Source organism: Micropterus salmoides, unplaced genomic scaffold, assembly GCF_014851395.1.
Source record: "Micropterus salmoides isolate LMB-PRFRI ecotype aquatic unplaced genomic scaffold, ASM1485139v1 Ms_hic_scaffold_1, whole genome shotgun sequence".
In the NCBI taxonomy this organism is placed as follows: Eukaryota; Metazoa; Chordata; class Actinopteri; order Centrarchiformes; family Centrarchidae; genus Micropterus; species Micropterus salmoides.
This window is the reverse complement of record NW_024040040.1, coordinates 60,809,664-60,931,559: the sequence shown is the minus strand read 5'-3', so window position 1 is coordinate 60,931,559 and position 121,896 is coordinate 60,809,664. Positions and strand designations below refer to the sequence as shown.

At 39.4% G+C, this 121,896-nt stretch overlaps 8 protein-coding genes and 1 pseudogene across 19 annotated transcripts; 2 read left to right on the top strand and 7 right to left on the bottom strand.

Annotated features, from left to right (window-relative positions):
* Nucleotides 1–583: 583 nt before the first annotated feature.
* On the bottom strand, nt 584–7,468 carry LOC119914950 (annotated as a pseudogene).
* Nucleotides 7,469–18,890: 11,422 nt separating this feature from the next.
* LOC119914939 lies at nt 18,891–24,660 on the bottom strand. Its single transcript, XM_038734490.1, has 2 exons — nt 23,100–24,660; nt 18,891–20,004 (listed from the first exon to the last, which is right to left on the bottom strand). The coding sequence occupies exons 1-2, from the start codon at nt 23,152–23,154 to the stop codon at nt 19,139–19,141; spliced, it is 921 nt and encodes a 306-aa protein (XP_038590418.1). The 5' UTR covers nt 23,155–24,660; the 3' UTR covers nt 18,891–19,138.
* A 4,768-nt stretch (nt 24,661–29,428) lies between these two features.
* Nucleotides 29,429–33,406, bottom strand: LOC119914931. Its single transcript, XM_038734479.1, has 2 exons — nt 33,268–33,406; nt 29,429–31,824 (listed from the first exon to the last, which is right to left on the bottom strand). Exons 1-2 carry the CDS (start codon nt 33,320–33,322, stop codon nt 31,079–31,081), a joined length of 801 nt encoding a protein of 266 aa, XP_038590407.1. The 5' UTR covers nt 33,323–33,406; the 3' UTR covers nt 29,429–31,078.
* A 1,051-nt stretch (nt 33,407–34,457) lies between these two features.
* ndufaf5 (NADH:ubiquinone oxidoreductase complex assembly factor 5) lies at nt 34,458–45,449 on the bottom strand. The gene is made up of 11 exons (XM_038734468.1): nt 45,095–45,449; nt 44,331–44,371; nt 44,187–44,250; nt 43,983–44,030; nt 42,103–42,206; nt 41,477–41,516; nt 40,877–41,074; nt 39,899–39,959; nt 39,582–39,665; nt 37,353–37,435; nt 34,458–34,687 (listed from the first exon to the last, which is right to left on the bottom strand). The coding sequence occupies exons 1-11, from the start codon at nt 45,347–45,349 to the stop codon at nt 34,601–34,603; spliced, it is 1,065 nt and encodes a 354-aa protein (XP_038590396.1). The 5' UTR covers nt 45,350–45,449; the 3' UTR covers nt 34,458–34,600.
* A 981-nt stretch (nt 45,450–46,430) lies between these two features.
* Nucleotides 46,431–93,630, top strand: esf1 (ESF1, nucleolar pre-rRNA processing protein, homolog (S. cerevisiae)). Of its 3 annotated transcripts, none has more exons than XM_038734419.1 (14): nt 46,431–46,516; nt 47,956–48,352; nt 49,349–49,677; nt 49,766–49,879; nt 55,134–55,246; nt 85,014–85,166; nt 85,244–85,358; nt 86,775–86,946; nt 87,028–87,201; nt 89,151–89,275; nt 89,497–89,587; nt 90,991–91,079; nt 91,169–91,318; nt 92,571–93,630. In XM_038734419.1, the coding sequence occupies exons 2-14, from the start codon at nt 47,968–47,970 to the stop codon at nt 92,913–92,915; spliced, it is 2,355 nt and encodes a 784-aa protein (XP_038590347.1). In that variant the 5' UTR covers nt 46,431–46,516; nt 47,956–47,967; the 3' UTR covers nt 92,916–93,630. The 3 variants fall into 3 exon arrangements, with proteins under 3 accessions (XP_038590347.1, XP_038590353.1, XP_038590352.1); XM_038734425.1 differs by lacking the exon at nt 46,431–46,516 and adding an exon at nt 46,542–46,706; XM_038734424.1 differs by lacking the exon at nt 46,431–46,516 and adding an exon at nt 46,542–46,873.
* Nucleotides 57,027–59,201, bottom strand: LOC119914900 (E3 ubiquitin-protein ligase TRIM21-like). Its single transcript, XM_038734432.1, has one exon. It carries the CDS (start codon nt 59,184–59,186, stop codon nt 57,483–57,485), a length of 1,704 nt encoding a protein of 567 aa, XP_038590360.1. The 5' UTR covers nt 59,187–59,201; the 3' UTR covers nt 57,027–57,482.
* Nucleotides 68,200–69,539, bottom strand: LOC119914913 (E3 ubiquitin/ISG15 ligase TRIM25-like). The gene has a single exon (XM_038734458.1). The coding sequence runs from the start codon at nt 69,522–69,524 to the stop codon at nt 68,310–68,312; it is 1,215 nt and encodes a 404-aa protein (XP_038590386.1). The 5' UTR covers nt 69,525–69,539; the 3' UTR covers nt 68,200–68,309.
* On the bottom strand, nt 93,118–103,186 carry acaa1 (acetyl-CoA acyltransferase 1). Its single transcript, XM_038734444.1, has 12 exons — nt 102,898–103,186; nt 102,389–102,482; nt 101,986–102,043; nt 101,821–101,900; nt 101,691–101,733; nt 101,495–101,593; nt 99,997–100,077; nt 99,109–99,299; nt 98,849–99,028; nt 96,388–96,443; nt 95,001–95,146; nt 93,118–94,897 (listed from the first exon to the last, which is right to left on the bottom strand). Exons 1-12 carry the CDS (start codon nt 103,072–103,074, stop codon nt 94,822–94,824), a joined length of 1,281 nt encoding a protein of 426 aa, XP_038590372.1. The 5' UTR covers nt 103,075–103,186; the 3' UTR covers nt 93,118–94,821.
* A 2,245-nt stretch (nt 103,187–105,431) lies between these two features.
* LOC119914666 (zinc finger protein OZF-like) lies at nt 105,432–120,442 on the top strand. Of its 10 annotated transcripts, none has more exons than XM_038734121.1 (5): nt 105,434–105,727; nt 105,926–106,351; nt 110,853–111,788; nt 113,839–114,789; nt 115,213–116,113. In XM_038734121.1, exons 1-5 carry the CDS (start codon nt 105,556–105,558, stop codon nt 115,224–115,226), a joined length of 2,499 nt encoding a protein of 832 aa, XP_038590049.1. In that variant the 5' UTR covers nt 105,434–105,555; the 3' UTR covers nt 115,227–116,113. The 10 variants fall into 10 exon arrangements, with proteins under 10 accessions (XP_038590113.1, XP_038590063.1, XP_038590080.1 ...); XM_038734163.1 differs by lacking the exon at nt 115,213–116,113 and adding an exon at nt 120,168–120,442 and having other exon boundaries at nt 105,435–105,727; nt 113,839–113,885; XM_038734185.1 differs by lacking the exons at nt 113,839–114,789; nt 115,213–116,113 and adding an exon at nt 120,162–120,442 and having other exon boundaries at nt 105,432–105,727; nt 110,853–110,887.
* The last annotated feature ends 1,454 nt before the right edge of the window (nt 120,443–121,896 follow it).

The window sequence follows — 121,896 nt, the reverse complement described above, 5'->3', positions numbered from 1 at the left end:
ACTGAAGACTTTTCTTTTTACCGTTGCTTTTAATTAAATATTTAAGATTTTTCTTTTTACCATTGCCTTTTGGGTAATATTTCATGCACTGCTTTAAGGTTATCTAAAGCATTCTGAATTGCTGTGTTGAAATGTGCTACACAAATGAACTTGCATAAAATACTTGGTCATAAATAAGAAAAGGTGTTGGACACATCAACATGTTGACCTGATGATGGCGCTAGATGAAAAGTCAGAGGATCACCAAAGTTATTACAGTTGGCAAGCGAGTGTGGCAAGCGTCAAATTCCTCAAATTATTGACTTGAAACTGCGTAGTACGCGGATGAATGAATTGAATAGTTCGGCCCCCTTGTCACCGATACCTGATTCAGTCAGTGTCCGATCGGTGCATCCCTATTAAAAACCACATGAAACAAAGCAAAGAGATATTTCACTTTTGTTAAACAAATCGTTTTCATCAAATGAAACTTCAATGTAACTAATTCAGCAATGCTATATGCTACAGTGAATGGAAAGTAAATACAAATTAAAATGAGGAAACTCGAGATTGAAGAAGTTACAAATGTCTCAAGTCAAAAGGATTGTGATAAAAGCATTATTTATTGTTGTTTACAACAACCTTAGTGATTTAGTTTACCTGGTAAACACTGTCATCACCAGCAGCATCAGAAAATTCTCAGCAGCAGGATGAAGGACGAGTCCCCTCAGAAAGAACATTTAGATTTGTTCAAAACAGTATGTAAAATCTGCGTGTTCATTATCGCATGCAACTCGTGTTTTGATCAAAGAGAGCGAGAGGTAGAGAAGAAGTCAAGTAGTTTGGATTTGAAATTATCCAGTTGGAGCAGAGTGTGAACATGACACCTGGAGGAGTTCAGTGTTTAGTGGCAGGTCCAGCAGAGTTCTGTCCCCCCAGGATCTGCTCTGAGGGCCTGAAGGGAAAGTCGTACAGAGGAACACCCAGAGCCTTCAGCTTCTCCCTACAGGTGTGCAGCAGGTCGTCGTACTCCTGCAGGTCAGGGGTTTGATGTCATCACCACATCAGCTGACAGACTTCTCTGAGAATCATTGATTATATTAAAACATAAAAACCCGACTGACCTTTCGATCCTGAGCCAAGTCACTCTGCAAGGCGCTGATGGTGGCGTGCTTAGACTCCAGTATTTCCTACAAGAAGAAAAACACTTTCAGGTATTTGTTCTTGAACAGTTGGAGGGTCTGTAAATAATAACAAACCAAGCACAGAACCTTGTGGTGCCACTTCAATCATTAAAAAGGACGTTGTTTTGAGACCATCAGTACAGATCGCCTTTGTTCTGTAAGACAAATATGCTCAGAGCTGCACAAATCCAGATGCAAAGACGCATTTTTTAACTTTTGGAAACATCAATATGAAATGTCACCTCGAGTCTGTTTGCGGCGCTGCTGCCTGCAGTTTGGTCGACGTAGGAGGCCGAGAGCGCGGCGCAGAGCTGAGCTTCCTTCTTCTCCAGCGTTTCAGTCAGCGCTGCCAGCTTCCTCTCCAGCAGCAGCTCCTTCAGGCCACTCTTCTGCTGCACGTCCAGGATGGCCTCTGTCTGCCGCTTCAGCAGCTCGTCTCGCTCCTGCTGAACCTGCCGGGCACGGAGACGCTCGTATGAAGACCTGCAGGGCTGAACAGAAGGTAAAACCTGTGATGTGACTGTTTTACCTTTTCAAACGCCTGCAGCAGCAGCTCGTGCTCCACCGTCAGATCCCTCAGCTCCTTTTCAACGACCTTCACTCGAGCTCTGGTCGTCTGTCAGATGCATAATTAACAGTTTGTCATGTGAAAGATGGAAAAATATACAGAAATTTGACTCAAGATGAGTAGGTTTTCCTTAAGCACGGGTAACAATGAGTATTAATGCACAAAATATTGTAAAATAAACAGATATCCAAGATTATCTGCTCAACTTAAAACACTGAAATACTAACATGAAATAAGCTTCATTTTTAGTTAAGAGAGCTTTCTGAACCCTGTGCAGTGAACGCACCACCATCGCGGCCTTGGCCTGGTTGTAGTCTTGTAGCTGTTTTTGGAGCTCGGGCAGCCTCAGCTGGGCGTCCTGCAGAGACTCTCTCAGGCGTTTGTTCTCCTGCTCGGCTGCTGAAAGCTCTTTGTCCGCTCGCGCCTGCAGCTTCGTTGCCTCTGCAAGTTCCTCCTACCAAACAACAAACAAAACCATGGCAGCCACCTCAAACCAAAACAGAAAACCCTTTACTTCACATTGTCACCACATGTGGTTTTCTAGTCAAGGTTAGAGCTTTCAAATAAAACTGATTTATTCACAAAATATAAGAACATCATAGAGCCAAATAAAAACACAAAATAGGGACAATTTATTGTAGCTCCAGAAACTTTTTCTGTGAGAGCAAAATAACTATTTACAAGTTAATTATTTGAAGGTGGAGAAAAACACATTTGTGAGTGCCTGAAGTAGACCCATTGGTAAAAAATTGTGCATCAATTATTTTTAAATAAGTAAATAAATCACTTCTCAAATAATTCAAATAGACGTCGGGACAGAAGATGAAACATCTTTGTGAAACAACTGAATAAATATTATTTTAGTTCAGGGAACCCTTACTGTGAGAGCAAAATAATATATGAGATACAAATAACTTTATATGGATATGTTAACAATATTGACCTGAACATTGAACATTGCCTGAAAGTCTATAGTAAAAACAAAACTCTAAATAAAGTGAATCAACCTCTTCACATTCCTGCCATTAAAGTTCAGTAGAAACAGTGAGTTTTTAATTTGAGCTGTTACTCCTTCACTCCAGCCTGTACCGCCTCTCACCTTCAGCTCCTTCTGATCCGCCAGCAGTTTGGTTTGAATGGCTGAGTAGTATTCCTCAGCGCCTCGGAGAGCTCTGTCGTGGTCCTCCACCAGAGTCACCACGCGACTCTTCATTCTGTCCTCAATCTCGTTGATCTCGGCCCGCCGCCTTTTGCCCTCCGCTTCGATCATCGTCTGCATTTTCTTGTGATATTTCACCTCAAGTCCTGTTTATAAAGCAACAGAAGGAAAATGTTTAGATGGGTTTTTTTAATTGTAACTCAAATGGAAATGGGGTTTATTCACCTCTGATTCTTCTGTCGTAGATGTTTGCCAGCTCCATTAGCTCCACCTGGTGTTTCTGTTGGGAATCAGACAGACGTGAGGCATAGCTGTAGAAATAAAGCAGCTGAAAGTTTTAAAAATGAAAACCAGACTCACCAGCTTCAGCTCCTTGATGCAATTTTCGTTGTGGAGCTTCTTCTCCCTGAGGTCCGCCTGCAGGCCGTGCTTTTCTCCCTGGAGCGCAACCTCTGACTCTGTGTGCTGGTTCTGGATCAGCGAGGTCGAGGCGATGCCGTCCGTCTTCAGCACAGAGATCGCGCCGTGGTGTTCGGCCAGGACGTGCTTCAGCTTCTGCTTGTACACCTGAACGCCAGCACCGTCCACGCACCAATCAGACGTGTTTCAGTGTAAGTAAACTTTCAATACACTCACTTGAATCAGATGAATCATATAGAGATGGTGGGATGTTATTTTCTACAGAAGGAAATGCTAGAAAGTTTAAATAATTTAAAGAAAAAACTGAATTTTGTGCAGCACAAAAGCCTGTGTTTTACAGGTTCCTCTCTGTGTGTTTACTGGTTCCTCTCTGTTTGTTTACAGGTTCCTCTCTGTTTACTGGTTCCTCTCTGTTTGGTTACAGGTTCCCCTCTGTTTGTTTACTGGTTCCTCTTTGTTTGGTTACAGGCTCCTCTCTGTTTGTTTACTGGTTCCTCTTTGTTTGGTTACAGGCTCCTCTCTGTTTGTTTACTGGTTCCTCTCTGTTTGGTTACAGGCTCCTCTCTGTTTGTTTACTGGTTCCTCTTTGTTTGGTTACAGGCTCCTCTCTGTTTGTTTACAGGTTCCCCTCTGTTTGTTTACAGGTTCCTCTCTGTTTGTTTACTGGTTCCTCTCTGTTTACTGGTTCCTCTTTGTTTGGTTACAGGTTCCCCTCTGTTTACTGGTTCCTCTTTGTTTGGTTACAGGCTCCTCTCTGTTTGTTTACAGGTTCCCCTCTGTTTGTTTACAGGTTTCTCTCTGTTTGTTTACTGGTTCCTCTCTGTTTGTTTACTGGTTCCCCTCTGTTTACTGGTTCCTCTTTGTTTGGTTAAAAGGCTCCTCTCTGTTTGTTTACTGGTTCCCCTATGTTTACAGGTTCCCCTCTGTTTGTTTACAGGTTCCCCTCTGTGTATAGGTTCCCTTATGTTTATAGTTTCCCCTCTGTTTGTTTACTGGTTCCTCTCTGTTTACAGGTTCCTCTCTGTTTGTTTACTGGTTCCTCTCTGTTTGTTTACTGGTTCCTCTCTGTTTACAGGTTCCTCTCTGTTTGTTTACTGGTTCCTCTCTGTTTACAGGTTCCTCTCTGTTTGTTTACTGGTTCCTCTCTGTTTACAGGTTCCTCTCTGTTTACAGGTTCCTCTCTGTTTGTGGGTTCCTCTCTGTTTGTTTACTGGTTCCTCTCTGTTAATCATCTCTCAGATTCATCTTTTTTGGGTGTAACCCCACACTGCTTTTGATGTAAATTCAACTTTACATAAAATTTCTGAAAAATAAGACTAATTTGAAGAATATTATTTTGTTGTTGCAGAATATTATTTTGTTGTTGCAGTAGATAAATAGAAAGAAGAATATAGGTAAGGTGTGCGTGGACACGTCAGGCTGTGCAGTACTGAGAAGCAGTACATAGGAGTATAAGTATATGTAAATATTTTTTTGGATTTTTACATACTCTACTACTCTAATTCTCTCTGTACTCTGGCAGTATTTAATCAAACACACACTTTAAAAACTAATTTATAAAAATATTCCAGTAAAAAATAAAAATAAAGTCTTTGACTAAATGTGCATGCAGCTCACAGTGATCTCCACTCGGTGGCGCTCCTCCGCCTCCTCTCTCTCCCTTTGTCTGTTCCTCAGCTCGGCCTTCGTCTCCTCCAGGTTCCTCTTGGAGATTTCCCAGAAGGCCTGGATCTTGTCCCTCTCCAGCTGGAAGTAGCTCCTCTCCTCCCCGCTCCCTGTCCAGCTCCTCTCGGAGGCGAACTATGTGCTCCTCCAGCTGGAAGTTCACAGACAACCCATACAGTGAGAGCTGGACGGTCAGTGCTCAATCCTACCTGTTTGTTTCACTTTATTATTAATTCTCTCCTTGATGGATCAGATTTTTATTTTTGTTAGATCATAATATATATAATATACTCCAGAGGTGTGTGACCTCAATAGCAATTGTAAGTCGCTTTGGATAAAAGCATCAGCTAAATGAAAATAAAATGTAACTAAAATTTTAATTAGTGTAGCAGTTTAAAGTTGTTTGATGGCTCTGCTTTAAAAAAATTATATTCTACCCTACATGCTCTGTATTGGTGGTGCTTTATTTAAATATTTTATAGCAGTAGTATCTGTAGAGAGGAGTGTCAGTGTGGATCTTTTGGATCAGGAAGCTTTGGAGATCTTTGGTTTACTGTTTACATGCTTCACCATAAGTAGAGATGTTAGGCTTCAAGCTAACAAGTAAGCAGCCATTTTTGACCCAACACTTCTTACTATTAACTCGTAGTACACCATGCAGCAGCTTCCTCCATCACCCCAACCTCCTCTTTACATGCTCATTTTTTGGTATTACACATAAGATTTATATTTGTGTTTTTCTATTAATGGGGGATTAGCTCCCCAGTCAGAATTAGTGTTGCTGCTCAGATTCTTGGAGAGCTCCCTCAAACAGCTGAGCCCTTTCCACCACATCTACCTGCACCAGGGCTGCATGTCAAGAACACTTAAGTCGAAGAAGCTGGGCTGGAGACCAAAACCAAAAGGTGCACATTCAGTGTTCTCCACACCGATGGGAAACTGACTAATTTGGGTCTCAGTAAGGGTGCAACTTCCTCCAGAAATAACATCCAAATGTTTGTTTATGTTGACATTAAAAATGTTTTAATGTCAACTAATATTGCATCATAAGATGTTTTTATTCTTAATGTCTGGTTCAATATCAGAGTAAAAGTAGGTAGGTAGATTTATTTTATTTACAATATTAGGTTATAGAGTGAAATTGAGTTGTAACTCCCTTCTGCTGTGGCTCAGGGGTAGAGCGGGTTGCCTGTTAATCGGAATGCCGGCGGTTCAATCCCCGGCTCCTCCAGGCTGCATGTCAAAGTGTCCTTGGGCAAGATACTGAACCCCGAATTGCTCCTGGTGGCTGTTCCACCAGTGTGTGAATGCAGATGTAAAAGCGCTTTGAGTGGTCCAAAAGACTAGAAAGGTGCTATACAAATATGGAGCATTTAATATTGGCATTATCCAGAGTGGTTTATTATTATAAAACTTATTGGAAGCAGCATTGTCACTGGACGAGGGGAGCAGATGTTTACTACTTTACATATTGTTGTATTCTTTAATATTTTAAATAAGCTGACTATATGTTTTTTTTAATATAAACTCTGTAACTGTCAAATAAATGTAGTAGAGCAAAACGCACAATATATAAGTACATCTGAGAACAAAGTAGTGGTAGTAAATGAAATCGTTCAAGTGAGTTTAAGTACTCAAGTCCTCAAAGCTGGACCAAATATAAAAGGGCTACATTTTCTACATTTATAAAATAAGATACAAATATAAAAATACACTTTATTTGTCATTGTAGGCAAATGATGACAGTTTTGTTTGGCAGCTCTCAGTGAGGAGCAGCATCAATAAAAGTAGGATAAATATATAATTAATCAATATAATCAATCTAAATGTAAGGATGAATATAAGTATGAAAGAGGAGGCACATCATGGATTGAAGGTTAGCAGTGAAAGAACAAACTGACTGTCAGTATAAAAATATATTGCACAAAATGTAAAGATGGACCTCAGCACAGTTATTGATTCATTTCCCACACATTAATGTGCTGGAGTTCAGAGCAGCAACAACAAAACACTGGGCTGCAGCTAGCATGTGAAGCTACACCCTTTCATGTTAGATAGCTTTGACGAAGATAGCCGTGTTAGCATCTCTGACCTGATCCTTGGACATCTCTTCTGTTGAAAGACCGTCCACCACAGCAGAAGAAGACTTCCTCTGCCCGGCCTTTTTGCTTTTGGTCTTCTTTGGCGGCTGCACAGAAAACACATCAACATTTACACCAAGCTAATAATAGTTAGCGTCCATGCTATAACTGTAGCTGGCTGATGCTAAGCTACTACATGCTAACCGTACTCCACAACATTACTGTGATAAAACTACTGATTAAAACAAAGCGTTTCCTCACCATGGTGAAGTATCGTGCTGTCCCACAAACGTCGGTAGTGACAAAAGTTTAAGTTTTAATAACTGCTAGCTAGCGTTAGCGTTAGCCGCAGCTGCAGCTCGGCTACACTGAGCCAAACAGCAAGCGCTGCCATGGCAACTTCTTCTTCTGTTCCTTTTCCGGCAGACTAGGCACGGTTAGTGCATTGCTGCCTCCCATTGGTGATAGTAACAGTCTACATTAAGGCTCCTCCTGGCCTATATTTTCCAATAAAGGCCCGCAGATTTTAAGAAGTAAATTAATTCCAATGCCCTCTGTTTTTGATTAGGACCTTCACCCATCAGAGTTTTAAAGATAATAGTTCAACTCCCAGATCGTTTAGACCCATGAATAACAGTCTCCTTTCCTCAGCATATCTCAGACATATGCTGTGCATGATGATATGTTTGACCAACTCCTCTACTCCACATTCTTGACGCTTGCCGTCCCTGTGTTTCCCCACCAGAAACAGTCCACTTGCCAACCCGCAATGTCCCAATCTTAATCTGGCCAATTTAATTTGATCCATCTGAGGCAAGTTCATTATATTCCCAGGGTTTACTGATTGTTTGATGTCATGTAACGTCTTTACTCCACTCGTGCTGCCATTGTTGGGTCAGGCTTTACTTGATGATGCTACAGAGCTCCAGTCTGTCAAATGGAACCTCCACCTCCACATTTTCCCTACCTCAACTTGCCCTAGCCGCCTCATCAGCAGCCTCATTCCCCTCAACCCCCACATGTGCTGGAACCCACAGGAACCCACACTACACCCCCGCCTCTCTGGCCTATAAACCACTGTTAAAATCTCCCTGACTAAGTCTGACCTAGCACCATCTCTTTCTCCCCCTATCGCCATCAAGCCAGACGGTCAATCAGAACAAATAATGGATCTAGCTGCTGATCCATATGCATGACACCCATAATCAAAAACTGATCTTATCGTGTATCCAACAAAGGTTTAAGTCAAGGGCAACTGGACTTGGTTGAAGGTACTGGAAGACGTTTCGTCCCTCATCCAAAGGACTTCTTCAGTTCTGACTGACTGGCAGGGAAACTCAGCTATTTAACCTCAGTGGGGTCGTTGGCCCGGGTCATCGATACCGCTGGTTCGTTAGTGTTCCTTGTTGCTGTGACGACAGTCGTTACAGTCGTTAAGACTACCTGTGGCCAAGACTGAACGACCATTGTTGGTATCTTGTAGATGGCTTCCTTGACACCTCTCTCAAACCATCCATCTTCTCTGTCTAAAATGTGCACCTGGTGGTCCTCAAACGAGTGTCCTCTGTCCTTCAGATGTAAGTAGACAGCAGAGTCTTGACCTGAGGAGTTGGCCCTTCTGTGTTGAGCCATGCGTTTGTGTAGTGGTTGTTTAGTCTCCCCAATATACAGGTCTGTGCATTCCTCACTGCATTGGACCGCATACACTAGATTGCTTTTCTTGTGTTTGGGGGTGCGGTCTTTGGGGTGGACCAGCATCTGTCTTAGTGTGTTCTTGGGTTTAAAAAACACAGGGATGTTGTGTTTGTTGAAAATCCTCCTGAGTTTCTCTGATACTCCAGACACGTATGGAATCACAATTTTTCATGTAGATGTTTGCCACAATCGGGGATACCGGTGAGCCCATGGCACAGCCATGCTTCTGTCTGTAGAATCCACCGTTGTACTGGAAGTAGGTGGTGTTTAGACAGAGGTCGAGTAATTTACAGATTTGGTCAGGGCTGAGGCTAGTTCTGTTGTCCAGGGTGTTGTCTTGTGTTAGCCGTTTCCTGACGGTTTCTACTGCCTCTATGGTGGAGATGCAGGTGAACAAAGAAGTCACGTCATAGGATACCATGGTTTCATCTGGATCCAGTTTTAGTCCTCGAACTTTGTTTTGGATGTGGTGAGGCGTGTTTCCCACCAAAGGAGCTTAGATGGTAGATGGTAGTCCTAACGACTGTAATGACTGTCGTCACAGCAACAAGGAACACTAACGAACCAGCGGTATCGATGACCCGGGCCAACGACCCCACTGAGGTTAAATAGCTGAGTTTCCCTGCCAGTCAGTCAGAACTGAAGAAGTCCTTTGGATGAGGGACGAAACGTCTTCCAGTATCTTCAACCAAGTCCAGTTGCCCTTGACTTTAACCTTCATTGGATAACTATGACCTGGATGACTGAGAATCTTCATAGTGATCTTATCATGGCTTTATAAATCATCAGCATAAGCTTCCTGTCTGCACCCCAAGAACACCCAGCCAAACACCTCATAATATGGATAACCTTTCCACACTTATTTACCATTCTACTTACATATTCTTTATAGGTTAACTTTTCATCCAACCAGACACCAAGAAACTTGAAGACCCTAACTCTCTCAAGAGGTTCCCCATACATCTTAAGGCCCTGACTGTCTATGTTCCTCTTCCTGCCAAAAACCATATACTTTGTTTTTGTCAATGATAACCTAAAGCCCCACTTCTCACTCCAAGCCTGCACCTTATCCAAAGCCCACTGCATCTTTTTAAATAGATACCCAGTATTACGGCCTCTTTTCCACATTGCCACATTCCCCATCATCTGCGAACAAAGATCACTGAAATCCACTTCCTACTTCATCAAACATATTATTGACCATTATATTGAACAGGACTGGACTGATGACACTACCCTGTGGAGTCCCATTATCTACAATTACAGAGTCAGAAAAGCTCCCTCCCACTCTTACCTGAATACTCTGTAGCTTCAGAAAGTCCTTAATCCAATTAATCATTCTACCCCGATTCCCTGCATCATACAGCTTAATGACTACTCCTTCTTTCCACAACATATCACAATCCTTCTCTATATCAAAACACACACCTACCACCACCTCTTTATTTACAAGGCTTTCTTGACATCATCGTCCAACACTAAAACTGAATCCATAGTCCCATGACCAAGTCTGAAGCCATTCTGATATGCGGAGAAAAAACATTTCTTTTCTAATCTATATACCAACCTGTCAGTAACCATCCTTTCCATAATCCTACAAATGACAGCTGTGAGTGCAATTGGCCTATATGATCCAGGGCTTTCAACTTACTTACCGGTTTTTAAAATTGGCACAAGAACTGCATGTTTCCATTTAGCTGGATAAATACCACACTGTTTTTATCAATGCCAGTACCTCCTCCAATGCAAAGTCATCCATATGCTGAAAGATCTCATATCTCATATCCCAATCTCTCCCAGGAGTAGTGTGTCGCCCTCGTCTTATTGCCCTCCTTAGTTCATGCATAGAAAAGAACATATTGATTACATCACTATTGTCGTTATTCCTATCAAGTTTGTGCCCTTCCTGCTCAAGCTAATCAAACCTTCTCTACCAACATTCCTATCACTGTGCACTTGCTGGAAACCCCTAACCAACAGATATGCCTTGTCCTCATTACTTACCACTTCACTACTCCCTTCTACCAAAACCGGAATAGAGAAACCTCTATTAATTCCAGCCATCCGATGAATCATGTTCCAGACCTGTTTAACAGTAGTCTCAGAACCTAAAGTACCACAGAACTTCTGCCAACTCTCTCTCTTCGCACATTTTGTAACCTTTCTAGCCTCAGCTCGCCGTTTCTTATATTCAATAACAAGGCTCTCAACAGGACATCTGCGAAGCTGCCTATAAGCTCTATTTCAAACCCTCACAGCCTCATCACAAGCCTGGTTCCACCACGGCACTACTTTTCTCTTTTTCCTCTCACTCTTAAATTGAATGGCTTTTTCTGTTGCTTTCCTCACAACTCCACAAAAAGAATTACTTCACTTATCAGTGCTATATTGGCTAACTACATCTCCTAAGCTTGCTACCAACTGTTCTATGAATTTATCCCAATTTGATTTTGGGAAAATTAAACCCCCTCTCCGCTCTCTCCTTCTTCACCTGTAAAACACTGCCAAATGTTCTTAAAATAGGAATATGATCACTCCCTGAGGTGTTAAGTTCCATAGGATCCCAACCCCCTACACCTAGCAAGTTCTCCTGACGCAAATGTTAAATCAATACATGACAAGCTCCCACTACTCACTTGAACATAACAAGCTCCATTTCCATCTCTGATTCTACTGCCCCAAAGAGGAGTGTGAGCATTAAAATCTCCTGTCCACACCATGAAAACCTACCTGCTGAGCACCATACCTCAGTTGCGACACATTCAAGTCCTGAGGTTACATTTACTAGCCTTTATTGAGCACCTTTTTTTAACAAAAATTGCAAACCCCCCTCCAGATGCATTTCTGTCCTTACGTAAACTAAAAACTAAACTAAAGTCGGTTCAAGCCATGTCTCCTGAATGCATATTAGCTGTGTTTTTTCTTTGAAACCATCCACAAACTTCTTTAATTCCTGTCCATTAGCTACCAAACTTCTGGCATTCCACTGCAGGATACAAAACATTAAGAGATTAATTGTCAACCTCATCATCTTCATCATCTTCCATTTGGTTTCCATTATTTTTTCCACTTCTGTCTGTTGAGAACACATATCTATATAGGGTAGCTGGCTCAGCCCCTATAACCCCAAGACTCCCCTTAGCAGCACTTCTTACAACAACTGAATTATTCTTAGTCTGCTCATGTCACACATTACTTCCACAATGAAAGCCAGGAATTCCATCTTACTCACCACCACTGAATCTTCTGTTACACAGGCTGGCGGAGGGCATTCCCCTTCTCTCCTCCTTATATCCCCCACCTCACCACTTGTTGCAACTTTTTTAACAGCCTCAGCATAAAATACCCCTTTGTTAGTCTTAGGGAAAAAACATTATTTTGATAAACCCTTCTTTAAGTGTCTGGCCATTTGGTATATTATCACAATAAAACCAAAAAACTCCACCTGACTCTTGTCAATGTGCTGGATCATTTGCATATTAAAGTTAAAAACATGAATTGTAATTAAAATAGCTTCTATTTATGTTTACATTCAGCTTGTAAAGTGTCATTGTGATATGAGTAAAGCTGAGAAAAAAGCCTATTTGACTGAGGTGTCTCGCCTTAAGTACAAATTAGAGGTTGGCTAGTTTTTACTTGAGTATTTTCTCTTCATACCACTTTCTACTTCTTCTCCACCACATCTCATTTTACTTCACTACATTTATCTGACAGCTTTGTAGATACTTTACAAATTAATATATGAACAGCATATTAAATATGTTGTTGTGAAATATATTAAAATAATTCAAAGGAAAAGCAGCAGATCTTCACATGTGTGAAGCTGAAATCAAGGAATGTTTTCACATGAAAAATGATTTCAATGTCAGTCTAACAATTATTATATTTTTTTTTTTTTAGCTTTGTACTGTTGGTTAGACAAAGCAAAGTTTTGTGAAGGTGTAAGTTCAGGCTCTGAGTAACTGTGACGGCCTTTCTCACTATTTTTAGAATTTTGATAATAGATTAATGGAGAAAATAATCAGCAGATTGATCCAGAATGAAAATAATCATTAGCTGCACTCCGATACAAAATAACTGAAAATCAGCACAACAACAACAGTATAATCCTGCTTTTACATTAATGCACAGTAATATAACAATTTAAAGTACACTCACCTGCCACTTTATTAGGTACACCTGTTCAATTGCTTGTTAACACAAATAGCTAATCAGCCAATCACATGGCAGCAACTCAATGCATTTAGGCATGTAGACGTGGTCAAGACAACATGCTGAAGTTCAAACCCAGCATCAGAATGGGGAAGAAAGGGGATTTAAGTGACTTTGAACGTGGCATGGTTGTTGGTGCCAGACGGGCTGCTCTGAGTATTTCAGAAACTGCTGATCTACTGGGATTTTCATGCACAACCATCTCTAGGGTTTACAGAGAATGGTCCGAAAAAGAGAAAAAATCCAGTGAGTGGCAGATGAGTGGACGAAAATGCCTTGATGTCAGAGGACAATGAGCAGACTGGTTCTACATGACAGAAAGGCAACAGTAATAACTAAGATGTGCAGAATACCATCTCTGAACGCACAGCATGTTGAACCTTGAAGCAGATGGGCTACGGCAGCAGAAGACCACACCGGGGGCCACTCCTGTCAGCTAAGGACAGGAAACTGAGGCTACTATTCGCACAGGCTCACCAAAACTGGACAATACAAAATTGGAAAAACATTGCCTGGTCTGATGTGTCTTGACTTCAGCTTCAACATTCAGATGGTAGGATCAGAATTTGGCGTAAACAACATGAAAGCATGGATCCATCCTGCCTTGTATCAACAGTTTAGCCAGGTGGTGGTGGTGTAATGGTGTGGGGGACATTTTCTTGGCACACTTTGGGCCCCTTACGCGACAGCCTACCTGAGTATTGTTTCTGACCATGTCCACCCCTTTATGACCACAGTGTACCATCTTCTGATGGCTGCTTCCAGCAGGACAATGCTCTATGTCACAAAGCTCAAATCATCTCAAACTGGTTTCTTGAACATGACAATGAGTTCACTGAACTCCAACTGCCTCCACAGTCACAAGATCTCAATCCAACAGAGCACCTTTGGGATGTGGTGGAACGGGAGATTTGCATCATGGATGTGCAGCCGACAAATCTGTGTGATGCTATCATGTCAATATGGAAAGTCTCTGAGGGATGTTTCCAACACCTTGATGTAAATATGCCACGAAGAATTAAGTCAGTTCTGAAGGCAAAAGGGGGGTCCAACCCAGTACTAGCAAGGTGTACCTAATAAAGTGTAGAATAGTACAACAGCAACAGGCATTTTTCTTTCTGCTGTGAGTACTTTTACTTTTACTTTTGATACCTTTAGCACATTTTTCTGATTATGTTTACATACTTTTACTTTAGTAACATTTTCAATACAGCAGTTTTACTTGTAACAGAGTATTTTACAGTGAGGTATTAGTACTTTTTACTTAAGAAAAGAATCTGAATACTTCATCCACCACTGACACACACATACTGTAAATACACACTTATAACTGGGCAACTTGAATTAGTATTGAAAGGGCAACCTGTTTATAATGAATGTCATGAAAGTGTATTTTTAAATTATGTATGTCATGTCAGCAGCACCTGAAAAAAAGAACCATGTTAATAGTACTTTTTACTGTTGATATTTAAGTGAGATTTTACATGGTATGCATTTGGGGACTACCATCTATTTGTCCCTATTTCCAGGAAAACTGCCTAAAATAACAAACCCAAAATGAATCAGTAATAACTCGTCAACCATTAAGCCAAGATGCATAATTATTTTGAGAGGTCAGAATATGAATCAACCTAACTTATTTATTTTTCCAAGAGTAAATGGAGATAATAAATAAAGGAAAATACATTTTCATCCTCGCCTGGTATAAATTCAGAATCAGAATCAGCTTTATTTGCCAGGTGTGTGTACACATACGAGGAATTTGACTCAGAATTGTACATTGCTTTCAAGGGGCTTACTCATAGAATAACACAATAATAAAATCAAATCAGACAGTGTAGACAACACAAATATACACACTATGAACAAAAAACAAAATAGACATATTGATAAATAGTGCAGTGAGCAGAGTGCAAAGGATGCAGGAGTAAAATTATTATTATCATTAATTATGTACATGTCGGAGGTGGATGTGATATACAGGTACACATACATGCATACATGTACACAGTGCGATGGAGCATAGCGCAAAGGATGCTGGAATAAATAAGTATTATTGTGCAGGAGTTATTTACTTGAGGTAGGTGGATTTGGTATACTGTATATGACAATATGAACAGTATGAAAAGCTCTGAAAGTTATTTACCTCTCCTTGTTTGGTTGTTTTATGTCAGTTTGTTCTGTGTCTCTGGTTTCAGTCTGTTTCCATGTTTTATCTGTTATGATCTGTCAGCTGGTATTTAGTGGTGTTGTTGAGTGTTGTCCTGTTTCATGGTTGGTTCTGTCTCTGTTCCCTACCCCGGTCTATGTAATAGTTGGTCCAGTTTTGTTCCTGGTCTTGTGTTCTCTGTATAGCCTTGTTTATTGCATTGTTCATTGGCACATTCAGTTTTGCTCATTTGTAACTGTCTGTCTTGAATCTTAGGTTTAACCCTGCATTTTAGCTCTGCGTCTTAGTTAAAGTCTTTGTATTTAGTCCTTGTTCTGTGTTTGCATTATTTTGGCTTTATCTGCTCTGTGTTCTGTTTAATCCTAGCTTCAGTCTGTTTTCCCTGTTGGTTGTAGTTTATTTGTGATCTGTCTGCTTGTGTCTGGATTAGTTTTTTATTTATATTATTCTGATCTGTTACATCTAATTTTGATGTGTGTGTTTAGTGTTCAGTAATCTATATTCTGTCTGTTATTCCAGAAGCCCTTTGCCTGCCTGTCTCTCTGTTCTCCTCTGCTGTCTCTCTGCCTGCCTGTCTCTCTGTTCAGCTCATCAGCCAGTCGTTGAGTACCAGCAGTGTTGGGGGATGGTCTCCTGTAGTTAGTAAATGTTGGCAGGCCTCTCCACACTGAAGCAGGGTCGTTGGCTGCAAAGCTGTTATGTAGCTTTTCAGCATAGCTCCTCTTTGCTGCTTTGACCTCTTTAGTCAGAGTGTTCCTGGCCTGGTAGTACAGGACTCTGTTCCCACTTCTGAAGGCCTCCTCCTTGGTCTGACGAAGCTGCCTGAGTTTCGCTGTGAACCAGGGTTTTTGGTTGTTGTATGTGAGGAAGTTTTTAGTCAGCATATACACATGTCCTCACAAAAACTGATGTAGGATGTCACAGTGTCAATTAGTTCGTCCAGGTCAGTGGCTGCAGCCTCAAAAACACTCCAGTCAATGCAGGCCTGTACCTCCAGCTTTCTCTCGTTGGTCCATCTTTTCACACACACAGGCCTGAGGTGGAATGTAAACAGCGACCAGAGCTGCTGCTTCTCCAGCTAACAACTATGAGAAAGTTCTAGGGTCGATAAGGAGCAGTGGAATAGTATAAGTAGTTGAAAGTCCAATATTTAAGAGCTCTTCTCTGGTAAATGTTACCAGAGAGGGACGGCAGAAAACAGAGTTAATAATCAAAAACACAAAAAGCATACAGACCGTAATCCAGAGGCTTCCATCCTCCTCTGGCACCATCTTACTACCAAATCTATAATGTAATAGCAAAATCACCATCAAAACTACATCCAACTCATTATAATGCAACTGAATATCTTCAAATACACATAGAATACAACTGAACTGTAAATTTGATGAAAAATAAACTACAACTAAACAGTTATTACACAAATTTCAAAAACATACCGGGCGAATGTCCGTGTTTTGGCCATATTTACTGTTTATATGTTCACTTTTATTGGGAGTTATCTTCAAAACACTATTTCTCTCCATACAACCAGGTTGCAAATAACATAAAGCTTCCAAAACATTGAAATATTGATAAATATTTCAAGCGTTTTACAGGTTTGAAAACGGCAACAGCAATGCCTTTTTTGGTTGAATTTGGAAAGCAGTGCACTTTTTTTTTTTATGTTGCTAGGCAACCACCGGATCAGCTGTCCTGTCACATTTGCAGAAAATTGATCACTCTTGCATTGTTTGAGGGTGAGAGGTGAACAAAGACACAGAAGACAGGGAAACAGAGATCTGTGTTGGTACATGAGACCCTGAGAAAGGGGAGACACGGCTGGTAGGACCCACCACCTGGTCCAGGAGTTTTGTCTTAATGATGGTTGGTTCAAGGAGTATTTTAGGATGAACCGATATAAGTTAGGATGTTGTGATATAAGTTAATTTAAATGCTTGGTGTTTGATCTGGATATAAATGGCTGCTTTGAGCTTCTAGCTGAGCCTCCTAGCTTCACAGAGGTGTGTAGCATGCATAGGGTGACAAAATACTGTACCGGGGGCGTCGGTGCTCAAGAGTTAGACTTTTTATATTTATTAGGACATTGTAGTATTTATTGCACAGGATTTACTTTATTTCATTATTGTTTAGTAGCCTACTTGTTGCTACGACTGCTTTTACTGAGTGGTTGTGTGTATCATTGTTTTGTTGTTGGGATTTATTTGCTACTGCTACCTCAAAAGATTTACTCCTTGAGGATAATAAAAATTCCTTCACCGTCGTTAATCTAACCGTAAGTATTTTTAAAAGCAGGTAAATTTTTACTTTGACTCAAGAAGGAATTTAACTTGAAGACTTTTAGTGGAGTAATATTTTGCAGGGGTATCTGTACTTTTACTTGTGTACTTTGTCCACTCTTGGTCCCGGTGAGTAGGATAAAGACACCGTGTGCAGGATACTGCGAGAAAGTTAGAACAAATAAAATAGAGACACAAAATATAATACATTGTGATGAAAAAAGGAATACAACAGAGCATGACAATGAGAGAATTAAAACTCATGCTTTACAGGTTTCTTTTAGATGTGCATTATTTAGCTTATTGGTCTTAATGTATTGTAATAAAATCTACAACATTAACAACAGTTTAGCTGCTGATACCCTCAGGAACATCCTCACACACATTTTAATACAGCACTTTTATTGGTTTAGATTAACACACAAAGACACTGAACAGTACAAACATCTGGATCAATGAGTGGACCCGTTTCTTTGGTGCAAACTAAGGACAATAATATATGCAAAAGTGACAGGGGAGTAAGTGCAAATTATCTATTAGCTGAAGCTCTTTGATTAAACTAATAGGAGGGACATTCCCACAAATTCTTAACTGCCTTCCTAAAAGACTACAGAGAAGTAAGCAAAGACATTTTAAGCATTTTAATCAGAATGACACAATTTGTGAAAAGGCTCATGAACCAAATAATTAGATAATTATGAGATTAAAATTCACAATTATGAGATAAAATGTCAAAATGATGAGATAAAAAATAATAATTATAAGATAAAAGCTCACAATAAGAGATAAAAATTCAATTATGAGATAAAATGTCAAAATGATGAGATAAAAATAATAATTATAAGATAAAAGCTCACAATAAGAGATAAAAATTCAATTATGAGATAAAAGTAATATAAGATGAAAGTAACATTTGAGATAAAATGTATTTATGATTTTTTTATATCATAATTAAAACATAACATGAAATAATTTTATGATCCAGTCAAAAAATGTTTTTATTTTACTGAAGAGAAATGGGTGTCTCTGAAGGGTCTCAGTCATCCAGGTCATAGTTACCCAAAGAAGGTTTAAGTCAAGGGCAACTGGACTTGGTTGAAGATACTAGAAGACGTTTCGTCCCTCATCCAAGAGACTTCTTCAGTTATATCTATTCCACCCTTTTAAAATGTATATGTTAATGCGTGTTTTTTTTAAATTTCCCTTTGTTTTTATGGTTTATGTAAAGCACTTTGAATTGCCTTGTTGTTGAAATGTGCGATACAAATAAACTTGCCTTGCTTTCAGTTCTGACTGACAGGTGGAATCTCGGCTATTTAACCTCTGTGGGATCGTTAGCTAGGATCATCAATACCGCTGGTTTGTTAGTGCTCCTGGCTGTTGTAAAGACAGTCGTTATGGTCATTAGAACCAACACAGGCCAAGTCTGAACGACCATCGTTGGTATCTTCACCTGAGGCCAAGAGGTGATGCTTGTTAAGTTTCCTGGGAAGTGATGAAAGGGCAGCATTGGGGGGATAAGTGGTGGCGTAGACCCCCTCCTCTGTTCAACGACGGCTTCCATAAACATGTTTAATAATGTTTCATAAAAAATAAAGTCAGTGGATGAAAACAAACTCCAGGATAAAAATATAAGTTACATGCAGTCCACAGTTTGATCTCAGAGGAGTAAGTCACTGTGTAGATCTGTAGGATCTGCACCAGAAACCTTCGATGAAACCTCTAACTAAAAACCTAATGGGCCACAAAAACAAAGAACTATTTTTTTTAAAAGACTGTGCAACTCTGTGATGCATCCTGTGTACAGAATTAGGTGTGAACAGGTTCTAAATTTATCTGAGCAGGTGTGACAGATATGCTGAAAACTAAACATTTCCTGTGGTCTGTGGGGGAGTTTGGACAAAAGTAGTACACACTCGTCATTGCTGCGTCCTTCAGTTTTTAGCTTGTTCACGGTGCTGTACAAAAAATCATTATGTTGGTGGTGTGGAGCTGCTTGTTGTTTCACTGATGCTTGTCCAGTAGTTTGGACTTTCAACATCAGATTCCCTTGGCTGCTCCTCATCTCCTCATAAATCCCCTCAGTGACAGTTTCGCCCAAGTTGGCGTTTGTCCCTGCTTTCTTTTGTGAGCAGAATCTCAGGGTAAAGGCGAACAAAAGCACAAATGCAGCACCCACGACGACACCAACAGGTACTTTCCAAAGGTCAGAGGATCGCTGCTTCTCTGCGTCTGCAGTTTCTTCCCTCAGGCCTGGTCCAGAGCAAAAACCCAGTCCATGGTTTCTTGGTGTGACTGATGCATTTCCAGCATTGGGATCCATGATGTTGGGATCTTTTTTTACATTCAGATTTATTTTACTTCTATTACAGAGATATGTTACAGAGTCAGTAGACTGAACATTTGTTATTACCAGCGAATTATCTGCCAGGGAACCATAGCGTTTGTTAGTTTTTTTCTCTTCACCATTTTTGATAGTGACAAGAGTCACCTTTTTACCACCAAAGAAGCAGCTCCATTCCACATTTCCCTTCTTATGAGGACAGGGCAGCACGGCCACTGTGTTCTGCAGCACAGTCGTTACAGGAATGTCTGTAAAAAAAGCAGCATTAAGTAAAACATTCTTGGTAAACTTTTCTGTTTATCATTAATATGTTGTAGTTCATTGGTTTCTTTGCTTCACAACATCAGTCTCGGCGCCATGGGCGGGCATTAGGAGGCCTGGACTGCCCTAGGTAACACTACTGCCCGCACGCATTGGACGAACAAGCCGCCACCTGTGGTTAAAAGTGTTGTATGATTTTTATAATAATTTTTTAATATTTTTGACCCGTAAGGAAATGGCAACTTTAATCAATGCAGAACATTTGAAACGCAATAGATGCTACTTGTCAATAATTGATGTTGCCAAGTTCCTTGCAGCGAACCAGCTACCATTTAGAGGTAACCATAATGCTTTTGATAGTATGGCTGAAGATGGATGCGGCTTATTTTTCTCCTTATTTGAGTATACTTTGCAGAAAGATGCTGTTGGCCCAGATAGCGCTGACTATCCCACACAATGCTAGGTGACATTCAACAGGGTGTAGACCAACTCACACTAGACAATTCATTAATTCTTAATCGCCTGAAAAATACCATCAAAGACTTTTGCTCAAGGAGAGACTGCAATTCCGCCCCTTATGGTAATAGTGTTATTTTATGCACTGTTTGTCGCCAGCACACAGTAGCACATTATCAATTGTAGTGCTGTACTAATTGGAAGATGCATCAAAAACGCTAATACAGTGCCTTGTGAAAGTATTCGGCCCCCTTGAACTTTTCGACCTTTTGCCACATTGCAGGCTTCAAACATAAACATATAAAACTGTAATATTTGTGAAGAACCAACAACAAGTGGGACACAATCATGAAGTGGAACGAAATTTATTGGATATTTCAAACTTTTTTAACAAATAAAAAACTGAAAAATTGGGCGTGCAAAATTATTCAGCCCCCTTAAGTTAATACTTTGTAGCGCCACCTTTTGCTGCGATTACAGCTGTAAGTCGCTTGGGGTACGTCTCTATCAGTTTTGCACATCGAGAGACTGAAATTTTTGCCCATTCCTCCTTGCAAAACAGCTCGAGCTCAGTGAGGTTGGATGGAGAGCGTTTGTGAACAGCAGTTTTCAGTTCTTTCCACAGATTCTCGATTGGATTCAGGTCTGGACTTGGACTTGGCCATTCTAACACCTGGATATGTTTATTTGTGAACCATTCCAGTGTAGATTTTGCTTTATGTTTTGGATCATTGTCTTGTTGGAAGACAAATCTCCGTCCCCAGTCTCAGGTCTTTTGCAGACTCCATCAGGTTTTCTTCCAGAATGGTCCTGTATTTGGCTCCATCCATCTTCCCATCAATTTTAACCATCTTCCCTGTCCCTGCTGAAGAAAAGCAGGCCCAAACCATGATGCTGCCACAACCATGTTTGACAGTGGGGATGGTGTGTTCAGGGTGATGAGCTGTGTTGCCTTTACGCCAAACATAACCTTTTGCATTGTTGCCAAAAAGTTCGAGTTTGGTTTCATCTGACCAGAGCACCTTCTTCCACATGTTTGGTGTGTCTCCCAGGTGGCTTGTGGCAAACTTTAAACAAGACTTTTTATGGATATCTTTAAGAAATGGCTTTCTTCTTGCCACTCTTCCATAAAGGCCAGATTTGTGCAGTATACGACTGATTGTTGTCCTATGGACAGAGTCTCCCACCTCAGCTGTAGATCTCTGCAGTTCATCCAGAGTGATCATGGGCCTCTTGGCTGCATCTCTGATCTTCTCCTTGTATGAGCTGAAAGTTTAGAGGGACGGCCGGGTCTTCGTAGATTTGCAGTGGTCTGAAACTCCTTCCATTTCAATATTATCGCTTGCACAGTGCTCCTTGGGATGTTTAAAGCTTGGGAAATCTTTTTGTATCCAAATCCGGCTTTAAATTTCTCCACAACAGTATCTCGGACCTGCCTGGCGTGTTCCTTGTTCTTCATGATGCTCTCTGCGCTTTAAACGGACCTCTGAGACTATCACAGAGCAGGTGCATTTATACGGAGACTTGATTTCACACAGGTGGATTCTATTTATCATCATTAGTCATTTAGGTCAACATTGGATCATTCAGAGATCCTCACTGAACTTCTGGAGAGAGTTTGCTGCACTGAAAGTAAAGGGGCCGAATAATTTTGCACGCCCAAATTTTCAGTTTTTTATTTGTTAAAAAGGTTTGAAATATCCAATAAATTTCGTTCCACTTCATAATTGTGTCCCACTTGTTGTTGATTCTTCACAAAAAATTACAGTTTTATATCTTTATGTTTGAAGCCTGCAATGTGGCAAAAGGTCGAAAAGTTCAAGGGGGCCGAATACTTTCGCAAGGCACTGTAATACTAAACAAATAACCTGCAGTCAATACAGAGTAATACTGTGCGCATGATAGTGGCTGATGGTGGAGAAGTGCAGCCATCCTGTCAGTAATGCGATGCGCAGTGTAGTTCATTAGGAAAACATGTTCATTTAAGTCTGTTTATCTTGTTTAATGTAAATAATAGTAGTACTAATTACAATGACAAATACGTAATTTGTGATTCTAAATAATGGTTGCTGATGAATGAATTAGAGACTCCCACAGATGCATGATTTTTACTGCTTCCATGGCCAGCTCAGACCTCCATAGGGAGTTGAAAACTCACGTAACTCGAACCCTGGTCAGCACATTGTGAAAGAGGTTGGCCAGTCATTTTGTACAATAACAGTGGATGGAACTTGATGTTTGGAAAAATTACAAGTACCATAAAATTTGTTAAAATGTTATGTAATAAAAAGTCTAAATAACTTTTTGTCATATAATTTTGAATGTAGGCTAGTTATTGTAAAAAGTTGAGGTCCATAAATTTCATCTCTCAGTACAGCAGTGCGGTGCCTTTTAGTAGATTCATATTTACTGTGTTTATGAGAATAACCCAAATGGACCACTAATGTTATAACTTAATACTTGAGACTTTATTGAACCCAATGGGGGAATGTTGAGGCAATTCATTTAATATTTTTAGTGTGTAGGATCTTTGGAATGAGCGAGTATTGGTACAAAAATGTATTTAAAAAACCCAAGATTTATAAACGTGACGTTGATAAAAAGCTAACAAATGAGATTTTCTTACCAGCAAAGCTGTGGCAGAAGCATCCTGCGAGGAGAAAGCAGAGGTAGAGCCACATCTCTGCAGCCTGTGAACCTTAATTGACAGAGGACTAAAATACTTTCTTTTATCAGGAAGTTATGAGTAATGAGGTTGTGGGTAGAAATGAAACTTGTGTTACTGGCTGTTAGTAAGAACTGCAGGGCTCCAGACTATTTTTTTCAAAGGGTGCAAGTTAAAATTCCACGTGGTTACCTTTGTGTGAGTGTACGGTGATCATAAGCAGCTCTACAGTGCCACCATTTCCCTCGCAAAATGCCCCTTAAGTGCGAGCACAGTGTTAATACTGCAACCTACCATAATCTCTTAAACTTAAAATTTTCACTGAGTCAATGTGTCATTGTTCATCAACTAATCAATCACAGCTTGGATGGGGAGAGACATTGAGAATGCTACAAATGTGCTACACAAACTTCTAAATGTTGAACTTGTTCTGCATAAATGGTTCTGATTATTGATGAATTACCACTTAGCATTAAGTTACAGACTAACTCAACCACCACGTAGAATATTTTTCTTGCACAAGCATTTAATGACTAAAAACTACCAACAAAAATGAAACAGCAGTAACTGGAATAATATTATGGTAGTGGTAAGGTATATAGTATACTAATATATGAAATTATAATCAATATAGTAACAATATATTAATATTATACTAATAGTATATTATAAATGAACATTGCACTTTTCATTTATTGTTTTAATATTATACTACTACACACATTTACTACTACACACCTCCTCCAGGTTGTGGATAGGGCCTCTGCAGTGGACAGATGTAGATTTAACAAAGATGCGGGCAGGAGGTAGAACGAGGGGAATGCTCTGCTGTGTTTATATTGTAAGCAGTGCGGCGCGTCCGTTGCAGGCAACTCTGAACTTGTCAACACAGTTTAAACTTGATTCTTAAGCTGCACAACAAAAGTAAGAAACATAAAACTTGCAGGGGCCGATGCATCACCACGAAACACTGAGTCCCTCCACACTTTTTACCAGCGGACATTGATTAATATCTGTACCTTTGTTTGTCTGGCACCAGGAGCCATGTATTGTTCATGTGTGGAGAGGCTGGGTGAGTTTGGGAAACTGAGTTGGACCGATTTCACATAAAATTTGCCCCCAGAACACAGACAACAGTGGACAATTACAAGATAAAAAGTCACAATTACTTTTAGCTCCTAATTTTGATAAAAAACTAAAATAAATGTGTTATCCAGGCTTAATGAACAGAAATGAGCTTCCATAAACATGTTTAATAATGTTTAATAAAAAATAAAAACAACAGTCAGTGGATGAAAACAAGGAGAGTCACCATGAAGATCTCAAGTATCTTCACCAGAGGTGATTCAATTCGATGAAGCCTCTAACTACTAACCTAATGGGCAATAAAGACAAAGAACTATTTTAAGACTTTGTGCAACTCTACGATGCATCCTGTGACTTAAAGCCCCCCCACCCCCAGCCAGTTTTAAAGAGGTGGTATTCTGCTTTTTGGCCTTTATTGAGTTATATCTCTTTTTTGTGCATGTAACAGGTTTGCAAAGTGAAAAAGCCCAAAGGGAGTTCCCATCTCCCACAGAAAGCTCTGCTCTGAACCGCTTGAAAACAGCTCGTTTGTAGTCCAGCCCTTCACTTCCTTTACTTGTGACGTCACAGTGAAAACACGTCATAAAGCTTGCCGAGCAGCTAGCGGGGTCAGGAACGCCCTCAAACCAAGCTAGTCTGAGCGGAGGCCCTTTGACTTTAGTAAGTGGAATCGCCATGTCGAGACGCTGTATTTTCCGTTGTGAGCGGCAAACATCTATGCATCACCTTCCAAAGAATGACTTTGTGAAGAATCAGTGGTTGAAATTCATTTTTAACACGATTCCTCAGAAGTACAACCAGTACCTCATCTTGTGCTCTAACCATTTCACCGAGGACTGCTTCCTGAACCCGGCAACAGTTCAACTCCGGATTTGTGCAACGTTTAGTCCTAAAAGACGATGCAACTCCGACTCTGTTTGGGCCTGGACATTCACAACCTCAACCTGTAAGTATGCTTTATTGGTTGCAAATTATATTTGAAATAAACACGGCAATGTAACAACATTGCCTATAACCTTAGGTGTGTGCTACTGTTTGCTACACAACGTTGTAACTGATTATAATAACTATCTTTCGTATTTCTTGGCAACAGACGTTTTCAACGTCGGTGGGCATTGTCGAGCAGTTTTCACAAGTTCACCTAAATATGAAATTAAAAAAACATTAGACAACCTCCAGGCAGTCAGTAAACATTAAGCTGATACTGTCAGGTAGAGGCAGAGCTCGGTTAAAACATTACGTATGAAATATAAATGTGTTACAGATTAATAACTTACCACTCAGAAACGTCTTGCTCCAGTCTAGGTTGTGAAGCTGGTTCTGGTTGTTCTGCCGTTGTTTCTGGATCTGACTCGGGTTCAAACATGTACAGCAGAACCGAAGCCATGGTTACCGGCTGAAGAGGGTTTGTTTTGGATCACACTACCTTGTTTCTTACGACCCGCCCTTCTCTGCTTCTGATTGGCTAGTAGTCCTTTCCTAGGAACTGCGCATGTGCAACTCCCAACAAAGATATGGTACAAGTAAGATGCATCACTCTGTAGCTCAAGAGCGGAGCGTACAACAGACAGGCTGTACAGAGAAGCTGCAGCAATGTGCAGTATGAGGAAAAATATGGTGTTTTTTTGAAAATTAAACCATGTAAACCTGTTCTGGGACAACCCCTAATTAAGATTTTGAACCTGAAAATGAGCATAATATGACCTCTTTAACTGCCGTTTTTGGTTAACGTTCTTTCTCAAACAGAGAATGGGGGTGTGGTTAATAGTCGAACGTGATACATCAGCATGACAACCAGAAACTGACCGGCTGGAGTGTTCGCTAAGGATATGCTGTGTTAACATCACTACACTGTAAATAAAATGAAGACCCTCTGTTAGCTAACTTTCTGCAATAACTATGCTAGCTAACTACACCTGGCTAACTACAACTTAGTTAACTTAGCTCACTAAACTAGAAAACAACCAACAATCAGACAGAGAGACATACCGACTGTAAGTTCTAAGTAAATTACATGATAAACTGGTTAGCTAGCTCACAACGATGTTTATCTGGGCTAGGGTTATTTGATGCTCTGACAAAGAGGCGTGACAGTTTTTTAACAAGGCATGACAGTGCGCCTGCGCCAGCTTGGAGAATGACGTATGACTTATGGAATTATTATAGTCATACCTCACCACCCCGTTGTAGCAACTAAGCAACGTTTGCAACTTTTGAGCACAAAATAAAGCTATTTGTCCAAAAATATTTGGCGAACTATGTGGGTAATCAACATTGTAAGGAAATGACTCAGGAAAATATGAAATTTCATAGAAATGTCGAAATACACTGGAGGGGGGCTGCAGGTTAGGAAGTTTCTGTAAAACGGCCCCAGGCTCTCTTTCCTCTCCTCTGAGTGATCACTGCACCCGCCTTGGTGCCTGGTCCGGTTGTTTGGGCCGGGTGGATCGTGGTCTGCTGCTCTTTAATCCAAAAACCCCGTCTTCATCTTCCAGTGACTGTATTTATGTTGGAGGCAATAAAGCCGGGAAAACAAAGTGTGGCGAAGTTTGAAAGAGCTGCCGGCTGCTGCTTCTACAAGCTGCTGGTATGAGATAAAATGGCATTTTTGAGGGGAATAAAATCGTAATGACTTTTAATCTTTTCTATTTGATTTGACATAGCCTAACACAAACAAGTTTTATTTACTTAACTGAAATAAACTTAAACAAATTTAATAATGTTTTGTCAGTGGATGAAAACAAACTCCAGTTTGATCCCGGAGGAGAGAGTCACCATGTGAATCTTTACTATCTGCACCAGAAACCTTCGACGAAGCCTCTAATAACCTAATGGGCAATAAAGATGAAGAACTATTTTAAGACTTTATGCAACTTTGTGATGCATCCTGTGACTTAGGCCTAAGTGTGAACAGTTTCTAAATGCATCTATCAGCCCGCGCTGATGCTGAGAGCTACTAATTTCCTGTGGTCTGTGGTGGATTTTGGACAAAGTAGTACACACACTCCTCATAGCTGCGTCCTCCAGTCTTTAGCTTGTTAACGGTGCTGTACTGATTATTATCTGGTGGTGTCTCCTCATAAATCACCTCAGTCATACTGTCACCCACGTTGGCGTTTGTCCCTGCTATCTTTTTCGACCAGAATCTCAGGGTTAAGATGGTCAAAAGCACCAATGCAGAACCCACGAGGAAACCAACAGGTACTTTCCAAAGGTCGCTGCTTCTGTGCGTTTGCAGCTTCTCCCCTCAGGCCTGATCCAGAGCAAAAACCCAGTCCATCTTTTCCTGGTGTGACTGATACATTGGGACCCACCATGTTGCGATCTGTTGTCACGTTCAGATATACTTGACTTCTATTACACAAATATATTCTAGAATCAGTAGACTGAACGTTTGTTATCAACAGCGAATTATCTGCCTGGGAACCATAGCGGTTGTTTTTTTTCTCTTTGCCATTATCAATAGTGAGAAGAGTCACCATTTCACCACCAATGAAGCAGCTCCATTTCACATTTCCCTTCTTATGAGGACAGGGCAGCACGGCCACTGTGTTCTGCAGCACAGTCATCACAGGAATGTCTGTAAAAAAAGCAGCATTAAGTAAAACATTATTGTTATATGTTATATTATGCAGTAGAGTGACTAGTAGTAGAGAGACCAGGTATGGTTACAACATGGGGAGAGTTGTAACGCCACCAATTCCACCAATTAGGGATAAGACAGGAGTCATGTGATCATTTCAGTATTTACCTACTTCCACCCTGATCCCACATTGTGGTTGTCAAGGATGAAAACGGGCACATAAAAAATACATTGAGAAAAACTTATTTTGAGTTAAAGTAAATTTGTTGATTAAGGCTATATTTTGTTTTGCTGTCCAGGGTTACCAGCATTCCTTTGTCAGCACTGTGACTGATGATTTTGGATGATTAAACACACACACACACATTGTTTTTTTGTTAAAGATAAAGATGTACAAAGATGTTCTTTGATTAGGTAAATTGTAGTAGTGTTTTTTAGTATACTGTTAAGTTTGTTGTCTGGCAGACAAACTTACACACACACGAGTCAATCAGACATTGTCTGTTACAGAGAGAGACATTCTTTTGTTTTAATAACTATGTTTTGATGCATATCATGAGGTGTCGCGTCTGTTTTTGCATCATGCATGTGTTCTAGCCCACCCCGTTTATGGGGTTAAGTTGCAACAAAGGAACACCATGTATTTGACATCAACTCACGATGTCTTTGCCATTTGTAGTAAACAAATGTGGGTACTCAAGATAAAAAAATTCAGGAAGTTATTCGCTGAAGCTGAAAGTGTTACAACAATACCCTGGCTCCCCAAGGTACAAAAAGATCTGAATCCGTGCGGTAGATGCTTCAGCCGGCAGCTTAACCAGCTGCACCGTATTCCTTTGCCAAAATGACGTCCACAAAAAGTGCTTCTTTCTGCCAGCAACAGGCTCAGACTGTTACACCTGTGACCCCCCTTTGTTTTTGAACAGAGTATTGATTTGTAAACGTGGCGTTGATAAAAAGCTGACAAATGAGATTTTCTTACCAGCAAAGCTGTGACAGAAGAATCCAACGAGGAGAAAGCAGAGGTAGAGCCACATCTCTGCAGCCTGTGAATCTTGTTCAGTGACAGAGGACTAAAACACACTCTTCTTATTATCTAAGAGGAAGTTATGACTAATGAGGTTTTGGGTGGAAATAACACTTGTTACTGGCTGTTAGTGAGAACTCATACTGGAGCTAGGAGCTATGTACACGTGTGGAAAGGCAAATAGGACTGAGATGAACCGATTTTACACAAATGCTCCCAGAACACAGACTGTAAATATGTAGATATTACAAATCCGCTGTTTTCAGCAACAAAAGTCATTTACAACATTAACAATGTCTACACTGTACACTATTTATGATCAATTTGATATTGTTTTTAAAAATTTTCTTTATTTTAAACACAAAGACATTTCAAAGTGACCCTAAACTTTTAAACCATAGTGTACATATGTTATATTTCCCACTAAGCACCTTTGCATGTTCTGCAATTGCAGCTGCATTAAATTCATTTAGTGGTTAGTTTTTGGTTAGAGGGAAAAGAGAGAAAATTAAATTTTGTGCAGACCTGACAGACATACTGTCTCTGCTGTGCAGCAGTTTAGCCGCTGATACCCTGAGAAATATCCTCACACTCTTTTTAATACAGTACGTTTATTGGTTTATATTAAAACACAACAAAGATATTGAACAGAACAAACGTCTGTCTGGATCCATGTGTCCACACTCTGAGTGGATCCTTTTCTTTGGTGCTCTAAGGACAATAAAATTCATCCACCATCCACTGGCAAAATTATCCGGGTCACTCGAGCAAGGAGAGCCCAGCAGAGAAATGAGGAAATTATTATTCCACTGGTTTGCAAAGTTGCACTGTGCTGTATGTTTTTACTGTAGCATTACTACACCACATGTAATGGTTTTAACCAGTAAATGTAGGCCAAGGCTACATTTTAAATGAACATATGTAGTGAAAATACAGCAACATTATGAAGCTTTATAAGATGGCACAGTTTGCATTAAGTAGGCTTATTTCATGTTGATAGAAGTATGATGTAATTGATATTCTGTGAAACAATTGCTAGACATAATAAACCTCTTTTGTACAATGCCTTTCAGAGACATGCTCTACATCTGCTGGATGAGTAGTTCCTCTTCCTCGTGTTCCTGGCCTTTGGGATCCACAGAAGTTGATCTGGCATCCACCCATCACGTGTCAGCAGGATCATAACAATGATCATAACAACTTACTGTCTCTGCTTTCTCCTGGGCTCACTACATACAAAAACTGACAGTAAATACAATATGTACAAAGCTAACTATGAATGAATGACCATGAACTATGAAAAGTGGCCAAAACATTAATGTATCAGAAGATTTAACGAGATCGGCGGTGAAACTAACGGTACTGTAGCGCTGACCGGAAGCCAGTTGATGTGCAGTTTGTAAAATAAAAATTTACGTCACACTAAGTTGTGCAAGTGGAGAATTCTACTCTTTAAAAGTTTTATTGCTGTGAAATTATGCTTTTAACTACAAGTTCTAATGGTGAATATTGAGACAAGATCATCCAAAAATATATATACAACAGTGTTGCAGTGAAGCTTTATAGTGAATGCAGTAAATATTAACATAAGAAACACAAAAGATGTGTTAAACTTTTGGCAAAATTAGTGCAACTGAGGATAATAAAAGATGGTGTTAGTACATCTTTAGCTTGCCAAAATGTAACTCAGGTTTTTGTCTTGTAAAAGAATAAAAACCCTTTTTGCACCGATCTTTGAATGACTCCAGTCAGTTTTTTGCACCCTGTGTTGTCTATTTTAACAAAGATTTTTATAATAGCGAAAATATGTTTTGGGTTTTCAACTGGCCTAGCCCGAACTGTTTCTTCATCACATTCCCTCAATTTTTTTATTCTTAACTACCGGCCTCAAGACTACAGTGAAGTAAGCAAAGACATTTTAAGTTGTCAGAATGAAACAATTTGTGAAAAGGCCCATAATCAAATAATAATTAGATAATTGAGGTAAAAAAAAATCATAATTACGAGTTAAAATGTGAAATTGTGAGATCAAATAAAAAGTACAGATTATGAAAAAAAATCCTAATTGAGAGAGAAAATAATAAATGCGTATATCTCATCATTTTGTCTTAACATGAAAAAATGTATTACCCAGGTCCAAGTTTTATACATATATATATTTTTTAAACAATTTGTGCAACTCTGCGATTCAGCCTGTTAAGTGTGAACAGTTTCTAAACAGACAGTCAGCGCCAATGCTGAGAACTAAATGTTTCCTGTCTGTGGTGGATTTTGAGCAAAGTAGTACACACACTCCTCATAGCTGCGTCCTCCAGTCTTTAGCTTGTTAATGGTGCTGTACTGATTATAATTTGGTGGTGACAAGCTGCTTGGTGTTTCAGTGATGCTTGCCCAGTAGTAAGGACTTTCAACATCAGACTCCGTCCTTGGCTGCTCCTCGCCATCTTTGATCTCCTCATAAATCACCTCAGTCACAGTTTCGACCATGTTGGAGTTTGTCCCTGCTTTCTTTTTCGAGCAGAATCTCAGGGTGAAGAAGACTAAAAGCACCGATGCAGCACCCACGAGGACACCAACAGGTACTTTCCAAAGGTCTGAGGATCGCTGCTTCTCTGTGTCTGCTTCCTCTGCTGCAGCTTCTCCCCTCAGGCCTGGTACAGACCCAAAACCCAGTCCATCGTTTCTTGGTGTGACTGGTGCATTTCCAGCATTGGGACCCACCATGTTGGGATCTGTTGTCACTTTCAGATATATTTGACTTTTATTGCACATATACATTGCAGAATCAGTAGACTGAACGTTTGTTATCAACAGCGAATTATCTGCCTGGGAACCATAGCATTTGTTAGTTTTTTTCTCTTCGCCATTTTCGATTGTGACAAGAATCACCCTTTCACCACCTATATAGCGGCTCCATTCCACATTTCCCTTCTTATGAGGACAGGGCAGCACGGCCACTGTGTTCTGCAGCACAGTCGTTACAGGAATGTCTGTAAAGTAAAAAGGCAGAAAAAAGTAAACAATATTGGTCGTAGTTCATTGGGTTCTTTGCTTCACAGCATTAAAGGACAAGAGGACAAGTAATATTTATTAAGTCCCACCCCACAATTGTTTAGCCGTAGTCAAGTTCACCTAACTTCATCTGTTGCAAAGTGCGGTGCTGTCCCTTTATACTATTTCGGACCCTTAGAGCCTCCCTCACTCAAGCACTTACCACGTGATGTCAGCTAAGTCTGTGAGGGTTCAGGGCTTAGATTTTAGGGTGGAGATTGGGATTCAGCCTCTCTTTGTTTTTAACACGAAACTGAAGTCTCCCTCAAGGACAGTTCTCACTCTGAAATCTTATGAGAGGCGAGTTCTTGCAGATAGATGATGGTGGAAACTTGAGTCAAAGTTGGAGAGTGGAGTTTGTTGTGTCAGAGTAACGTTATAATAAATAAATAAATAAATGCTAGCATTTAGGCCAGTCCAGCCCACACTTGCCGTAACCCAAGTCTATCTCGGCCCATGTCTGGCCCAAACAAGACTTGCCATAACACACGTTGGGCCCAAATCTGTCTGCTTTCTGGCCAGCTCCTCTAAGTACACAACAAACACCTCTTCCTCGTTTCCCCTGCCGTCTCAAACCTCAAATTAAAACATAAAACCCTGTACTTCATTCAAGTTTTATAAACATCTCTTCACCACGTGTAGAAAGATAGTTTACTGGTCGTGCTTAGAACTCAAAAGTTCTCAAATAAATGTGATAAAATACCAATAAAAGTGAATTCCCAGCTGACACCAAATGTAAACTGCAAAAACATCTTTGAACAAAATAAAAATTACAAATAAGTGACATTATTATTGTAGCTCCAGGAACTTTATCTGTTGGAGCAAAATAACTATTTGCAGGCTGATTGTTTGAAGGTGAAGAAAGGCTATGTCTGACTGGCAGCAGTAGACCTAGTGGTAAAACCTATTTGTGCATAAATTCTTACTGATAAATAACCTCAAATAAATACAAAAAATTTTAATATACTCTGGACAGAAGATGCAAAAATGCTAAATCATCACTGAATAAGCTGAAATACAGAAACTACATCAACCACTTCACCTTCATGGCAATAAAGTCCTGTAACTTCCCTCGTTTCCACCGTCTTCCAGCAACAACTCACCTCTATTGATTGAGTGTGGTGCCTTTAAGATTAATATTTACTGTGTTTATGAGGAGAGCCCATTTGAACAGACCACTGATGTTACAACTTAATAGATAAGACTTTAATGATCACCGTAAGGGAATGTTGAGGCAAATCATTTTAAAATTTTAGTATGTAGGATCTTTGGAATGAGCGAGTTTTGGTATCAAAATGTCCAAAAAAAAAGGCCAAAAAGGCCAAAACCCAAGATTTATAAACATAATGTTGATAAAAAGCTTAAAAATGAGATTTTCTTACCAGCAAATCTGTGACAGAAGCATCCTACGAGGAGAAAGCAGAGGTAAAGCCACATCTCTGCAGCCTGTTAACCTTGTTAAGTGACAAACGACTAAAACACACTGTTCTTCCTATCTAAGAGGAAGTTATGACTAATGAGGTTGTGGGTAGAAATGAAACTTACTGGCTGTTAGTGAAAACTCATATAATGTAGCCAGGAGCAGTCTGGAAAGGCAGGGTGGGTTTTGGAAAATGGAACTGAGATGGACTGATGTACACAAAATGACTGGTCCTTAAAAATAATTTCAATTTCAATTCAATGTTTTACCAGTCAAAGGTTCGGACACACTTAACAATGTCCTTGTTTTTGAATGAAGAGCATTTTCTGTCCATTAAAATGACATTAAATTGATCAGAAAGACAGTTTAGACATCGTTAATTTTGTTAAAATGACCATCAGCCCTGTTTCCCAATGGCACATTGAGTTTGCTAATCAAAGTTTATCATTTTAAAAGGCTAACTGATCATTAGAAAACCCTTTTGCAAACATGGTAGCACAGATAAAAACTGTTGAGCTGATTAAAGAAGCAATAAAACTGGTCTACGGAGCTGGGTCTAGATCTGTGGTTGCGGGCTTCCTGCTGCTTCTCTATGTTATTGCCTTTTTATCATGCAAGATGGACTTTTTTCATGTATTTAACTCATTCAGAGAGCTCTTTGGGGTTTTCTCTGCCACCCACGCTGAAGAGAAGCCCACTGCTAGTTTACCTGCCCTACCTGAAGCTACTGCACCATTTCTTTCCCCACTTATTTGGCATGGAATGGTGCCTTTGGTCGAAGATCTACTGTAAGTCTAACCATCGGATTTTATTATTAAACTGGAGCTGTGAAACTAATGAGTGTGTTAAGACAGAGTAGTTTGGGATTAGTGTCATATACAAGACTACAGAGGCTTTCAGATACAGTAGTTTTATCCAAGAGACATAAGCTTGCATTGTTGTGTCCACTGGCATGAAGTCACTGTCCAACTGTCTTCTTCAAATGTTGAACTAACATCTATTTCTGATGCTGCCGTGCAACAAGTTCCACTTTCAAGCATGTTTTTGTCCATTTTTTGCAGCCATGTGGATAAATGAGTCAACTTTTTATTTATAAGTCAGCAACCTATTGGCTGTGGCTTTTGTCCGAAAGGATACAATAAGTTCTCTCAGTGCAGTTTTCATTACTCAACTTTATTTATTAATATTACAACATGTCGACTTCTTTTTAACCGGTGACAAAACATCGTTGACACATACTAAAATACATTATTTACACTCTGCAGGTTGGCAGCTGTTCAGAGGCTCAGATGCTTCTATGACTTCGTTGTGGTGGTCGGCTGGCCAATCTTTGACAAATCCTTAAATGACACGTTGGCTGAGCCTCGCTTCGCTGGTTTGGCCTGGAAAAAAACATTTAAACCATTAGAGCAGTTTTATTTAAAAAAAAGTCTCCTGTGCTCCTGAATCTAATGGATAAAACCCAGCAGTGATGATGTCTGATTGTGCTGTACACTGGAAATTGCTTATTTGGAATAAACAGAAAAATAATTACCCGGGTGTTTAGAATAAGAAGCAACTGAAACTGTGTGATAATCCGGCTTTCACACCTAGCTAATTTAGTTTGGTTGAATCACACCAGAGTTCAATTTTACCCCTTGGTGCAGTTCATCTGGGCAGGTGTGAATGCAGCAATCACACTTAGGTGCGCAATAAAGCCCTATCCACACTACTGCATTTTCGAATTAAAATGGAGACCTTTTGCTACGTTTGCACCTCCTGTCCAGACTACAACGACAAAAACGAAGACCTAAAACGGATAAGTTTGGGAAATGCTGCCGACCCCGTTTTGCGTTTCAAAACTCCAGAGGGTGTTTTAGTGAAGACGGGCCAAAATGGAGGATTTTAGAAACGATGACGCAGCCGCTCAGGCTCGGCTCTTTGATTGGGTCTTGCAAAGCAGAAACACGATGCTGCTGACCGGGTTTTGACATCGTATTTTTATATTATGTACCGTGCAAATAACACTTATCTGCTTACACTTGTACTGTGCATGTAGCTGTTTACTTTGATGACTCCCAGTCCGTTTTCTGCTGCCACACTCCTGTGTTACATTCAGTAACAGTCCCAGCTTGTTATTGGTGTATGCAAAAAAATAAAATAAAATAAAATAAACTGGTCTGATGCTTCGTCTGTATTTATTTAGTCTTTCGGCAAATCTTCTGTAACTACTGAACACACCATCTGCTTCATGTTTACACCGGCACACGCATTCCCAGTGTACCTGAACGGCCAATTGATGTGCATTTTCAGTTTTAATATAGACGGAGGTCATGCAAGGCAAAAACACGGTGCTACTGATAGTTTTGATTTGGTATTTTTATTAAAATATCCTGTACTGTGTAAATAACACTTATAACCTACACTTGTACTGTGCATATCACCGTTTACTTTGAGACGACTCCCAGTCTGTTTTCCACCGTCACAGTCACTTTTAACTCCAGTGTTACATTCAGTAACAGTCCCAGCTCGTTACTGGTCAATGCAAAGAAAATCTGGTATGATTCTTCGTCTGCATTACTTTATTCTTTTGCCAAATCTTCTGTAACTACGGAAGAGAGACCATCTGCTTCATGTTTACAGCGGCGTGCGCATGCCCAGTGTACCTGAACGGCCACTAGATGTGCGTTTTCATTCGTTTTAATATACAGAGATCAACTCTGATATGCAGATAAAACACTGCTGTGGAGGGAGATCCTATTTGTTTTAAAACTTTTTAAAACAACAACGGAGTAGTGTGGATGGAGCCTTAGTTTGGTTGAATCACACCATAGTCCATGTTCCCATTTGGTGCAGTTCTTTTGGGCAGGTGTGAATGCAGCAATCGCACTTAGGTGCGCACTAAAAGTGCCTTGAAGAGGTGGGCTGCGCTGTGCATTATGGGATGAGGACCAGTGTTTGTTGACAGTTTGCACTTTAGCAACATGGCCCCATGGCATCTCACGGACAAACTTGGAGTTGTGAGGTATCAGGACTTGCAAAAGCAGCACGTTGCCTGCTGGCTTTTCCTCCTCTCTTTACTTCCGGGAGTTCCATTGGAATTTTTCTGCATGTGTAATTTTGACCAATCAAAGGGCAGGTTAGGATACACGTTCAAAGGCACATCTGGCCAAAGTGTGATGTGAATGTTGTCAGCATTTTGGCTCTAACTCATCAACTTTCGGGCCAGAGCCAACAGTGTGGTGTGACAAGGAACTGAAACAGCTAAAAAAGGCATGTTGAATGCAAAACATGTTAAATGCAATGTATAGTTTTTTGCCCTTAGTCTGGACCGAATGAACCGAACTACAGATGTGAAAGCACCCTCTGTTGAACACAGCAGTTTGGACCAAGAATTGAAAATATAAAACAAACAAGAACCTGGAGGAGTTCCACCGTGTAGTGTTGTAGTACTCGAGACCAGTCTTGATCTCGAATGGTCTTAAGACGTTTGATGGTCTTGGTCTTGTCTCGGACTCGACCACATTTGTACTCGGTCTTGTCTCGGTCTCAGGCATTGAGGACTCAGGATTTTATTTCAAGACCATAACTTTGGGAATATCAATAAATTGCTTTTGCATTGTCTGATTTATTTGTTAACATCCTAATTTTGATTGGATGTAAAACATATTGCTTCAAATGCAACCAGTAACCCTAATTAAAAATGTGTTGCCATTAACGACTGTCCCCCCACCCCGTGATGGTAAGCATGGAAAGGGAGTGTTGAATAAAGATGCTTACGTTGATTTCAGCTCTTATTGTTTGTATGTGGGTGATTTAATGGGAATGTGGATCTTTCAGATCAATTTGAGGAAGTACCTGATGATCTCTTTCCGCATTTTATTGTGCGTCATGTAATGTGGGGAATTGGTCTTGGTCTCGGCTCGGTCTCGGCTCGGTCTCAGCCCCTAAAAGTCTTGGTCTTGTCTTGGTCTTAATAAACTCTGGTCTTGGTCTTGACTTGGTCTCTGTTTGGGCCGTCTTGACTACAACACTACCACTGTGTTAAACCGGCAGTATCTGTCTCACCTGTGACTCGTGAGGCTTCCAGCCAATCATGTAGAGGATGTCGAAGGTGGCAGGGATGGACCCGTCCTCGTTACCGTACATCTCTGAAACACAGACATACAGTGATATAGCAAAACACCAGCACCCAGTGAGCCATCAAAGTGCACTTACAGGAAGAGTTTGGCAACAAGTATGCGTCAGATAGCAAGTTTCAGTTCACAGGTAAGTGTGTGTGTGTGTGTATATATAATTTATATAATACATTTTTTATTATTTACACTAAGCTATACTGCTGAACATATTTTTGTCCTGTACAATCATATTTATTTATTTATTTATTTTCCACACCGTGCCACTACCTCCTGCTGCGACCTCTGCAATGTTCATATCAATTTCATCTGTATATAGTGTAAATTCTTATTTTTCTATTTCTACTATATATTGTATTTTTCAAGTCTTTTTTTTAATCTAATGTGCATTTTTCTGTCTGTTCTGTGTATCTGCAGCTGGTGTCACAAGTGATTTTCCCCAGTGTGGGATCAATAAAGTAATGTCTATTCTCTGCAAAGAAAGAAAACAAAGTGAAGAAAGCTTCATGTTTCTTTACCAGCTTTTCCCATAAAGAGAATTCAGTGTTGTTCCACTTTGCATGTTAACCAAGTAATGGTTACTTTAAAGAAAACACTTTCTGAACTGTTGTTTGTGTGTTAGGACCGCAGCATGTGTCTCAGAAAGAGGAAGTTAAAACAAACTCTGACAGAAATGTGTCTATTTAAGGCTGATCTGATGTGTCAGTGTGGATAATGATGAACAGAAGGCACCAGGTCAGGTTTAATAAAGGAAACCTCACCCACAGTGGAAAAAACGAACACAGAGAAAACAGAAGCTGTTACACCAAAACAAGGAGTAAACCACGTTGGTATGAGCAAATATGTTTGTCTGTGGCTCTCAGCTCAAAGCCCATTGATTCCTACTGAGGATGTTAATCTTTAAAAACACAAATACCTAGTCTCATGTTTAAAAAGGCTGCCATTTTTTAAAACAGCTGCTCGCTGTTGTTTTAATCAAACAAACAGGAGGAAATAGTGCAATTGTTGGGGACTGTAGTGAGTATATGGGGCAGCAGGATGGTGTATGTGGGACTGTTAAAATAAACTACAGTGTGTGTTCATGGTGATGAAGGGACATGAGGCTCACTGATGGGCTTTAATAGTTTCTATGGCTCAGAGGAAGAGGAGACATCAGGCTGTGAGACACACAGGACTTGTTGTTTTGGGTCTTTTTATGTCTTAATAAATAATAATAATCGATGCATAAATGTAAAAATAACAGTTTTAGTTATCTGACGAGACTGAGCTAATCTTCTGCTGCGTTCCATTCGCAGTTGGAGAGTCGGGATTTCCTGAAATCTCAAAGTATTCCAGGTGCGTGACGCCAAACATAAACGAAAAACATGGCTGACCGTGACAAAGTGATGTTTCTTTGTCAAGCGTACACACGCTTAAACCCTCTGCAGTGTCCTTGGTGTTAATTAAAAAGATGAGTGAGATGAGTAAATATACGTTACTCACTAACTGTGTTCCTGTGTAGCTACACTGGTTGGTAATCTGTAAAAGTCAGTTAATGTTTCTTTACATTTTCCTGAATAACCTGCAGAGAAGATGACATTCAGGGAGTATCTACTGTAACCAGCTACTTGAGCTGCAATGACTTGTCGATTAATCAATTAGACATTAGACATTCTCTGATTCCAGCTTCTCAAATCTGAATATTTTCTGGTTTCTTTGCTCCTTTACGACAGTAAACAGAATATATTTGGATTGTGGACAAAAGAAGACATTTGAGGAATTCAACTGAGGCTTTTGGGAAACACTGATCGGCATTTTTCCAGATAATTAATCGATTAATCAAGACAAGAGTCAACAGATTACCCTACCAGCTACCTAAAACACATATGTTGACACCAATTCACATACAGAACAAGCTTAAACTCTATGACAGCGTGCAGTATTTTAATTCATTACAGGCAAATATACTTTATGTTGCCTTTTAGTTGATGGTTTACCGTTTAAAATATGTGCTGCCATGGCTTTTTGTTACGTCCTCTTCATGAAGTCGGGGTTACGGATTTGCTTTAGAAACACAAATCTTCCTGCTGGATTTGCAGAGCCACTGGGGGACGTGTGTGATTTTTTTTTTATCTGTACGTGACGTATAGCAGCTGATCACTCTCTACTTTAAAAGACTTACCTTTATAAATAGCTGCTGCTGCTAAGATGGTGTCTCTGTGCAACATTGATCTCCTGTTCCAAGCGCAGTTACTCTCACCCATACCTGCAGAACGTGGAAATAAAAGTTCATGTAGAATAAAAGATGTCAGACGCCTAAATGCTATTTAGATTTATGGTAAGTTAATAGATTGTAATGCAACACATTTCAATGTAGAGCAATTAAAAGTTACAACACTGCTCAGAAATGACAATGTGGGTAGTTTCACACCTTGAAGCTGCAAACTGAAATAAAACTGATTAAAGAACAGTCACATATGAACACAGAGTAGTTTATACCTTGTAAGTCAGTCATGACTTCAGTGATTCCTGGATAATGAACCTGAACATCGTCAATGTCCTGAAACAGAAAGACAGGAAGTGACAGATGAGTCGAGTCTGATGACTTTAAACATGTTAGACTCAAGGAGACCCGTTCAGGTGTTCAACATAAACTGTTTTTATTTCACGTTTCCTTCTTTAAAATGTACCTGTAGTTTAAGTTTAGATAATTTTAATCACCAAAAAACTTCAATTAATAGCCTGGGCTTTTATTTCCTTAAATAACTGAACTCATCCTGCCTACATATTTGGGACAGGCTTTAAATTCCTTTAACATGCCACTAAATCTGAAAGAATAATACAATGGTGTTTATTGTTTCCATTACATGAACTTTACAATTGAATTGTGGAGAATCTAACTGATCTAACGATGTGTATCATGTCCATATTGACAAAAGTTGAAACACTTCTAAAGACACATCTAAAGACCAGACCAGGCTTCTAATTGAGACCTGCGTTTATTAGTCAAAATATGTGGCCACACCAGGCCAGTAAAAGAGACAGGCTTTTAAATGAAGTTTTGTTTGTTGCATATTTTACTGCTGTTAATTATTTGGCATAAACACTGTTTACAATATTTAGGATAGTTTATTTAGTTTTAGTCTCTGCAGTATATTTATTTCACAAACTATTTTCGTCAGTAATTCAGATTAAATACGGACCTTTCTTCTATAGTTGAATGTGTAAATATTATTATAAATGGTTTGTAATTGTATGATGTTCATCTTATTTCTAATTATTTGTTTAATTGGTACTTGTTTGCATGGCACTGGTTAATGAATGTGTCTCTGTGAGAAGTGTTTGATATATTGTTTTTTTGTAATTTTTTTAATAATTTGTCAGAAGGAGGGACCTCAGAAGAAGCTTTCAGAGAAGTGTGACCTGGTCCTGGAGCCTAACAGGCTCTGACAGAGTTTGTGTTGCTGTGTGTCTCACCACAGTGAGCATAGTGAAGCCGGCCTGGCCCAGCAGGTTGCCCAGGTCGGTGACGGCGGTGTATGGGGAGACGTGGGGGGAGAAGCCTCCCTCCCTCTCGGTCTCGGCGAGCTGAAGGGAACACCGCAGCTCGTACAGGGTCTCCCCGCCCACCATGGCCCCGATGAACACCCCGTCCGGCTTCAGCACCTGGTGGATCTGAGAAGAGGAGGAGGAGAATGACGAGTTGCTGAATGTAAACCGCTCATCTCTTCTGGTATTAAAGGTGAGTTAACTCTTGTTAGCAGCTCAGCTGAACTTTATAGATTCTAACTATCATCAGAAAGACTGATGGGAAAATGCCCAAGTATAAATGCTCACGATGGCACGTAGCCTTCTGCATTGTGTTGGGTTTCTTCTTGTTCTTGAACCCGGAAACGAGAGAAGTGAATTTGAAAATTGCAGTTGTAGTTACATTTTCAGGGAGGTCCGCATCGGGCTACGGCGCAGGATGCGGCGCAGATTCGATGCAGAAGTTTAAATTGGCATTTATCCTGACTTCATTTCACAAGGGACAAAACTACGACCTCTAGTAGGAGATCATCAAACGACAACAATCACCTGTCTGAGGGCTCCAGGCAGGTCATTGATCCAGTGCAGACTGAAAGAAGAGAACAAAATGTGGGATTAAATACACACTTTAGACATCAACACCTTAAAATGTGGGTTTAAATGCTTTGGGGAAGATTCCACAGCACGGAGACGTAGAACAACTTCCCTTCTTCAGTTTTCTGCAGTTTAAGTGAGTGTGGATGCATCTGTTTTTGTCTTTCTGATCACAGTGAAGGAGCTGCAGCTCTTCACACAGCAAGGACTATTGCTTGTGTGGCATACCCAATACTACTAGTACTACAAGTACCACCATTAGAGCGGGACGATTATAAGTTATATCAGGGTGTTCAATAGAACAAATGTGACACAGTGATGGTATGGATTTAGTGATTTAGATTTAGTTTTTAACAGTTGCAAAGAAAGGAGCTGGACGTTCACGTGGGCTCTGGAAACTTTGGCCGTTTTGATGTTTAGCAGAAAAATATAATTACTGAATCACTGAATTTTGTGGAACATTTATGAAAAGGCTCGTTGAAGTCTTTAGCACCATCTTCTGGTAGAAAAATGGTAAGTGTCCCCATAGATTTAGAAAACCTGAACCACCTTTAATAAATTATATGTAATATAATAATCACCTCAAGCTGCTGACCACCAGGTCGAAGGTGTTATCTTTAAACGGCAGAAACTCCTCGTCAGCTAGAACGCAGTGAGTCAGGATCTCACTCTTTCTCCTCTGCCTCTGAAGATTAGAGCCAAAAACAAAAAAAGGTTTATTAGCATCATGTATCAGTACAAGTAAGTAAAACAGACGTTAATATTTACTGTGTCATGAGTTCTTAATAAATGATTGTAAGTGACCAGTTCATTCATCTTTTAACAAACAAAAACGAATGCCATCAGAATGACTAGAATATGATCGCATAACAATTCCACACGAGGGCTGTCAGGATGAGTTGCTCACAGAGAACCTGCAGATCTATGGCACATGCATGGAAACAGCGATCAGCCATAACATTATGACCTCTGACGGGTGGCGTGACTAACATTGAGAATCTTGTTTTCATGGCACCAGTTAGTGAACATTGGTGTCTTCATAGTTGATGTGTTTGAAGCAGGACAAGGAACAAACTGCGATGGCTAGACAACTGGGTCAGAGCACCTCCAAACAGGTCTGCAGTGAACAGGGGTCATGGGCCAACATGCCATTTCCAAAACGACACATATGAGCACTTCCATATCAGCACCGGCTTACCAAATGTTCTGCAAGTCCCGGGGCCTTAAGTCATGTGAAGCTTAATTTGTGGAAAACATTGTGAAAAAAGGGGTGTAGTTTGGTTAGTTTATGGTAGTATTGTACTATAGTATTGTGGTATTGTAGTTTTAATGACTTGGCTAGGTTTAAGGAAAAGATCATAAACTAAGTAAAGTTACGGAGACCCGTGACTGAAATCAGTACAGCGTCTGATGGAGCCATTCTGTATATTGGCATGGGGTGGCGCTATGTACTGCCACTAGTGGACAGAAGGTAATTAATTCAGACGTGGTGTACAGCAAGGTACATGGATTTTGACTGTGAAACATGGCGTATAATCATGATTTTGATTTTATGAAGACTGACTTTGGTTCAGAGTTTATTGTTGGAGAGTTGTTTATTTTTTTGTTAGGATACTAAAGGAATTGACATACAGTATCCTACTTTAAGTTCAAACTATTTAAAGTTTATTATTTTAGTTTTTATTATTTTTACGTGACAAGGAAACAGCACGGCAGCAACGCACGAACTAAACGAACAAACGCTATCTAACTTAGCGTGAAACTTAATATAACCCATGTGACTCAAACGCCGTTCTATTGTATGACGGTCCTGGGGTTGACCTGTTTAACCACCCCATCCTGCCCCTTACGCGGACTTTGTCGTGATTTATAATATGTCTTCTGACTTCCTCCATTGCTACCGTCGTACGGCCACTAGGGGTCGCTAAAACGTAAACATGGGTCGTGATAATGACCTATTTGGCCATTTGTCTGGCGACGCTGGCTGTATGGTTTCATTGAAGCACGTGGGGAGTGAAGGCTGGCCCGTGTGGTGCGATCCAACAGACGAACTACTGTAGGTCAAACTGCTGACAACGTTGATGCTGGTTCTGATAGAAAGGTGTCAGAACCCCTGAGCCCTGTCCACTGCTGAAAGCTCCTCCATTGGGCTCATGAGCATCAAACTGGACCACAGAGAGATGGACGAAGGTGTCCTGGTCTGATGGATCACGCTTTCTTTGACATCACGTGAATGGCCGGGTGCGTGTGCGTCACTTACCTGGGGAACACTTGGTGCCAGGGTGCACCACTGGAAGGGTCCTGCCATTCATGTGGATGTTACTTTGACATGTAGCACCTACCTAAGCATTGCTGTGGACCAAGTACACCCTTTAATGGGGATGGTATTCCCTGATGGCCTCTTTGGTCATAATAATATGGCTGATGCGTGATAGTTTTTATGATATCTTTAAACACTCACCAGAGTTTTCTCTGAGACGTCTGTCAGGAACAAACGCTCCACAATATCCTGAAATAGCAACAAGCAAAAACCAAGAGTTAGTCATGGTTAAGTGTAGATCATTTTGTATTTAACTCGGCACTGACATTATTTGGGCCACTGAGAAACGTTTTACAGCTAAAACTAACATGTAGGTCACCTCTGATCCAGATGGACAGACTGTACCTTACTTAGATGCTCTGCAATGTGACTTTTTCCACCGCCAATGTCCAACGCCAGAGGAAACGTCCTGAGAGGACGGGAAGAGGGAACAACATTAGATAAGAAACCTGTGTGTTGGAGAAGAAACTGTCTCGTCGTTAAACTCACCTCGCAATGTCGTAGACGCGATCTGCCACTCGACTGCCAACCTGCAATTCAACACAACAAAAATATAAAAGACTTATGGTTTAAGTAGAAAACAGGGATCTTACTGGAAAATGAAACTTTGGCTGATAATTTAGCCAATAAGAATCAAACAATGCTTTAATGTGCATAGGTAGCTCCAGTTGATCTTGCTTTACATGACATCTTAGCCTTTCTTACCATCAGGTGTGTAAAAAAGATTAACTTATTTTAAATTACAAAAATGAAAATGAAATGATGATCTTTTCTCTATGAGGCCCGACACCACTTTTTTCCCAAAAGAATCACTGGCAATGATCAATTTATGCAAACAAAATCAATAAAAACTTCAGTGAAATGATGATGAGTGAAAATATCTATAGTATTAGATGTAGATATTGAATTTAGAGTAAAAATATTCAGTTTTGTTATTCATTTTTATTTTGTTGAACAACACAGAAAATTATGAAGAAATTAAGTTTAATCCAAACAAATATAACAAAGATTAGTCGTTTCAGATAAACTTGTAAAGACTACTGGAGAGTTTAATTAAAAACAAAACATCAGATGTTATAACCTGAAATACATTTTAATTAATTTGTTAACTACCTTGTAACTAAAGCTAGTTAGATAAATGGAGTATAATAAAGTACAATATTTCCACCTGAGATGTGGTGGATTAGTAAGTGGAAGACTCAAGTGAAGTACCAACAAGTGTACTTGTACATGCAGATAGTTTCAGCTCGTACCTCGTCCCTCAGGTAGTCGTACTGGTGTCCGTCCTGCAGACATGCTGCCCAGTTCTTCTGCCTCTTCTTCATCTCCCTGTTGAACACATTCATGGTTCCCCTGCCGGACACCGACAGCCCTCTACGGGGCTCAGACCCGGGCCCGGTCCGGAGTCTGCAGCAGGAGGACACGATCCAGCTCCAGCTGCCAGAGGAGGCTGCAGGAGGAGCAGAGCCGGTGGTCTGCAGTCTCTGCAGGACCCTCAGGCTGCTCATGCTGCGGCTTCGGTGTCCAAACCAGCTCCGGATTAAAGCAGAGAGCCTCCAAACAGCACTGAGCTGACTTCTTCCTGCCCTCCACGCTGAATGACCTCAAGGAGGAGGAGGAGGGAAAACCTGGAGCTGGACTCTACTGGGCTCATTGAAAACAATGGAACTGGATCACAGTCTGGGAGCGGGCTGAAAATTCAAACCTCACTGCAGCTGCATCTACTACCATTAATACTAGTACTAATAAAAGTAGAGCTGTAACTACGGATCATTTTCTTCTTTAACTATTCTAATGATTATTTATCAAACTATGGGATTAAATGTTTAGTCACATCAAATGTATGAAAATAGTGAAACATGTTCACCCAAATTTCCCAGAGTTCAGTTTACTTAATATCTTGCCTTGACCCAAAGCCTAAAATATTTCATTTAAGACCATAAATGTCCAAAACCTGAAAACATTATATTGAAGATTATATAAATTGAAAACCTAAAAATATTGAAGTCCAAAATATAAAAACAGTCCATTTACGATTATATAATATAGAGAAATGCAAATAAATCACATTGAAAAAGGTAGAAAAAGAAAATGTTTTGACATTTTTGTTCCACAAAGTACTTTAGCAATTAATTGCTTCATGGAATCAATAACTAATATATTAATTGTTTCATCATAAAATAACATTAATAAAGTTACAAAGCTGAGTGACTTTACTAGGGTATTAAATTAAGTTAAATATTAATCATGTATTATTTGTCTAACTGACAATTATGGTTGATTAGACTTTTATTAAAGACTACTTAGACTACAGTAGTTTGTTCAAGCAGTGCTTTGATGTGACTGTAATTGCAGCTACATTTATAAATACAGTCTATGATAAAAACATAAAATTAAAAGAGTTGTTTCCTTTATTAGAATATTAGTGGAGATATTTGGTCTTAACATCTACAAAATCTTTACAACAATATGAAATAAATGTTAAACGTGTAATTATATTGTCTTGGTAGAATAGCTAGAGAAAAAAGGTCATTTTTGGGGGTTCTACGATGCGCGTTTTTTTTCGTTTGTCCCACTTCGCTTCCCTTACCAGGAAAGGGGCGGGAAGAGAGAGGTCACAGGAGAGGTGCATGCTGGGAAAACACGTGTAGCAGCAGAAGAGCAGAGAGATTTCAGTAAAGTTTTGGGATTTTTCTTCTTTTTAAAACTTGAATTAATCATATATTTTTACAGGCACATGCGCGGTGTTGTGAAGTGTTATCTGCTGTCTGGTTTCCCGCCGTTACGGCCTGTCTTCACCGTTCGGGCATTTTGTTTACATGTTAGCGCGGTGCTAAGCTAACGCTAGCTGAACCACAGAACAGTGTGAGACACCTTTCTGACTTTCAACAGGTGTTTAAAACAAAAGTCCAGACTTCAGGGCTAAACTCTGTTTCAGCAGCTGTTTGCACCCCTGAAGACTGAACTCTGTCGTCCATTAGATGCTCACTTGGTGCCCGAGGAGTGACGTTACAAGCCATTAAACGTTACAGGTGCGAGGTCCAGAGCCGAATCTGCATCTAAGAACTCTATTATGATTTCAAGTGATTATTTAGTTTCTAACAGGTAAAAAGAAAAAGCCAGAAGTCATAAGACAGATACGACTGTATCAATCAATCAGTCTTTATTTGTAATCACATTTCATACAAAGGCCAAAATGCTTCAACTTTTAAAAAGAAAGATAATGATGAATGAATGATGCCACCACTTAAAAATACTAACAAAAAATACTAAACTAGAACAATAAATTAAGGGGAAAATAAAATAGTTAAATAAAAGACAATAAATAAAAGTCTGTTTAAAACGGTAGATCTTTAATTGGCTTTGACAGTAAGTAAAACTGCTTAATTTTTTCAGATAAAAAGTCTAAATACTCAGTTCATAAATAACTATATTAAATCTGTGCTTTATAGGCGACTTGAAACCACAAACTTGTTTATCAAGGGTTACGGTGTATTTTAAAAAATGTTTTCATTCTGGTGACGATTTGATTCATGATTTTAGCTACCAAAACCCCCAAAAGAAAACTTTGTGGAATAACCTATATCCATCCATCCATCATCAACCGCTTATCCTGCGAACAGGGTCGCAACCTATATGAGAAATATGCATTTGTTTTTCTTTACGTAAAATATATTTCTCAAATGTTAAATGTTATAGAGACACAAGCTTGCCTGTCTTGTCAGGTAGTTTAGTGTAGGGCTGCAACAAAATTATTTTCATTATCGATTAATTGATTAGTTGTTAGCGCCAGAAAATCATGGAAAATAAGTGTTTTGACTATAAATGTATTCATCGAGCCCAAAGATTTTAAGTTTACTGTGATTAAAGAGAAAAGAAACCAGAAAATGTTCACATTTGAGAAGCTGAAATCAGAGAATTTGGATTTAATTTAATAGTTGATATTTAATCAAATTGTCTCTAGTGATGAGTTTACATCAAGTCAAAGTCAACTAGAGGCTGATAAAAGTCCAGGGTCAGGTCATTATTCAGTATAAAGAGACACAAGATGAGAAAGATACTTAGTGCTTTGTGTCCATGTTACCTGACAATTTGTCCTGTTTGTATTTAACAGGTGACAGACACCATGACGTCCAAAAAGAAACAGGACAGCGATGAGCGCTTCCTCCGGGTGCAGAAGGACCCCAGATTCTGGGAAATGCCAGAGAGAGAACGCAAAGTCAAGATCGACAAGCGTTTCCAGTCCATGTTTCACGACGAGCGCTTCAAGGTGAAATACACGGTGGACAAACGGGGTCGTCCCATCAACCACACCACTGCTGAGGACCTGAAGCGCTTCTACAAACTGTCCGACTCAGAGGACGAAGATGATGAGGAGGATGGGAAGAGCAAGACGGCAGGCAAGAGGAAGAAAGCGGTGAAGGAGAAACTGGTGAAAGCTGACGGAGAGGCGAAGAAAGGGAAAGCTAAAGCAGAGCAGCCTGAACGAGGTGTCAGAGTTGTCGAAGAGGGTGAGTTTCTGATACACTGAAACCAGTCCTACATGTCGGGTTGCTTTCATGTCTTCAGCTCCACCAACTGAATCAGTTCTCATTTTGCTTTTGCAGAGTTGAATCTAATTTAGAAACATGTTGCGTTCCTGAAGTTTGAACTTAAATGTAGTTTAAATCTGTTCTAGATTACTTGGACAAACTGAAAGTGTTCTGTGTTATTTCTGTATTGTAGCATATCTTAGCAAAGCACACGTACACTTAACGCACTGGGCCTTTTATCAAACGTACTTTCATTTTAATAAGTCAATTAATCGATTAATCGACCCATAACTAGTGGATATGTTACAAACACGGACCAGGTAAAGCAACAGTGAACACATGAGTGCAGGTGTCATTCAGTACCACGTTGGATTTGATCGATTTGAAAAGCTGCGTTAATAAAGTAAATAAAATAGATGTTTCTGATTCTCACGTTCACTGATGCTTTATAAACCAATGGCAGTATTTTGACAGACAGGAAGCCAGTGTAAAGACCTCAGAACTGGAGTGATGTGATCCACTATGTTGGAGTGTTCTGAATCAGCTGCAGGGGAGACCTGTAAAGATAAAATGGGCGAGTCTCCTGAAGATAAATGCATGGGAAGTTTTTCCAGTTTAAAGTTAAAGTCAAATACATTTTCAAATGAAACGCCTGCTGGCACAAATATCCACAAGCTTCTGAAAAACAAGTATTTGTCGGAAGTTAGTGGTCAGATGAGTTGTTGACAGATTATGACCCAAACTGAGATTTTATTTTTGGGCTCATTTCTGTGAGCGTTCATTACACAAAGATCGCAAATGGTGGCGGCTTTTTGTTTCACAAACGTTTGTTTCTGACCAACGATACATTTGTGTGCAAGGGTTTCGATATGGTGTTTGTTTTGATTAGTGAAATGTCTCAATTTTATCTGGAGAGGAAATTTTCTTGTGTTGCACATTAGGTAAAAGTCTGTTGCTTTTTATTATTTTCCTCAGATGAGGAAGATGATCAGGAGCTGAATAAAGCAGAGGAGGAGGATGTTGACCTGGCAGACAGTGTCACAGACAGCAGTGAGGAGGATGAAGATGATGATGATGCAGGAGAGGAAAGTGATGTGACGAGTGGATCAGACGAGGAGGAGTCCGGTCTGGATTCAGAAGAGGACAGTGACAGTGGGCCGGATCTGGCCAGAGGGAAGGGTAACATAGAGTCCAGCTCAGATGAAGACGACGATGACGACGTGGACGCCATCCTGAGGAAGGAGGAAGAGGAGATCGAACATGACTGGGGAGAGTTGTGCAAAGACGCCCCACGAAGTGACGAGGTGAGGTGGCGTCTGGTGGGTCAGGAAGGACTGTTCGCCTGACCGGGAAACATTTTAACTGTGTTTGTGGTTTCTGAATGTGTCTCAGGTTTCTGCCCGACTTGCCGTCTGCAACATGGACTGGGACCGGATGAAAGCCAAAGACCTGCTGGCTCTGTTGAACTCCTTCACACCTAAAGGAGGAGCTGTGCTGTCTGTCAAGGTAAAGCTGCTCTGAATACAAATAGACAGGGAATCAGCTAGAAGCAACGGGCGCAATAGAACTTCAGGTTACTTGCGTAATCCCGGTTCTCAGAGTAGAATGAGTGACATGTCTCACTATGGGATGCACCTCCCCACGTATTCCTCAGAAGCATTTATCTCATTATGCCAATCCTGATTGGCTGGTGATCATGGTGTCTGCGTCTAGTGGAGCCACTTACCCTTAAATAGCTTACGCTACAACGCAGACACCATTCAAAATAAGCACCTCTTCTCGCTTCGCTCCAGCAAGAAGGGCTGTCTGGTGAGACATCTCACTCATGCTACTCTGAGAACCAGGGTTACGCAAGTAACCTAAAGTTCTCATTCATAGCATTTGTTTCGATGTCTCACTATGGGATATGGAGACTCCGGAATCGCCAGACAAGCTTATCTCAACAACCACCGACTCTCAGGAAGCAGCACTCTGTTCCAGCGAGGGCCCTGTGCTCAGCACTGCACGCGCCACACTCTGAGCAGACGCATCCAGTTTATAAAACCGGGCAAAGGTGAGGGGCAAGGACCAGCTCGCCGCCGCACAAATGTCCTGGATAGGGACCCCCTTCAACAGGGCCCAGGATGCAGCAAGGCCACGAGTTGAGTGAGCCCGGAGGCCTGGCGGAGCCTGCAGACCCCGACTAGTGTAGGCCAGAGCAATTGACCCCACAATCCAGTAGGAGAGCCGTTGCTTGGTAACGGGCTTTCCCAGTACACAAAGAGTTGGTCACTTCTCCGAAACTCCTAGTTCTGTCCATGTAAAAGTGCAGGGCTCGGACCGGACACAGCACATGCAGCCGCTCCTCCTCAGGGGAGGAGAAAGGTGGCAAAAAGAACGCCCTAAGGTCAATGGGCGAGCACGAGCCAACCACCTTGGGCACAAAGGCAGGGTAAGGCTTCATCGACACTCTGACATCCCTTGGCGCAAACTGAGTGCATGAAGGATGCACCGAGAGTGTGTGAATGTCGCCCGTTTTGCGGAAGCCAAAGCCAACAATAACACTGTCTTCAGAGACAGACGTTTTAAGTCAACTTCCCCCAGAGGTTCAAAAGGGGGGCCAGAGAACCCATCCAGAACCACTGCCAGATCCCACAGAGGGGCCAGTGGGTGAAACAGGGAGTAGCCGGTGTGCCCCTTTCATAAAACGGCAGACCAAGGGATGTTGGCTAGCCGTTTTACCTCCAAACCCCACATGACAAGCAGCAATAGCAGCCAGGTACACTTAATTGTGGAGAAAGCCTTTTGTTTGTCAACCAAGACCTGCAGGAATGACAAAATCACACCAACTGGGCACTGAAAAGGGACATGACCCTCTTTGAGACACCACTCCTCAAACACCCTCCACTTACAGTCATAAAGGGACCTGGTGGAGGGAGCCCTGGCGCTCTGAATAGTGTTAACCACATTCTGAGGAAGCCCCATCACACTTAAATTATACCACTCACGGGCCAGGCCCATAGTGCCAGGCGCTCTGGGTGTGGGTGAAAGATTGTTCCCCCCTCCTGGGATAGCATATCCCTGTGCAGCGGGAGATGCCATGGCTGTCCGCATAGGAGTAGATATATCTCCGCTAGCCAATGCATCGCCGGCCAATGCGGAGCTATGAGGATCAGTCTGCAGCGGTGCTCCCTCACCCTGGACAGAGTGGGGGATATCAGAGCCAGTGGAGGGAACGCATACAGGAGGACCGGCGGCCACACGTGTGTGAGTGCGTTCACGCTGAGAGGCGCATCTGGATTGTGTATTGAGAAAAACAGCGGACACTGCGCATTGATTCTTGATGCGAACAGGTCCACCACGGCCCGGCCATAACGCGAGTACACTTGCCTCACAATGGCTGGGTGCAGAGCCCAATTGCCATATAGTGGTGCGCCCCAGGACAAATCTGTGCCCAGGTTCAGAAACCCGGGGACATGTGTCGCTCAGAGACAGGAGACCCAGCCCGACAAACTTGCGTCCGCGGTGACCACCTTCCGTGACAGGATGACGCCCAACGGCACCCCCTGCACCAAGAAAGCTGGGTGTCGCCAGCGGCGCAGTGCCATCACGCATTCCACAGTGACAGTCACCCTCCATGCCCCATGAACAGTCCCCGGTGTGGTCTCCACTGTGCGCTGTCAGTAATGGCGTTATGGGGCCATCTAGCAGCGGGGCGCGATCATGACTCCTGGTCGACACCGTGCATGCGCGAGGTGTTAGTGCACCGACGGAGTTGGTAGCGTCCTGCGTCCTGAAGGGAGCCGTAGCTCTCCTCGGGAGCGGTGAGGCTGCCGAACCACTTATTGTTTTTCTGTTCATTGTTTTTAACTGCGCCCTTGACCTTAGGCCTGGATGTGGCAGCGGAACATGCTTTATTGTTAATAAAGAGTGAGGGTGTGTGCTTGTACGACTTAAAGAGAGGGCAGAACCTGCTGCCTCCGCTGCAAAGTCTCTCTTCTCCTCGACCGAGATGTGCCGGTGCCTCTCTGACACTGCATGCCACAGGGGGTGTCGAGGGGGCAGGAAAGCCCCCGCATCACACTCCAAAACAGAACAGGTGGGGCTGGCAAACGGGTCCAGCGGCATCACCGGTGGGGAGAGGGAGGCTGTCAAACCCCCCTCTTCTTCTTCCTGGCCTGCTGACCGGCAGTCTGGACCGCCTGTCCTGGTGGAGCCGCCGTCAGTGTTCGAACCTTCCTGGGCCAGCCTGCTGGGGCGGGCTGGGGCTTCGGCCGCTTAGGGATTTTAAACTGAGGGGGACTGAGATGTCAGCTCTTATCTATGGACAGTTAAGCTAGCTAGCCTGTACGACACATCGAGATATGCTCCAAAGCGAGAAGAGGTGTTTGAATGGTGTCTGCGTTGTAGCGTAAGCTATTTAAGGGTAAGTGGGTCCACTAGACGCAGACACCACGATCACCTGCCAATCAGGATTGGCATAATGAGATAAATGCTTCTGAGGAATACGCGGGGAGGAGCATCCCATAGTGAGACATCGAAACGAATGCAATGAATGAGAACTGAGCTTTCTACAGTCAGTCCAAGAGAACTCCTTCAGTCAGAGAGTTAGAATGGCTTAAAGCTGTGAGGTCATGGTAAAAACCTCAGGTGATTTAAGGGTCCCCTATTACACAGAATTCACTTTATCATGTCTTTTCAACCTAAATATGACATAAGACCCCACACTATGGGAACAAACCATCCTCTTTTTCTCCTGCTCAGTCTTTCAGTAAATATGCAAACACACTGTTTGAATTTGCCTCCCTTCATGACATCGTGACATTTATATAATCGGTTTAGCATTGGACCTCCTCCAGCCCTTCATTGCAGTAGACGGCCCCGCCCACTGAACACGTATTGAATACAGTGCTCTCAGCCCCGCCATCCAACAAAACACCAAGCAGCTGTTCCATCACCGAGCTAGAGGTTGTTCTGTCTGTCTAGCAGAAAGCACTTATGAAGTTTTCCCTGTGATGTCCTCCGGCTGCTCTGCCTCAGCTCTCTGTGATTTACAGTTGACTCCGGATGGACAGATGGCTTGTTGCTAATGCTAGGGTAACTGTAGCTGCTGTTATTTTTACATTTATTTATTTGCCATTCATTTATATATCCAAAGCAACTTACAATTGCTATATATGTCAGAGTCCTCTGGAGCAACAAGGGGTTAAGGTAGGTTAAGTGTCTTGCTCAGGGACGCACAGTGGATTCGAACCCGGGTCTCTCACACCAAAGGCATGTGTCTTATCAGCAAACTCCGTAAACCACTGAAAGTTGAGGCAGAGCATCCGAAGGACGTCGTAGTGAAAACCAGAAAATATTTTTCTCAATCAAATCTGATCCAGTTTCACCAAAATCAGTGAATAAAGTAATAAAGTTTCGTTTTTGTACAGTAGTCAGTAAGGCCTGATGCTCTCGCATAGCCAGCCTTATCTCCTCATCGATTCAGCACTCTGCCAACTTGATCCCGCCCCTCGGGGAGGCAAATGGGAAGTTGGCCTTAAATGCCGCTTTTCCATTCCCAGTACCAGCTCAACTCGCCTCGACTCTACTCGACTTGGTTTGACCGTTTTCCATTGCAGATAGTCCCCTCAATGGTCATCATAGCAACGCCACACACAACTGCCGCGACGCACAGCTGTCTATTTATTTAAGTTAAAACGTTTCAACAGTCCTCAGAATGTAAAGACAGATAAGCGGTATGAAAAGATTCCAGCTGTGTTTTCCTCTGCTGCTGTTGTTGCAGCGGTCTGTGTGACAGCGGGAGCAGAGGGCTCTGTGAGCGGGCGGCTGGCCGGCCTCACACGCTCCTCCCGCAGGTTGGCACAGGCACTTGCGGAGCTCCTCAACTCCTCAACTTTCAAGCACTTTTTTGTTCCGCCATCACTTTTTGTCAATATTCGAAATCTACACAGTTTTTTCTCCTCCAAACTTCTCAGAAGTGGATTTAGTGATGAAATAATGTATGAAAACTGTAAAATATAAAACTTTCTGCTGCTGGCCTCTGTCTGGCGCAGCAATGATGACGCAGTGAATAGTGACAATTCTCTCTGACCAATCAGTAGTCTGCTGTGTTTTCACATCACATTTTAGTATCGCCTCAGCTCGCTTGGAACCTCGACGGAGGTGATACGATGTTCCTGGTAGCAGGTACAGGTACAACTTTTCCACAGTGGAAACCAAACAAAGGCGAGTCGAGCTGGTACCATGGAAAAGGGGCTAAAGAGTATTCAGACGGTAAATAGAGATTCTGAGGCAACAGACAGTACGAGACAAATAATGTGTTTTTTGAACATTTAAGCATGTTTACTGTTTACAGTTTTTTGTGGAAACCCAAAATAAAAGTATGAGCCTGAAAATGAGCACATTTGCATTTATTACCTCAGAGCAGTAAGAGATTCCAGTTTTATGGTGGCATATCTTTCTATTTCTATTGTCATGATAACTGCAGCTAAATAAAATAGTAATAAGATAGAAGTTCATAAGTACTACTACATGCAAGAACCTCCATCAGATCACAATTTGAGCAGTTTTCCTGAAAGCAGAGACCAGTGTATATTCAATTAAAGGCTAGAAACTGAGAAAACACATCGTCTTCTGAAAAAAGCTGTCTGCATTAGCGTGGTCAGGGTGTAAATCAGGGTGGTCACTTTTCAAACTGCTTTCATCAGACTAAGATGGTGGACAGGTGAAGGTTTTCAGTAAGAGAGATTAACAGCAGTGCATGCTGGGTGTTGCACAGATCTACCCATCAGAGTTTGGGAAGGAGAGGCTGAAGGCGGAGGAGACTCAGGGACCGCTGGAGCTGGGTCGAGCCCTGCCCGACGACTCGGACGACGACACCGAGGAAGAGAGGTAACACACACCAGTGTTTCCCATACATTGTTTTATTTGTGGCGGCCTGCTCAATATCAACGCTGACCGCCACATATTGATTTTAGATTTTTATTTTACTAGGCGTATTCGATATTGTATTTGATTGCACAGCTGCACGCAGCACCTCCTCTCGCTCGCTCGCTCACTCGCTCTCTCTCTCTCTCTCTCTCTCTCTCTCTCATGAACACCGCTGCACAAATCTCTCCAACACAGTGCTGTCAATGTCGACTCACCTGAAAAGAAGTTATTAGCAAGCATGGAAGGAGCCTAGCTAATTAGGAGAGTTATATTAAAGTTAGAATACAGCTGGGCTGTTGAGGTTAGCACACTGTATATAGCTGGTAGACAATATCGACTACAGAAAAATTCAGTTAGCTATAGAGACCCAGGCTGTATTCAGAACTACCTACTACATATTACTGGCGACTGCAGTATGTACTGCAAACTGTATACTACATATAGGCCAAATCAATAGTACTGTTAGTGTAGTAAGCTGTTTCCAATACAGCCCAAAACTGCTATTTGTACGAGGCTGTAAACTTGTTTGTTTCTGCTGTAAAGTTGGGCATTTTAACTTTGTGGTCTGTAGAGATTGATTTGCCTTTGGAGCCTCAGGTCCATCCCTTCAGGATTTTGCGAGCGCAACCAATTCACAAATTCAACAAATCCCTGTGAATTCAGTGCAACTTTCAATTTAGACCAATCATCACCGTTTCACACAAAATGTTGTCACACATCAGCAAACTCACTTCCTTGTTTAGAAGACGCAGCAGACATATGTGATACCAACGTCTCACATTTGCCGAAAAAAATAACAGCAAAGGACCGTAAAGTCCAAACACTTTGAGAGAGAATGTCAGAAACACATTGAGGACGTCAGACAAGACAAATCACTGAGACGCAGGCTGCTGCAATCCAGTCAGCTGCAGGAAAGTGTCAGGTAAGCTGGTTTAAATATGCAGGGTTAGGGTCAGGCCTGCCCTGGAGGGACTGCACTTTGGCGATGTGTTCATTTTTCAGGCCCCAAGGTTGCTGCTTGGCGAGTCCCCACAATGTGAATAATACCTGCCCACACACAATATGTTTCACTTAGGAAGACGTTGACTTTTTAAAATTTTTTTCTAAGATATGCTTTAACTCTCCCCAAAGAGGTTGAAAGGAGAAGTATGATTTATTCTCTTTTCAAAACCTAAAACAAATCCAGAAAAATGTTGGCTGTGGATTGTTCCTAATGTAATGTTAGCTAATGCTACCTAAATTCCTACTGAAAGTAATGAAGGCCTACTGTTTCTGCTTTTTAATGATTGTACTATTGAATAGAATCAACCAAGCTTTAAAGGAGCAGTGCCGATATTGTTATCCTTTGTCTCGGTCGTCAGGGGATGCAGAAGTTGCTTACTCTGATCAGTAGGCTTTAGCTTTGTTTTTCACGTCAGTTTGACAGCCTGAATACAATACATGTGCTAAAGTCGACAATAAATTATCACAATGAATGTCAAATCATTATTTCTTTCAAGACTCCATGGCCACTCCTACAGTCTACACTCTACACAGCTTTAAGCTTTATTGCAGTTTTATTACTGACTTCTGTTGCTGCTATTTTCACAGGTTGCACAGAGCACTTTCCAATGCTCCAGTCACTCCATGTTCACGCCGCCTTAATAGTTTTCTTTTTTTTTTTTGTCTCGCCTTTTGTAGTTAACGTTACACAGTTGTGTTGTGTTTTGTCTTGTAAGTTGATTATTATGTTGTTTTGAGCACCTAGGAACTTAATATCTGAATGAATGACAATAAACGAACTTGAACTAGCAGCCAAAAAATGTCCTGCTCAGCTTCCAGACCGCAGTCTGAAGAGATGTTTGTTAGCGCTATTTCTGCGTTCCGCCTTTTCATTCCATCATCATTATGTTATCCATAAACATGAACATTTAGTATTAACAGGTGTGAATCGATTTCGAATCACCCAAATCCGCATTGTGATTGCGATTCATCTGAGAATCGATCCACCCCATGATGCAGGGTTGAAGAGATGAATGTATCAACTCTGTATTTCCTATATAATTGGATACATAAATTTAAAGATCTCACAATGAAGTGTAAATCAATCACCACAGTAAACAGATTCTGTAGAAATTATGTTCTAAATTCTAAATTAAATATGTAAATTTGTTCTCTTTTAAGAAAATTTAATCAATACATGAAGTGAGTTTACTCATTAGTTTACTCTGACAGGAGAGATGATCAGAGGGGCAGAGTTTTTACCACCATCATTATTACAAGGACCGACGTACGGTAAGAGTTTCTCAGTGAAGCAGCAGCCAGTAAAGGAGTAGATAAGAACTGCAGCATCTACGTCATAAAAGGAGACCAGACCCTCCTCATAATCCACAAACACCCCCACCTTCTGAGGCCGAGACTTCAGAGAGAGACGGACTGACGGGTCAGCAAGAGCACTGTACTGATTTCCATTTCTCAACCAAATAGTCCAGTAACCCTTCATAGGGCTTAGTTTAATGTCTCCTTTCCTGTTGATCGACTCTCTGGCCACTCCTAGATCCCATTTAGTCTTTCCTTTAACCTGAACCTCAAAGTAAAATCTGCCTGAAGAGAAACTCTGCTTTCCTAAAACACAGATACAACCAAAAAATCTCTTTGGATTGTCTGGAAGATTCTTCTTCACATCACTATCATACACTTGTTTCCCATCATCAGACAGGATGAGTGTAGGATGTGCTGCATCAGGATCAAGAGTCACATCCACTGCATACTGCTGGACCCTCTTCAGCTCAGACTCAAACAGCTTCTTCATCTCTTTACTGAGCGTCTCCTCCAGCTGAGCCACAGCTCTCACCACAGTCCCCTCATATGATGGACGGACGCTGATCTCTGTCCAGTCCTTGGTGGGTGGAGGGTGGATGTTCAGGGACTGGACACTCTGGAGAAGATGGAGGTGGTCTTCAGAGCGTGAGAGCTGCTCCACCTCAGTCCTTCTCTTGATCAGCTCAGAGATTTCCTGTTCCAGCTCTTTGATGAAGCCTTCAGCCTGTTGCTCTGTTGTTCTCTGCTTCTCTTCGATGGTGTCGATGAGCTCCTTCAGGCCTCTCTCAACAGACTCCTTCAGAGAAGTGAAAACCTGAACACCTTCTGCTTTCTCTCTGTCTGCATCTTCCTCACTGAGGCCAACCGACTGTTTGATCTCCTCAATCTTCAGTCGTCTCTTCTGGATCATCTGCTGAATTTCAGCCTCTGTCTTCCCCAGCTCGGCCTTCTTTCCTTCATATTCTTCCTTCAGAGGAACAACATCGTGCATCTTGTGGTCTGAAACAGTGCAGAACGTGCAGACACATGTCTGGTCGGTCTTACAGAACAGCTCCAGAGGTTTATCGTGCTTCGTACACATCCTGCCTTCCAGGTTCTCTACAGGGTCGATCAGCTGATGTCTTTTCAGGCCTGAAGCTGTCAGATGAGACTCCAGGTGAGTCTCACAGTAGGAGACCAGACACACCAGGCAGGACTTCAGGGCCTTCAGTTTGGTTCCAGTGCAGACGTCACAGGGAACTTCTCCTGGTTTGGACTCTTGTTGATCCGAGCTGCTGCTGCTGCTGCTGCTGCTGCTGCTGCTGCTGCTGCTGCTGCTGCTGCTGCTGCTGCTGCTGCTGCTGCAGGCTTCCTGCTGAGCTGACTGTCTGAACTGAGAAACCATCTGAGAGATGAAAGTGTTGACCCGCAACTTCGGTCTTGTGTTGAAAACCTCATTACACATCGGACACTGGTACTGGGCGTTAGTTTTCCAGTGTTCAGTGATGCAGTTTTTACAGAAGTTGTGTCCACATGATGTGCTGACAGGATCAGCGAACACATCCAGACAGATGGAGCACAGGAACTGATCTTCAGATCTCAGATAGTTCACAGCAGCCATATCTACATGTAGGGAGAAAAGAAACATTTATTTCAAAATACAGTTTGAATTATTAGTTTAAAATAAAATAAGTTTGATTACAGTTCTTTTGTAACATAAGATAATAGATACAAGTAAAAAAAAAAAAAAAAATTATATGAGAGATTTATTGGGATATTGGCACTAAGCTGAGGAACTGCAACCATTTAAGCTGTGCTGGTAAACTAAAGCTGTCTATGAAAACAAAATAGTTCAGAAAATATACATAGCATGTTTTCTAGATCAGTTTTTTATTTAAGAATAGCACTACTCAGAAAGCTTACTTGATGACACACACTGCCTTTCCTCTAGCTGCTTCACATTAAAAGCCTGCTGGTGGTTCACTGGTGGAAAGCTTTTATTGTGAAACAGCCAGAGGAAATCAAAGGTAACATGGCTGCAGGAAGCGATCAATAAACAGGAATAATATCAGTATAAAGTATAAAGTTCGCTGCAGGCAGGTGCAGCAAAGTGTCTCAATATTCAGCTACAGACTTTTCTTTTGAGCTGCTGTTACTTATAGCCTTCTTGAAGACCGTACTGGGGACGCCAGTTGCAGGATGGGTCTTAACTTGTTACAAGTAGCCTAGAAAATTGCAATATAAATAAATAATATAAGTCATTGGCACCTTTTCACATTCCTTTCTAAAAATGTAGCCTACTTTTACTCTTGGTATTTTCTTTGGTCAAGTAATCTACTTTTAATTTTGCTACAGTTTTCATTCATACCTTCATAACTTCACCAGTCTATAATCTGCATTTTGCTTCATTCAGGCTGTGCGCAGTTACACAGATCAGCCCTGGTCTCGGGCGCTTGTCACAGCACAGAGCTGGGTAGATGCAAACATTTAGAAAATCAGGCAAACACCTTTTCAGTTTAAGGCTTTATTATTTATGGTTCTACTGATCCAACTGAAATCCAGTGAGCGCACACCATGGCCGGTGTTAAAGAGCGACGCAGGCTGTTGGTTAACACCGGCAAGTAAATACTTTTATTTTCCATTAACAGCGTGTTAGAAGCGTATTAAGTCTCTGCAGAGCAAATGTAGACTTCACACTGTAACATCTAAGTCGGATGATCACTGGATTTATTCTGATATATTAACAGTATCCTGTTGTTGAAAAGAGCATTGCTTTCTTTAGTTCTTTCACATTAGTTATTAATTGTTGTATAGCGAGTCCATAAACCAAATGTCGCCGGTGAAACTAATCTTGGCTTTCACTCAGCAGCTACCAGCTGTTCTTTATTCAGGAAACAATCATTTTTGAGATGCACAGAGAGAGAAAGAAGATATGGGTGGATAGAACAGACCTGTTGGCCTTTACGCATGACGCTCAGCTTCCTCTGAATGTAGGTTTACCTGCTTCAACAACGATCTGCTCCATGTTACTGCCACAATCACCCTTTGCATTGTTAAGATTATATAGATACTTTAGGAATAATCCGATTGTGTTGGCAGCCTGTGTTATTTCAAAGCAAGTGGTTTGGTATAGGCTACATGTCCATAATAAAAGAGACAAGCAAAAATAGTGGCTAGGCAGCAAGCTGATATTTAAAGTGATCTTATCAACACATGGAGATTTAAAAAGGAAAATAATTGTATCAAACAGAAATAGCTAAATTACAGATAATTAACAAGCAAAGCAAATTGCATTACCTAGAAATAACCTGTTGCACAGTAGTTGAAATATGTATTTAAATATATAGTAGATAGAGTAGTTGTACTTTTTCTGGAGTAAAGATTTTGAGTACTCTACCACTGGGCAGCGGCACCAGTAATAGTGCTGATATGGTGAACATGTGACTGACAGCAATAGGGCAAGAGATGAGTCAAAGCCCGCAGAGTCCAAAGCACCAGTTTATGGTAAGATTGATGATGATATGGCTTATTTATGTATTGTATTCAAAGACTCAGTTGAGTTGATTTCTTTACTTTAAGAGAGTTAAAGAGGTGTTTCTTGTTTTAGTACGTATGCACTGTACTTTCATTCTCAAGAATACAGAAATAAAGGTCTCTAAAGACCCAGAGCCCCTGACAAATGCGTTGTCTGGAGAGTGGGCTGACCAGGGACAAACTCCTGGGCCATTTGTTTGCCCCTGTTCGTGACCATCCTTGTCCTGAAAAACCTGTTTAGTGTACATAAACTGTTTTAAAAGTAGTCAAAATTGCCACACAGAGATGAGCATCCTACAGTATTTTAAGATGAAGAGGACAGAGGTCACAGGAGGAGGAGTAGAAATAACTGAGGAAGACGAGCTTGTAAGTTGTATGGATAGCTACTAGACATTCTAAAACTCACGTAGTAAAAGACTTTGTTAGTCCAATGGCATGTCATCAGAGTTTACATTGAAGACCGTTGTGTGTTCACAAACATTTGTTGCAGGGAGAGTCAAGGCACAGGAAATATCACAAGTGTAAGCCCTTCAGCGTCCCCTCCAGGTTCAAAGTCACTCCTACACCCCTCAACGTCACAAGTATGAAATGAAAAGAGTGGAACTTCCTGCCTGAGTAGAGCTGCAGGTTTGTGTTGATGCTGCTTGTTGAAGCTGTAAATGTGATCAGCTGTACTCACCAGTGTTTGGCAGAGACTCTGCTGTGTTGTTGAGAAAGACCTGATGAAGTCAGTCTGAATTTCCTTTCAGAGACAAACAGAGACTCGTCTCGACGGCTGCTGCTCTGACAAACTCTGAAGCTCTCCTCTTTCCAGAGTTGCTCCACCTGTCACTGCAGCTCTGCTGCTCACGTTTTGTTTCCTCCTTTTGATTTACAAGATTATTGGGGGCAAAGGTGGTGCTTTACCTGACAGGTGGGAGGAGTAAGGTTTGTGAAGAGCTCCTGCTGACCTTAATTATGTGATGAAAGTTTAAGGTTTCTTAGCCTCACTTTAACCAGAAGAGTTTAGTGTATTGGACAAATTTCATTCACAGCAGGACTGTTGCTTTAGTTTCAGCGAGGTGTACCTAATAAACTGGCCAACTGAGTGTGTTTCTCTTTAGAGGACCCACACAGTGTGAGTTAATTCTACTTTCTACCTGTTTACCAGATTTCTTTGTTTCAGGGATTTTCAAGAAATCAGCTTCTGTGTTTAAAACAAGAGAATCAGGAGAACGAGACTTCCAGAAAACTCGAAATAAGTAGATTTGGAAACTGGTGAAGATGGAGGAGATGGCGTCTGCTCTTGGAACAGAAACGTCAGAGGTTGTTAGTTGTATCCTCGGCCGTCATGAGTGATTATCCAGTCCATGATGGACGCTGTGTTCACTCACATGTATCAGGTTGGTGCGGCAGCAGGACAGTAACTCTGGGCTCATCGTTCCTTTGTGTTGGGATCCATCTAGCGGTCGTTCTGGGTCATAACAGCAGTCAGTGGTCAACATGGACGCCTGTGGGAGTCATGTAGAAGTGGTCAGACGTGAGGACGGCTGTCAGCTCTCAAGAAATGCTCACAAGGAAAATTTATTATTTACAAACTGTTTATTGTTGAATGACTCTTTCACAGAGACGATACAACACATTTGTTGTCAGTGTTGTCACCTGTAAGACGGAGCGCTGCAGAAAACTATACAGGTGCTGGTCATATAATTAGTATATCATCAAAAAGTTGATTTATTTCAGTAATTCCATTCAAAAAGTGAAACTTGTATAATGTATACATTCATTCCACACAGACTGACATATTTCAAGTGTTCATTCCTTTTAATTTTGATGATGATAACTGACAACTAATGAAAACCCCAAAATCAGTATCTCAGAAAATTAGAATATTGTGAAAAGGTTCAATATTGAAGACACCTGGTGCCACACTCTAATCAGCTAATTAACTCAAAACACCTGCAAAGGCCTTTAAATGGTCTCTCAGTCTAGTTCTGTAGGCTACACAATCATGGGGAAGACCGCTGACTTGACAGCTGTTGACGACCATTGACACCTTGCACAAGGAGGGCAAGACACAAAAGGTCATTGCTAAAGAGGTCCAAGCACATTAATAGAGAGGCGAAGGGAAGGAAAAGATGTGGTAGAAAAAAGTGTACAAGCAATAGGGATAACCGCACCCTGGAGAGGATTGTGAAACAAAAGCCATTCAAAAATGTGGGGGAGATTCACAAAGAGTGGACTGCAGCTGGAGTCAGTGCTTCAAGAACCACCACAGACAGACGTATGTAAGACATGGGTTTCAGCTGTTGCATTCCTTGTGTCAAGCCACTCTTGAACAAGACACAGCGCCAGAAGCATCTCGCCTGGGCTGAAGACAAAAAGGACTGTACTGCTGCTGAGTGGAAATCAAGGTCCCAGAGTCTGGAGGAAGAGAGGAGAGGCACAGAATCCACGTTGCTTGAAGTCCAGTGTAAAGTTTCCACAGTCAGTGATGGTTTGGGGTGCCATGTCATCTGCTGGTGTTGGTCCACTGTGTTTTTTGAGGTCCAAGGTCAACGCAGCCATCCACCAGGAAGTTTTAGAGCACTTCATGCTTCCTGCTGCTGACCAACTTTATGGAGATACAGATTTCATTTTCCAACAGGACTTGGCACCTGCACACAGTGCCAAAGCTACCAGTACCTGGTTTAAGGACCATGGTATCCCTGTTCTTAATTGGCCAGCAAACTCGCCTGACCTTAACCCTATAGAAAATCTATGGGGTATTGTGAAGAGGAAGATGCGATACGCCAGACCCAACAATGCAGAAGAGCTGAAGGCCACTATCAGAGCAACCTGGGCTCTCATAACACCTGAGCAGTGCCACAGACTGATGGACTCCATGCCATGCCACATTGCTGCAGTAATTCAGGCAAAAGGAGCCCCAACTAAGTATTGAGTGCTGTACATGCTCATACTTTTCATGTTCATACTTTTCAGTTGGCTAATATTTCTAAAAATCCTTTTTTTGTATTGGTCTTAAGTAATATTCAAATTTTCTGAGATACTGAATTTGGGATTTTCATTAGTTGTCAGTTTTAATCATATAATTAAATGAAATAAACACTTGAAATATATCGGTCTGTGTGTAATGAATGAATATAATATCCAAGTTTCACTTTTTGAATGGAATTACTGAAATAAATCAACTTTTTGATGATATTCTAATGATATAACCAGCACCTGTACAAATGTTAATTCTAGTTTGTGTTCCTGTGAAACAGCCTAAAGTCCTGAGAACGGACTGAGAGGCAGTTTGAAGCAGTTCCAGTGGGCTGCTGTATAGTGGGCCTGTGGACAAACAGCCAGAGTTATATTTTAACCGTCACAAGTATGAAATGAAAAGAGTGGAACTTCCTGCCTGAGTAGAGCTGCAGGTTTGTGTTGATGCTGCTTGTTGAAGCTGTAAATGTGATCAGCTGTACTCACCAGTGTTTGGCAGAGACTCTGCTGTGTTGTTGAGAAAGACCTGATGAAGTCAGTCAGAATTTCCTTTCAGAGACAAACAGAGACTCGTCTCGACGGCTGCTGCTCTGACAAACTCTGAAGCTCTCCTCTTCTCCTCCTCTCCAGAGTTGCTCCGACTCTCACTGCAGCTCTGCTGCTCACGTTTTGTTTCCTCCCTTTTGATTTACATGTAGAGCTGTTGCTGATGTGTTGAAATTTTAAGGTTCCGTACCTTCACTTTAACATTAACATTTGACATTGCATTATTATTGCTTTAACACATTAATTAATTAGCACTGACAATTATTTAATCGCATGTTAATGCAGTTTTTATTATTATTATTATTAACAATTCAACTTCTGCGGCGGTACACCTTGCTCAACCACTTCACCTAACTCTAAAAGGGAAACTTGCTGAACATTGGCCTCTGCTCCCTGATAAAAGAAAAATGTTTCTGCTGATACCTGTTCAGATAAAAACAAGAAAACTGGACTCTGATGGTAACTTGTTTTAACAAGCTATAAAAGGTAATGAATGCCCTGGCAGTGGCAAATAGCTTTGGTTTTAGATTTGATTTTATTACATTAATGTTTAAGTTGAGATTTACAAGAAATATTTTATTGCTACTGTGTAAAGGGAATACTGCTGGGAAAAAGCACTTTATTTGTTTAGTGTTTGCAAACCACACGTTATTGCACTTTTGTGTATATAGCAGTTCATTTAAATTAAAAGTGCACAATACACTACTTTAGAATTCATTATTCAATTTTGCGCATAACAATGCGATTGATCGCGATTAAAAATTTTAATCGTTGCCCACCACTAAAATAAACAATTACAAACTTAACAAATATTTGCAGAAAACGCTAAAAACAGGAACTATAACATATCTCTGGCTTGGAAAGGCCGATCAACACAAAACTTGATGACCTTATGTGCCATGCCCCCCTGAGGGGCTGTGCAAAATTTTGTACAGCAAGCCCCTAGTAGGCGCTATTGAAAAAAATCCCATTGACTTACATGCATTTCATATCTCCATAAACACAAGTCCGAATGATACCAAATTTGGGGAAATTGTTCCCCATGGGCCCCTAATTACACCTAAAAAAATGTGGTGCAATTCCGCTTACAGGTTGCGCTAAAATCGAAGCTGAAATCTCTCACTAAATGGCACCAATGGCATTTTCAAACGGCAGGAAATTTTGCCTCGGTTTGGAATGGCCGATCAAGACCAAACTCAGGGACCTTATGCGTCATGACAGCAGGGCACCTCGGTCGACTCGCGCCCTCCGCGGGGCCAGATGGGGCGGCTTGCGCCGGGAGGCTTGGACCTCGCTTACAACTGCTTGCAGTTCTACTTGTATTTGCAATTCACATCACTTGTCACTGATCAATCACTGCGTTCCACCATATCAATTCAACACTTTGCGGCAGCATATCAGTTGATTTGACTCACGGAGCCTCCGTCTGCTTATATAACATGTATTCTGTGTGATCGGCTGAATGTGCAGCCTTTCTTTTTCTTTTGCTTGCTTTTTTAGTCTTTACTGTAGTTCAGTGACTTGGTTAACCCCTTACTCGTTTTCTACACGGAGGGCTTTTATTGTGAAGCAGCCACAGGAAACACGATGTATTTGTCAGGAAATACAACTTCAATGTAAACCAGGCTTTTCTGTCCATTTAGGTGCTAAAGTCACTGCTTACTCGGGCCTTGTGTTCAACAACTAGTTTCAATTCAATTCAGCCTTACTGGCACGAATGTTAAACAACAATATTGCCAAAGCTTAATGTATAATACATAAGAACTATTGATTTCATTAAATAAAATAAATAAAGCAGTAAAAGTGTGTTTTTGTGTAAAAAAAAATAATAATATAAACAAAATAAATAAAATGTTAACAATTAAATAAATAAAACTAAGCGTGTGTGTTGAATTCAATTCATATGGTTCATTAAATAAAATAATTAAAGCAGTAAGTGTGTGTTTGTGTGTGTAATAAAAAATAAATAAAAATATTAAAATAAAATTAATAAATAAAACAGTAGTGTACATAGTTTATTTTACAGTTTTTATTTTACAATCATGTTTACACATTTCTCATCTTACAAGTATTCATTAAACAAATAAAACTTGGCCTAAGTGACCAGAAATGAACAAACACTTTTCAGACAAAACTGAAAATTCAACATCTCTTCTGTTAATTAACTTTGTCAAATAACCTTTTATGGTCAATATAACAATGACACATACTGCATATTCTGTAGACATTATTATAATAATAATAATAAAATAATCTTTATTTGTAGAGCACTTTTCAAAAACAAGTTACAAAGTGCTTTAACAAGTGTAAAGACAATAATACCCAAAAGACAATAATACAAAAACAATAAAAGATTAAAGCATGAAAGCATTGAAAAGACTAAAATGTTTTTTTGCAAATTAACTCAAACTTCAGCTTGACATATGTGTGTACAACAGTGTACAAAATGTTGGAAAAGAAAGGGCAAGTAACATAAAATAGCCACTAGTGGCGATTTGGGGATCAAACCCTTTTCTGCTTTAGTGATTTCAAACACTTTCACACATGTGCTTGAACATTGTTATGAACCATATCCTGTGAGTTTTGTAACGCCTGGAGAAACAGTTTCTGATTTCTGGTTTGTGTTATCTCGCCCATTTTTGGGGGCATTTGAAGCCCCCCTGTGGTCGCTTCAAACTCTTAGAGTACGTCTCAGGCGCTCCTGTGGATGTATCCTGGAGTGGGCTTGTGCGAGTGCCGATTACATCGGCTTTCGATGATTGAAGGGATATTAAGGTGATTTTAACTTGCTATCAGAACTAAAATGACATGAATCAGTCTCTAAATCTGCACCCCACTGCACTGTTTCCCGTTCATTTACTTATTTGTGGCAACACAACACGCCACAATATCAACGCTGACCGCCACATACTATATACTCGCTTCCTCTCCTCGTTCTTCAAAGGACATCTACGTGACAGGAGCTGTTATAACAGTAGTTGAGAACATCAGGTTCTAAACTGGTGTAGGATACAGCTCTGTCCTGTACAGACTGATTAAATTTTTCAGTTTTCAGTCTGAAAAAGTGGTTTTGGAAAAGGTAGGACGGAGGTGACTGGAGGAGCTGAGGTTAGTAAAGCTAATTAGTGATGCAAACTAGTCCTTTTAAGCTAACGAGGAGACGTTTCTTTTTGGATTTGGATGGCTCTTGTGTGATGCAAATAAAATGCACCTCAGAAGGGAGGAGGTTTCTCATGCTGCCTATTTTTTATATTAATGTCTACAGATAAATGTCAGAAGCTGTAAAATGAAGACACAAAAGGCCACATGAACAGTCGTATCTAGAATGATTCTGAGGTCATATTAACAGGGTTTTAGGGGTGATGCCCAAAACTGTTAAATCACTGTGGAGCAAAAGAACCAACCAAATTACTTTCCGCAGATCTGATGGTTGTAGTTCCTCCAGTAGACTGATCTTTGGGTGTTGGTTATTTATTATCTGCTCTAGCTTTTCCAACTATTTGTTCAGAGATATGGTGAAAATAACGGCCCAATATCATGTGAAATTACACATTTTTCATTGGAAAACATGAAATATTCTTGGTGTCCCTTCCTGTTGATCGACTCTCTGGCCACTCCTAAAGTCCATTTAGTCTTTCCTTTAACATGAACCTTAAAGTAAAATCTGCCTGAAGAGAAACTCTGCTTTCCTAAGACAATTCTACAACGAGTAAATCTCTTTGGGTTGTTGAGGAAACTTACACACACCATCACAATTCACTTCTTTCCCATTTTCAGATAGGGTGAGATAGGGATATGCTGTATCAGGATCAAGAGTCACATTCACTACATACTGCGGGACCCTCTCCAGCTCAGCTTTGACCAGCTGCTTCATCTCTTTACTGAGTTTATCCTCCAGCTGAGCCACAGCTCTCACCACAGTCCCCTCATATGATGGACGGACGCTGACCTTTGTCCAGTCCTTGGTGGGTGGAGGGTGGATGTTCAGGGACTGGACACTCTGGAGAAGATGGAGGTGGTCTTCAGAGCGTGAGAGCTGCTCCACCTCAGTCCTTCTCTTGATCAGCTCAGAGATTTCCTGTTCCAGCTCTTTGATGAAGCCTTCAGCCTGTTGCTCTGTTGTTCTCTGCTTCTCTTCGATGGTGTCGATGAGCTCCTTCAGGCCTCTCTCAACAGACTCCTTCAGAGAAGTGAAGACCTGAACACCTTCTGCTTTCTCTCTGTCTGCATCTTCCTCACTGAGGCCAACCGAGTGTTTGATCTCCTGAATCTTTAGTCGTCTCTTCTGGATCATCTGCTGAATTTCAGCCTCTGTCTTCCCCAGCTCGGCCTTCTTTCCTTCATATTCTTCCTTCAGAGGAACAACATCGTGCATCTTGTGGTCTGAAACAGTGCAGAACGTGCAGACACATGTCTGGTCGGTCTTACAGAACAGCTCCAGAGGTGTGTCGTGCTTCGTACACATCCTGCCTTCCAGGTTCTCCACAGGGTCGATCAGCTGATGTCTTTTCAGGCCTGAAGCTGTCAGATGAGACTCCAGGTGAGTCTCACAGTAGGAGACCAGACACACCAGGCAGGACTTCAGGGCCTTCAGTTTGGTTCCAGTGCAGACGTCACAGGGAACTTCTCTTGGTTTGGACACTTGACGATCTGAGCTGCTGCAGGCTTCCTGCTGAGCTGACTTGAACTGAGAAACTATCTCAGAGATGAAAGTGTTGATATGCAGCTCAGGTCTAATGTGGAAAACCTCTTTACACATCGGGCACTGGTACCTGTCATTAGTTTTCCAGTGTTCAGTGATGCAGTTTTTACAGAAGTTGTGTCCACATGATGTGCTGACAGGATCAGCGAACACATCCAGACAGATGGAGCACAGGAACTGATCTTCAGACAGCAGACAGCTGACAGCAGCCATATCTACACATTAAGGGAGAAAGAAAACATTGAATTCAAAATAGTTTTAATTTTTTAAGAAGAAAGTACAGTTCTTTTAGACCCATTTTTATTGAAGAATAGCACTGCTAAGAAAGCAGCGGTAGCAAGGTTTTAAACTTTTCTTTGGTCCGAACAAAATATTTATGCCAGTGGATCACTTCACAACTCTTTCAAAACAATCATTCGTGAACAATGAATTTTACTAGTATCTATTATTTAGATACTTATTTGAAGAGTTGCTAGTAACGATTTCCACTTTACTAGTATCCATTATTTAGATACTAGTACCTATTCATTACTAGCCATTCATTAATAACTAGTGAAATGGCTTGTAGATAGTAACATTTTAATTACATTATATTTATTCATTTAGCTGACGCTTTTATCCAAAGCGACTTACAATTGTAAGTCAGAGGTCGCACGCCTCTGGAGCAACGAGGGGTTAAATGTCTTGCTCAGGGACACAATGGTAGATGTGTCACAGTGGGGGACTGAACCCAGGTCTCTCACACCAAAGGCATGTGTCTTATCCATTGTGCCATCATCCCCCTGCTCCGTAATTGTTACTAGTATGAATGGAATAGTTACTAGTAACTAAAAAATAAGCACTAGTATCTAAATAGTAGACTAGAAAAATGGAAATGGTCATTAGCTACTATTCAATTAGTTACTAGTAACTAATCAATAGGTAGTAGTAACTGAATAATAGGTACTAGTAAAATGGAAATAGTAGTAACTAATCAATAGGTACTAGTAACTGAATAATAGATACTAGTAAAATGGAAATAGTAGTAACTAATCAATAGGTACTAGTAACTGAATAATAGATACTAGTAAAATGGAAATAGTAGTAACTAATCAATAGGTACTAGTAACTGAATAATAGGTACTAGTAAAATGGAAATAGTAGTAACTAATCAATAGGTACTAGTAACTGAATAATAGGTACTAGTAAAATGGAAATAGTAGTAACTAATCAATAGGTACTAGTAACTGAATAATAGGTACTAGTAAAATGGAAATAGTAGTAACTAATCAATAGGTACTAGTAACTGGATAATAGGTACTAGTAAAATGGAAATAGTAGTAACTACTCAATAGGTACTAGTAACTGAATAATAGATACTAGTAAAATGGAAATAGTAGTAACTAATCAATAGGTACTAGTAACTGAATAATAGGTACTAGTAAAATGGAAATAGTAGTAACTAATCAATAGGTACTAGTAACTGAATAATAGGTACTAGTAAAATGGAAATAGTAGTAACTAATCAATAGGTACTAGTAACTGAATAATAGGTACTAGTAAAATGGAAATAGTAGTAACTAATCAATAGGTACTAGTAACTGAATAATAGGTACTAGTAAAATGGAAATAGTAGTAACTAATCAATAGGTACTAGTAACTGAATAATAGGTACTAGTAAAATGGAAATAGTAGTAACTAATCAATAGGTACTAGTAACTGAATAATAGGTACTAGTAAAATGGAAATAGTAGTAACTAATCAATAGGTACTAGTAACTGAATAATAGGTACTAGTAAAATGGAAATAGTAGTAACTAATCAATAGGTACTAGTAACTGAATAATAGATACTAGTAAAATGGAAATAGTAGTAACTAATCAATAGGTACTAGTAACTGAATAATAGGTACTAGTAAAATGGAAATAGTAGTAACTAATCAATAGGTACTAGTAACTGAATAATAGGTACTAGTAAAATGGAAATAGTAGTAACTAATCAATAGGTACTAGTAACTGAATAATAGGTACTAGTAAAATGGAAATAGTAGTAACTAATCAATAGGTACTAGTAACTGAATAATAGGTACTAGTAAAATGGAAATAGTAGTAACTAATCAATAGGTACTAGTAACTGAATAATAGGTACTAGTAAAATGGAAATAGTAGTAACTAATCAATAGGTACTAGTAACTGAATAATAGTACTAGTAAAATGGAAATAGTAGTAACTAATCAATAGGTACTAGTAACTGAATAATAGATACTAGTAAAATGGAAATAGTAGTAACTAATCAATAGGTACTAGTAACTGAATAATAGATACTAGTAAAATGGAAATAGTAGTAACTAATCAATAGGTACTAGTAACTGAATAATAGATACTAGTAAAATGGAAATAGTAGTAACTAATCAATAGGTACTAGTAACTGAATAATAGATACTAGTAAAATGGAAATAGTAGTAACTAATCAATAGGTACTAGTAACTGAATAATAGGTACTAGTAAAATGGAAATAGCAGTAACTAATCAATAGGTACTAGTAACTGAATAATAGGTACTAGTAAAATGGAAATAGCAGTAACTAATCAATAGGTACTAGTAACTGAATAATAGGTACTAGTAAAATGGAAATAGCAGTAACTAATCAATAGGTACTAGTAACTGAATAATAGGTACTAGTAAAATGGAAATAGTAGTAACTAATCAATAGGTACTAGTAACTGAATAATAGATACTAGTAAAATGGAAATAGTAGTAACTAATCAATAGGTACTAGTAACTGAATAATAGATACTAGTAAAATGGAAATAGTAGTAACTAATCAATAGGTACTAGTAACTGAATAATAGGTACTAGTAAAATGGAAATAGTAACTAATCAATAGGTACTAGTAACTGAATAATAGGTACTAGTAAAATGGAAATAGCAGTAACTAATCAATAGGTACTAGTAACTGAATAATAGATACTAGTAAAATGGAAATAGTAGTAACTAATCAATAGGTACTAGTAACTGAATAATAGGTACTAGTAAAATGGAAATAGTAGTAACTAATCAATAGGTACTAGTATCCATTAATAGATACTAGTAAAATGGAAATAGCTAGCTAATCAATAGGTACTAGTAACTGAATTGGTACTAGTAAAATGGAAATAGCAGTAACTAATCAATAGGTACTAGTAACTGAATAATAGGTACTAGTAAGTGGAAATAGCAGTAACTAATCAATAGGTACTAGTAACTGCTAATAGACACTAGTAAAATGGAACAGTAGTAACTAATCAATAGGTACTAGTAACTGAATAATAGTACTAGTAAAATGGAAATAGTAGTAACTAATCAATAGGTACTAGTAACTGAATAATAGTTACTAGTAAAATGGAAATAGTAGTAACTAATCAATAGGTACTAGTAACTGAATAATAGGTACTAGTAAATGGAAATAGTAGTAACTAATCAATAGGTACTAGTAACTGAATAATAGGTACTAGTAAAATGGAAATAGTAGTAACTAATCAATAGGTACTAGTAACTGAATAATAGGTACTAGTAAAATGGAAATAGTAGTAACTAATCAATAGGTACTAGTAACTGAATAATAGATACTAGTAAAATGGAAATAGTAGTAACTAATCAATAGGTACTAGTAACTGAATAATAGGTACTAGTAAAATGGAAATAGTAGTAACTAATCAATAGGTACTAGTAACTGAATAATAGGTACTAGTAAAATGGAAATAGTAGTAACTAATCAATAGGTACTAGTAACTGAATAATAGGTACTAGTAAAATGGAAATAGTAGTAACTAATCAATAGGTACTAGTAACTGAATAATAGGTACTAGTAAAATGGAAATAGTAGTAACTAATCAATAGGTACTAGTAACTGAATAATAGATACTAGTAAAATGGAAATAGTAGTAACTAATCAATAGGTACTAGTAACTGAATAATAGGTACTAGTAAAATGGAAATAGTAGTAACTAATCAATAGGTACTAGTAACTGAATAATAGGTACTAGTAAAATGGAAATAGTAGTAACTAATCAATAGGTACTAGTAACTGAATAATAGGTACTAGTAAAATGGAAATAGTAGTAACTAATCAATAGGTACTAGTAACTGAATAATAGGTACTAGTAAAATGGAAATAGTAGTAACTAATCAATAGGTACTAGTAACTGAATAATAGGTACTAGTAAAATGGAAATAGTAGTAACTAATCAATAGGTACTAGTAACTGAATAATAGGTACTAGTAAAATGGAAATAGTAGTAACTAATCAATAGGTACTAGTAACTGAATAATAGGTACTAGTAAAATGGAAATAGTAGTAACTAATCAATAGGTACTAGTAACTGAATAATAGATACTAGTAAAATGGAAATAGTAGTAACTAATCAATAGGTACTAGTAACTGAATAATAGGTACTAGTAAAATGGAAATAGTAGTAACTAATCAATAGGTACTAGTAACTGAATAATAGGTACTAGTAAAATGGAAATAGTAGTAACTAATCAATAGGTACTAGTAACTGAATAATAGGTACTAGTAAAATGGAAATAGTAGTAACTAATCAATAGGTACTAGTAACTGAATAATAGGTACTAGTAAAATGGAAATAGTAGTAACTAATCAATAGGTACTAGTAACTGAATAATAGGTACTAGTAAAATGGAAATAGTAGTAACTAATCAATAGGTACTAGTAACTGAATAATAGGTACTAGTAAAATGGAAATAGTAGTAACTAATCAATAGGTACTAGTAACTGAATAATAGATACTAGTAAAATGGAAATAGTAGTAACTAATCAATAGGTACTAGTAACTGAATAATAGATACTAGTAAAATGGAAATAGTAGTAACTAATCAATAGGTACTAGTAACTGAATAATAGGTACTAGTAAAATGGAAATAGTAGTAACTAATCAATAGGTACTAGTAACTGAATAATAGGTACTAGTAAAATGGAAATAGCAGTAACTAATCAATAGGTACTAGTAACTGAATAATAGGTACTAGTAAAATGGAAATAGCAGTAACTAATCAATAGGTACTAGTAACTGAATAATAGGTACTAGTAAAATGGAAATAGCAGTAACTAATCAATAGGTACTAGTAACTGAATAATAGGTACTAGTAAAATGGAAATAGCAGTAACTAATCAATAGGTACTAGTAACTGAATAATAGGTACTAGTAAAATGGAAATAGCAGTAACTAATCAATAGGTACTAGTAACTGAATAATAGGTACTAGTAAAATGGAAATAGTAGTAACTAATCAATAGGTACTAGTAACTGAATAATAGGTACTAGTAAAATGGAAATAGCAGTAACTAATCAATAGGTACTAGTAACTGAATAATAGGTACTAGTAAAATGGAAATAGTAGTAACTAATCAATAGGTACTAGTAACTGAATAATAGGTACTAGTAAAATGGAAATAGCAGTAACTAATCAATAGGTACTAGTAACTGAATAATAGGTACTAGTAAAATGGAAATAGTAGTAACTAATCAATAGGTACTAGTAACTGAATAATAGGTACTAGTAAAATGGAAATAGTAGTAACTAATCAATAGGTACTAGTAACTGAATAATAGATACTAGTAAAATGGAAATAGTAGTAACTAATCAATAGGTACTAGTAACTGAATAATAGATACTAGTAAAATGGAAATAGTAGTAACTAATCAATAGGTACTAGTAACTGAATAATAGGTACTAGTAAAATGGAAATAGTAGTAACTAATCAATAGGTACTAGTAACTGAATAATAGGTACTAGTAAAATGGAAATAGCAGTAACTAATCAATAGGTACTAGTAACTGAATAATAGGTACTAGTAAAATGGAAATAGCAGTAACTAATCAATAGGTACTAGTAACTGAATAATAGGTACTAGTAAAATGGAAATAGTAGTAACTAATCAATAGGTACTAGTAACTGAATAATAGGTACTAGTAAAATGGAAATAGTAGTAACTAATCAATAGGTACTAGTAACTGAATAATAGGTACTAGTAAAATGGAAATAGTAGTAACTAATCAATAGGTACTAGTAACTGAATAATAGATACTAGTAAAATGGAAATAGTAGTAACTAATCAATAGGTACTAGTAACTGAATAATAGGTACTAGTAAAATGGAAATAGTAGTAACTAATCAATAGGTACTAGTAACTGAATAATAGATACTAGTAAAATGGAAATAGTAGTAACTAATCAATAGGTACTAGTAACTGAATAATAGATACTAGTAAAATGGAAATAGTAGTAACTAATCAATAGGTACTAGTAACTGAATAATAGGTACTAGTAAAATGGAAATAGTAGTAACTAATCAATAGGTACTAGTAACTGAATAATAGATACTAGTAAAATGGAAATAGCAGTAACTAATCAATAGGTACTAGTAACTGAATAATAGATACTAGTAAAATGGAAATAGCAGTAACTAATCAATAGGTACTAGTAACTGAATAATAGGTACTAGTAAAATGGAAATAGTAGTAACTAATCAATAGGTACTAGTAACTGAATAATAGGTACTAGTAAAATGGAAATAGTAGTAACTAATCAATAGGTACTAGTAACTGAATAATAGGTACTAGTAAAATGGAAATAGTAGTAACTAATCAATAGGTACTAGTAACTGAATAATAGGTACTAGTAAAATGGAAATAGTAGTAACTAATCAATAGGTACTAGTAACTGAATAATAGGTACTAGTAAAATGGAAATAGTAACTAATCAATAGGTACTAGTAACTGAATAATAGGTACTAGTAAAATGGAAATAGCAGTAACTAATCAATAGGTACTAGTAACTGAATAATAGGTACTAGTAAAATGGAAATAGCAGTAACTAATCAATAGGTACTAGTAACTGAATAATAGGTACTAGTAAAATGGAAATAGCAGTAACTAATCAATAGGTACTAGTAACTGAATAATAGGTACTAGTAAAATGGAAATAGCAGTAACTAATCAATAGGTACTAGTAACTGAATAATAGGTACTAGTAAAATGGAAATAGTAGTAACTAATCAATAGGTACTAGTAACTGAATAATAGGTACTAGTAAAATGGAAATAGTAGTAACTAATCAATAGGTACTAGTAACTGAATAATAGGTACTAGTAAAATGGAAATAGTAGTAACTAATCAATAGGTACTAGTAACTGAATAATAGGTACTAGTAAAATGGAAATAGTAGTAACTAATCAATAGGTACTAGTAACTGAATAATAGGTACTAGTAAAATGGAAATAGCAGTAACTAATCAATAGGTACTAGTAACTGAATAATAGGTACTAGTAAAATGGAAATAGCAGTAACTAATCAATAGGTACTAGTAACTGAATAATAGGTACTAGTAAAATGGAAATAGTAGTAACTAATCAATAGGTACTAGTAACTGAATAATAGGTACTAGTAAAATGGAAATAGTAGTAACTAATCAATAGGTACTAGTAACTGAATAATAGGTACTAGTAAAATGGAAATAGTAGTAACTAATCAATAGGTACTAGTAACTGAATAATAGATACTAGTAAAATGGAAATACAGTAACTAATCAATAGGTACTAGTAACTGAATAATAGATACTAGTAAAATGGAAATAGTAGTAACTAATCAATAGGTACTAGTAACTGAATAATAGGTACTAGTAAAATGGAAATAGTAACTAATCAATAGGTACTAGTAACTGAATAATAGGTACTAGTAAAATGGAAATAGCAGTAACTAATCAATAGGTACTAGTAACTGAATAATAGATACTAGTAAAATGGAAATAGTAGTAACTAATCAATAGGTACTAGTAACTGAATAATAGGTACTAGTAAAATGGAAATAGTAGTAACTAATCAATAGGTACTAGTAACTGAATAATAGGTACTAGTAAAATGGAAATAGTAGTAACTAATCAATAGGTACTAGTAACTGAATAATAGGTACTAGTAAAATGGAAATAGTAGTAACTAATCAATAGGTACTAGTAACTGAATAATAGGTACTAGTAAAATGGAAATAGTAGTAACTAATCAATAGGTACTAGTAACTGAATAATAGATACTAGTAAAATGGAAATAGTAGTAACTAATCAATAGGTACTAGTAACTGAATAATAGGTACTAGTAAAATGGAAATAGCAGTAACTAATCAATAGGTACTAGTAACTGAATAATAGGTACTAGTAAAATGGAAATAGCAGTAACTAATCAATAGGTACTAGTAACTGAATAATAGGTACTAGTAAAATGGAAATAGCAGTAACTAATCAATAGGTACTAGTAACTGAATAATAGGTACTAGTAAAATGGAAATAGCAGTAACTAATCAATAGGTACTAGTAACTGAATAATAGGTACTAGTAAAATGGAAATAGCAGTAACTAATCAATAGGTACTAGTAACTGAATAATAGGTACTAGTAAAATGGAAATAGCAGTAACTAATCAATAGGTACTAGTAACTGAATAATAGGTACTAGTAAAATGGAAATAGTAGTAACTAATCAATAGGTACTAGTAACTGAATAATAGGTACTAGTAAAATGGAAATAGCAGTAACTAATCAATAGGTACTAGTAACTGAATAATAGGTACTAGTAAAATGGAAATAGTAGTAACTAATCAATAGGTACTAGTAACTGAATAATAGGTACTAGTAAAATGGAAATAGTAGTAACTAATCAATAGGTACTAGTAACTGAATAATAGGTACTAGTAAAATGGAAATAGCAGTAACTAATCAATAGGTACTAGTAACTGAATAATAGGTACTAGTAAAATGGAAATAGCAGTAACTAATCAATAGGTACTAGTAACTGAATAATAGGTACTAGTAAAATGGAAATAGTAGTAACTAATCAATAGGTACTAGTAACTGAATAATAGGTACTAGTAAAATGGAAATAGCAGTAACTAATCAATAGGTACTAGTAACTGAATAATAGGTACTAGTAAAATGGAAATAGTAGTAACTAATCAATAGGTACTAGTAACTGAATAATAGGTACTAGTAAAATGGAAATAGCAGTAACTAATCAATAGGTACTAGTAACTGAATAATAGGTACTAGTAAAATGGAAATAGTAGTAACTAATCAATAGGTACTAGTAACTGAATAATAGGTACTAGTAAAATGGAAATAGTAGTAACTAATCAATAGGTACTAGTAACTGAATAATAGATACTAGTAAAATGGAAATAGTAGTAACTAATCAATAGGTACTAGTAACTGAATAATAGGTACTAGTAAAATGGAAATAGTAACTAATCAATAGGTACTAGTAACTGAATAATAGGTACTAGTAAAATGGAAATAGCAGTAACTAATCAATAGGTACTAGTAACTGAATAATAGATACTAGTAAAATGGAAATAGTAGTAACTAATCAATAGGTACTAGTAACTGAATAATAGGTACTAGTAAAATGGAAATAGTAGTAACTAATCAATAGGTACTAGTAACTGAATAATAGGTACTAGTAAAATGGAAATAGTAGTAACTAATCAATAGGTACTAGTAACTGAATAATAGGTACTAGTAAAATGGAAATAGTAGTAACTAATCAATAGGTACTAGTAACTGAATAATAGGTACTAGTAAAATGGAAATAGTAGTAACTAATCAATAGGTACTAGTAACTGAATAATAGATACTAGTAAAATGGAAATAGTAGTAACTAATCAATAGGTACTAGTAACTGAATAATAGGTACTAGTAAAATGGAAATAGTAGTAACTAATCAATAGGTACTAGTAACTGAATAATAGGTACTAGTAAAATGGAAATAGTAGTAACTAATCAATAGGTACTAGTAACTGAATAATAGGTACTAGTAAAATGGAAATAGTAGTAACTAATCAATAGGTACTAGTAACTGAATAATAGATACTAGTAAAATGGAAATAGTAGTAACTAATCAATAGGTACTAGTAACTGAATAATAGATACTAGTAAAATGGAAATAGTAGTAACTAATCAATAGGTACTAGTAACTGAATAATAGGTACTAGTAAAATGGAAATAGTAGTAACTAATCAATAGGTACTAGTAACTGAATAATAGGTACTAGTAAAATGGAAATAGTAGTAACTAATCAATAGGTACTAGTAACTGAATAATAGGTACTAGTAAAATGGAAATAGTAGTAACTAATCAATAGGTACTAGTAACTGAATAATAGGTACTAGTAAAATGGAAATAGCAGTAACTAATCAATAGGTACTAGTAACTGAATAATAGGTACTAGTAAAATGGAAATAGTAGTAACTAATCAATAGGTACTAGTAACTGAATAATAGTACTAGTAAAATGGAAATAGTAGTAACTAATCAATAGGTACTAGTAACTGAATAATAGATACTAGTAAAATGGAAATAGTAGTAACTAATCAATAGGTACTAGTAACTGAATAATAGGTACTAGTAAAATGGAAATAGCAGTAACTAATCAATAGGTACTAGTAACTGAATAATAGGTACTAGTAAAATGGAAATAGCAGTAACTAATCAATAGGTACTAGTAACTGAATAATAGGTACTAGTAAAATGGAAATAGCAGTAACTAATCAATAGGTACTAGTAACTGAATAATAGGTACTAGTAAAATGGAAATAGCAGTAACTAATCAATAGGTACTAGTAACTGAATAATAGGTACTAGTAAAATGGAAATAGCAGTAACTAATCAATAGGTACTAGTAACTGAATAATAGGTACTAGTAAAATGGAAATAGTAGTAACTAATCAATAGGTACTAGTAACTGAATAATAGGTACTAGTAAAATGGAAATAGTAGTAACTAATCAATAGGTACTAGTAACTGAATAATAGGTACTAGTAAAATGGAAATAGTAGTAACTAATCAATAGGTACTAGTAACTGAATAATAGGTACTAGTAAAATGGAAATAGTAGTAACTAATCAATAGGTACTAGTAACTGAATAATAGGTACTAGTAAAATGGAAATAGCAGTAACTAATCAATAGGTACTAGTAACTGAATAATAGGTACTAGTAAAATGGAAATAGCAGTAACTAATCAATAGGTACTAGTAACTGAATAATAGGTACTAGTAAAATGGAAATAGCAGTAACTAATCAATAGGTACTAGTAACTGAATAATAGGTACTAGTAAAATGGAAATAGCAGTAACTAATCAATAGGTACTAGTAACTGAATAATAGGTACTAGTAAAATGGAAATAGCAGTAACTAATCAATAGGTACTAGTAACTGAATAATAGGTACTAGTAAAATGGAAATAGTAGTAACTAATCAATAGGTACTAGTAACTGAATAATAGGTACTAGTAAAATGGAAATAGCAGTAACTAATCAATAGGTACTAGTAACTGAATAATAGGTACTAGTAAAATGGAAATAGCAGTAACTAATCAATAGGTACTAGTAACTGAATAATAGGTACTAGTAAAATGGAAATAGTAGTAACTAATCAATAGGTACTAGTAACTGAATAATAGATACTAGTAAAATGGAAATATAGTAACTAATCAATAGGTACTAGTAACTGAATAATAGATACTAGTAAAATGGAAATAGTAGTAACTAATCAATAGGTACTAGTAACTGAATAATAGGTACTAGTAAAATGGAAATAGTAGTAACTAATCAATAGGTACTAGTAACTGAATAATAGATACTAGTAAAATGGAAATAGCAGTAACTAATCAATAGGTACTAGTAACTGAATAATAGATATAGTAAAATGGAAATAGCAGTAACTAATCAATAGGTACTAGTAACTGAATAATACTAGTAACTGAATAATAGTACTAGTAAAATGGAAATAGTAGTAACTAATCAATAGGTACTAGTAACTGAATAATAGATACTAGTAAAATGGAAATATAGTAACTAATCAATAGGTACTAGTAACTGAATAATAGATACTAGTAAAATGGAAATAGCAGTAACTAATCAATAGGTACTAGTAACTGAATAATAGATACTAGTAAAATGGAAATAGCAGTAACTAATCAATAGGTACTAGTAACTGAATAATAGATACTAGTAAAATGGAAATAGTAGTAACTAATCAATAGGTACTAGTAACTGAATAATAGGTACTAGTAAAATGGAAATAGTAGTAACTAATCAATAGGTACTAGTAACTGAATAATAGATACTAGTAAAATGGAAATAGCAGTAACTAATCAATAGGTACTAGTAACTGAATAATAGATATTAGTAAAATGGAAATAGCAGTAACTAATCAATAGGTACTAGTAACTGAATAATAGTACTAGTAAAATGGAAATAGCAGTAACTAATCAATAGGTACTAGTAACTGAATAATAGGTACTAGTAAAATGGAAATAGCAGTAACTAATCAATAGGTACTAGTAACTGAATAATAGGTACTAGTAAAATGGAAATAGCAGTAACTAATCAATAGGTACTAGTAACTGAATAATAGGTACTAGTAAAATGGAAATAGCAGTAACTAATCAATAGGTACTAGTAACTGAATAATAGGTACTAGTAAAATGGAAATAGTAGTAACTAATCAATAGGTACTAGTAACTGAATAATAGGTACTAGTAAAATGGAAATAGTAGTAACTAATCAATAGGTACTAGTAACTGAATAATAGGTACTAGTAAAATGGAAATAGTAGTAACTAATCAATAGGTACTAGTAACTGAATAATAGGTACTAGTAAAATGGAAATAGCAGTAACTAATCAATAGGTACTAGTAACTGAATAATAGGTACTAGTAAAATGGAAATAGCAGTAACTAATCAATAGGTACTAGTAACTGAATAATAGGTACTAGTAAAATGGAAATAGTAGTAACTAATCAATAGGTACTAGTAACTGAATAATAGATACTAGTAAAATGGAAATATAGTAACTAATCAATAGGTACTAGTAACTGAATAATAGATACTAGTAAAATGGAAATAGTAGTAACTAATCAATAGGTACTAGTAACTGAATAATAGGTACTAGTAAAATGGAAATAGTAGTAACTAATCAATAGGTACTAGTAACTGAATAATAGGTACTAGTAAAATGGAAATAGCAGTAACTAATCAATAGGTACTAGTAACTGAATAATAGGTACTAGTAAAATGGAAATAGTAGTAACTAATCAATAGGTACTAGTAACTGAATAATAGGTACTAGTAAAATGGAAATAGTAGTAACTAATCAATAGGTACTAGTAACTGAATAATAGGTACTAGTAAAATGGAAATAGTAGTAACTAATCAATAGGTACTAGTAACTGAATAATAGGTACTAGTAAAATGGAAATAGTAGTAACTAATCAATAGGTACTAGTAACTGAATAATAGGTACTAGTAAAATGGAAATAGTAGTAACTAATCAATAGGTACTAGTAACTGAATAATAGATACTAGTAAAATGGAAATAGTAGTAACTAATCAATAGGTACTAGTAACTGAATAATAGATACTAGTAAAATGGAAATAGTAGTAACTAATCAATAGGTACTAGTAACTGAATAATAGGTACTAGTAAAATGGAAATAGTAGTAACTAATCAATAGGTACTAGTAACTGAATAATAGGTACTAGTAAAATGGAAATAGTAGTAACTAATCAATAGGTACTAGTAACTGAATAATAGGTACTAGTAAAATGGAAATAGTAGTAACTAATCAATAGGTACTAGTAACTGAATAATAGATACTAGTAAAATGGAAATAGTAGTAACTAATAAATAGGTGATACCTGAACTGCATAGCCCCATTGATTTCAATCAAAAAATAAGGGAATAGTTTCTAGTCGCTAAAAATTAAGTGGGCCTACTAGTATGTAATTAATTGTTACTAGTAAAACGGGAACAGTTACTAGTAGCTAATGGAATAGTTAGTAGTAACTATTAAGTACTAGTAGCTTTTTAAATAGCGCGTAGTAAGTTTTAAGGAATAAATGTTAAAACGGCTTGCCGTTAGTCTTGATGAACTAGAAAGTAAGCTGAATGTCCGTGGGCAAGTTTCCCTCGCGGAAATATTACGGTAAAGTGTGGAATTTGCGACAAAACGACAAAACATTTGATGGAGCGTAACTTAATTGTAAACGATGGATACCGTCATATCGCACAGCCCTAGTTCATGTTGCTTGTTGAAGCTGTAAATGTGATCAGCTGTACTCACCAGTGTTTGGCAAAGACTCAGCTGTGTTGTTGAGAAAGACCTGATGAACTTAGTCTGAATTTCCTTTCAGAGACAGAGACTCGTCTCGTTTCGACGGCTGCTGCTCTGACAAACTCTCAGTTCCCCCCCCCCCGATCGGTTAACAGACCCTCACGTCGGTGGAACCACACCATTGGCTGAAATATGTTTCCCGCTTTGGCTGTTAAAATACTACTAACGATTGGCTTTCTAGCAGGAGGGGCGGGGTTATTCCCGCTAGAGTTTTTGTTTTTTATAAGATGAACAGTGTGTGTACATTAACAATAACACCACAAGAAAATTGCAAGACAATACAAAAAATATAAAGACCGATCAGATCAGGACAAATAAAATAAAAATATAAAACAATAAGACAATAAAACAACAATTAAAAACACAGTGTATGAGGAAGATATAAAATAATATATACAGCGTATATATTAATACAGTTTTTGCTGGGTATATACTGACAATATGCTAATTGCTAATATGCTAAGTCTGGCAAGCACCCAAGACACACTGCCCAGCTGGATTAGCAAAACAGACTAGAAATATTCACTGCAAGCGGGCGTATAACTTAACATTAACCTACTGTTACTTATTGACATCAGGCTTTGCTACCGTTGCACTAAACCTGACATTTACTTACCGAGAGGGAAAAGGAAGGGGCGCTAAAAAAACGTGAAAATCGGCCTAATGCATAAATAATATAGTTAACCAGTAGACTTGGGTGGAGACATTGCAGTAGAATGAGACCATTTTAAAGACAGACCTTATTTGGGACTGTTTCAGAATCAGAAATACTTTATTGATCTCCGAGGGAAAATTCTTGTTTCACAGTTGCACACATTGCACATCAAGCAAATTGCCTTAGCAGGAGACACAGGCGTGACATCGGGGACGGAGCTGATGGTGGTGACAGATGGAAAGGGGGAAGTGAAGCTGAAAGGTGGGCAAGGCGGAAGTGCTGATGGGAAGTGGAATGGTTAGAAGGTCAGAAAAGAAGCATCATTGATTGAACATTTGTTATATTGTTACTGAGGAAATGGGTTCATTTTCTGAGGTTTCAAGAAGGCCACCGAGGCTTCTGTCACCGCTTCAGTTTCTGGAGTCACTCCATTTACTATGTCACGTGTCATGCTCCAACCTCTGACGTCAACTTCATTAACACTTGCAATATAAAGAACAACTTTTTTGTCAGACCAACTCGTTTCATCAGGGTCATCATGAAACACACTACAAAATAACATTTAAATAATTCAATTTAATTTAGTACCAGTTTATAACAGAAGCCAGAAGCTATCTCAGTGCATTTTTCATATAGAGCAGCTCTAGACTGTACTCTTTGTAATACTATTAACAGAGACCCAACAACGACTAAATGCTGTGAAATGACACACGAATAGGAAAAAAGGCGTTATGATAACACATGAAATGACTTAAGACATTGGCATTGCAGGGGGTTGACCTCTTCAGACAGAAGTTTTTTTGGTGTGAAAAGTGTTTGCTTGATTCATACAGAAGCATGTGTTCCTCCTCTCAGGGTTTACAGAGAGAAGATGCGTGACTACCAGTTCAAGCGGCTGAAGTATTTCTACGCCGTAGCGGAGTGTGACTCGGCCGACACCGCCGCCAAAATCTACGGGGAGTGTGACGGCTACGAGTACGAGAGCAGCTGCTCCGTCCTGGACCTCCGGTAAGACTCCGAACACAAGCGACACAAATACTGACAGTAATGTAGAAAAGCACAAAACTGAAACCTCCACTGAACAGGTTTATTCCTGATGATGTCGAGTTTGACGAGGAGCCCAAAGACGTGGCGACGGATGTGAACCTCTCGGCCTACACGCCCAAACTGTTCACCTCATCTGCTTCTACAACGTCAAAGGTAAGAACATCGAAGGATACTATAAAGTAAAAACACCATCGCCAGTAAAAGTAAGGAGAAAATGGCCATTATTTCTGATTTCCCTGTGTTTTAAAGTATTTTAAGCAGTCCTGTACTCAACTGTAACATTTTGAAGTGCTTTACTTGAATGTTTCCATGTTCTGCTACTTTATACTTCACTACATGTCAGAGGGAAATATTGTACATTTTACTGTGTTTTTAAAGCTTTAGTTACTTTGCTGATTCAGATTAATAACACAAAATGTAATCAACAAATAAATCAGAATGTGTTACGGGTTAAAAAGCAGCCACACCTTTTACTATGGCTGCAACTAACTATTTCTTTCATAATCGATGAATCTATTTCACAAAAAATCAATTAGTTGTTTTGTCCATAAACTTTCAGAAAATGGTGAAAAATGTTGATCAGTGTTTCCCAAAGCCCGAGATGATGTCACTCAAGTAACTTGTTTTGTCCATAACCCAAAGATATTCAGTTTACTGTCATAGAGGAGTGAAGAAACCAGAAAATATTCACATTTCAGAAGCTGTAATCAGAGAATTTTTTTTTAAAATGACTCAAAACGATTAATCGATTATAAAAATAGTTGGTGATAATTAAATAGTTAACAAATCGTTAAATCGACTAATCGTTGCAGCTCTACCTTTTACCAGCTGCAACATTAAAGTGATAAAACACTTGTTTATGCTTTATACACTGATTGTCGTAAATCACTGTGTGATGCCAATTTTTATCTTTAATATCTTTTTTTTTTTTGACCTTTGTATGTTTTTACATTGATTACTGGAAACCACTATGTGACGCCTGTTCTTATTCCTAGCTCTTATTTTATCTCGACTTGTTTTATTCTCTTTTTATTTAAAATACTGCTTTCGGTCACTAATTTATTCCACATGCTCAAACTTTATGCAACAATGCTGCACAAATATTTCACAATAAAAGCCTTCCATCAGCTCAAAGAACACGCTCCCTCTCTTTCAGCTTTTAACTTAACTTTAACTTAACACCCATGGGAAGTGTTTCAGTGAACAAAAAGTGCCAGAGTTTCCACAACTCTGCCAGTGATTGGTTAGTACTCATTGCGTCTGGGTTGGCAGAGCAGGTGGCTGGACTCGACATAAAACTGGTGTCCGTCAAATGAGAGTTGTCTGTATCTGTCTCTCTCTCTCTATCGGTAAAACGACCCTTCACACATTAACAAAACGACATATAAACCCTTTAAATAGTGAATAAAAAAAGTAGTTTTGGTTATTTGTTAAAGAGATAACACAGCAGCCCTAGAAGACTTAAAATCTAACAATAAATGAATAAGACCTTCGTTAGTAAAACAGACTTTTTTAATTTAGACATGTGACACGTGATTGGGACTGATGTGTCTGAGTTTAACCTATCAGGTCCAGCTGACGTGGGATGAGACAGACCACGAGCGCGTCACCGCCCTGAACAGGAATTTCAACAAGAATGAGCTGCTGGACATGGACTTCAATGCCTACCTGGCCTCCTCCAGCGATGAAGACGAGGAGGAGGAAGGAGGAGGAGAGATAGAGTTTGGAGAGGATGAAGGAGGTGAGACAGCAACATGTGGGTCGCAGCAGCCTCTGAGTTTCACCGTTTGAGGAGTTTAGTGATGTTCGGTTTGTGTTGTAGCTGAACAGGTGAAGGTGGAGAAGAAACCGCAGGAAGAGGAGGAGAAGAAGAAGAAGAAGAAGAACAGTGAGGAGCAGATCTCCAAGTACAGAGAGCTGCTGAAAGGTGTCCAGGACAAAGAGAAGAAGCTGCAGGGAGACAAAGACATGGAGATGGAGATCACCTGGGTGCCAGGTATGAGACACCTTTTCCCCCTGCAGGTGTCTGCAGCAGGTTTATTAGTTAGTAGAACAGCACAACTTTAATTAAAATCTTTCTCATTTCAACCAGTTATTAAGTATTTCATTAGCTATTAAAAATCTAAAATATATCCACAACCAATTTTCAAAGAATTTTTCTCCTCCAGTCTTTTCCTCAGAACTCGCTGTTTTTCATCTGGTGTTTTAACAGTGATCATTATCTGTATATCTATCAGCGTGAGTTACAGTAATCAGTTTGCAGAATGAGCTGTAGTTATTAAATGTAGTGGCCAACTGATCTGTGATTTTCAATGCTCGATGCTGATATTTAGGGAGCCGAGTGGCCGATGGCAGATTTGCTCCCTGCTCCCCATTCAGACCTTGTAACACTAACAAGTCACATGACACCAGGGAGGGAAAAAGGCTAATTGGGCCTAATTTGGACATTTTCACTTAGGGGTGTACTCACTTTTGTTGCCAGCGGTTTAGACATTAATGGCTGTGTGATGTGGTATCAAATTTACACTGTTCTACAAGCTGTACGCTCACTACTTTACATTGTAGCAAAGTGTCATTTCTTCAGTGTTGTCACATGAAAAGTGTACTCACTTTTGAGATACTGTATAATGCTGATATCAAATCAGAGACATAAGTCACATATAATTCATTATTCAATGCAAAGTCCATCTAAAACTGTAACCCCGGGCTTTTATTTGCTTCAGTCACTGAAGTCACCCTGCCTGTATTTGGGACAGGCTTTTAATAACTTTTACACAAGGTTATTTATTTCAACCAGTATGACGATTACTTGTATAAAATAAATTCTCTCTCGTTTACCATACCAGTAAATCTGTAAAATGAACTAAATGGTTGAATTGTGGAGAATCTAATGGATATAACAATGTGTATTATGTCCATACCGACAAAAGTTTAACATTTATATTTGTATGTGTGATCTAAGCAGCTTAGCTCAAGCAGGCGACTCTTACTGTATATAAAAACCAGACCAGGCGTCTGACTGGGACTGTGCTTTTAATTGAAGTTTTACGGTTTACATGTTATCTCAGTCTCAGTGTTGTTTTAGATGGTTTGTGGTTGGTTGGTTTTTATTAATGAGTGAAACATTTTGGGTTCTGCTCTGCTGTCGGTTTCATAGCGTGGCTGGTGTTTAAGGGAGAGCGGGGTTCACTATTACTCTCTACAGTATAGTGTTAATTTTGACAGCCATTTTAAAATTTAGTCTTAGTCCTGTGGCAAATGTCCTTGTTAGTTTTTGTCATATTTAGTCCACTGTATACTATTTTTTTTTAGTCAAGTTTTAGTTGACTAGCTTTCAGGGGAGCTCAGTTTTTTCCCGTGACTGGGAGGAGGGGGGCCAACTGTGATTCTTACAGCTGAATCATTAATAGCTGCAAGCATGTAGGCCTGGGGCCGACTGTGGAAGTATCAGGCATGTTTGTCTTACTATAGTTCTAATAATAAATATTAAATTTAGCCATTTTGCTACAATTACGCTTCACAGCTGTGTTTGCGACCTGACCTTTCTTTTCTTCGTGAGAGGAGTGTGGTGGAGCAGGACTTGTCTTCGTCTCGTTTCATCAGGGTAAATAGATTATTGGCGAATATATTTTGTTTAGTTTTGTCTGACGAAAGTAAAACTACTACAGTATAACTATATATATTTACCTCCAGCCTGTAATGCTGTTAGATTAGAGCTGCAGTCATTTAGGAGAAACATGTTCACATTTAGGAAAGACGATAATGACTGAGGACATTTAGGGCTACAAACTAACTTCGTCACCACCTTCCCAAAAACTCACAAGATGGAGCACTGACATCGTTCACCAGCAGCTCACTGACGAGGCTCCCTGCAGACACTTTGTTTATCTGCCTCGTGATTAATCGGGTCCTCGCTAATTAAATGTATATATTAACCGTCTGCAGGGCTGAAGGAGACGACGGAGCAGCTGGTGAAGAAGAAGTTGGAGGGGAAGGACAAGCTGACGCCCTGGGAGGAGTTCTTAGAGAAGAAGAAGAAGAAGAAGAAGAAGAAATCTCAAACAAAACAGGTGAGTGGAGCCCAAAGAGGACCGCAGAGGTAACAGGAAGCTTTTTTGGACTGTGAATGTGTGGATTCTTCCTTTGTTCAGTTCTTACAGTATCTTAGAAAACACATCGGCTTCAAAATATATTTTAATATAATCTACCTGAGAAAGTTCACTCTGCCAGCGCTGCTTTGATTGAGTGTCCTCTCTGTAGTTTCATTAATCACTTTTTACTCTTGTATCAGGGAGAGAGTGAGGAAGAGCTCAGCGATGACGAGCTTCCCCCAGACGTCAATCTCAGTGACCCCTTCTTCGCCGAGGAGCTCGCTACTACAGGTGATCAATACTGTCTATTAATCAATCAGCCAATCATAGTGGGGGGTTTGTAGCACATCTTTGTTTCATCAACTGTTTTGCTCAGTTTAGTATGAAACTGATGTGTAGAGGTGCAACCATTAGTCGATTAATCTGTTAGTCGATCGAAAGAAAATACATTTTCAATTATTTTGATAATTTATTGATCGTTTCGGTCATTTAAAAAAAAGAAGTCAATCATTATCTGGTTTACTTTTCTGAAATGTGAGGATTTGCTGGTATTTTTGTCATGTATGAAAATAAATGAAGTCTGTTGGTTGGACGATTTGAAGGTGTCCCTTTTCGGCTCTGAAATCTTTTTATATAACAATTTTTTTAAATAGACTAAACAATTAATCAGTAAAATAATCTGCAGATTCATTGATAATGAAAATAACCGTTAGTTGCGGCCCCCAGTGAGGCAGAAGTGGAGAAAAGAACGACATGAATGTGAAACCATCATAGCTAAAAGAATACAGACACACTGCAGAGTTTATATATTCAGATACATCAGTGTTGTTTTCTCTGTCATTTCTTTAAAATCATTTTGTGGATGTTTGCACACTGTAAATCTGGACTTTCTGTAAAACTGTTCCACACTGGACAGAGAACACATCACAGCAGCTTTTGTTTATGGCCAGTAGCAGCTGTTCATGCAGATGCAGCGAGTCAAGTTTTAAAGCGGCGTCTTAAAGACATCCAGGGTCCTGCAACAGTGGAGCAAGTCTGTTCTCCTGTAGCACACTCGGTTGTTTGGGAGGTGTGTTGCCAACTCTCCCTTTCACAGCGGTGTTCTACTAAAGTGCGCTGCCTGGATGAAAATGCAGGCCAGCCGGTCACATCCCCGGGCTCTGCCTGTTACGAGACTCCCATTTCCCAAGGAGCACTGCCACTTTTAGAGTTATTACCTGACACACAGGCCTCCTGCTTTTGTAGTCATGCTCTTGTCACTGTTTCAGGACCGTGGTAAAGTATTATTGTTCCCACGTAGTCTATTCACTTCTAACCGGTGGATTTTGGTTTCCAGAACTGCAATTTATGCCCCCCTTCTGACTTTGGTGAAGACAGAAGGGGGGCATCTTGTTGCTAATTAGTCACTGCAGTTTAGACTTGTGCTATTGGTGGCACTGAGATCACGAAAGTGTTTATGGCAGTAGCATAATTTATCTGAATAAATGACAGTCACTTATAAATATCCAAGAGCTTCACAAATTCTAGCAGAAAGAAAAACAAGGATATCAGCAAAAGAATGCAAGCAGGCGCAAATTGTCTGCAGTATAACCAGGAATCTTTCTTACACTGCAGAAAAGGTCATTTTTATTTTTGGTGGTTTTATCTTATCGTAGGGATGTTCATAACCCTTACTCTGTGTTATGTGTCTGCAGACGTGAAGAAGAAACAGAAGGGGAAGAAGAAGAAGGAGGAGGATAAGGAGCGGACCGCTGAGGAGGAGGAGGAGCTGGAGAAACAAAAGGTCAGAGTTCATCACATCTGTTGGGATCTCATTTCCTCTGTGGATCAGAGCGAGAACATCTTAAACTGTGTTCTTGTGTGTGTGTGCAGGCGGAGATGGCTCTGCTGATGGAGGACGACGACGACAAACACCAACACTTCAACTACGACAAGATCGTGGAGCAGCAGAACCTGAGCAAGAAGAAGAGGAAGAAGCTGCTGAAGAAGGGCGAGGAGTCGCTGGAGGACGACGACTTCCAGGTCTGTGTTGTGATGTTTGATGTGTTGTTTAGGACGGCTGGACAAACACTTTAATTTAGGGATCAGGGGCCGTAATACAGAAAATTTCCTTTACCTTAAGTCTTAATCCTATCTTACTTCATCTTATCTTATCTCAGGTTAGGAAATCCTAAATACTCGATCCAACATCGGTTATCAACTTTTATGTCTGTTACCTAGCAGCCGAGCTAAACTGCTTTTAATCACAGATTTTGTAATGAAACGCACTGAAAATGGAGCAGAAACAACAACTATTATTGAACTTCAAGTCAGATGACTTGGTGTTTGTAACCTCTGTTGAGAAATCCAAATTCAAGTAACGCTTATCTGGGGAGATTAAATAGTGGGCTAAAATAGACAAAGTCACCGTTGCATATCCAGCATCCAGCGGAGTGCTGAAAATAAGTTAATTTACAAGTGATACGAAAAGAAAGGCAGCTGTTGTGTCCAGAGAGCAGAGGAAACCTGGTGGTGGCTCCTCCTGTGCTCCCTCACTGACCCCGGCAGAAACCCGTAGGCTTCTCTTCTCAGGAAAGTTAATCATGAAGGTAAAAACAAAAAATAATAATAAAGGCTGCGGGCTAACGTCATTATGTTTTTCTTGAATTTAACGATCTCCTTCTATCAAAGACTTGCATTTGGATCCTTTTGTTACATCAAGCCTTTACATTATGTTACATAATGAGACATTATCTAGTGTTACATCGCCTACTGCCTTTCTACTAACGCGGGTTTTGTCATCAAACACATCGGTAGAATCAATTAAGTTCCGCTTGTTGACATTTTGTTGATCTTGTTAAAGCATTAAAAGAGCAGCCATGTGGATTAAACGAGTTAACAAACACCTGTTGGAAAAGTAAAAGTTAGGACAGCTCGAGAGTTTATTTAAGATTTTAAGTTAGGATGCTTCTGTAAAACACTTAAAGTTAGGAAAGGAACATTGACTTAGGCCTTTACAGATTAACAGTTCCTTTTTCCTAAATAAGAGACACTTGATGGAGTGTAAATGCTCACTGCAGTTCAGTCAGGAGCTGAGATATGCAGGAAGTTAGGAGCCGAGGAGCAGAATCCAGGCTTCTTGGGATTCTTGATCCTAGATGGATCTATCTGCAGAAACTCTCTGCAGGTCGATTTTCATAGAACGTCTATTTGCTCTGTTGTTAAATGGCTGTAACATTCACAAGTGTGATTTAAATGTTTAGCAACAAACCCTTTCCTGTCTCCATGCGTCCAGGTGGATGTTAAAGACCCTCGTTTCCAGGCCATGTTCACCTCCCACCTGTTCAACCTGGACCCGTCCCACCCCAGCTACAAGAAGACCAAAGCCACTCAGAGCATCCTGACCGAGAAGCAGCGCAGACGAGAGGAGCAGCAGCGCCGGATGGAGGACACGCTAAGCGGTCAGAGCGTCACGCCCACACAGGAGGAGGCAGCCGCCGCTTTACAGGAAGAGGCAGGAAAGAGACGGGAAAATGACTCGCCGAAGAAATCCATGGACCCCGGTCTGTCTCTGCTCATCAAGTCGATAAAAAGCAAAACGGAGCAGTTTCAGGCTCGGAAGAAACAGAAGCTCGTGTAAGGAAACAAAAACTCTCCTGACAGACTGAGACTCTGGTTCGTCCTGAAATCACAGGCTGCAAATGTTGACTTGGTTTCTCCTGATGACGCTTCAGCCTGGACTGCGGTGTTTCTTTCCACGTTTGCACAGAAAATGAAATGAGGAATTGAGCGCATTGTTTTTGTTTGTTTTTTTAGTAAAAACACAATCCTGCTTTCTCAGATCGTGTGGAAATGTTTTATTTTTTCTACATGTACAGGTTTGTACAGATATTCTTCCCAGCTCAGTTTTACAAAGCCCCGCAGGAATTTAAAAGTCATTGTAGTTTCACATGATAACAGTAACAGACTGGGCCTCAAGCGAGAAGCAGCTGTGCAGACAGATTCTTTTTAGATTGATCATTTCTGTGAGGTCTGGTCGTACAAGTCTCTCTCAGAGTGAGACGTCCTCTCTCCAGCCAATCAGCTCCAGGTGGCGCTTTCTTCCAGTTAAGCCTTTTATAACTAATTAATAATTTAAGCTTTTAAACTTAACCTATTCTTGAAACAAGATATTCAACAGAGAAAGCCAGTATTTGGATCTAGTAGCTAGTAAAACAAAAAGGTATGTCAGGTTTAGTAGCTACAGCTGTTATTTACGTGTCAGATACTTATTTAATCAACATTTAGGTAGAGAGATCCAAAATTAAAAGGACACTTAATCGGGACATCCCTGCCGTCCCCTTTTTCTCACAGTACTCAGAAAAAGTTGTTGGCAGCTGTACTATCGATATTTTCTAATCTTCAGTACAACAACATGTCCTAATACGACGACTGAGTTGTTCCAGTCAGAGTTAGTTGAATCCAACTCATCTGAGCCTCATGCATGAGACCGAAATATCTGGAACCAAAATGTGTGTTTTGGATTGGTCCCCAGATTTGACGGATCAAACAGTAGATCAGAGTTTGGATACTCTGTGAGCTACGGCACAGTGCAAATGATTTAATGTAACAGATCAATTATTTTTCAGCTTGATGGCTGCATGTCGTCTGCTGCGCTTCATCAACAGCTCAGTATTCCTCTATGCAATATTTAAAACTGATCTGCTGACCAAAGAGAGCAGGAAATGTCAGCAAATCTGGCTGACTTGTTTTTATTGGATCGATAAAGAAGGCCCTGCCAGGTGGTTTGATCAGCAGCATGATATTGAAGGCACTTAATCACCGGCTATTCGAAATCTATCTCCTATACAAAGTATTTGCACCTGAAGTACAGCATTAGTTTAGTGAAAGATTAAGTCAGGTGCGCACATGAACAGTTTCTCCTTGTTGTCATTCCTTCTGTTTAAACTGGACATTAAATGATCCTTTCTTCAAGGACAATTCTCCTTGTTGCAGGAAGATGACGGTAGAAATGAGGGAGATAAGTTTGTTGTACACAACAAACTTATCTCCCTCCAGGAAATAAGTTTGTTGTACACAACAAACTTATCTCCCTCCAGGAAATTGTTTTAAACTAAAAACACCAACCTTTGTAGATATCAGCTTATTGCTAAGTAACAATCGAGCCTGCTGAAGCTTCAGATAACATTTTGTCCCCCATCATTACACTGAAAGCTCATTATAAAAGGCATCTTTTAGTGGCCAGTATGAAAAGAGGACTACAGCTAGAAAACCAACATTAATGAGCACCTGGCCTGTTTTTTAAGGCTTGTTATGTCACTGGACGGCGCCGAGGAACAGTTAATGAAGCTCTCATAGTTTGCAAAAGTAATTAAAGTGTCAATTACTGATTGATTGTAATCGGTTGCCAAGATGTATCAACATCATGACCTTGTGTTTACGATTACAGCTTTTGAAATCACACCTGAGCCGTACAGACAGATTACCTGTCATATCGGATAGTTAAGGTTAATCACAGTAACAAAGTGTTGGTTGGCCGTCTGCTCCTACGGCCCGGGGTACTCAAAGACGGCAGCAGCTCCCATCCCTGTGCCAATGCACATGGACACGACGCCGTACGCCCTATGGTCAGGACAACACAAGACAGTAACTGTGAGAAAACTCATCATTTAAACAAAGTCTTCTGTGTAGTTAAGAAATGATGAGTGTTTGACCGCAGACGAACCTCCTGCCTCTGCGTCTGAGCTCGTTCAGCAGCGTCACCACCTGTCGAGCTCCGGTGCAGCCCAGAGGATGACCCAGAGCGATGGCGCCTCCGTTAGGATTCACCTTCTCCAACGGGATCCCCAGCTTCGCCACACAGTACACCGCCTGAGCAGCACAGGGGAAAAAGATAGAAAAATTTTCCCATTTACACAAAGTGGTATTCTTTTTCTACCGAGCAGAGCTGTGTGCTACGAGTCGATTAATTGATAAGTTGTTTACTATTAAATTAATTGATTTTTTACAACAACAACAAAAAAAATGGGTTCTTTTATATTCAATTTTATGGACCGAACAACGAATCGATTACTTGATAAAATAACAACAGAACTTTTTTTTCCTCTATGACATTAAACTTTGGGCTTGCCATTGGGAAACGCTGATTGACATTTTATTGACCGAACGAATCGATCAATGGAAATAATCTGCAGATTAGTCGACTATGAGGATAATCGTTAGTCTCAGCCCTACTGCAGAGACTTCAGCTTAACGTCTCATTCCAGAAACAGAATCTCAGTTACTCTAGACCAGTGGTTCTCAAACTTTTTTACATCAAGGACCCCTAAACTGACATATTAGACCATGGACCCCCATTTGATAAGATTTTGTCCCAAGGTCCCTCATCTGATTGCATTTTTACTTTTAGATGTTTTATTAAAGAAAGTGTATGAAACCTATGACTAAAATAATCATACATTCTGTCTTTGTTTTAGTTAAAGAAGTGGTATTCTGCTCATTTTCAGGTTCAAAATCTTATTTAGGGGTTGTACCAGAGCAGGTTTTCATGGTTTAATTTTCAAAAAACACCATATTTTTTTGTCATACTGCACATTGCTGCAGCTCCTCTTTTCAGCCTGTGTTGAAAGCTTCGTTTTAGCTATGGAGTGATACATCTTGTCTCTAAATGATCTTTGTTGGGAGTTGCACATATGCAGTTTCTAGTTAAGGACTACTAGCCAATCAGGAGAGAGAAGAGAAGCAAACAGGCTTTGTTTCAGGTGTACATGTTGCCGACCAGCTTGGCAACATGGACTGGAGCAAGAGTTTCGGAAACCCACTCTGAGAACCACTGCTCTAGACGATCCACAACCTCACTATGATTGGTGTTTTTTTCCCCTCATTTTCACTAGAAACAAACAAAGGTCCACTGTGGGTTCAGAATAACAGGGATGTTGTTTCTAGAGAGACTAACAAATGTAGAAACAGAATTACATTTGACTGGATGCAGGAATCTGAGAGACGAAAGTCTCAAACAAAAAGACGCAGCGTTTTTTGTGTGTTTGGTGATTTGGGTGAACTGACCCTAAAAAGAAGCAGTGAGAGAAAAATCCCCTATATGTGTCACTCACCTGACTGGCAAATGCCTCGTTGATTTCAAACACGTCAATATCAGCCACAGTTAATCCTGAAGGGGGGGAAACGGGTTCAGAGTCAAGTACAAATACACCAACATGACTGAACAACTGCAAGCGCTGTATGAAATCGTTGACTTTTACTGGATGCTGACGTCCCTACATCAGTGACTATAACAACACATTCATAAACAAGCCCACATTCTTGCCTGTGTACCAGTGTTATTATATTAAACTAATGAAATAACAAAAACAAGGTGTGAATAAACGTTTTCGTTAGTTTTCGTCTTTGTCGATTTATTTCATAGGGCCTACAGAAGCCAATTATTTTGGGTGGATTTGAAGTTTATCTTCCAGTTTCTCAGCTGTGACAGTTTTTAGCCCATGCCCTTCCCCTGGCATCATGGTGGCAAAAGTCGGGAGTTCCAAAGACTAAAACAAACACTGAAACTAATTAAAACTGAACTAAAACTAAGCATTTAACAAAAAAAAAAAAGCTAAACTTGCAAACCCGCTTTAAAAACTAATTAAAACTAAACTGAAATTTAAAACAAAAAGTCAAAATGAAATAAAACTAATAACCTTGCTCGTGTACTTGGAGGATTAATGAGAATATTCAGTAGGAGACACATTACGGCCGAATCATCTCTGACCAACAATGAACATCGTAGACGACATCGTTTGTCTTTTACAGCGGTGGGTCAGCAAAATATACTTGAAGTACAAAAAGTAAATGTTATGACAGAATGGCCTATTTCAGAATGACATCTTATTGATTTATGTTATGGCTGTGTTCTAAACCGCCTACTACATTCTACTGGGGACCACAGTTTGTACACTACAGATTATATTTTTAAAAAAAGACATTGTTGAACAGTCCACGAGGTAGATGGATCTGATGCAGACTGGAGATGTTTTTTAATCAGTACAACATCCAGTTATTTTTAGCATACTGCATACTACATTTAGGCCAAACTACTAGTATAGTCAGCGGCTTCAAATACAGCCTGCTAATTTACTACTTTAATGTTACAGCTGATAAAAGGGTGGGGCTTTTTGTTTTACTGTAAATTTCACCAAGGGAGCAATTAAGTCTTAATCCACAATAATACATCACTCAACTGAATCTAAAAAGAAAATTATCAGACAAATGTATCTGCGCCGGACATTTAGTTAAGTATAAAGTACCTCACAATTGCATTTCAGGAGAGAATGAGTAAATGTAAGTAAAAGTGACCTTCCACCCCTGTGAGGTCGTTCATGTTTGTGGCAGAATAAGCAGTATAGTTGCATGTTTGATGGCCTGTCTTAAGTTTTATTTACACGTTAAAAGGAATCATTTAACTTAACTAAAATGAGCCTGTGAACCACATTTCCATCACTTCAGATGTCATTACATTGACTTACACCTATGTCCTGGACCGTGTTGGGCAGTAACGCGTTACTGTAATAATATTACTGGAACTGGTAGTGTAACTAATTACTTTTCTAAAACAGTAATGTTATTACAGTTACTAATCCAAGTAAGGCTGTGTTACTGAACGCACCATCCTTGATGTGAATGTGCGACTGTGCGGCAGCTCAGCGGCCCCGGACCCTCTGTTGTTCATGTCCGCTGATAGCCAAAAACTAAAGGAAGAATGGAGAATGAGGGAGAGAGGCGTTCTTTTCACACTACTGTCACTGATGCCTGGCCTCGTCGGGAGAGAGTGGCGTTAACGTAACATTTTGTAAAAATACTGAATACTGCTCTTATAAACAGGCTACAAATGCAGAAAACGGCTGTTTAAAAGTCGGGATTTACTTGCTTAATTTATTTATTGCAGCCAGTGGTGTTAGGAAACGTTAGGCCTAGGCTATATGCTTTGAAAAACCGTACTCCTTACTGTTATGAATATGATATTAGTTAAAAAGACCGACCTTTTAACTAACTGCTTTGTTTGGGGGTGAAGGTTAGTGGTAGTGAAAGCAGTGTTTACCAGAATTAGCCTATAATTAATTATAAATGCTGACACCACATATTGGTTTTCTCTTTTTTTTTTTAAACTAGGCGTATTTAAAATCATTGAAATTCATGCAAAATCATCTTCAATTATTGAGGAGCATATAGTCGCGTTCGCTCCCTCTGTCTCTCTGTCTCTCTCGTGGACACCGCGGCACAAACCTGCCCAAAGTTAGAATATAACAATAAATATATAGAATATATAACAATAAAGCTAATTTGAATTGAATTAAAGTAATAATATTACTTTTTTAATGGAGTAATAAGTAACTAGTAATATATTACAATTTCTGAGTAACTTGCCCAACACTGGTCCTGGAGACTCACTCTGACCTTAAACCAAGTCTGCGCCCTGAAATGTTTTGATTTATGTTATCGGAACTTGCATTTTGTCCCCAAAAAGGCGGCGAGAAACAGATTTATGTCCTGACAACATGAGTAACACACACACTTTACCTGCCTGCTCCAGAGCTGCAGGGATGGCGAATGCTGGTCCAATACCCATAACATCAGGAGGGACCCCCACAACCGCACTGGCCCTCAGGACTCCCAGGACCGGCAGACCCAGAGCCTCGACTGCAGACCTGCGACCAATCAGCACGGCCGCTGCTCCGTCGCTCACCTGGCTGGAATTACCTGAGGCAGTTAAGTGTGAGAGTGTTAGTAACAGCTGAGCGATGAATCAGTTCACCTGCTGCTCCCAGCTGAACACCGACCTGCTGTCGTGCTGCCGTCAGGTTTGAAGGCCGGCCGGAGTTTACAGAGTCCTTCCAGAGTCGTTCCCGCTCTGATCCCATCATCCTTACTGACCGTCACCTCGTGCTCTTTTCCCTCATCGTCTACCAACTTAGTGGTGACAGGAACGATCTCCTGGTCGAACAGACCCAAGCTCTGCGCCCGGGCGGCTCTGTGGGAACCAGGGGGTTAAAAACAGTGGTGTATGGAGACACTACTGTGAACTAACAGGTATAACCATGAAACTTCACTAGCTGATTACCAACGTTAAGGCAATTCTTTTTTTGAAATGTTTAAATATGCACATGAGGCATTATCTAATGCAAACCTTTGGTGAATTTAGGAAAAATCTACAGACATGTAGTAAAATGTGTATTTTAGGTGTTTTCTTTCCACTAGTGTGACAGAACAACGACTCATCAACACAGCCCGAAGTCTGCAAGGGGGTCAGAGTGAACCTCCACCTGTGTGCCAATTTAATAATCACCTCCTGCAGATTACACACGTGTTGCTATACAATTACATGACAGACATTTTCCATCATCTGGGTACAATCATGAGAAACTATTGACGATGTTCGGAAATGCTTCATAAACTTACCACATGCTCTTTGACATATAAACAAACCTTTCATCAATATTTTATTGATATTACACTTGTTACAGCATTAAGGAGTCACAGTTCACGTGTGTTTTCCCCCTCTTAAATATGCAAATGTTAGAAACCAGATGATCTCTAATCTAATCAATATTAACAAAAGTGAAATGTATATTTTGCACTGTTTTGAAGTTTCGTTGTTCACCATAACAGACACACAGACAAACCGTCTTCTCAGCTGTGGTGGAGTTTTAAAAACTTGACTCACTCACTTCTGCTGAGAACTGAGAGCGAAGGCGTCCTGCTTTTCTCTGGAGACCCCAAATCTCTCGGCGACGTTCTCTGAGGTGATGCTGCGGAAAGAAGGAACGCACACATGAACACGTTCTACGTCTACAAGCGCATCAGAAGGATGTTAGTGTCCGTCTGATGATAACTGCACTGCCGAGGGTCTGATCACAATAAAACAGCAGCAAGGAACTAATCAGATCAGTGAAGCGATCAAACATACATATTAGATGTAACAGGTTTTGGAATTATACCAGAGATGTTGTGGGTATCAACGGTTTCATCTGGAAATTACAACTCATTTTGAAGGCTTTGGTATTGTAACAAACATTTGTGCGAGTTTTAACACATGTTTAAGGTTTCTATGAAAGAATTTGGTGGCACACAACACAATTTGGGATTATAACCAGAGAGCAAATGATTAATCGTTTGGCCGATTAACTGCCGTCAATAGGAAGTTTTTCAAACTATTGTTATTGGCGGAACTTGGCTCCGATAGTGGCCGTTGGGAAGTACATCAGCGTTTTACATGGAGGCTCCATACAGAAAGTCAAGGTAATGTTGTGTATGAGTTGGTAATAGTGTAGTATTATTAATGCAATAGATTGAAGATAACTGGCCCACTTTTTTCTGAACATATATGATTAACTCCTGATAATAACCTGAACAACGGTTAATGACGAGCAATTTTCGAGCAAAACACCCTCTTATCTTTACATTATCTTTAAAAATATCGGCCTTTTTACATCCACTATTAGTCGACCTTTAATAACTAGTACATTTAGGAACTAGCAAACCTGGGTAAAGACAAGCGTCAGGATGGTACATTTTGTTGTTTGTGGGATTATATAGATACAATTTAGGGCTGTGTACTTTCCAGAATAAAATAATTCTGGGGTAAGAGCACATTTTGGAGAAAATACATTGTGTGGCACTTGATCTTTTCAAAATATATAAACACATTTTAAGATCATTTCACAAAAAGATCATTGTATCATTTGGAGGTTTATCAAAATTTGGGATTATAAGAAAATACATTTTGGGAAGGCTATATAACTAATTTTGGGGATTATAAAAATTTTCAAGATAAACAACTCTGATATTATCTGCTAATTTTAGTTTTTTAACTTATATAAATATATTTTAGGTGTAAAACAAAATCTGGAATTATACTGAAATCATATTTTGGGATAAAAACAACGAATCTGGGGATTAAAGCAAATTTAGGGATAAAACTGTTAGGAAATTACAGCATTTTTAAGATTGTGATTTATAATACAATTTGAAGTTACTTTATATAGATATGCCAGACTATTGGAGCACAAAAAAAAACATTGGGGATGTGGGACTCTGCTGGCACTACAGAAAATTTAGGTTTATAACCTTTAATTCAAATTCAATGACCTCTAAGCCTTCCTTGAGTTATATAAGGTGCAGTATTCTGCAGTATGTGCTCTGTTGTGTGAGCAGCAGTGGTCTCACCCCATCGGGATGATGCAGTCTCTGGCCTTGTCGTTGTCCATCAGCCTGGAGCTCAAATCTCCTGGATTACCTATTGACCGCAGAGACATGCTCTCCACACTGACACACACAGACATGCACACACTCAGTTTTATACTCTGGTCCTGAGGAAACTTTATTTTAACTGTATTTTTTATAGTTTTAATGTCAAACGTACCCACACGCGAGGCCCAGGTCAATGGATCTGCTCCTGATGGCTCCTGCACAAACATGGTTAAAAACAGGATCAATACCTGGTCTCGTGTCTTCTTAAAGGTATAAATTGACATATGAAGTCCAGTTATTACCTGCTATGTTAAATAGAGCCTGCAGTCCAGAGGAGCACTGTCTGTTGACGGTGTAGACAGGTACACTGTCTGGAAACCCGCTGAAACAAGCACAGAGCAGTGAGACACACTGCCACTGAATGACAGATGATCAATGTGGGAATCAATGATGATGATGAGTCTAACCTCAGGAAGTGAGCCACCCTGGCCATCAGAGCACCAGCGCCCGGCTGCAGCACGTTACCTGCAGACAGCAGCACACGGGTCAATAAACAAAGCAGGAGAACTGCGAAAATCTATGGCAGAGAAAATGACTACAAAGATGCAAAATGACCATAGAGAAACACAGTGCGACAAAACAGGACTACAAAGAGACGCAAAACAACAAGAAGCAAAATGACTACAGAAACGCAAAATAACCATAGAGACAAAACAAACACGAAACAACTATAAAGAAACACAAAAAGACTATAAAAGAGAGACAAACAACCACAGACACAGAACGACTATAAAAGACTGAGCTCTCACTGTGCTCAGTCATGATTAAGTATAAATGGTGACGATGTAAAGAATGAAAGTCTCGTCTCACCCACACAAACGTCTCCCAGTTTGTTGGGCGAGAGTCCAACATCTCTCAGCACAGCCGCCATCACCGCACTCAGCAGCTCGTCAGGCGTCGTGTCCTGAAGGAAACGAGGAGGGTTCAAATAAATCTACAACACCTGCACCAGAGGTAGCACTCAGATCTTTCACTGCAGTAAGGCAAGGCCAGTCTATTTGTATAGCACAATTCAACAACAAGGCAATTCAAAGTGCTTTACATTAAACATAAAAGCAACATATAATTTATAAAAGGGTGAAATAGAAAATAAAAACAGGATTAAAAAAAAACAGGCTGAGTGGTTGAGCAAATACTTGAGTTACAATTAGAAAGTGCTATTTCAACAATGTAGAAATACTCTATTTAGATCATGTATCATGTATCAAAATGGTTTGCTGCATCATAATGATGAAGCTGACCCTCAGTGCGTCAGCTTCATCATTACCTTTTCGACCCTGAACTTTAGCCCACCTGGCAGGTGTGCACACCACAGTTACCTTTAATGCTCCTCTCTTAGCTTTCCCGATAGCGGTCCTGAGTCCATGGACCACCACCACGTCCTCCGGGCTGCTGCTCCGGGCTGCTGACCCGCACTCTGTCCTCCGCAAATCCCGCCTGTCTTCAGAGGATCCTGCGGGAGACAAGTGGCCCGAAATGATCTTTAATCTGTGCATTACGGCGAGTTGTTAGTCTGTGAGGTTCCACGGCTGCAGACGGCCTGTAGTGTGTTTGTACTCTGCTCTACAAAGTGCTTCACTTCCTGGTTGATTGTCGGTGCGGAAAGACATCAGGGACAAACCTTCTTTTTTTTTGTGAAGGATTGCAACCATGACTTTAAAGGTGCATACCGCCACCTACTGTACCGGAGCATTTAGCATGGACTATATGTTAGATGGGACTACTTTACATCATCATAAAAATACAAAATACAAAATATAAATCGTGTTGAAGAAATATTGTGAGCCAGGTTCAGATGTGAAGAATTTCCCGAGACTGATGAAGACTTAACATAGCATGGTTTATCGAGCACAGCTGAGGACATACAGTGCCAGCATACAACATGAAGTGCCAACACCAAATCGGAAGGATACCATCTCTTGGTCCCTTTTATGTTTCCGTCTTCCCCAGGGGCTTTGCTAGACATTAAGCTCTACTGGGGCACAGGCCCCCTCCTCCCCAGTGTACATTTTTGATTTATTTCTGACTGAAGTGTAGGAAATGTGTTAGTATGTGCTTTAATCTTCCCCATAGTTCCTGTATGCTTTGCTGTGAGGTCATCTTGAGCTGGCCTTAACCTAGAACAACAAATCTATCTGATGTTTAGACTCCAATGCTACGTCATATTCCAATCTATTACTATCCATGAGTTGTACCCTAATCTGCGGAGCCAGTAAGTTCTTGTAAACATTGTTGTGTGATATCTGACTTTTATTCCCCAAAATCTTTATTTGTGATATATAAGTATTTCCCAACCATACAAACATATAGAACAGCAAGGCTTTATTTTCCATAAACCTTTTTTTACATTCATAATAAGGTAAACTTTAATTTTAATACTTTTATTAAATTATATATATAAGGAGCATTATCTTCATTCTTCAGCAGTTATTGATTGTTGTCAGACGGATATCTTTACTGTGTCATCTATTGTTTGTAATTTTGAGACTCTAACATTGAATTACACAACCAAAAGGTTGAAGATTTTCTCCAAAGAAATAAAAAATAATTCATAGGAGTTAGAACTGGGAGAAGACTGATTACTGACCTGTCTGTCACCATCAGCTGACCCATTGCTATTACTACATAGCAGTGTTGGAGTGTTTGCCAGTATCTTTCTATTTACTACAAATTAGTTAAAGTACTAATACCACACTGTAGAAATACTGTTGTTACAAGTAAAAGTCCTGCACTGAAAGTAAAAGTAAAAGTATGTAAGTATAATCAGGAAAATGTAGGCTTTTTAAATGGTCCCCTGTGACTAAATATATCTTCTTGTCTTGTTCTCATGGACCCAGTATTGTGCATCGTCACGTCTCAGTAGCTTAGTGTATCTTCACATCCTTAGTGCCCACTACTTTTCAAAACAAAGTGATACCCTTTGGCCAAATGCTGTGCCAAGGAGTGTGCCGCAACTTCTTACAGCTTCAGCCGGAGGGGTCTCAATGAGGGAACCACTAAAAGTTGTAACTCTTTCTCCAGGAAGATTCTTTTGGGTTTCACTTTAAGGATTAACTGAAAACTTGTCAAATTGGAGACAAATATTGTCTTAACAATACAGTGAACGAAGTTACCTTTAAAGTCTTAAATTGAATATATTTAGAATTCATATTGCGTATTCTTGCATTTCTGTGAAATATAAGAAGAAAAGAATCTTTTGTTTCATCATTGTATGTAGAGTAGAACATTTTGGTTGGATGTTGAACATTATATAATTAGAACATATGGGCACTTCACTTTTAGGAAAAAGACATTCTTGTTTGTTTTGAAAGTAATAAAGTAAAAAAAATATATTTATTTTTCACAGTTGCTTTTCTTATTTGGAAAATTCAAATTCCAAAGAAGAAATGGGCAGACTCCAAACCACATTTTGGACATTTTACCAAGAACTACTTCCATAAAACAGCATGATCAAAAACAAACAAAAAAAGAAGGTAATCAAGACTAATAATGTGTTTCAAAAATTTCTTATGGACCAATGACACAGTATTTTGAACCTACTTTACTCTCTTAATTTCATATGTCCGGGAACTTTAATTATGTTCTTCCTTTTATAAATAATAAATAAAACAAAAAACACATGTTTTGTGGTAAAACGTAGTGAAGAATTAAAAAACTGCTTCAATGTCAACATTTATTTTATTACAAAGCTGATGTTCTGGTTGTTTCTTGTCAACAAAACTGTATCTAGATCAGTCTGTTGGTCTTTTGAAGTGACTGAACCCTAGAACTACTGACAAAAAATACAAGTCATGGATAAAATGTCAACAGTTGAAAGCGGAACGAAAAGTTTCCGCACTTCTGCTGTCGGATCTTAATAGGGTGACACTGGCGGAAATAAACATTACAAGCTCCAGTGTTAGTCGCATGTTTTGAATTAGCTTGAAGTTATTGATTATAATAGCGCCGCTAATTATTTAATTTGTAATTCAGCAACAATGTCTTCAGTTGAGAGTTTGAAAGAGTTTGTCAACGAGCGACTAACTGCTGCTGCTGAAGAAATATTCAGAGTTTTTAAAAACACTATCGTCGAGTACGAGGAAGAGATCGTTCGTCAGCGCAGACTGCTGGATATTGTTTGGAAACCCGAAATAAAGTTACACAGGATAGGTGAGTAAAGATTCATTATATAAGTAACACAAAACAGAGGAGATCTATTTATATATATACGCGCGCGCACACACACACACACACACACACACACACACACACACACATACTGACACTCATTTCCTCACGTCTCTGCATTCTTTCTTTCCCATCACAGTAGTAAGGTTAGCCTGTTCCTTTTGTTCTATGTCCCTCCAGAGCTCCCACAGCAACATGTCTGTATGGAGGAGGAGGTTCTGGCTGACCAGCAGCTCTGGATTCAGGAGAGGATCCCCGGTCTGGACCAGGAGGACCCACAGCCTCCACAGGTTAAAGAGGAACAGGAGGAACTCTGTACCAGTCAGGAGGGAGAGCAGCTTGTAGTGAAGCAGGAGACTGACACCTTTATGTTGACTTATGAGGAAAGTGACCACAGTGAAGCCGAACTGAAAAGTGACCACCAGCTCCTCTCTCACAACTGTCATGTAGCTGAGAGCCAAGATCAGAAAGAAGGCGAGCATGAAGACTCAGGATCAACTAGAGATGCAGAGCCAAAACTAAAGAATCAAGATCACAACAGCAGAAGCCCCAGAAACAATGTACACAAGTCTACCATGTCAGAGGTTCACCATGATCCTCACACAGGTAAAAACGCTTTCACATGTGACACATTTTCAGTGCAAGTAATCTATGGAAGATTTTATTGGACTTGGACAGTGCAATTTGCAAATATGTACAATTTACTCTGTACACACATATATTTTAATTTCACATACAAAGTGTTTTTTATGCATTTGTGGATCTATTTTTACACACAAAACAGTTTTTCCACATTTGCGGATCATTTCCTGTCAATTTGTGGGTCATGTTACATTTGTAACTTACTTTTTACACATTTGTGGAATTTTGTCCACTCTGTACCACAGAGATCTGTAAATGTGAGAGCAGTTTATTAGCTGTGACCTTGCCTCTCATGAGTTGTAAGAATATCCATTGCAGTACTGAGGGTCATCTGTAGGAGACAACAACTTCTGCTTCTGCTGGACCAATGGACTCTACTCAGTATAAATTTTCCTGTACAAGTGTATATAGTTTACTATTGAATACTTTATCACTGTATTTTTTAGGGGTGGGAATCACCAGAGGCCCCACGATACGATATCACTTTTTTTATGTTGCGATTCGATTTTATTGCGATTTTAAATATATTGAGATATTTTGCAATTTATTACCTTTTTCCAACTTCCACTTAGGTCCCCAAAGTCAAACTTTGTCAACATCTGTTTATCTAAAAAGATACATTTCTCTATTTGTTCATATCACTTTTTTAGTCCTCTGTATGGTCCTGTTAAGTTTTCTAGTGGACTAAAAAAGCTAAAGATTTTGTTATTCTAGTACCAAAAAGTTAAAACTCCCATCTGCAATTTATATAATAAAATATCGATACTTGGCATCCGTGTATCGATACAGTATTGCCATGGCAAATATCACGATACTATGCTGTATCGATGTTTTTCCCCCACCCCTAGTATTTTTTGTAAGGCTCATGGGTAGGGTTTACATGACACCTCAATACTGGAGATCTATCTTGGGGTGCCGTTCCCTACCAACCCAAGACTGACATTAGAGGGGACCTCTTAGACAAGATGAGGGGCAATGTTCACTTTATCAGACTAGCCCTATTGCAGCTAATAAATGAATAGTACTTTGCTGGACCATCAGGGGTCCTTAAGAGTAATATAGTAATTTTTAAAAATTTACTATTTAAAATTAAAAGAATAAATGGTTTTCACCATTATTCCATTTCTAAGTAACACAATGACAGAACGTATGACGGGTCATGGGTTTCATACACTTTCTGTATTAAAACATCTAAAAGCAAAAATCCTAACTGATAAGCGTGTCTGGGACAAAATCTTATCAAATGGAGATCTGTGGTCTTGTGTCAGTTGTGTCATTTAGGTTGATGTGAAAAATTATAACTCACCACTCAAGATTTGGGTAAAACACAAAAATACTGAATGCAAGGCAAGAGAATAAATATACTACTGTGTACCGTTCGTTCACATACCCGCTACACAAACATCGCACTGCCCTTAAAAGACTTAACTTCTCTGATTTTATAAAAGCACATGTCACATAGATATCCTCTGAAGAATGATGAGAGGAAGCCGGCCAAGTGTTTTGTGTCGCAGAGTGCTCACAGTGTGCGAGTTAAATTTAGCTGCGCATTGATATTAATGATTATGAGAACTTTAATATTAGCAGGCATTCATTCTGTTATGTGCACGTCAACATTACCTTATTAATTAATATTTAAACAATCGATTTTTGACATCTGTTAATCGAAAAACAAAGCCCACCTTTAATAGTTGAGCGTATTTACAAACCGTGTCACTGAACTATGAGGGCAAAAATTCAGATTCTGAAAAGTTACGTACGGTCGGGCTTTGTAAACAAGGAGCAGCGCTGGCCATATGATAGTAGCCTCCGACCCACACCCGCTGTGTTCAGCAGCATGTGGAGGCTTTCAAGTACTAACCTGTTTGATAATTCACCATGCATGTATTGCAGCAATGCATTCATTGTGAATTGTCTCCATAAATAATTGTGCATACATTTGAATATTTCTATATTGCATGATACATAATTTTTATTAATAATGATTTAATATGTAATATTTCTTATTGACCTTTTTAAATTTTATTCATCCATCGCATGATTAATGTCTTTCTGATGACTAAATGTGCCTAAACGGACAACATAGAATTTGGAAAATATGAAACAGAATCTGGCAAAATCGATTTCATATGGCCCTATCCACGGTCTTGTCGCCCAACATGTAAATGTAGCATAACTTAAGCTAGCTCCATCAGGAGGTAATAACTTAAGTGGCAAAAGATGTTTTTCAAGGAACGGAGAAGGTGACAAAAATAGTCCACGTATCCGTAACACACCCTCTCCACGATACTAGTAGTTTATGGAAGTCACGCCTGTTTTCTCTGTTTTGTGGAACATCCACTATTCTATGTGTAATGTGAAGGTATCTGGTGTGATTGTAGCTACTGCCGAGCCTCCTGACAACCAGGGGCAACTGGTCATTAGGGGCAGGTGGGGCATAGCCTGTGCAAACAGATTGTTATTTTTATTTAGTTATTATTATGATATATTTTACTATCTATAAATATAGCATCTTCCTCAATTGCATTTTATTTGTGTTAGTTATTTGTGTTCTCCCGATTGGTGTCCGTAGGCTGTTGTAGCATGCATGTGGGGCTAGCCCCTCTGTCACAATGCAGTATTTCTGTATTCAATGTAGATCACAAAAATTTTATGACAAGTGGGGCTAACTGCCTGTAGCCCCACTACAACGTCATTTAATTTTTGAGTTGATTGGCTTTCTGTCTGTCTGGCACCAACATTCATCGAGGGAAGATTGTTTTAGCTATACTTTAGCCAGCTAACATGTGACATAACTAAGTGTATTTCATACTGTAGCAGAAGTTTGAAACCCCTAATTTGAAGGAGAAACTGGAATTAAAGCGTCTCGGTATAGCCACTGGATATTGTCATCACTCAAACTGCTGGTAAAAGCAACCGTGGATTTAACTTAGAGTGGTTTTCGAGGAAACATTGGCTAACGACTAACGTTAGCATACAAAAGAAGGCTGTTTTTCATGTCTGCTATTTGAAAACAGACGTGATCACTGTTGATTACATTGCGGTAAATGTGAAACAGCACTGCGGGGCCATGGCTGACTTTCTGAACCGAGGAATATTGAGATGCATTTCCAAACGCTTTTACTCGTAATACCATGGGACAGCTGCTAACATTACTCAACGCACTGTCCGTGCTGTCCATTGAAAGCCAGCTGATTCAGCTGCTACCTGACTTCATTCCCAAAGTCATTGAGAAGTTTGCCCAGAGGAACCGTCGTGCTGTCTTTCTCCTCAAGTGAGCCCTCAGCTGTGGTGAGTGAAAGCATATTTATTTATTTTTTTTGGTGCTGGTCCGTGCGTTGTCCATATTGTTGGACTGGATTAATTGATAATATAGATGGTGACAAGTCTCAGTGTGTCCATGCTTACCTGTTAAGCGTGTTGTCATAATGTGTTATTATAATAATAATATTAATAATAATTACAATAATGTTGTGTCATAGAGTTGGTCTGTATCCTTAAAAAGTTGCCTGTGCACTTCATTGTGGCCTTCAGTGGTGTTCAGCTTGCTTATGGTCCTGTAGGCTAATTTGTTCTGAGCTTGGTTGTGTCGGCTTAATGCATTTTTTATTTAGGTTTATGACAGGCGTAATGTGTAAAAGCTCTGTCTCTCTCTCTTTCTCTGTCTCTCTCCCCTGCTGTGTTGGCCTATGTTTACAACCCCTGGTTCAAGCAAGCCAAAAGTGTTTTGTGGAGCAATGCTGTTGAATTGTTGAAAAAACACATCAGTAGTAAGAAAGAGTAGAGTTGTACTGGTAAAGCCTTTCTTTTGAAATGGTTAACGAAATGCAGTCCACCAACACCACAAAACGACTGGCTCTGAACACAGACACCATCACAAACTCTGACAAAAACTCCATGTAAGGATAGAAACAACAATAAAGTTTTATGTGCTATCAGGCAAAACAGAATCGGATGATGTCGGATGGAAACAGTCAACATCAGAAAGGGTGATTGTTATTAGTTCGCTGGCTTACACCGACCAGTTGCTAACGTTATCTAGTGCAAAGCAGGTAGGCGAGCTAAAGCCGATGTATCACGTTGGTTCAGTGCAGTCAATATAACTTAATCATGTAATGAGCATAGATTAGTTCAACATCAGCTGATAAAAATATTACCATAACTTTGCAGCGGGGGGTTGCCTGAGTTTCCAGCATGTTGTGTGAAGCTGTGTCCCTCGCTGTCCATTGCCGCTTTCACGTTGTGTTTTGGGTTAAGATCATTCATGAGTTCAAGCACGCGTATGAGCACACACCTGGTTGCAATCTTAAATCCACACCGCCAGTGGCTGCTGAAAACTACATATGACCCCTTTAATCGTAATTAAGATAAAATGTTGAAGTAATTGTGATTTTGATTTTAGGTCAAATTGTCCAGCCCCACCATCAAAGTAGTAGCCTGTTCCTTGTGTTCTCTGTCCCTCCAGAGCTCCCACAGCAACATGTCTGTAAGGAGGAGGAGGTTCTGGCTGACCAGCAGCTCTGGATTCAGGAGAGGATCCCCGGTCTGGACCAGGAGGACCCACAGCCTCCACAGGTTAAAGAGGAACAGGAGGAACTCTGTACCAGTCAGGAGGGAGAGCAGCTTGTAGTGAAGCAGGAGACTGACACCTTTATGTTGACTCCTACTTATGAGGAAAGTGACCACAGTGAAGCAGAACTGAAAAGTGACCACCAGCTCCTCTCTCACAACTGTCATGTAGCTGAGAGCCAAGATCAGAAAGGAGGCGAGCATGAAGACTCAGGATCAACTAGAGATGCAGAGTCAAAACAAAAGAATCAAGATCACAACAGCAGAAGCCCCAGAAACAATGTACACAAGTCTACCATGTCAGAGGTTCACCATGATCCTCACACAGGTATAAACTCTTTCAAATGTGACACATGTGGAAAACAGTTTCAATACAAGTCAGAATTTCAGAGACACCTGAGAATTCACACAGCTATAACATTTTCCACATGCAACACATGTGGAAAGGTTTTTCACTACAAGTCAGAAATGAGGAGACACATGAGAATGCACACAGGTGAGAGGCCGTATTCATGCAAAACATGTGGGAAAGACTTCACTACTACCACTTCATTGTTATGCCATACAAGAACCCACTCAGGTGAGAAGCCGTTTTCCTGCGAAACATGTGGGAAATCTTTTAGCCGGAGGAATAACTTGCAAGTCCACATGAAAACCCACACAGGTGAGAAGCCGTATTCTTGTGAAACATGTGGGAAAAACTTCAGAATCAGCAGTCATTTGCAACTCCATATTAGAACCCACACTGGTGAGAAGCCGTACCTTTGCAAGACCTGCAGGAAAAGATTCAGTGACATTTCAGCATTGAGAAGACATACAAGACTCCACACAGGTGAGAAGCCATATTCTTGTAAAATATGTGGGAAATCTTTCACTGTTAGTGGTCAATTGAAAACCCACTTAAGAAAAGAACACAGAGGTGAGAAGCCGTAGCTTTGCACAACGAAATTATGTGTTGATGTGCCTGATTTGACACAACACAGAAGGCAGCTGTGGAGACGCGTTCACCTGTGAATGAAATACACTTTTGCAAATAGCTACATCTCTCTAGTGAATGTATTGTATTGAATGTATTTTTCTAATTATACTAACATACTTTTATCTTAGTAACATTCTTTTACTTGTAACAGAATTTTTACAGTGAGGTATTAGAACTTTTATAAGTAAATGATCTGAGCACTTCATCCACCATTGTTGTAATAAATCCTGATGGTTTCATTTCCTTCCTGCCTGACTTATCTTCTGATTTAGCCTCATCCTCTCAGTATATGTTCTACACTCTGTGATTTTTAACTCCAAACATTCATCTGATTGACTTTTACTTAATAAAAACAATGACTTTCTTTAAGCCTGTGTGATCAAACCTCATTCTGATTCGAACTCCGTCATGTTCCTTCTAGTCAAACCGTGTGCATCGATAGATTTCTGCACTCTGTAATATTTCCTTCCACTAGTATCCATGTCCCACCTGTCCTGCCATTCACTAATACCGTGGTGATGGAAGGAAAACTCAGATATTTTACTTCAGGAAGAGTAGCAATACCACAGTGTAGAAATACTCTGTTAAAGGAAATGTCCATGATTAATAGCATCAAAATATACTTAATAAGTATTCATTTTATAGACTGGCCCATTTGCTTATAATGTACAGCATATTATATAACTGAATATTAATTTATGGTGCATTAATATGTTATACTTAAGTGAAAAATACAGACATGGTGACATATAAAAGGTGATAATATAAATATAAAAAAGCATAGTAAATATGGTATCATATGTTATCATACACAAATTACCTGTCAATCAGACACATAAATGAGGAAGTGTATAAAAATGGCTAAAAAGTGGTGTGTTCACGTTTAATAAGACTTATTTTATTGTAATATAAAACAGTCATGTTGTAAGAGCAAAATGAATCATCACCTTATACTGTGTGTACCTGTAGTATTTTATATGCTGTTATGAGAACCTAAGACCTTTCTTATAATCGGATTATTTGTTTAATCTGACGTGCATCTGTTTCCTGGGTCTACTGAATTTGTGTGAGATTGTTTTGTCTTATGGAGAATGAGGAGGACTCCATCTCGTGAGAAATAAGTTTCTCTTTCTGCCCCACTGTGGCTCAAAGTGAGGAAGCATCTTGCTAAAGTTATTGATGTTCCTCCCTAGACTCCCTATCTGTGTGGCAACAATAAATCTTTGTTTTCTTTTTCTTTGGTCAGACTCTCTGAATGCACTCCAGTGTAAATAGTAAATGGTCTGTACTTGTACAGCACCTTCCTAACATTTCCGACCACTCAAGTTGCCTTTACACCACGTCACGTTTACACAGTGACTTAGTATGTGAGACTAAAGTCTCTGCCATCAGAAAACAGATATACTCATTAACAGACAGCCATCAGGAGCAAGTTGGGGTTCAGTATCTTGCCCAAGGATTCTTCGACATGCAGACCGAGGGAGCCGGGGATTGTACCACCAACATTTTGTTAAGTGGACTTCCGTTGTTGCCCCCGAGCCAAAGCCGCCCTTTCAGCTGAAATAACTTTGTTACTGTTTTAATAAACAGCACAAAGACAACTGTAACATTCTTTATTTGTTCACTTCTTTCACAATGAAATCTACTATTTCCCTCACAGATGTCAGTAACCCTTAAATGTTCAACCTAACTTCTTTCAAAGATGTGTTCAAGCACGCGTACGAGCACACACCTGGTTGCAATCTTAAAACCGCACCGCCAGTGGCCTCTGAAAACTACATATGACACATTTAATTGAAATCAAGATAAAATGTTCAAGTAATCATGGTTTTGATTTTAGGTCAAATTGTCCAGCCCTACCATCAAAGTAGTAGCCTGTTCCTTCTGTTCTCTGTCCCTCCAGAGCTCCCACAGCAACATGTCTGTAAGGAGGAGGAGGAGGAGGAGGAGGTTCTGGCTGACCAGCAGCTCTGGATTCAGGAGAGGATCCCCGGTCTGGACCAGGAGGACCCACAGCCTCCACAGGTTAAAGAGGAACAGGAGGAACTCTGTACCAGTCAGGAGGGAGAGCAGCTTGTAGTGAAGCAGGAGACTGACACCTTTATGTTGACTCCTACTCATGAGGAAAGTGACCACAGTGAAGCAGAACTGAAAAGTGACCACCAGCTCCTCTCTCACAACTGTCATGTAGCTGAGAGCCAAGATCAGAAAGAAGGCGAGCCTGAAGACTCAGGATCAACTAGAGATGCAGAGCCAAAACTAAAGAATCAAGATCACAACAGCAGAAGCCCCAGAAACAATGTACACAAGTCTTCCATGTCAGAGGTTCACCATGATCCTCACACAGGTAAAAACTCTTTCACATGTGACACATGTGGTAAAGGTTTTCAGTACAAGTCAGAATTTCAGAGACACCTGAGAATTCACACAGGTGAGAGGCCATATTCATGCAAAACATGTGGGAAAGACTTTAGAACCAGAGATCACTTGCAACACCATGTAAGAACCCACACAGGTGAGAAGCCATTTTGTTGCGAAACATGTGGGAAATCTTTTAGCCAGAGGAGTAACTTGCAAGTCCACATGAAAACCCACACAGGTGAGAAGCCGTATTCTTGTGAAACATGTGGGAAAAACTTTAGAATCAGCAATCACTTGCAACTCCATATTAGAACCCACACAGGTGAGAAGCCGTACCTTTGCAAGACCTGCGGGAAAAGATTCAGTGACATTTCAGCATTGAGAAGACATACAAGACTCCACACAGGTGAGAAGCCATATTCTTGTAAAATATGTGGGAAATCTTTCACTGTTAGTGGTCAATTGAAAACCCACTTAAGAAAAGAACACACAGGTGAGAAGCCATATTCTTGCAAAACATGTGGGAAAGACTTCACTACTACCACTTCATTGTTATGCCATACAAGAACCCACTCAGGTGAGAAGCCGTTTTCCTGCGAAACATGTGGGAAATCTTTTAGCCAGAGGAGTAACTTGCAAGTCCACATGAAAACCCACACAGGTGAGAAGCCGTATGTTTGTGAAACATGTGGGAAAAACTTCAGAATCAGCAGTCACTTGCAACTCCATATTAGAACCCACACTGGTGAGAAGCCGTACCTTTGCAAGACCTGCGGGAAAAGATTCAGTGACATTTCAGCATTGAGAAGACATACAAGATTCCACACAGGTGAGAAGCCATATTCTTGTGAAATATGTGGGGAATCTTTCACAATTAGTGGTCAATTGAAAACCCACTTAAGAAAAGAACACACAGGTGAGAAGCCGTAGCTTTGCACGACGAAATTATGTGTTGATGTGCCTGATTTGACACAACACAGAAGGCAGCATACAGACAAGAAATCTTGTGGGAGACTATTCAGTTCTAGAGGTTTGTGGTCAAAACACACAAGAACTCATGGAAGTGAAGAACTGCATAAGTGCAGAATCATGTACCTGAAAACACCTGAGGATCAAAATACAGAGGAGAAACCATCGAGTTGAAACTCCTGTGGAGACGTGTTCACCTGTGAATGAAATACACTTTTGCAATAGCTACATCTCTCTAATGAATGTACAATGTTTTCTGTAATATGAGATTTCAAAATTTCCCTTCATATGACTGTATTACTTATATTTCTGTTTGTAGCATAATGTTTTTGAAACAATTGTGATCTCCAAAATGGAGGCAACTATGTAGTTTCCCAGTGAGTGCACAGTAGTGGCTGACAATCTGACACAAAATAGTTCAACCTCAACCAACAACAAAAGTAAAACCCTGCTTTAAATTAATGCACGAGGAATAATACTCTGATTAGAAGATATATAATAGTATAACAGTCACAGGGGACATTTATCAGATTTCATGCTGTGAGTACTTTTGCTTTTAATACTTTACGTGTATTTTTCTAATTATACTAACATACTTTTATCTTAGTAACATTCTTTTACTTGTAACAGAATTTTTACAGTGAGGTATTAGAACTTTTATAAGTAAATGATCTGAGCACTTCAGCCACCATTGTTGTAATAAATCCTGATGGTTTCATTTCCTTCCTGCCTGACTTATCTTCTGATTTAGCCTCATCCTCTCAGTATATGTTCTACACTCTGTGATTTTTAACTCCAAACATTCATCTGATTGACTTTTACTTAATAAAAACAATGACTTTCTTTAAGCCTCTGTGATCAAACCTCATTCTGATTCAAACTCTATCATGTTCCTTCTAGTCAAACCGTGTGCATCGATAGATTTCTGCACTCTGTAATATTTCCTTCCACTATTATCCATGTCTGGGGAGTCATGGTGGTGTGGTGGTTAGCACTGTCTTCTCACAGCAAGAAGGTCGTGGGTTCAAACCCTGGTCGTCCCGGCCCTTGTGTGTGGCCTTTCTTGCATGTCCTCCCTGTGTCTGTGTGGGTTCTCTACGGCTTCCTCCCACCCACAGTCCAAAGACGTGGACTAGGTTAATTGGTGACTCTGCGTGTTTGTCTGCGTGTTTGTCTGTGTGTGGCCCTGTGATGGACTGGTGACCTGTCCACAGTGTACCCTGCCTTTCACTCAATGCCTGGTGAGTGGTCTGAGGCAGGGCTGCAGGCCTCTACACATAAACGTGCTGGAGCTCCTCACGGTGTGGATGGTGATCTGACATTTCTCCCCTCAGCGGGGCGGGATCAGCATGTGCTGGTCTGCAGCCTACATAAACCGCCAGGATAGGTTGGGTCTGGTGGATGCTCCTGTGCACACTCACCTGCTCTCCATCAGAGCAGAATACATCCCTGGCTTGCTGAAAAGCGGGGCGGACATCATACCGAGGCTCCGGTTCGGCAGGGCAGAGGTGGATCTGTTTGCCAACAAGGAGAACGCTCAGTGTGCCCTTTGGTTTTCACTGAGCCCGAGGGACGTCCCCCTGCTGGGAGTGGACACACCAGTGTAGCTGATCCCGCACCTTCTAGATCGGCTGCAGTTTTCAACCTTGGCGGTGACTCTGGTGGCCCCGGAGTGCACCAGCGCATTCTGGTTTCCCTGTCTCCAGCGGTTGCTGGCGGGGCACCCGTGGAAACTCTCCTGGAGGGGGAACGCTCTCTCTCAGGCGGGGGATCAGGAGTTACCTGCTCCTCTGAGAGGCAACGCCTGGAGGGCTTAGGTCTCTCCCGGTTAGTTCGTCCAGGTCAGTGGCTGCAGCCTCAAAAACACTCCAGTCAGTGCAGTCAAAGCAGGCCTGTAAATCCAGCTTTGACTAGTTAGTCCATCTTTTCACAGTCTTTGCAATGGGTTTAACAGATTTCAGTTTTTGCCTGTATGTTGGGATAAGATGAACCAGACAGTGATCAGGGAGTCCTATGGCTGCACGGGGAACAGAGCGATAGGCGTCCTTTAATGTTGTGTAGCAGTTGTCCAGTTAGTGTCCCTGGTGGGACACTTAATATGCTGTCTGTACTTTGGGTGTTAATGGCTGAGGTTTGCTCTTTTGTCCCCAAGAACAATGAGCAGGGAGTCTGGATGTGTTTTCTCCACGTTAGTTATCTGGTCGGCCAGGTGACGTAACCCCTCACTAACACAGGCCTGAGGTGGAATGTAAACAGCGACCAGGACAAACGAGGAAACAGTTTACAGTTTATAAATAATGTCAATAAGGCCCCATCCACACTACTGCGTTTAAAACGGAAACCTTTTGCTGCGTTTGCACCTCCCGTCCAGACTAAAACGACAAAAACAAAGACCTAAAATGGAGAAGTTTGTGTACCCACCACTGCTGACAATAAACACAAGTTTTGGATAAAATGTCATAAATTAAAAGCGGAACGAAAAGCTACCACACTGGGGCTCTGTGGGTAAGAGGCCGCAATGTGTTGCACGTCAGTAAGAAAATGCAAGCTGCAATAGCTGCTGTGGAAAAATGGGCAAATAAATAGGGATTCAAGTTATCTGTTGCAAAAACACAGGTGATCTGTTTCTCAAGGCGGCATAAAGTCACGCCTATTTCCTTGAAGTTATATGAACAACCACTTGAGCAAGTCAAAACAATTCAATTTCTTGGGTTTGGTTTGATGAGAAGCTCACCTGGAATACTCATTTAGATAAAGTTAAGAACAAGTGTAAAAAGGTCATCAATATACTTCGTTGTCTGTCAGGAGAAGAGTGGGGAGCAAGCAGAGCAGCTCTACAAAATATATACTGGGCACTCATGAGATCCGTTTTTGACTATGGATGTGTAGCGTACATGTCAGCAGCAGAATCAAACCTTAAGAAGTTGGATGTATTACAAGCTCAGGCCTTGAGAATTTGCAGTGGATCAGTCAGAACATCTCCGGTGTCAGCAATGCAGGTGGAAATGGGAGAAATGCCGTTAAGAATCAGGCGAGTAAAGCTAATGTTGGCATACTGGGTTAATCTCCAGGGGCAATGTGATTCTCATCCTGCCAAGAGTCTCTTAATAGATTGCTGGGAACACAGACAAATTTCACAAGTTTTGGGTGGATTGGTGATGCAAAGGCAGAAGTCATAGGATTACGACAATTAGACTACAGCCCTACAGTGTCACAGTCTTCCATTCCTTCCTGGTTATTCCCAACACCAATTGTAGATCTAAACATACAGCAGGAATTGAAGGATATGTCAAAGAAACTTCCAGCATGCAGTATAGTACAGAATTACTTTGATTTACATTTTTCAGACTTCATGTTTATATTCACAGATGGCTCCAAAGATCCTGATACAGGGCGTGCAGGTGCAGCAGTCTTTATCCCAGCAAGTGAGTCATATATCAAGAAAAGAATATCAGATCATGTCTCAGTGTATACCACAGAGTTGACTGCAATAGTACTGGCCCTGCAGTGGATAGAAGAGAGGGAAACAAATAATACTGTTATTGCATCTGATAGCTTGTCTGCTCTAATGAGTATTAAATCTGGCAAATAATCATTTAGATCCAATATTCTCAATGACATATTCCTTATATTGTACAGGATGGAGCTAAAGGGTTTATCCACATGCTTCCTTTGGGTTCCTGCTCATGTTGGTGTGGAGGGAAATGAGCAGGTGGATATTCTGGCCAAAGGAACACTCAAAATCAAACATGTAGACCTAAAAACCCCATTAACTAAAGATGAAGCTAAGACATTTATCAGGACCTATGCACAGTCAGTTTGGCAGGAGCATTGGGACAATAGTGAAACTGGAAGGCACCTATATAATGTACAGAGACAGGTTGGTGCCGGAAGGAAGGTGGGCGCGGAAACGTAGGGAAGAAAATATAATCACTCGTCTGAGAATAGGACATACAGGTCTCAACCTTTCATTATATAAAATAGGTAAGCACCCAACTGGGAAATGTATATTGTAACCAAACGGTTGAACATGTTCTCCTTCAGTGTAGGAGATACACTATCAAGAGGGAACGCCTCTTTCAGTCATTACGGAAGGCAAAACATCATGATATCTCATTGACAGGTGTCTTGGGGAAAACAGCAGGCCAGATATATTGTCATATAATTAAGTTTCTTAAAGAAACTGAGTTAGAAAAAAAGAATTTAATTTATTTATTTATTTATTTTTTGGTATTGTTTATTTCATTTATTTCCTGCTTAATCTCTCGTTCCACACTCCAGTCCAGCTTGTGGCGGTAATGCACCGTTAAACTGGTTTGCCAACCGCCATTAAACCCTAAAGAAGAAGAAGAAGAAGAAGAAGAAGAAGAAGAAGCTCCCGCACTTCTGCTGTCGGAACGCAACAGTGTGACATCCGGCGGAAGTAAACAAGACAAGCTCCAGTGTTTGCAACGTCTTTAAATTGTGACTTTCGCTAGAATGAGTTATTGTAGTCGTAACTCCGCTAATTATTTTACTTGTAATGAAGCAACAATGTCTTCAGTTGAGAGTTTGAGAGAGTTTGTCAACGAGCGACTAACTGCTGCTGCTGAAGAAATATTCCGAGTTTTTAAAAACACTATCGTCGAGTACGAGGAAGAGATCGATCGTCAGCGCAGACTGCTGGATATCGTTTGGAAACCCGAAGTAAAGTTACACAGGATAGGTGAGGAAACATTCATTATATAAGTAACGTAAAACAGAGGAAATCGTAGGTCTATGTGTTATCCAAAAATGTTTCGTATTCATAGCCTCGCATGTCTGCATTTCTCTCTTTCCCATCACAGTTCTAACATTAGCCTGTTCCTTTTGTTCTCTTTCCCTCCAGAGCTCCCACAGAAACATGTCTGTATGGAGGAGGAGGTTCTGGCTGACCAGCAGCTCTGGATTCAGGAGAGGATCCCCGGTCTGGACCAGGAGGACCCACAGCCTCCACAGGTTAAAGAGGAACAGGAGGAACTCTGTACCAGTCAGGAGGAGAGCAGCTTGTAGTGAAGCAGGAGACTGACACCTTTATGTTGACTCCTACTTATGAGGAAAGTGACCACAGTGAAGCAGAACTGAAAAGTGACCACCAGCTCCTCTCTCACAACTGTCATGTAGCTGAGAGCCAAGATCAGAAAGAAGGCGAGCATGAAGACTCAGGATCAACTAGAGATGCAGAGTCAAAACAAAAGAATCAAGATCACAACAGCAGAAGCCCCAGAAACAATGTACACAAGTCTACCATGTCAGAGGTTCACCATGATCCTCACACAGGTAAAAACTCTTTCAAATGTGACACATGTGGAAAAGGTTTTCAGTACAAGTCAGAATTTCGGACACACCTGAGGATTCACACAGGCGAGAAGCCGTATTCTTGTGACACATGCGGGAAGTCTTTTAGCCATAGGGGTCACTTGAATCTCCATATAAGAATCCACACAGGCGAGAAGCCATATTCTTGCAAAACCTGTGGGAAGTCTTTCAGCCGGAGGGATGGTTTGATACTCCACATTAGAACCCACACAGGTGAGAAGCCGTACCTTTGCAAGACCTGTGGGACAAGATTCAGTGCCACTTCAACATTTATAAAACATATGAGAGTCCACACAGGTGAGAAGCCGTATCCTTGCAAAACATGTGGAAAATGTTTTAGTCGGAAGGGTGGCTTGAAAGTCCACATGAGAACCCACACAGGTGAGAAGCTGTATTCTTGTAAAACATTGATGTCTTTTTATGAAGCATCTCTTAATCATTTTTAGTTTAAGTTCAAATGGCTTAAAATCCATCTACATCAAGTAGTATTTTATAGTGTTGTGTGAAGCCCACACATCTTTGCAAGAAGTAAGTTGAACATTTGAGGGTTATTGACATCTGTGGTGGAAGTTGTGAAGTTTTCCTTGTAGAAGAAATGACAAATAAAGAAGGTTACAGTCGTCTGTGCTTTTTGAAAGCATTTGTGTTTATTCTGATTTGTGACTGTTCTGAAAAATAGCTTGCAACAAGAAATGTTAAATAAGAAAGGATTATTTGCAAAAAATGCAGTGCAATGTAAATATACACTGAACTAAATTATAAACACCACATATTGTGGCCAGCCTAAGGCACACCTGTGCAATCCCCATGCTGTCTGATCAGCATCTTGATATGCCACAACTGTGAGGTGGATGGATTATCTCGGCAAAGGAGAAGAGCTCACTAACACAGATTGACAGATTTGTGAAAAATATTTGAGAGAAATAGGCCTTTTGTGTACATAGAGAAAGTCTTTGAGATCTTTGAGTTCAGCTCATCATGAATGGGGGCAAAAACAAAAGTGTTTTCAAAAGTGCGTTTATAATTTTGTTCAGTGTAGAAAGAAAAGAGTGCATTGCTGGTCCGTGCGTGAAGTATAATTCATCTGCAGTTGTTAACATTGATGAAAAATGCCAGTTTATGGGGTATTCCCTAATTTCATTGTGTTACTTGAGCTAATGCAAATGTATGTTGACCCATGTGAGTCTCTGTTTCCGGTTTTAGACTTTCTTTTTCATTGTACAAGTTGGATAATGGAACAAGCGGACGCTTTTTTGCGCTAAATTACATTACACGTCTTCATTCAATGCGACAA

Coding starts and splice junctions, on each gene's coding strand:
- esf1 (XM_038734419.1), top strand. CDS start 47,968: ATGACGTCCAAAAAGAAACAGGACAGCGATGAGCGCTTCCTCCGGGTG. Junction 48,353..49,348: donor TGTCAGAGTTGTCGAAGAGG/GTGAGTTTCTGA, acceptor TATTTTCCTCAG/ATGAGGAAGATGATCAGGAG. Junction 89,588..90,990: donor CGAGGAGCTCGCTACTACAG/GTGATCAATACT, acceptor ATGTGTCTGCAG/ACGTGAAGAAGAAACAGAAG.
- LOC119914939 (XM_038734490.1), bottom strand. CDS start 23,154: ATGTGGCTCTACCTCTGCTTTCTCCTCGCAGGATGCTTCTGCCACAGC. Junction 20,005..23,099: donor CTTCTGCCACAGCTTTGCTG/GTAAGAAAATCT, acceptor CTTTTTTTACAG/ACATTCCTGTAACGACTGTG.
- ndufaf5 (XM_038734468.1), bottom strand. CDS start 45,349: ATGAGCAGCCTGAGGGTCCTGCAGAGACTGCAGACCACCGGCTCTGCT. Junction 44,031..44,186: donor TTGCAGAGCATCTAAGTAAG/GTACAGTCTGTC, acceptor TTGCTATTTCAG/GATATTGTGGAGCGTTTGTT. Junction 37,436..39,581: donor AGCAGCAGCTATTTATAAAG/GTAAGTCTTTTA, acceptor TCTGTGTTTCAG/AGATGTACGGTAACGAGGAC.
- LOC119914913 (XM_038734458.1), bottom strand. CDS start 69,524: ATGGCTGCTGTCAGCTGTCTGCTGTCTGAAGATCAGTTCCTGTGCTCC.
- acaa1 (XM_038734444.1), bottom strand. CDS start 103,074: ATGCACAGATTAAAGATCATTTCGGGCCACTTGTCTCCCGCAGGATCC. Junction 101,594..101,690: donor GACCTGGGCCTCGCGTGTGG/GTACGTTTGACA, acceptor TGTGTGTGTCAG/TGTGGAGAGCATGTCTCTGC. Junction 96,444..98,848: donor TGCAGCTCTGGAGCAGGCAG/GTAAAGTGTGTG, acceptor CCCCCCCTTCAG/GATTAACTGTGGCTGATATT.
- LOC119914666 (XM_038734113.1), top strand. CDS start 105,556: ATGTCTTCAGTTGAGAGTTTGAAAGAGTTTGTCAACGAGCGACTAACT. Junction 105,728..105,925: donor AATAAAGTTACACAGGATAG/GTGAGTAAAGAT, acceptor ATGTCCCTCCAG/AGCTCCCACAGCAACATGTC. Junction 106,352..110,852: donor TCACCATGATCCTCACACAG/GTAAAAACGCTT, acceptor CTGTCCCTCCAG/AGCTCCCACAGCAACATGTC.
- LOC119914931 (XM_038734479.1), bottom strand. CDS start 33,322: ATGTGGCTTTACCTCTGCTTTCTCCTCGTAGGATGCTTCTGTCACAGA. Junction 31,825..33,267: donor CTTCTGTCACAGATTTGCTG/GTAAGAAAATCT, acceptor TTTACTTTACAG/ACATTCCTGTAACGACTGTG.
- LOC119914900 (XM_038734432.1), bottom strand. CDS start 59,186: ATGGCTGCTGTGAACTATCTGAGATCTGAAGATCAGTTCCTGTGCTCC.